Source organism: Quercus robur, chromosome 3, assembly GCF_932294415.1.
Source record: "Quercus robur chromosome 3, dhQueRobu3.1, whole genome shotgun sequence".
Taxonomy (NCBI): domain Eukaryota; kingdom Viridiplantae; phylum Streptophyta; class Magnoliopsida; order Fagales; family Fagaceae; genus Quercus; species Quercus robur.
In genome coordinates, this window is record NC_065536.1 from 1,688,224 (window position 1) to 1,832,402 (window position 144,179).

At 35.0% G+C, this 144,179-nt stretch overlaps 7 protein-coding genes and 4 long non-coding RNA genes across 67 annotated transcripts in view; 3 read left to right on the forward strand and 8 right to left on the reverse strand.

The window, feature by feature from the left end:
- Positions 1-1,583: 1,583 nt before the first annotated feature.
- LOC126716617 (putative disease resistance protein RGA3) lies at positions 1,584-57,216 on the reverse strand. 50 transcript variants are annotated; one of them, XM_050417528.1, is made up of 27 exons: positions 54,311-57,216; positions 52,846-53,433; positions 51,763-51,969; positions 50,925-51,015; positions 50,725-50,833; positions 50,176-50,294; positions 49,873-50,037; positions 49,491-49,734; positions 48,112-49,216; positions 47,563-47,717; positions 46,980-47,084; positions 46,629-46,807; positions 45,405-45,470; positions 44,066-44,302; positions 43,603-43,821; positions 43,284-43,334; positions 42,689-42,756; positions 42,383-42,489; positions 41,984-42,232; positions 41,630-41,705; positions 7,136-7,190; positions 6,294-6,385; positions 4,720-5,044; positions 4,053-4,231; positions 3,903-3,955; positions 3,389-3,524; positions 1,584-1,990 (listed from the first exon to the last, which is right to left on the reverse strand). In XM_050417528.1, exons 1-2 carry the CDS (start codon positions 57,197-57,199, stop codon positions 53,419-53,421), a joined length of 2,904 nt encoding a protein of 967 aa, XP_050273485.1. In that variant the 5' UTR covers positions 57,200-57,216; the 3' UTR covers positions 1,584-1,990; positions 3,389-3,524; positions 3,903-3,955; positions 4,053-4,231; positions 4,720-5,044; positions 6,294-6,385; positions 7,136-7,190; positions 41,630-41,705; positions 41,984-42,232; positions 42,383-42,489; positions 42,689-42,756; positions 43,284-43,334; positions 43,603-43,821; positions 44,066-44,302; positions 45,405-45,470; positions 46,629-46,807; positions 46,980-47,084; positions 47,563-47,717; positions 48,112-49,216; positions 49,491-49,734; positions 49,873-50,037; positions 50,176-50,294; positions 50,725-50,833; positions 50,925-51,015; positions 51,763-51,969; positions 52,846-53,418. The 50 variants fall into 50 exon arrangements, 49 of the variants coding, with proteins under 49 accessions (XP_050273485.1, XP_050273483.1, XP_050273441.1 ...); XM_050417526.1 differs by having other exon boundaries at positions 1,584-2,010; XM_050417484.1 differs by lacking the exons at positions 1,584-1,990; positions 3,389-3,524; positions 3,903-3,955; ... (2 more) ...; positions 6,294-6,385; positions 7,136-7,190 and adding exons at positions 38,461-38,901; positions 39,563-39,722; positions 40,585-40,637 and having other exon boundaries at positions 48,112-48,164; positions 48,975-49,015; positions 49,102-49,216.
- LOC126716622 (7-deoxyloganetic acid glucosyltransferase-like) lies at positions 11,675-14,980 on the reverse strand. Its single transcript, XM_050417536.1, has 2 exons — positions 14,107-14,980; positions 11,675-12,793 (listed from the first exon to the last, which is right to left on the reverse strand). Exons 1-2 carry the CDS (start codon positions 14,615-14,617, stop codon positions 11,847-11,849), a joined length of 1,458 nt encoding a protein of 485 aa, XP_050273493.1. The 5' UTR covers positions 14,618-14,980; the 3' UTR covers positions 11,675-11,846.
- An 8,563-nt stretch (positions 57,217-65,779) lies between the features above and the next one.
- On the reverse strand, positions 65,780-66,223 carry LOC126716627 (uncharacterized). The gene is made up of 2 exons (XR_007652187.1): positions 66,152-66,223; positions 65,780-66,039 (listed from the first exon to the last, which is right to left on the reverse strand). It is a non-coding gene; the product is annotated as an uncharacterized LOC126716627 (long non-coding RNA).
- LOC126716630 (uncharacterized) lies at positions 66,223-66,618 on the reverse strand. Its single transcript, XR_007652193.1, has 3 exons — positions 66,555-66,618; positions 66,362-66,462; positions 66,223-66,261 (listed from the first exon to the last, which is right to left on the reverse strand). It is a non-coding gene; the product is annotated as an uncharacterized LOC126716630 (long non-coding RNA).
- Positions 66,619-66,658: 40 nt separating this feature from the next.
- Positions 66,659-67,309, reverse strand: LOC126716510 (kinesin-like protein KIN-10B). The gene is made up of 3 exons (XM_050417329.1): positions 67,011-67,309; positions 66,744-66,883; positions 66,659-66,673 (listed from the first exon to the last, which is right to left on the reverse strand). Exons 1-3 carry the CDS (start codon positions 67,297-67,299, stop codon positions 66,659-66,661), a joined length of 444 nt encoding a protein of 147 aa, XP_050273286.1. The 5' UTR covers positions 67,300-67,309.
- Positions 67,310-67,876: 567 nt separating this feature from the next.
- LOC126716511 (lysine-specific demethylase JMJ29-like) lies at positions 67,877-73,439 on the reverse strand. Its single transcript, XM_050417330.1, has 14 exons — positions 73,239-73,439; positions 72,991-73,103; positions 72,798-72,897; positions 72,683-72,701; positions 72,355-72,406; positions 71,997-72,206; positions 71,585-71,897; positions 71,406-71,530; positions 70,611-71,310; positions 69,870-70,199; positions 68,802-69,212; positions 68,655-68,727; positions 68,492-68,577; positions 67,877-67,936 (listed from the first exon to the last, which is right to left on the reverse strand). Exons 1-14 carry the CDS (start codon positions 73,395-73,397, stop codon positions 67,892-67,894), a joined length of 2,736 nt encoding a protein of 911 aa, XP_050273287.1. The 5' UTR covers positions 73,398-73,439; the 3' UTR covers positions 67,877-67,891.
- Positions 67,944-68,444, forward strand: LOC126716632 (uncharacterized). Its single transcript, XR_007652195.1, has 3 exons — positions 67,944-68,080; positions 68,166-68,207; positions 68,403-68,444. It is a non-coding gene; the product is annotated as an uncharacterized LOC126716632 (long non-coding RNA).
- Positions 73,440-73,530: 91 nt separating the features above from the next.
- Positions 73,531-75,115, reverse strand: LOC126716623 (vegetative cell wall protein gp1-like). The gene is made up of 3 exons (XM_050417537.1): positions 74,731-75,115; positions 73,728-74,518; positions 73,531-73,610 (listed from the first exon to the last, which is right to left on the reverse strand). Exons 1-3 carry the CDS (start codon positions 75,049-75,051, stop codon positions 73,607-73,609), a joined length of 1,116 nt encoding a protein of 371 aa, XP_050273494.1. The 5' UTR covers positions 75,052-75,115; the 3' UTR covers positions 73,531-73,606.
- Positions 75,116-87,277: 12,162 nt separating this feature from the next.
- LOC126716625 (uncharacterized) lies at positions 87,278-93,866 on the reverse strand. 8 transcript variants are annotated; one of them, XR_007652184.1, is made up of 12 exons: positions 93,719-93,866; positions 92,647-93,416; positions 92,458-92,508; positions 91,882-91,975; positions 91,595-91,750; positions 91,217-91,488; positions 90,351-90,460; positions 90,046-90,098; positions 89,765-89,844; positions 89,497-89,634; positions 88,514-88,696; positions 87,278-87,825 (listed from the first exon to the last, which is right to left on the reverse strand). It is a non-coding gene; the product is annotated as an uncharacterized LOC126716625 (long non-coding RNA). The 8 variants fall into 8 exon arrangements; XR_007652183.1 differs by lacking the exon at positions 89,765-89,844 and having other exon boundaries at positions 93,719-93,863; XR_007652180.1 differs by lacking the exon at positions 89,765-89,844 and having other exon boundaries at positions 89,497-89,705; positions 93,719-93,862.
- Positions 93,867-101,312: 7,446 nt separating this feature from the next.
- On the forward strand, positions 101,313-104,917 carry LOC126716512 (uncharacterized). The gene is made up of 4 exons (XM_050417331.1): positions 101,313-102,905; positions 102,995-103,957; positions 104,040-104,363; positions 104,444-104,917. The coding sequence occupies exons 1-3, from the start codon at positions 101,313-101,315 to the stop codon at positions 104,307-104,309; spliced, it is 2,826 nt and encodes a 941-aa protein (XP_050273288.1). The 3' UTR covers positions 104,310-104,363; positions 104,444-104,917.
- Positions 104,918-139,481: 34,564 nt separating this feature from the next.
- The window catches only part of LOC126716633 (pleiotropic drug resistance protein 3-like), an 11,653-nt gene continuing 6,955 nt past the window's right edge, over positions 139,482-144,179 (forward strand). The window contains exons 1-6 of the mRNA XM_050417540.1: positions 139,482-139,919; positions 140,423-140,546; positions 140,996-141,081; positions 143,177-143,261; positions 143,523-143,682; positions 143,789-143,865. Of these exons, the coding sequence (XP_050273497.1) occupies positions 139,522-139,919; positions 140,423-140,546; positions 140,996-141,081; positions 143,177-143,261; positions 143,523-143,682; positions 143,789-143,865 (930 nt within the window). The 5' untranslated portion in view covers positions 139,482-139,521. The remainder of the gene's footprint in view (positions 139,920-140,422; positions 140,547-140,995; positions 141,082-143,176; positions 143,262-143,522; positions 143,683-143,788; positions 143,866-144,179) is intronic.

The window sequence follows — 144,179 nt, forward strand, 5'->3', positions numbered from 1 at the left end:
TTAGCTTATAGAAAACTAGAATAAGAGTTGCACCAAATTTGGGTCACAAGCGTTTAGTGGTAATTGGTAACAGTATCACTAGTGAGAATTTAATTACAGTTAAGGAACTCATAAATAATTGACAAATTGCATCTATTTCAACAACAAAAAAAAAAAAAAACTTGTTTGAAAAATACGGGTCGACTCGACCCGCGACCCAATTAACCTGCAAACCCGATTGACCCGACCTGAACCCAACCCGACCCACCTGTTTTGCCACGTCTATTGATCATCCAAGCTTCTACTTGAGTGTCTGTCCCGTCGGACACCCCCTCTATCCCCTTTTGTGCGTTGGGGAAGCCAATATAGCCCTGTTCAGGGGTTTTCTCCACATTAATGCAGCCAAAAAGTTAGCTGCAAAGCCTTTAATGCGGTAGTAGCATCTTTTTCCTTAGGTATTTTTGGACTCCCCTCTATACTTTGTTTTTGCAATGCTCATCTGTGCCTGCAAAACTTCCAGGAACGTCCCTCTGGACGGCAGATCACCTATTCGAACCTCGGTTTTGTTTATTCGAGGTAACATTTGTCCTCGACATGCCTTCTCGTGCCATTATGACCAAAACTGACCTTGTCATTCACTAACGCAGGTTCCCTTGATAATGCTTCCCCCTTCTCGAACGGTCTCTAGTCTTCGGCTTGGGCTTTGGGCCCAATACATACATGGATAATGGGCTTTTAGGCCCAATAGCCCTACATATAAATATATATATATATATATATATATAAACAACTCAGGGTTAGAGAAGGTTGATTTAAAGGTTGGAAACTCGTTTTCCCACAACATGTTGCAAGGGTAAAAAATAAGGATCCAATTAATCTTCTAATATTATAATATTAAAAGATTAGTTGGGAAAACGAGTTTCCAACCTTTGGATCTACCTTCTCTAACCCTAAGTTGTTTATTTCCACAAGAATCAATAATACTTTGTTCATACTAAATGGTAAGTATTGCAAAAAGACTTATAGTTAAGTGGCATAGTCTGTTACACTATTTTTTATTAGTTAAATCTCCCTCTTTTATTGTTGGAAATTGTAATTACTGAATTATAAAAAAGAAAATAAGAAAAAAGATAAGTATATATTTATCATCCGCTATGGATCACAATTTTTTTTAAGAAATAATTACAATATACTAATAACCCACAATTCGAATCCATTCCCTTACACCACCAATCACTTTGTACATGAAATAGTGCCAATTCAAATGCCAATGATTAGTATATATTTATTATCTGCTATGGATCTCAATTAAACAAAGTATGAGTATCTAATTTTTATGACCACAACCTCTAACCAATTCCAAGAACTTCTAACAAACTGACTCCACAATAGTAGCAGTGGGATAACAATAATCACTAAAGACACCGTTTCTAAGATTTAACTAAACCTTTGATTAATAATCTATTTCATCATCTTATCAACAATTTACGCTTTGATTATCTAATTAGAGGCCTACACAAAAGTGCAGCACACATGAACAACCTAAATATATAAACAACCTGCTTCTAAAGCCACCTTGTTTCTTTGACTTTTAGCAGACTGGCTGATTTAATGATTAGTATATATTTATTATCTGCTTCTACAAATAAAATTTTCCTCTTAGCACAAGCAATTTAGTACTTTGAAAATAAAGACTTTAAAAATCATGTCCTTATTATGACAAACTTGATAATTAGTCATTCACATTCAAACAACTAAAAGAAATGGGAAGTCACATTCAGGATGTTGATTGAAGCTTCGTCTGTAAGCATTTTTGTGTCTATGAATCGAGTATAGAGCTCTGTAAACAAGGACAAACAAGGACAAAGCTTCAGGGAGGAGAGAAAGGAAGCTTTGTTGCCATTCTGCATATGGAGCTTTCTCAATTAGCTATCTTGCACCAGAATGTAAGACACAACCATCTGAGGGGCATCATTGCTTAATGATTTTCACCAGCATCAACTATGCTTCTCTGATAAGTATAAACTAAGACTGCATAAGTTCAATAAACAAGGTTGTAGCTTCAGGGAAAAGAGCAGGAAAAAAAAAATATATATATATATATATATACATATAAATATATATATATATATATATATATATAAACTTGTGTGCAAAGCTTGAGAAATAAAAAATTCCAACAATAGGTTTATTACAGCAAATCCATCAGAAATTTTTTACTTTGACATCAAAATAATTCTATCAATTAAATAATCAGCAAACTTCGCTTCTGTTGCCCTTCTCTAGAAAAGGGCAGTTATATTCTTAAGCTCAAACACATCCCAAGATCAATCTTTGATTCCCCACCCACAGATTCTAGCAAATTCTCAATAAAAAGTACACCACAGTGAATATTGTAGTAAATTTTTTCTATGTCGTGGATGTATGACCATTATTGCATTGCAGCATTATATTGAATTGAGGCCAAAGGCTAGCCACAAATCTATAGCAAAATTCTAATCGTGCCAGATTGAGATAAATCAGCCATTGATAAAACAATATGGAAAATGAAGACATTGCCTAGATCTATTAATCCCCAGTACCTTGCAATTTGTTGACTATGATTTAAAACTTACATAACCACATGGTGGAATGATGCTCAGCATGAGTGACAACCATACCCAACAAATTAATGTAGAGGGAGATATAAGAAACTAAATAGTTGCATGCCAAATAGAGCAATATTTGAAGGACAAAGTTTGAGAAGTTGGTCATTGGCAAATTAGTATGTAAAAAGGGAAAAAGTTCAAAATCCATGCTTGCATCCCCAAGTGCTCACTGAACATCCTTTCTTTGTCCTCCAAGGTCTCTTGTAAGTGTGGATTCCCCCCACCCCTCCCCCCCTAGTGGCAGGGATTTAGGGCTTATTCAGGGTAAAACATGATTAGAAGAAAGAATTTTGCAAGGAAAGCATACTTTTTAAACTGATTAAATTAAAATACTTTTAATTACTATGGACAAAAATGATAATGATCTAAAATAAATATATAGTAGCCAACCTCTACTCAAGGAGCTATAATGAGCATCATGAGCTACAAACAAGCAATCAAAAGCGTGGTCAGAATGACTCCTTTTTTGTTCTTATTTATAATTTTAGGGTCACTAGTAGGACAGACTATTTCCTACCACAGAATGCCGATTACTGGAGTAAAGTTTTAGTACCATGCATTGCAACAATATTTAATTCCTAAGCAAGATGAGGAGCATTAAAATAACCCAAAAAATATAATTCTAATTTCTACAATAAAACACAGCTACCAAAAACTTTATTTAAATAAGAAGCAGCAATAACTATTGATTTAACAATCAAACAAACAAAACAGAAGTTAAGGGAAAAATATACCATATAAGATATATTTAGAGGCTTTACCTTCCTTACTTTTCTTTCTGATTGGTTGCATAGAGCTCGTGCTCATTTTGTTCCTCAACTAAATCCTTAACCTCCCATATGGTTTTTCTTTTTCTTTTTTTTTGGAGATTGATCTTCCTCTTCTTTTATTAATAATCTGTCCGTAGTATATATGTTAATCAGTTGGTATAATGCAAATTGTAAAAACTAAAAGACTTCGTCCATGATCTGATAAATGAGCGACAAGCAGATGAAGATTGCATTGACATTTAATCATAGATTACAGTAGGAGACAAGCTAGATGACATTGTCAATGATTTTAGGAGGCACAGCTACAAAAGTTTTTAAGGGTTCTCCAAAATTCTTATAGAGAGGAGTACTCTTTAATACAAGTTTCAAATGTATAAATTATAATTTTGTAGCAACTTCTTGATATCACATAATCCAGTCCTTTCAAAATTAGGCAACTAAAAGAACTCAAATTTAACTCCATGATACAAAAAACCAATAAAAATGGTAAATCAAATTGCATTACCTCATAAACCACAAAAGCCACTCTTGAGCTATGTCTACTCCCATTAAGCAAAACTGATGAGATTCAAATGAAAATTATCAATTATCAAACAGTTATATTGGAGCATTTTCGAAGGTAGAGGCAGCTATGTAAAGTTAAATCTTAAGTTACCAATGGCAGGGGAGATCTTTTTAGTAGATTACTGGATCCCGAATGCTGTAGACAGTTTCAAAGGTGCCACTGACATTTCCTGTTCTCCCAATTATGGTGCCATAAATAAATTTTCAGTCATTTGCATAAAAATTCCCTCTTAAGCAAGCTGTGCTTACCCATATGGACTAGAGTTCAACCTGCAACAATAAAGAAGTTAAAGGAATGAGAAAATAAACAGATAGTATAAAACAATTTAATAAAAAATGGCAGGTAATATTGTTTTATAGTGCTGAACATACATTATTGCAACTTCTAAAAAAATAATTTCTAAAAAAATAATAATTAAAAATCTACACAAGAGATTTGAGAAAATCAGGAGTTTCGATCATGTTCAACACTACTACTAATGAATAAAAAAAAAAAAAAAAAATATATATATATATATATATAGGTAATTGGTGTATACAAAATTTCAATACAGTACTTCACAAGCTGTACAATGCAATTGAATCTCCTCTATATGAACTCCTAAGATGTCAAAAGGATTATAATACAATTACAAATCAACTTCAAGGCATAAATCCTTCATGAACCATGCTTATAGGACCAACAACACTTGAATTTCAGCTGCACTAGCAATTTAAGCCTTTTGAAAACATAACCAGGCAGTGAGGGATCTTCATACCCAGGCGGTGAGGAATCTTAAGGGTAGGGGTTGGTAGTGAAGGGAAGTCCAGGGCTTTGGCTGATCAGCTTATTGGGAGGATTCCAGGCAAGGGAGTCTTCTTCCTGTGTCTATGAATTAAGTATAGAGCTCTGTAAATAAGGACAAAGCTTCAGGGAGGAGAGAAAGGGAGCTTTGTTGCTTTGCCCTATAGAGCTTTGCCATTCTGCCTATATAGATTTCTCAATTAGCTATCTTGCACCTGAATATAAGACATGACCACAGTGGGGCATCCTTGCTTAATGATTTTCACCAGCATAAACTACGCTTCTCCAATAAGTTAAGACTGCATAAGTTCAACAAACAAGGTTGTAACTTCCGGAAGAAAGGATTAAAAAAAAATAACCATTAAGAGCAAAGCTTGATAAATAAAAAATTTCAATAATAGGTGACAGTTTTTAGACCCCTTAAAACCACAAATAAATTAACCTAGGTAATTAGCCAAGTTGTTACTTAGTCAAATTAACAAGTCTAGGTTAACACAAATATATCATATCATGCATAGCAGCGGAAAATAAATAAGACAATGATATGATCACCCAGGAAACCAAACCGGTAAAAACCTGGGGAGGATTTGACCTAACTATTCTCAAGGTAAACTTAAATCCACTATCTTGAAAGAATCGAAGTTCATACAAAAGGACTTACAAGCACCCCCGCTTGACTTCCTAATGCTACCAACCAGTAGAACTTACTGACACGACTACGTGCAAGCTCCGAATCCACGGACTCCTTCTTTCTTGGATTCCCACTAGCTACAAGCACCCCCGCTTGTGTATTCTTTAAGCTTTAATGGCAGCAACTGAATTGATCATCAAGGTGTAGAAAATATCTCCTCCTTGAAAACCCTAAGTTTGTGTAAAGGAAAGCTCCTCTAGATCTCACAAGAGATTTACACAAACCGCAATATGAGCAACACTAAAACGTGGCTAGGGTTTGCCTTTTATACTTAGGACAAATAAGAAACCCTAAAAACGTTTTAAAACAAATAGGGCTGAGTTGGAAAATTCTGCAGAAAAGCGATCTGCCCGAGCTTCGATCGGTCGAGCCTAAGCTTCGATTGATCGAGCCAGGCCGAAAGCCACAGTGCTTCCTGCATTAAACTCGATTCCAACTTTACATTGACATACAACTTTGAGCTAGCTTTAAACACTTCTAAACACATTGTTTTGATCATGGTTTGCTAACAATACAAATTAGAGTTCTAAATACATAAAGTCCTAAACTTTAGAACCTAACAATAGGTTTACTACAGTAAATCCAACGGGAATTTTTTACTTTTGACACCAAAATGACTGTATCAATTGAAAAAATCAGCAAACTTCTCTTCTATTGCGCTTTTCTAGAAAAGGGCAATTGTAGTTGTATGCTCAAACACATCCCAATAAGGAGCACACCATACTGAATATCATAGTTAGTTTTTCTGTATGCTGGATGTAAAAACATTATTGCATTGTAGCATTATAATGAATTGAGGCTAAAGGCAATCCAACAATATTACTGCGTCCATATGCCCAGGATATGCATACGCCTACCTAGAAACCTTATGAAATCAATATCATCTTCTTAACAGGCACCATCTCTAGGGAATGCGGCAACACCAATCTGGTTCTCATTCCTCAAATCTCTGATGGCATAAATGAAAAAAGAGTTTAGTACTGCTAATGAAAAAAGAAAAAAGAAAAAAGGTAACTGGTGTATACACAATTCTCAATACAATACTTCACAAACTCTACAATGCAATTGAATCACTGTATGAACTCCTCAGATGTCAAAAGGATTATATCACAATTACAAATCAATTTCAAGGCACAAATCCTTCATGAACCAAGCTAACAGTACCAACAGCCACTTGAATATGTATCAACTGCACTAGCCATTTAGGCTTTTTGATCGATTGATACTGGTCCGCACAAAAGTGCACACGCGAACAATTTAAATTATATAAACAACCTGCTTCTAAAACCAAAATTTTGACTTGACCTTTAGCAAACTGGCTGAATCAAGATTATTAAGACTCTGGTGAGTCTTTCAGCCGCAAACATGAATGACAAATAGAAGAAGATTTTTTTTGAGATTTAAACATAGATTGCACTAGGAGATGAGCTAGATATGACATTGTCAATGATTTTTGGAGGTCTAGCCACAAAATCTTTTGAGGGTACTCCAAATTTCCTACAGAGAAGAGTACTGTTTAACACAATTTTTAAATGTATAAATTATAATTTTTTAGCAAATTCTTCTTGATAGCACATAGTCCAGTCCTTTCAAAATTAGGGAACTTAAAAAACTCCAATTTTAAATCCATAAAAAATGAGGGAAAAAAAAACAAAACAAAACAAAAAAACCAATAAAATGGTAAATCAAGTTAGATTACCTCTCATAAACCACAAAAGCTGCTCTTGAGCTATGTCTACTCCCATTAAGTAAAACTGATGTAGATACAGATGAAAAATTATCAAACAGATATGCTGGAGCAGTTTGCAATGAAAAACTTTCTTTATTTAGAAAATAAACAATGCTCCAAGTCATGATTAATTGCTTAGAAAAGAATCAATATGAGATTAAGGAACTTTCTTTCAATAGTTAGAAAAGATATCAGGGTAAGCTAAAGTGCTTCTGAAGGCTAATTAAACAATGTTAAACAACTAATAATAATTAGGTCAGATACCTTGCATTAATGTACGTAAGAAAAATTTCTGTTTATGCAATATCTTCATTTTAGTTTTTAGCCATAGGCCCAAATAAAGCAGACTTGTACTCTTGATACGGTTTCCTACATCTTGAAGGAAATAAATCAAACTGTGGAGGATACTCCTTGAGTGAGACAGATGGAAATAAGAAAGCAAAGAAGTCACAACAAACCAATAAAGATTTGATTTACTACCAAGAATGTTGTTCTGTGATTGTTACTTGATCCAAAGTATTTGTAATATCTTCATATATACTGCTGGTTGCTTCCCCCACTTTGCACACTGAGACAAAGAAAATGCACAAAATATTGACATAAGAACTTCATAAATAGCAAGTACATATCCCCATAACCCCATAATATTAAAACTAGATGAATGAAAAAGGGATTGAGTAATGGGTTTGAGCTATGGGTGCTTCCCTCTTTCTTCTTAAACTAGTTGAATGAAAAAAAGGATTCAAGCATTCAATATTATGGATGGAAGGCTCAGTAAAGGTGTTTGTTAGGTTCTAAAGTTTAGGATTTTATGTATTTAGAACTCTAATGTGTATTGTTGGCAAACCATGATCAAAACAATGTGTTTAGAAGTGTTTAAAGCTAGCTCAAAGTTGTGTGTCAATGTAAAGTTGGAATCGAGTTAAAGCAGGAAGTATTGTGCCTTTCGGCCTAGCTCGATTGATCGAACGACAGGCTCAACCGATCAAAGCTCGGGCAGAATGTTTTTTCTGCAGATTCGTCCAACTCAGCCCTAGTTGTTTTAAAACGTTTTTAGGGTTTCTTATTTGTCCTAAGTATAAAAGGCAAACCCTAGCCACGTTTTAATGTTGCTCATATTTGCGGTTTGTGTAAATCTCTTGTGAGATCTAGAGAAGCTTTTCTTTACACAAACTTAGGGTTTTCAAGGAGAAGATTTATCTATGCCTTGATGATCAATTCAGTTGCTGCCATTAAAGCTTAAAGAAAACACAAGCGGCTGTGCTTGTAGCTGGTGGTGAATCCAAGAAAGAAGTCCGTGGATTCGGAGCTTGCACGTGGTCATGTCAGTAAGTTATATTGGTTGGTAGCAATAAGAAGTCGAGCGTGGGGGCTTATAAGTCTTATTGTATGAACTTCGATTCTTTCCAGTGGATTTTCTTTTTACCTTGAGGATAGCTAGGTTAAATCCTCCCCAGGTTTTTTACCGGTTTGGTTTTCTTGGGTGATCATATCATTGTCTTATTTATTTTCCGCTGCTTTGCATGATATGATTGTTTGATTGTGATAACCTAGATTTGGAATTTGGACTAAGTAACAACTTGGCTAATTACCTAGGTTAATTCAATTGTGTTTTAAGAGGTCTAAAAACTAACAGTGTTATTTGAAAAATTAACTTGTTTCATTTCATATGTAACCAAATCAAATGGAATACTAAAGAAAACAAGATCAAAGGTTAAGCTTGTTCGCAGCATCTTTGTAGTGATAACAGGGCTTTTGCACCATTTTTTTTTATAAGTAATGGGGCTTTTGTACATGAAGCCTTTTGCCTGATGTTAATATTGAATCAGACCTTATGAGGAAAGAACATTTTGCATGATGTTCTGATTGAAAGAGACCAAAACATTACTCTACCCTTAAGGGTTGGAAATAAGTCAGACTTGTACTCTTGATATGGTTTCCAAAATCTACTGCTGGTTGCTTCCCCCCCTTTGCACCCTTCCATGCCATGAAACACTTCTGCCTCTGAGACAAAAGAAAACGCACAAAATTTTGATATAAGAACTTGATAAATAGCAAGTACATAACCCCATAACATTAAGACTAGATGAATGAAAAAGTGGAGTGACGGGTTTGAGCTATGAGTGCTTCCCTCTTTCTTCTTAAACTTGTTGAATGAAAGTTGATTCAAGCATTCAAAATTATAGATGGAAGGCTGAGTAAAGGCCTTTTGCCTTATGTTAAGATTGAATTAGACCTAATGAGGAAAGAACATTTTGCATGATGTTCGGATTGAATGAAACCAAAACATTCCTAGACCCTTAAGGATTGGAAATAAAAGTAGTTGACCATGGATTAAAAAGCAAATGCAATAGCATTAGAAGAAGAAAAAGAAGAATATAAAGTGACCTAAAGGTGAATCAGAATTGAACTCTCCAGAGCAAACAATTGTAATATGGCTTCATTCCCGTCTTCTTCTACCTTTTTCCTTGAACATATTGGTGACTAATTCAGGGATTTCCTTTTTTGAATGTCATTCCAAATTGGGCGACTAGCAATGGTAAAAAGAAAAGCAAGCATTTATCATCTCATCCCCTCCACTCCTGGTGGTAACATCACACTCTTTCCCCTCTTCCATGACACAAAACTCTTCAATCACTAAGACAAGAAATCCGCATGCCTTTGTATTCATCAATCTCCAAAATGTATAACACTAAACCATGAAAATTAGCAAACCAAATTTAAAGCCAAAAACATAAGGCCAAAAATTAAATGAGTTAAAAACTGGTCAATTACCTAGCTCACCTTTCATCTGCCACCATATAATATGGATTAAACATGATACGTTCCATGATGCACATCCGTTCTTCGGTTTTTCCTTATCATCTAGCCCTTTCTCAAATGTGCATCAATGTGTGAAAAATTGATTCATAACAAAATGTACATCCCTAGATATTAGAATCAGATGTTTGGTTCAAATGAGGAAAGAATTAAATATTTAGCATGAGATTATCAAGGATGGGCAAAATGATAAGGAAAAACAGATAGATGATTAAGAAGAAAATATCGAGATATACCTCACAGTAGTGGAGTAAATGATCCAACTAACAAAGCCATGGTATATGTAGTTTCTTCTTCTTTCCTATTGGTAACAGGCCTCTTGTACCTCACACTTTTCAAGTAACGAGATACTTCAAACTCTAAAACAAAAAACAAGCATATGATATTTCTTTATAGCTTGATAAATAGCAATTACGTAACCTAACCCTATAACTTTTGTACTTGATAATTAATAAAAACATTTTAAAGCCTTGACAACCCCTCTTTTTCCTTAAGACTAGCTTTACATAACTTTCTTTTCATGTGTCGCCAACTTGGATTGACTAAAAAAGAAAGCCAACATGTCAAGTTAAAATTTGAGTAACATTAATTATGGTTTTTTTTTTTTTTTTTTTTTTTTTTCAAATAGAGAATCTTCTACACCAGATTGAACCATTTGTGTCAGTGTCTTTGTGAGTTTGCCTATAGTCGTTATACTTAGCTTTATCCCATGACAAATAAAAGTGATGCTCTGTCTATTTTTATTAAATGGCAAAAATATGTGGAACGATATTTTAATCAAAAAATTAAAATGGTTCTATCTGATTGGGGTGGTGAATATCGCTCTCTACACAAATTTTTGCAAAATTGTGGCATTACTCATCATGTTTCTTGTCCTCACACTCACCAACAAAATGGTGTTGTGGAACGTAAAGATTGTCATGTTGTGGAAACAGGCCTAACCTTACTATATCATGCAAAAATTCCTCTTCAATTTTGGGATGTTACTTTTCAAACAGCTTGTTATCTGATTAATAGGCTTCCCACCTCCACTATTAAAAATTTATCTCCTTTTGAAAAACTTTTTAACCAAGCTCCTGATTATAATTTCTTGCGTATTTTTGGTTTAGCTTCTTATGCCCATTTGATAAATGATGTCTTGTTATCTGATTAATAGGCTTCCCACCTCCACTATTAAAAATTTATCTCCTTTTGAAAACCTTTTTAACCAAGCTCCTGATTATAATTTCTTGCATATTTTTGATTTAGCTTCTTATGCCCATTTGATAAATGATGTGTCGTTATTTTCCAGTTTATTTTCAAAATTGTCATACTCTCACATAAGGAGAGATGGTAATAAAGTTGCTCACAGCTTAGCTAAGCTAGCTCTGACATCACTAAGTTGTACTGTGTGGATGGAGGATATTCCATTTCGCACTTTACCTTTTATTCAGGCTGATTTGGCCACTCTTTAGTTTATTTCACTAAAAGTCTTCTTTCAAAAAAGAAAAAAAAATACTAAAAACCAATTAGTATATTGACTTAATAATAAAGATAAATCATCATATAGTGAATGCCATAGGTTGATTTTTATTTTTATTTTTGAACAATATAGAACAGATGTCATATGTTGAAATTCTAGTGTAAAAAAAATACTAACTTGCCCTTTTACATGAATTTATTAGTGACATCACTTTTATGTTACATTAATAACAATAAACCAAGTCATTAATTATGAAAATGATGGAAAAAAAATGTCTCACCACATTTATGGCCATACAAATTTTTAAACAGTGCCATCTTTCTTAACTTGCAATTACAAGGGAAAACTAGTTGGTACTAGAATTCTAAACAATAACAACTCAAGAAACAATAACACATACTACTTTGTTGTAATCATGCTCATTAACCTTATATCCTTAATCAAATGGTCCAAATTACAGTAAGAGGACCCACCTTCACTTACACTTTCTTTTGCCAACCTAGCCATTTCAGCAGCTGATTTCATGAAAATCTCCCTCCTTTCCTCCATCAAATGATTCACCATTTTTTCTATCATAACTCTATCGCACACATCCTTCATGTCCATTCCCAACTTCCAAACCTCACTCACAAACCTACTATTTGTTTGTTGATCAGCAAAGTAAGGCCAACAAATCATGGGCACCCCAGCCACTATGCACTCTAAGGTAGAGTTCCATCCACTATGAGTCAAAAACCCACTTATAGCCTGGTGGGCCAAAACCTCCTCTTGTGGGACCCAACCCACCATATACCCTCGATCCTTTGTCCCTTCAACAAGTTCAAATGGAATTTGACCTTCGCCATCTTTTTGGGTCACCAAGTCAGGTCTTATAGCCCATAAAAAGCGTTTCTTGCTATTAACCAAACCATACCAAAACTCCATGAGCTCATCCTTTGTCATGACCGTAATGCTTCCAAAACTTACATAGATTACAGATTTCAAAGGTTGAGCATCAAGCCACACCATACAGCTTTTGTCCACTTCGAAGAGGCTATTTGGAGACAAAGATTGCAACAATGTCGTTTTGGATTCAAGTTTAGATTTAAGAATTGCATGGAGGGGTCCAATAGTATAAGTTTTGGGACATTTTGTGCGTATATGAGATAGTACAGGTCCTTCTAAATCTTCAAACGTGTTAAGTATGAGCGCATGGGCTCGAGGGGATTGCCTAGTCATATTTTTAACCAGTTGGAGATTTGGGTCTGCTATGTTTCTTGTTCGGCAAAAACTAGGTAAGTCTCGGATTCGAAGAAAAGTTTCCATACCTGGCACACTTCTTATAAAGCAATCCATGTCTTCGTTTTCTAGAGTGGTTACCATACTTTTCATTAGTAAAAAATTTGACATAAACGTTTCTTTGTTGAGAAACAAAACAAATTTTCATAACAAATTCCACTAATATTTTTAATTCGTAAAAAATAATAAAACTATCATAGAATTATTTATACTTTCAAACTAAGAAAATTATAGCTATGTTATATATATGCAAACAAGTGATCATCTGGGGCAATGACAACACCAAGAAATGAAGGAATGGCTACTCAAAAGAAAGAAACTATCACATGATATCTCGGTAGGATCAAATATATCTATGATTTTTCTTTTTATTTTCCGGTTATTGATTTTTTGCATTTTAGTGTTGAAGAATGTCAATATGTATTAAATCAATAACTCATACGAAAAATTCTAGTCTTCTCTATCCAATTAGTTTAGCCAGAAAACAAAAAGGTTTGAGTATAGCTCATGAAAGTTTCATCATCTTTGACATGCACCTGCGCGTGGCTAATTTTATTTGAATTTTAAAATGATATTTTACCAGTCTGATTGTCTGTTCCTTAATTACTAAATGGGTAGTTCATGATAAACAAAAGAGGTCTCTATCATTTTGAGTCTAAAATATAAATTGCTTAGCTGCCATGCCATCAAGCATCACACTCCATAGCTACCTAAATGATCCATATCTTAATATCTATGATCCCTAAATGGTCCAATTTGAAGTGTTTGTTGTATTAGACAGAAAAAGATCGAGGTCACTGTCTTGACTCTTGACAGCCTCCCTGATAATTAAGAATAATAAAATTGTGATTGGGGAAAAATATTATATTTAGGGTAAATTATAACTTATCCACCTGCGCTTTGTCGAAATTTAAGTTGTCTACTTGTAGTTTGAATTTGACACTTCACCCATCTAAGATTTGACCGAAATTTAAATTGCTTACCTGTGATTTGAAATCTCATGATAAAAGTTTTCCGCTAGATCCTTTTTGATCTTATATTTTTATGTTTTTTGTGTTTTTGAAGGAGAGAGACACAAAAGTGGAGTAAAATTACATATTTAGTCATGTTTTTAACAAAAATATGTTATAAAACTTTAACTGAACTAACCTCAAGTGGGTAAAGTGTCAAATTTCTAACCACAGGTAGGTAACTTAAATTTCAGTCAAACCACAAGTGGGTAAACTGTAATTTGCCCTTATATTTATATGAAATTATTAATAACATAATGTCTCTTATGCACCAATAATGCCATTCACTACAATAATTATGAAAAGGATTATAAAAATTTTTATGTAAACAAGAAACCAAATACGAATTTGGCCAGAGTGAGAAAGATTACCTCTAATGGGAAGTTCGCCAGCTTCTATCATATCTTGAATACAATAAAAAGCCCAGAAGGAGCAAGCACTGATTGTACGGAAATGAATGACCGGAATACCAAGCTCATCGCCAACATCAATAGGAAAGCTCAAGCTACCGTCTGCTATGATACAAGTCACCGACTGTCCAGTAGCTGAATTTAACTGACCAGAAGACATCATTTCTTTAAATAATGGCTCAGTTACCAATTTAATGGAATCAAACACTTCCATGAATCGGACACCAGCTCGTGGGTGATCAGCTGGAAGGCCATCTGGGATGCTTTTGAATTGGAATCCAGGAAAACACGCAAAACGGTCTAGAATGTCGGTGTGAAGGACAAGGCGATTGTGGTTGTGATCGGTGTTGAGAAAGGTGATGTTTAGGCCAGAAAGTGAAAGAAGCTGAGCAAGATTGAGCATGGAGTTGACATGTCCTTGTGCTGGAAGAGGAAAGATAAGAACATGGGGAGCTTTTGATTCAGGTTCCATCTGAGCTCGATCTAGGGTGCTAATTGCTAAGTTTTCAGTGTGTCTCTGGCAAGAACTAGTGCCATATACATGGATATATATGGGGTGGTATATATGTTTTTGACTGGTAGATGCATGTGACTAAAACTTGTTGCACGTGTATATGTTCTGCAACAAATGCTGCCAATATTGATGCAATATTATTATTTATCATTATGTTGGAATCATGATCAATCAGAGCTATCCACATTTTTTTTTCAAAACCTCCAAATCTAGCTGTCCCAAAATTAAAATAAGTAAATAATGTGGCCGTCTTAAGTAGCACTCAAATTTTTTGAAAGTTAGTCCAACATTCAGATGAAGACCACACCGTCACTATCTAAAAAACTTGAGGCCAACTCTGGCTGATGAAGACCACACCAGACTTGATCAGATCCCAGTTCATACTAATCTCTTCTCTCTAACCCACCGTTAAATTTCCCCACATACTACAAAGTCATAAACTTTATTTATTTTGGACTATAGTTCTTTTTTCTTTGGCGAAAATGTACTTTTGGTCCCTACATTTTAAGTCAATTCTCATTTTGGTCCCAAAATTGATTTCGTTGCTAATGTAGTCCCTAAAAGAAGAAAATCGTTTTTAAAATGGTCTCTGCCATCAACTCACTAACAGAAACCTTCTATGTGGCAGATAGAGTGCCCTGCTTGCTGACATAGCCATTAAAATATTATTAAAAATAATTATTTGCCATTTTTAAATACCACATCAGCATTTTAATTAATACTTTCAACTCAGCAAGTGAGAATCGAGTCTTTAAGCTTCAAGTTTTAGACTGAAATCGAGCCTATAAGACTCAAAATGCTAGTTTGCAAAATTCTTTCAAACACATGTTAACTTATTATATTCTTTTCCCTCGTTATGCTAGCCTGCAAATTTCCCTTTAGCCTTTATTCAAAGCAAGATGAACAAAAATTAGGTGGAAAGGCCAAAACACCATAATTGTAGTCCTGTAAAAGTTTTTAGTGGAATCTTTTATCCCAAGCTAGGCCAACTCTGTCTCTGGTCAATAAAGTTTGCGCGGTACACATCAATTCACAATATGATAATCAGGATCAAGATCTTACACATTATTAGGATTGTGTGTGTAACGACCCAAAATCATAAGCATTAAAAATCTATTTAGTCTGAATAATCCATAAAAAATATTAAATAAAAGAAACTAGCAACCTTGAATCTCATCACAAGAGTCAGAGCTCTAATTCACCAAATACAAAACATCCTCAAAATAATTCTCTAATACAATGTTTAATACCATAAAATAATAATAAAATCCTCAGTTCTACAAAAATAGATCATAACTTCTGTCTCCCAAGAATCTCTACTCCAGTAATGCCTCTAATGTATCTGTAATGGAAAAATAAAGGGGGGGTGAGATAACTCAATAAGTGGAATTCACTAACATTGGGGTGTGGGAACAAACCTTTCAAATAAATAATTCTTTCAACAGATTCACAACTTATAACTCACCAATATTTTGTCATCAACTATTTCATGTAAAAGAAAATAATATCTTTATATTGTGAGCCATCATAATATATATATTGATACCATCACATAAACAATTTCCTAGGCTTTTCTCGTGGTCAACGTTTACGCCCCGTTGACAGGGTTGTGCTGTCCCCTTTTTTGGGACTGGAACCTCTTCTCATCCCATTTCTTAAGAATGGCTCCTTTGGAACCTAAAGGTACACTCCCTTGCTAAGGAGCTTCCTTTTGGATCCTCAATAGTATGCTCCCTTGCTAAGGAGCTATCAAATGTGCACTGTCCCCTTTTGGGACCGTCCCTTGCTAAGGACTAGCTGCAGCATGATTGTCCCTTGCTAAGGACTAAACACCATACTGAGCTTCTAATCACGACTTGCCATAGGTTTTCAAAACATGTACATGATACTCACATAAATAATCCATTCAAGATGCTCACAAAAATAATCCAATCATAATTCTCAAAAATATAAGGATATATCACACATACAAAATTTAAATAGATTTAGGTTGTCCCACAAGTTTTTCATAAAAGGAATAATTAATGTGCACATCAAGAATTTATTAAATATCCATTTATATGTATAGAATAACCATATATCTCTTATATATATAATAGTTTAATAACCAACAATGTTTGGGAAAAACCCCAAAATTAGTAAACACCACTTACCTCTTAGTTGCAAAAATAAAAGAAATCAACCTCCCTTGAATCACAACAATTCAGTAGAATTAGAACCTAGCAACACCAAAAATAGGTTCATCAATACACAAATTTCCCACTTAAAAATCTATTTTCACTCTTAAACAGTTTCATCCTAAACAATATTAATTTATCCAAAATCCTCTATTTATTCACTTAACTATCCAATTCACTTTCAGCTTTGATCAGATTTTTGGACTTACAATTACCGCTGCATGATCATATCTTTTGGCTCTACCTAATCATATTTTGGCTTAAAAATCATTGCTGCATAATCAGATTTCTTTTTGGGCTTAAAAAGTTGCTGCATACTCAGCGGCTTAGAGATGATAAATTAGTATCACTAGAGGTAGAGGTAGGTATCAAATAACATAATGTGGCCCTTTTCCATTAATGTAATCTATGCATGAAACTTTAATGCAGCAGAAAGATGGACATGAGATCAACGTAATATATGCCTTAATCTATCCATCCAATGCCTAGTATTCCCTTGATGCCACCAAAACACAAGGAAGTTGCTGGACACGTATTGAACAAGGACAACGTGAAGATACATGGGGATGGGTGGTGACATTTAGTGATGCCATAAGCGGTCATATAATGTTCACAGAAACCCTTTTCTTATCAACATAACCGTATCCTTAGATCCATAACAGCAGCCCCTATTTTTATTATTATTATTATTTTTTTTTTTTTTCTATTAGGTACGCCACTAACAGATTTTTCCTATAAGATTGGAAAGAAAAGCTAGCCATTGAGTATCACAATTTTCCCAAGTTTAGAGTAGAAGAGAGTCATACCTTTAGTCTCCACTCACAGCCACAGTGCAGCAAAGCAAGGTTCAGAAGTGTGAAGCGGCTGAAGCAAAAGGAGGCACCATCAGTAAATACACGTGTATCTTAAGAGGAAAAAGGTTAGGGTTTTCAAGTCCCATGTATTTACTTATGCCACTTTACTTGGGCTTCCTATTCCATAGTATTTATCTTCTTTTTAATACCTTAGGCCCAAATTAATTTAATCCATTTTAATTATAGGCCTCCATTAAAAATTTACGTATAATAATTTAATTGGTATCAAAATTATGGGGTGTTACAGTATGGATTGGATTGTTGGATCAAAACTGAGTATTGTAATCGCTCATGCTCATCAGTTGCTATTTTACAATAAGTCACTCAAAACCTACTTCATTTGGATTTATAAACTTAAAAAAATTTGAAACCTATAAACAGTAAGATTACATATATACAACCTTATTATTTATAGGTTGTAAAAAAAATAAATTATTTTAATCTTATGGTTGTGTGTGAAAAGAAAAAGTGAGTGGGAGGAAAAAGAGAGAGAATAGTACTTTATATTATTTTATTAGGTAATTTATATTATTTTATTAGGTTGTATGTAAAAAAAAAAACTGAAATGTAGGGTGAGTTATAAAATAAGTTAGTAAAATAGATAAAATAGTGTTTAAGGATACAAAATAGGTTTTTTTTTTTGCATCACCAGATGCTAATGCTCTCAGACTCTAATATTTGAAAGAAAAAAAGGGCACATAATCACCAAAAATTATAATATATAATACTATATGCTAAAGAATGATGGTCAAAAAGAATAAATTTGACACAAATTAATTATGTAAGATAATATCTACTTAAGTACCAAATGAAAAGCTAAAAACTTCAAAGCTAGATGTTCAAACGCCGCAAACTTACATGTGATTTAATTTAATTTAATTTATTTTGAAAAAAATGTGATTTTAAATTAACAACTCAGCACAAAGAATCATGTTGCCAACTATGGTAATAATAGCATATATATATATAAATGAATATTCAATCAGGGACGTAGATATATATTAGCCAGCGTTCTAGCCTCAATAATATTTAATAAATGATAAAATTAGACTACAAATTCGGTTATAGCCTAAGACTGTAACTTTGATTAAAAAAATTAAATTAACTATATATGTTCTTTATGCTCTTAATATACATGTCATTTTTTTTTTCTTTCAATTAGATATTATTTTACCATATGATATATAAATTTATTTTTTATGCATAATTTTAGATTACAAAAAATTACTATTTAAACAATTAATTGATGATACAGCTATTGATATTTGTTCTTTTGAAAATTTAGCAAACATAGAAGATATAAGGAGAAAATGTAATTCAATTATGAATTTATTAAAATTCACATCCAATAAAAATATATAAAGTGAAGTTGTAGCCTTAGGCTACAATCAAGTTTGTAGTCAAATTTTGTCATTTAATAAATTGAATGTGGTTTTTTTTTTTTTTTTTATCAAAATAAAATGCTTCAAGAGTTTGGCCCCTAACAAAAATAAAAAGTAGAATATTTATTTAGTATGAGTCATAAAATATTGTCCAACGAGTTGTTGGCTTTGTCAACTTAATTCATCAATGGATTTTTTCGGATTATATGTTCAATATTCTTCATTTTTATAATTTTTTTTTTACTACACACATATATATATTTCTCCAATTCATTGTTTTAGTATTTAGTTTTTTGATATTTGAGACAAGAAAGAGTGCAAAGTCGTACGAACTGTCATTAAAAAGATTAAAAGAAAATAGAGTTTTTTTAAGAGATTAATTGGAATGATAGTTTCCTAAAAGATTAATGTTAAGACTACAACATTTTGACAATAAATTTATAACAAAATCCTAAGTGACAAGCAACTATTGGTTTTAAATTAGGTTATATTACTTTTTTATTCATCAATAATTTGCCACCTAAGATTTGTTGTGAAATTGTTGTGGATGTAATATTACTTTTTCTAAAATAATTATTGATTGGTGTATTGGCTATTGCTTTGATATTTGTAGATTAAATAATCAAGACTAGTTTTTGTTGAATATTTCTGGCACTTTCCCTATAATCCAGACCAAGTTTTTATTTTTATTTTTTATATTAATTTGTTGAATATTTTACTCAAATGGTTATCTCATATTCATTCTAATTCAAAATTAGATCAAATTTGTGTTTATTTTGAAGTTATAGATGTTTACTTTATTTCATTATAAGTAGTACTCAAAAATATTTAAAAAGGTAGTCCTATATGCAGCAGCTGTTTCAGTAAGCAAAGCATCCATTGCAATTCACTATCTCAAAAACAAGTAAAATGAAATCCACGCGTGGCATGGTCAATTCCAGTTCACATTCATCTCTTCGATCTCTTCAACCCACTGACAAGTAAAATGAATTCCCCCACTTTACTAGAACTACAAAGTACAAAGTCATTAACTTTTTAATTTTGGACTATAGTTCTTTTTCCTTTTCTTTGTCCTCCATCATGAGACCCTGAAAAAAAAGACATATGAATCCAATCTCACACTCACTAATAATGAAAACTCATTAAACTTTTGTCTGAAATTAATCATTTCCAAGATAGGCTTTAGACTGTTGGGATCATTTTAGGCATTTTGTGGGCCCAATTAATATTGTTGGAGATTGTAAAGTATTGCTATTGAATGTGGAAAAATGGAAGGTAAGCCTGTTTCACTTATAGAGTATTAACATTCGGGAATGCACAAAAAAAAAAAAAAATTGCATTCTTAAATACTACTTTATCTATTTTACCAATTCATTTTATAACTCATCCTACATCTTAATTTTTATTTTTACATACAACTTAATAAAATAATATAAATTACCTAATAAAATAAGTATATAGTACTATTCTCTCACAACTCATAGGATCAAGACCGAGTATTATAAGATTCTAATTTTTGAATGAAAAAAAAAAAAGGCACATAATCTCCGAAAATTATAATATATGTTAAAGAATGATTGTCAAAACGAATAAATTTGACACAAACTAATTATCTATGATAATATCTACTAAGCACCAAATGAAAAACTCAAAACTTCAAAGTTAGATGTTCAAACACCGCAAACTTACATGTGATTTAATTTAATTTAATTTATTTTGAAAAAATAAAGGTGATTTTAAATTAACAACTCAGCACAAAGAATCATGTTGCCAACTATGTAGACCATGGTAATAATAGCATGCATATAAAATAGAAAATTCAATCAAGGCCGTAGATATATATTAGCCAGTGGGCTAGCCTCAATAATATTTAACAAATGACAAAATTTGACTACAAATTTGGTTATAGGTTAAGGCTATAACTTTGATTAAAAAAAATATTTAACTATACATTTTTTAAAATCAATCGTTAAATTGCATGTTTTTTATGCTCTTAACTTATATGTCAAATTTTGTGTTAATTAGATGTTATTTTACCATACGATCTTTAAACTAATTTTTTATGCATAATTTTAGATTACAAAAAATTACAATTTAAACAATTGATTAATGACATAGGTATTGATCTTTATTATTTTGGAAATTTAGCAAACATAGAAGATATAAGAAGAAAATGGATTTCAATTGTCAATTTATTAAAATTCATATTCAATAAAAATATATTAAATGAACTTGTAGTTTTAAGTTACAACCAAGTTTGTAACCAAATTTTATACTTTAAAAAATTGTATGTTTTTTTTTTTTGGTCAAAATTAAATGCTTCAAAATTTTGGCCCCTAACAAAAATAAAAGTAGAGTATCTATTTAGTATGAGTCATAAAATATTATCCAATGAGTTATTGGCTTTGTCAACTTTAATTTCAACAAGGTATTTTTTGGATTATATGTTCAATATTCTTCATTTTCATAATTTTTTTTGACTACTCATATATATATATATACCTCCAATTCATTGTTTTAGTATTTAGTTTGTTGATATTTGAGACAAGAAAGAGTGTAAAGTTGAATCAGTTGTCATTAAAAAGATTGATAGAAATTGAGCTTTTTTAAGAGATTGATTGGAATGATAGTTTCCTAAAAGAGTAATGTAAGTCTACAACATTTTCACAATAAATTTACAACAAAATCCTAAGTGACAAGCTACTATTGGTTTTAAATTAGGTTACATAATTTTTTTATTCATCAATAATTTGCCACCTAATATTTGTTGTAAAACTATTGTGTGGATGTAACATTACTTTTCCTAAAATAATTATTGATTGGTGTATTGGTTATTGCTTTGATATTTGTAGATTAAATGATCAAGAATAGTTTTTGCGAATATTTCTATCTCTTTCCCTATAATCCAAACCAAGCTTTTTATTAATTTGTTGAATATTTCTCAAATGGTTATCTCATATTCATTCTAACACCAAATTAGATCAAATTTGTGTTTATTTTGAAGTTATAGATGTTTACTTTATTTCATTATAAGTAGTACTCAAAAATATTTAAAAAGGTAGTCCTATATGCAGCAGCTGTTTCAGTAAGCAAAGCATCCATTGCAATTCACTATCTCAAAAACAAGTAAAATGAAATCCACGCGTGGCATGGTCAATTCCAGTTCACATTCATCTCTTCGATCTCTTCAACCCACTGACAAGTAAAATGAATTCCCCCACTTTACTAGAACTACAAAGTACAAAGTCATTAACTTTTTAATTTTGGACTATAGTTCTTTTTCCTTTTCTTTGTCCTCCATCATGAGACCCTGAAAAAAAAGACATATGAATCCAAGCTCACACTCACTAATAATGAAAACTCATTAAACTTTTGTCTGAAATTGATCATTTCCAAGATAGGCTTTAGACTGTTGGGATCATTTTAGGCATTTTGTGGGCCCAATTAATATTGTTGGAGATTGTAAAGTATTGCTCTTGAATGTGGAAAAATGGAAGGTAAACCTGTTTCACTTATAGAGTATTAACATTCGGGAATGCACAAAAAAAAAAAAAATTTGCATTCTTAAATACTACTTTATCTATTTTACCAATTCATTTTATAACTCATCCTACATCTTAATTTTTATTTTTACATACAACTTAATAAAATAATATAAATTACCTAATAAAATAAGTATATAGTACTATTCTCTCACAACTCATAGGATCAAGACCGAGTATTATAAGATTCTAATTTTTGAATTAAAAAAAAAAAGGCACATAATCACCGAAAATTATAATATATGTTAAAGAATGATTGTCAAAACGAATAAATTTGACACAAACTAATTATCTATGATAATATCTACTAAGTACCAAATGAAAAACTCAAAACTTCAAAGTTAGATGTTCAAACACCGCAAACTTACATGTGATTTAATTTAATTTAATTTATTTTGAAAAAATAAAGGTGATTTTAAATTAACAACTCAGCACAAAGAATCATGTTGCCAACTATGTAGACCATGGTAATAATAGCATGCATATAAAATCGAAAATTCAATCAAGGCCGTAGATATATATTAGCCAGTGGGCTAGCCTCAATAATATTTAACAAATGACAAAATTTGACTACAAATTTGGTTATAGGTTAAGGCTATAATTTTGATTAAAAAAAATATTTAACTATACATTTTTTAAAATCAATCGTTAAATTGCATGTTTTTTATGCTCTTAACTTATATGTCAAATTTTGTGTTAATTAGATGTTATTTTACCATACGATCTTTAAACTAATTTTTTATGCATAATTTTAGATTACAAAAAATTACAATTTAAACAATTAATTAATGACATAGGTATTGATCTTCATTATTTTGGAAATTTAGCAAACATAGAAGATATAAGAAGAAAATGGATTTCAATTGTGAATTTATTAAAATTCATATTCAATAAAAATATATTAAATGAACTTGTAGTTTTAAGTTACAACCAAGTTTGTAACCAAATTTTATACTTTAAAAAATTGTATGTTTTTTTTTTTTGGTCAAAATTAAATGCTTCAAAATTTTGGCCCCTAACAAAAATAAAAGTAGAGTATCTATTTAGTATGAGTCATAAAATATTATCCAATGAGTTATTGGTTTTGTCAACTTTAATTTCAACAAGGTATTTTTTGGATTATATGTTCAATATTCTTCATTTTCATAATTTTTTTTGACTACTCATATATATATATATATACCTCCAATTCATTGTTTTAGTATTTAGTTTGTTGATATTTGAGACAAGAAAGAGTGTAAAGTTGAATCAGTTGTCATTAAAAAGATTGATAGAAATTGAGCTTTTTTAAGAGATTGATTGGAATGATAGTTTCCTAAAAGAGTAATGTAAGTCTACAACATTTTCACAATAAATTTACAACAAAATCCTAAGTGACAAGCTACTATTGGTTTTAAATTAGGTTACATAATTTTTTTATTCATCAATAATTTGCCACCTAATATTTGTTGTAAAACTATTGTGTGGATGTAAAATTACTTTTCCTAAAATAATTATTGATTGGTGTATTGGTTATTGCTTTGATATTTGTAGATTAAATGATCAAGAATAGTTTTTGCGAATATTTCTATCTCTTTCCCTATAATCCAAACCAAGTTTTTTATTAATTTGTTGAATATTTCTCAAATGGTTATCTCATATTCATTCTAACTCCAAATTAGATCAAATTTGTGTTTATTTTGAAGTTATAGATGTTTACTTTATTTCATTATAAGTAGTACTCAAAAATATTTAAAAAGGTAGTCCGATATGCAGCAGCTGTTTCAGTAAGCAAAGCATCCATTGCAATTCACTATCTCAAAAACAAGTAAAATGAAATCCACGCGTGGCATGGTCAATTCCAGTTCACATTCATCTCTTCGATCTCTTCAACCCACTGACAAGTAAAATGAATTCCCCCACTTTACTAGAACTACAAAGTACAAAGTCATTAACTTTTTAATTTTGGACTATAGTTCTTTTTTCTTTTCTTTGTCCTCCATCATGAGACCCTGAAAAAAAAGACATATGAATCCAATCTCACACTCACTAATAATGAAAACTCATTAAACTTTTGTCTGAAATTGATCATTTCCAAGATAGGCTTTAGACTGTTGGGATCATTTTAGGCATTTTGTGGGCCCAATTAATATTGTTGGAGATTGTAAAGTATTGCTATTGAATGTGGAAAAATGGAAGGTAAGCCTGTTTCACTTATAGAGTATTAGCATTCGGGAATGCAAAAAAAAAAAAATTGCATTCTTAAATACTACTTTATCTATTTTACCAATTCATTTTATAACTCTTCCTACATCTTAATTTTTATTTTTACATACAACTTAATAAAATAATATAAATTACCTAATAAAATAAGTATATAGTACTATTCTCTCACAACTCATAGGATCAAGACTGAGTATTATAAGATTCTAATTTTTGAATGAAAAAAAAAAAGGCACATAATCACCGAAAATTATAATATATGTTAAAGAATGATTGTCAAAACGAATAAATTTGACACAAACTAATTATCTATGATAATATCTACTAAGTACCAAATGAAAAACTCAAAACTTCAAAGTTAGATGTTCAAACACCGCAAACTTACATGTGATTTAATTTAATTTAATTTATTTTGAAAAAATAAAGGTGATTTTAAATTAACAACTCAGCACAAAGAATCATGCTGCCAACCATGTAGACCATGGTAATAATAGCATGCATATAAAATCGAAAATTCAATCATGGCCGTAGATATATATTAGCCAGTGGCCTAGCCTCAATAATATTTAACAAATGACAAAATTTGACTACAAATTTGGTTATAGGTTAAGGCTATAACTTTGATTAAAAAAAATATTTAACTATACATTTTTTAAAATCAATCGTTAAATTGCATGTTTTTTATGCTCTTAACTTATATTGCAAATTTTGTGTTAATTAGATGTTATTTTACCATACGATCTTTAAACTAATTTTTTATGCATAATTTTAGATTACAAAAAATTACAATTTAAACAATTGATTAATGACATAGGTATTGATCTTTATTATTTTGGAAATTTAGCAAACATAGAAGATATAAGAAGAAAATGGATTTCAATTGTCAATTTATTAAAATTCATATTCAATAAAAATATATTAAATGAACTTGTAGTTTTAAGTTACAACCAAGTTTGTAACCAAATTTTATACTTTAAAAAATTGTATGTTTTTTTTTTTCGTCAAAATTAAATGCTTCAAAATTTTGGCCCCTAACAAAAATAAAAGTAGAGTATGTATTTAGTATGAGTCATAAAATATTATCCAATGAGTTATTGGCTTTGTCAACTTTAATTTCAACAAGGAATTTTTTGGATTATATGTTCAATATTCTTCATTTTCATAGTTTTTTTTTGACTACTCATATATATATATATATATATATATATACCTCCAATTCATTGTTTTAGTATTTAGTTTGTTGATATTTGAGACAAGAAAGAGTGTAAAGTTGAATCAGTTGTCATTAAAAAGATTGATAGAAATTGAGCTTTTTTAAGAGATTGATTGGAATGATAGTTTCCTAAAAGAGTAATGTAAGTCTACAACATTTTCACAATAAATTTACAACAAAATCCTAAGTGACAAGCTACTATTGGTTTTAAATTAGGTTACATAATTTTTTTATTCATCAATAATTTGCCACCTAATATTTGTTGTAAACCTATTGTGTGGATGTAACATTACTTTTCCTAAAATAATTATTGATTGGTGTATTGGTTATTGCTTTGATATTTGTAGATTAAATGATCAAGAATAGTTTTTGCGAATATTTCTATCTCTTTCCCTATAATCCAAACCAAGTTTTTTATTAATTTGTTGAATATTTCTCAAATGGTTATCTCATATTCATTCTAACTCCAAATTAGATCAAATTTGTGTTTATTTTGAAGTTATAGATGTTTACTTTATTTCATTATAAGTAGTACTCAAAAATATTTAAAAAGGTAGTCCGATATGCAGCAGCTGTTTCAGTAAGCAAAGCATCCATTGCAATTCACTATCTCAAAAACAAGTAAAATGAAATCCACGCGTGGCATGGTCAATTCCAGTTCACATTCATCTCTTCGATCTCTTCAACCCACTGACAAGTAAAATGAATTCCCCCACTTTACTAGAACTACAAAGTACAAAGTCATTAACTTTTTAATTTTGGACTATAGTTCTTTTTCCTTTTCTTTGTCCTCCATCATGAGACCCTGAAAAAAAAGACATATGAATCCAATCTCACACTCACTAATAATGAAAACTCATTAAACTTTTGTCTGAAATTGATCATTTCCAAGATAGGCTTTAGACTGTTGAGATCATTTTAGGCATTTTGTGGGCCCAATTAATATTGTTGGAGATTGTAAAGTATTGCTATTGAATGTGGAAAAATGGAAGGTAAGCCTGTTTCACTTATAGAGTATTAGCATTCGGGAATGCAAAAAAAAAAAAAAAAAAAAAAAAAAAAAAAAATTGCATTCTTAAATACTACTTTATCTATTTTACCAATTCATTTTATAACTCATCCTACATCTTAATTTTTATTTTTACATACAACTTAATAAAATAATATAAATTACCTAATAAAATAAGTATATAGTACTATTCTCTCACAACTCATAGGATCAAGACCGAGTATTATAAGATTCTAATTTTTGAAAGAAAAAAAAAAAAAAGGCACATAATCACCGAAAATTATAATATATGTTAAAGAATGATTGTCAAAACGAATAAATTTGACACAAACTAATTATCTATGATAATATCTACTAAGTACCAAATGAAAAACTCAAAACTTCAAAGTTAGATGTTCAAACACCGCAAACTTACATGTGATTTAATTTAATTTAGTTTATTTTGAAAAAATAAAGGTGATTTTAAATTAACAACTCAGCACAAAGAATCATGTTGCCAACTATGTAGACCATGGTAATAATAGCATGCATATAAAATCGAAAATTCAATCAAGGCCGTAGATATATATTAGCCAGTGGGCTAGCCTCAATAATATTTAACAAATGACAAAATTTGACTACAAATTTGGTTATAGGTTAAGGCTATAACTTTGATTAAAAAAAATATTTAACTATACATTTTTTAAAATCAATCGTTAAATTGCATGTTTTTTATGCTCTTAACTTATATGTCAAATTTTGTATTAATTAGATGTTATTTTACCATACGATCTTTAAACTAATTTTTTATGCATAATTTTAGATTACAAAAAATTACAATTTAAACAATTGATTAATGACATAGGTATTGATCTTTATTATTTTGGAAATTTAGCAAACATAGAAGATATAAGAAGAAAATGGATTTCAATTGTGAATTTATTAAAATTCATATTCAATAAAAATATATTAAATGAACTTGTAGTTTTAAGTTACAACCAAGTTTGTAACCAAATTTTATACTTTAAAAAATTGTATGTTTTTTTTTTTTTTGGTCAAAATTAAATGCTTCAAAATTTTGGCCCCTAACAAAAATAAAAGTAGAGTATCTATTTAGTATGAGTCATAAAATATTATCCAATGAGTTATTGGCTTTGTCAACTTTAATTTCAACAAGGTATTTTTTGGATTATATGTTCAATATTCTTCATTTTCATAATTTTTTTTGACTACTCATATATATATATATATATATATATATATACCTCCAATTCATTGTTTTAGTATTTAGTTTGTTGATATTTGAGACAAGAAAGAGTGTAAAGTTGAATCAGTTGTCATTAAAAAGATTGATAGAAATTGAGCTTTTTTAAGAGATTGATTGGAATGATAGTTTCCTAAAAGAGTAATGTAAGTCTACAACATTTTCACAATAAATTTACAACAAAATCCTAAGTGACAAGCTACTATTGGTTTTAAATTAGGTTACATAATTTTTTTATTCATCAATAATTTGCCACCTAATATTTGTTGTAAAACTATTGTGTGGATGTAACATTACTTTTCCTAAAATAATTATTGATTGGTGTTTTGGTTATTGCTTTGATATTTGTAGATTAAATGATCAAGAATAGTTTTTGCGAATATTTCTATCTCTTTCCCTATAATCCAAACCAAGTTTTTTATTAATTTGTTGAATATTTCTCAAATGGTTATCTCATATTCATTCTAACTCCAAATTAGATCAAATTTGTGTTTATTTTGAAGTTATAGATGTTTACTTTATTTCATTATAAGTAGTACTCAAAAATATTTAAAAAGGTAGTCCTATATGCAGCAGCTGTTTCAGTAAGCAAAGCATCCAATGCAATTCACTATCTCAAAAACGTGAGAGATAAGTCTGGTCAATGAAGTCCACGCGTGGCATGCTCAGTTCCCAGTTCACATTCATCTCTTCTTCTCTTCAACCCACTGGCGAAGTCATAACCTTTTAACTTTGGACTAGAGTTCTTTTTCTTTTTCTTTGTCCTTCATCATGGGACCGTGAAAAACAGAGGTATGAACCTTTTAATTTTGGATTATAGTTCTTTTTCTTTTTCTGTCCTCCATCATGTGACTAGGAAAAAAGACATATATGAACCCAATCTGACACTCACTAATAATGAAAAATCATTAAACTTTTGGGTCTTCGTGGACTGAATTTAAATTTATTTGGTCCTATTGTAGGATGGATTGGGCCCAGCACATTAAGGAACATTAGGACAGGGATCTTGGAAATGTGGCTTTGAATTGGGATTGGATATCCTACTAGTACTACCATAGGATATCAAAATCATTTTCTTGATAGTCTTTTTGGGACAACAAAATTCAAAAAATATTTTAAATTAGTGTATCACATTACACATGAGCTAGTAAAAATGTAACGCCCCAAAATCATAAGCAATAAAAGTCTATTTAATCTGAATAATCCATAAAAATATTAAATAAAAAAAACCAGCAACCTTGAATCTCATCACAAAAGTCAGAGCTCTAATTCACCAAATACAAAACATCCTCAAAATAATTCTCCAATACAATGTTTAATGCCATAAAATAATAATAAAATCCCCAGTTCCACAAAATAGTTCGTAACTGCTGTTTTCCAAGAATCTCTACTCCAATAATCCCTCTAATGTATCTGTAATGGGAAATAAAGGGGTGTGAGATAACTCAATAAGTGGAATTCACTAACATTGGAGTGTAGGAACAAACATTTCAAATAAATAATTCTTACAACAATTTCATAACTTGTAACTCATCAATATTTATCATCAAATACTTCATATATATATATATATATATATATAAATATCCTTATATTGTGAGCCCTTATAATATATATATTAATACCATCACATAAAAAATTTCTTAGGCTTTTCTCGTGGTCAACGTTTACATCCCGTTGACAGGGTTATTCTGTCCCCTTTTTGGGACTGGAACCTCCTTTTCATCTCCTTTCTTAAGGATGGCTCCTTTGGAACCTAAAAGTGCACTCCCTTGCTAAGAAGCTTTCTTTTTGGATCCTCAATAGTATACTCCTTTACTAAGGAGCTATCAAATGTGCATTGTCCCCTTTTTTGGGACCGTCCCTTGCTAAGGACTAGCTACAGTATGATTGTCCCTTGCTAAGGACTAATACAACACTGAGCTTTTAATCATGACTTGCCATAGGTTTTTAAAACATATACAAGGTGCTCACATAAATAATCCATTTATAATTCTCGAAAATATAAGGATATATTCACAAATACAAATTTAAATAAATTTAGGTTGTCCCACAAGTTTTTCATAAAACGAATAATTAATGTGCACATCAAGAAGTTATAAAATATCCATTTATATGTATAGAATAACAATATATTTCTTTGATATATAATAGTTTAATAACCAACACTGTTTGGGAAAACCCCCAAAATTAGTAAACACCACTTACCTCTTAGTTGCAAAAAAAATAAAAGAAATCAACCTCCCTTGAATCACAACAATTTAGTAGAATTAGAACCTAGCAACACCAAAAATAGGTTCATCAATACACAATTTTCCACTTAAAAATCTATTTTCACACTTAAACGGTTTTATCCTAGACAATATTGATATATCCAAAATTCTCCATTTATTCACCTAACTATCCAATTTACTTTCAGCTTTGATCAAATTTCTGGACTTAAAAATATTGCTACCTAATTAGATTTTTCCATTAACGTAATCATAGATATTCTTGAAACTTCAATATAGCTAAAAGATAGATAGTGCAATAATATAGTTCTGCCCAAACAATCTTAGAGCCAATAGAGGTCCATATGACTATACATACTATTCATACATAATCAATTTCAAAGCCTGGACCATACGGCTATATAAACAATTCCTATTATAATATTGTAATAATCAACCCAAAGACCCAAAATCCAATACACGGCTGAACTAGTTTGAATGCATATTAACTGGTCAACAATTGAGGCTTTGTGTGAATGCATATTAACCACCAGCATTATTTATTTATTTATTTTCCCTTTAGCATGGTGACAAAGTCCAAGTCTATTACTCTATTTGGTTCAATTTCAAAGTCTTCCTGACATACAACCATATTTACCATTCTTAATCAAATATAATAACAATTCTAGGAGCCCTTTTTCTATTAGTATAATCATAGAAATCGTACCTGTAATCTCTACTCACAACCACAGTGAAGAGAAGCGAAGTTCAGTAGTGTGATGCGGCTGAAGCAAAAGGAAGCCTCATAAGTATATGCACGTGTAGCTTAAGAGGTAAAAGACTAGGGTTTTTGAGGCCCATATATTTACTTATGTCACCTCACTTGGGCTTCATATCCCATAGTATTTTTTTTTTCTTAGGCCCAAATCAATTTAATCCATTTAATTGTAGGTCTCATTTATAATTTACGTATAATAATTTAATTGGTATCAAAATTATGGGGTGTTACATCCTTCGCCCCTTAAAAAATTTTGTCCTTAAAATTGTAAATACCTTCGTTAACGGACAACTCTGAATACTTTGATTTCATCTTATCTTATCGCTCCCAAGATGCCTCCTCCACTGTGTGATTCTTCCAAAGAACCTTAACCAATGGTATTGTCTTGGTGCGTAGCACATGATCCTTGCAGTCAAGTATTTGGATTGGAACTTCCTCATAAGTCAAGTTGTCTTTGATCTTGAGTGGCTCATAATTCAAGATATATGAAGGATCCAGGATGTACTTCCTCAGCATGGAAACATAAAACACATTATGCACTCCTGCAAGTGTAGGCGGTAAGGCCAACTCGTAGGAAAATTTCCAATACGTTTTAGGATCTCAAATGGACCAACAAATTTGGGACTCAACTTCCCCTTCTTCCCAAATCTCAGCACACCCTTCATTAGGGCGACTTTCAAAAATACCATATCTCCAACTTCAAATTCTACTTTCCTTCTTGAGTTGTCATAATAACTCTTCTGTCGACTTTGTGCTATTTGCAATCTTTTACGAATCATATCAATCTTCTCAGATGTCATCTGAATGATTTCTAGTCCCAACAATTTTCTCTCACCAAACTCTTCCCAACACAATGGGGACCTACATTTTCTACCATACAAAGCCTTATAGGGAGCCATCTCAATACTAGAGTGGTAGCTATTATTATAGGCAAATTCCACTAAAGACAAGTATTTTTCCCAACTCCCTTTGAAATCCAATATACAAGCCCTTAACATATCCTCCAAAGTACGAATAGTCCTTTCTGATAATCCATCTGTTTGTGGGTGGAAGGCTGTACTAAAGCTAAGATTAATACCTAAAGCTTTATGTAGGCTTTCCCAAAACTTTGAGGTGAATCTTCAGTCTCAATCAGACACAATTGATGCTGGGACTCCATGAAGACTCACAATCTCATCAATATATATCTATGCTAGTTGATCAAGTGAGTAAGTCATCTTAACCGAAATAAAATGTGCTATTTTTGTCATCCGATCCACAATTACCCAAATGGCCTCATGTCCCTTAGGAGATCTTGGCAAACTAGTCACAAAATCCATACATATACGCTCCCACTTCCACTCAGGAACAGGGAGTGGTTGCAGCAGTCCTGAAGGTTTCTGGTGTAATGCATTAATTTGTTGACAAGTCAATCATTGCTCCATAAATTGAGCTATCTCTCTCTTCATGTTATTCCACCAATAAGTTTCTTGAATGTCACGATACATTTTGGTGCTACCAGGGTGCACTGAGTATGGGGTACGATGGGCTTCTTCCATAATCTCCTTCTTTAATGCAAAATCATTTGGCACACAAAGTCTATTTTCAAACCTCAAAACACCATCATTAGACATATTAAATTCTGGTCTCTTCCCTTCTTGTACTTCTCCTATGATCTTTACAATTTGTGCATCATCAGCCTACAACCTCTTAATCTTCTCAATCAAAGTGGGTTGTATTGTCAAACTGGCCATAAAAGCTTGGGAATCACCTATGACAATTTCAATTCCCATCCTCTACAAGTCCTTAATAATCGCCTTTTGAGTAGTTAACAAGGCAGTTGAGAAACCAAAAGACTTCCGACTAAGTGCATCGGCTACCACATTATCCTTACCTAGATGATAATTGATTGAGTAATCATAATCTTTAATCAACTCAAGCCACCTTCATTGTCTCATATTCAATTCTTTTTGAGTAAAGAAGTACATCAAGCTCTTATGATCTGCATAAATCTCACACCTTTCATCGTAAAAATAATGTCTCCAAATCTTCAATGCAAACACCACTGCAGCCAACTCCAAATCATGAGTGGGATAACAAATAGTTCCTATTCATTATAGAGTACATAATAGTTTCCCTAACTTTCAAATACATAATCTTAAAGGCCATTGTCATTCAATTTTATAGAGAAAAATATAGAAGGGTTCCAACTTGGGAGCCCTATAAGAATTAGAGTCTAAAAGTTCATTTTAAGATTAAGTTTCATATTCTTCCAAGAAGAGAAAAAATGATTATGAGGAGATAGAAATAGTGATTTACCACCAAACTTTCTATGGATTACATGGCCAAACTGTCATGGATTTCAATAATAAATTTTTCTATTTTATCTATAAAGCAACTATATGGGAAATTAGGGAAAAAGGTAGCCAAACCTTTTGGATTTTCTTTTTTCCTCTGTCTGTTGGTTTGGAACGGAACATGCAAACAGTTAAAAAGTGGGCCAAATCATCAGAGAGAGTATCCGAAAGAGGGAAATTAACCACGCTATTCTGACCATGTGTGTATGGAGTTACAGAGAAGAAACGAAACAGGGTGGAAGAGCAGGTCTCAGTTACAGTGACTTTGAAGTTTCATTGGGAAGTGATGCAGCTTATTTCACTAACACAATCATTCCGATTCCGAAATCTAGAATGTGAACAGTTCAGGGAGAAATACATTGAAATCGGAATATTCAAAGTAGAGTACTAACACCACCAATAAACAAAAGCAATATATTCATCCAAAGAGCAGATTACAAACCCTAGATCTAACAAAAACGAAAAAAAATCAAAGTAGATCTAAACGATCTGGAATCTGATCGATTCGAAATTGGTACCTAGTTGAACTTGAGGGCGTGCAGATGAGAATGTCAAACTGAAAAGCGAATAGAAAAACTTAATTAAAATACCAAAATCGAAAACAATCCAAACAAAATATCAAAACCTAATCATAATTAATAAACAAACTTAAATCGAAGATAAAAACTCACCGGTGAAAGAAATTAATGGACAGTTAGATGAAGAAATCTGACAGGAAAGTGAGAGACTTCTTTTCATTCTTGATTGCAAACCGTGGAAATATGTCAATGGGCTTCTGTTTTTTCTTTTTCATCGGCAGGGAAAATCTTTTCTTTTGGCCGTTTGTGTTAACAAATGGAAAGAATGGATGATTGTGTGTTTTGAGTTTCAATTTTTAGAGCGTGCAGTTTTTGATCTCTCGATCTCTCTCTCCTTCTGCGTTCTCTGCCTCTCTATTTCTCTGTCTCTCGGTCTCTCTTTCTCCTTTTTTTTTCCGTGTAGCTATCTTCCTTTTTTATGTCTTAAGCAGTTAATTTCCTTTTATACCAATAAGGGTTCCAAACAGTGTTTTAATGTAGCGAAAAATTATAATTTATTACTTTTAAACGGTGTTATAGCGTTGTCAAACAATATAATGTATCGCTTTTTAAAGTTACACATGTCTAAATTTTAGGTAGGGTACTTTTCCTATTTGTCATTACCTCCTTAATTCTAGGAACTCATTTTCTCTCAGCTTCTACAATTATATATATATATATATATATATATAGATTATTTTATAATACACCCAACATCCCAATTTTTTATTTTACAATACAATATATTAAAATAATATATCTACACAATAAAATAATATATTTCAAAACATAAATAAAAGTTGAGACATGGAGAGAGAGATAGATTGAGACGTGAGATAGAGAGTGGGAGGAGAGAGGAATGAATAAAAAAAATATTATTTCCTTTTACAATTGTGCTATAGTACCATCACAAATTTGTGATTGTACTGTAGCACAATTCTAAATTTTTTTAGGATACCAGACCAATACAAGGCCAAATGCTGGGGCTTTTAGTACTTTAATGCTAAAATTTGCTTATATATGCCATTTGCAAGGCAAATTGTGAATGCTCTAATAGTCTTTCTAGGACACAAAAAAATTCAAAAAAAAATTCAAATTAGTCTATCACATTGCACATGAGCTAGTAAAAAATTTTAAAATTACAAACTGTGGTGGCCAATATGTGAGGTGGTAGGTTAATTTATGTGAAATTGTAAGAATTTTAGTTGTGTCCATAATTCTACTGTTTTCTTGAAGGGCACCATCTCTAGGGACTAGTTCACACCAATTTGGTCTTAATACCCAAAATCCTTCCAACCTATTAGCCTATGCAACACATTTTGCAATGTGGTTTGAATCATTTGAAAAATCTTAACTAAGCATTTGTGTCTTTTCCTAGATGACATTTTCTGTCCCAACCAAGTAGACTTTGGCTGAGGTAGAAGAGTGAGTGAAAATATTATAATTGGATTTAAATAAAGACAATGCTTAGAAAGAAAGGTTGCAATGGATTTTGAAGCCGTTAAGTTGGATTTAAATAAAGTGTATGATAGATTTTATTTGAAACAGTTTAGAGATCTATCACTTTCCAACCAACATTGGGAACCTTACCATGAATAAGCTATCTTATATGACTCTCCTAGTCTCTATTTGGTGGAACAGTACATCTCTAAAAAAGAACCAAGTTTACCATTAGTTGATTAAAATCCACAATGGAAGGGAAAAGGCCCATGTGAAGCATTGTATCAAACCGAAAAAGAACGAACCTCTCAAAACCATCTTTAGTAATTATACCAAATGGATTTAGGGTCAAAATCTAGGTTGTTCCAATCATAATCATTTAGGAATCACTAAAACTAACTGAAACATTATTAGAAAAATTTCAAATAAAAACAGGAAATGAGATACTTAAAACAGAGAACAAACCCAAATAATCCCTCTAATGAATCGTTTTTCCGTCCTACATAAAATAATTTGATCTAGATGAAACATCATTACAAATGTCAATAGAGTTGTATATAGAATACATACTACACTTTAATGGTAAACAATCTTCCATCTGGTTGATGGGCAATAGGGTTGCAAATGCTACCAAAGTTAGCAGGCATATTGGCATAAAGTAATAAAGCTGCATAAGTGTCCTCATTCCATGATCCTCCGGTAGAAAAAAATTATTTGGTCCATTATAGTCCCTTCAATCCACTTAGGTCCATTTCAGTTTACTATGATCCATTTTGGTTCACTTGAGTCTACTTTGGTTATGCTTTGGGAGAAGAAGTTTATGTAGATAGAGAAGCTACTTTATTGGCAATTATGTTATATTTTTAGCATAATGTTAGTAGGTTTTTGATAAAATTATAACTTTCTCATGTTATTAAATTATTGTATTTTATTTTTCTAATATAAGTAATGAATTTACTTTCTCTTTAGGTCATTCAAGACATATAGAAGATGAACCATTTATAAAGAGCACTAGAAACAAATTCAAACCACAAATTTCACTATTTACAAAATATCTTGTATTATTTAATAATTGAATGTAAAATGTATTATGCTTCATAAAAAAAAATACTTACAACACTTAATCATTTTCAAATAACAAATATAGATAGCTTAATTCTTTTGTTTTTATTATTATTATTATTATTATTTTAAATCTATTACATTATATCAACTATATTTTGTTAGAAAATAATCATATCATTTAAGAAGAATTTGGGATTAATACTTATAAGTCTCGTTTACTATTTTCAATTTTCACTTAACAAAAAACAACTCGTCAAATTTTTTTTCGTATATCAATCAAGTTTGCTACTAGTTATAAGTAAAAAAAAAGAAAAAGAAAAATTATGAAGAATAAAATATCGAGATATGCCTTACAGTAGAAGAGTACATAATCCAACTAACTATGCCAACATAGCATCTTGTCTTTTCTTCTCGCTTGATGGTCACCTTATGTACTTTGCACACTTCCATATAACGAAATACTTCAAGCATACACAATATCACTTTATAAATTGATTACTAGCAAGTACCTAACCCAAATAACTTAAAATTTTGATAAGTAACAAAAGCATTTTTAAGCTTTGAAGGCCCCTTACATGATAAAAAACGCAACCAGTACTTCATACATAAACGCAGCCTTAACAGCTTCTTCAAGTCAGCAATCCTAACCTCCAAAGCCTCAAGCTTAGCCTTAGTCCTTACACTGAACAGCAAGCTTAGCCTGGTTGTACCATCTCTATCTCTCATTACATTGCCCCACTCTAGCAACCTAGTCTCATTGATGGTGTCCAAACTTGAATGGTGCATGACCATCAAGACCTCACACAGCAGGTTGATCATAAAATGGTCAGTGATTGCTCCAATCTTGAAGCCTGCAGTAAAGTCACCATAACGTCCCACTAATTGATCCAGCAGAATGACAGTCTTGTTGAACATTAAATTGACGAAAGTCAGCTTGGGGGCCCTCCAATGACCAAAACCGAGGGGCAAGTCTAGCACTGTATTTCTTGTGTTCAAACCTCTCCATGAAAGCTTCCAGTTCTGTCATGGTAGATGCAGCCATATTACCAACTTGCGTCAACATGTCAGAGTCAAAGCTCAAAACTCTCTCTGATGAAGCAAGGCCCTGGATTCCAGCAGCAACATCCAGACAGTCTTGGTGAGCTGTACTGCCTTACCCTTATCTGCAAAAGAGAAGCAAGGGTGTTAGCATTTGAAGCTTAAAAAACAAAAATAAGGATACCATTCCAAAGCCTGTATGGAAAATGAATCACCTTGGTCCGTTGATCTTGTAGCCAGGTGCTCTACATTTGCAGATTCTGGTGTCTCTGCAGCTCTGGCATCAGGAAACTTGGGATCTTCTGAGTCTGTTTCCATGGCTGTAACTGGCAGCAGGTGCAATTCCTCTACAGATTCTAAAAGGGGATGAGAAAGAGAGGAGAGGGGTAATGGTGGAGCAAACAGGAGCACTTATTAACGGTGTTAAATAAGGGAAGAAAATCCTGGCAAGAACCGAAAGAGAGGGGAAGTCATAATTGTAAGAACTTACCTCCTAAAAGCAAATATCCACAAACATTTTTTCCCTTGGTTTTCTCATCTGCAGATGTAAAAATGAATGCCACTCAAGTTTCCTTAAGAGTAACAATATATGCAAACAAGAAGATTTTGCTCCAAGGGCCTAAATCCAGAAACGGATCTGTAGGTGAGACATCTTGGAATCACTGTCAACCACAGCAAGAACAGAGTCCCGCTGCTTGGGCTTCTCCCCAGAAATACACATAATACATATATATATAATTATATATTCTTAGTAGTGTTCAAAAAATTGAAATTTAAAAGAAGTATCTGAGTATACAAATAAATTCTACTTCTTAACACAAGCAATTTAAGTACTTTTGAAATCACGTCCTATAATGACAAACTTGATAGCCAGTCATTCATATTCAAACAACAATAAGATAAGGAAAAGAAAAATTTACAGTTATACATAAAGCCAGTTGCCAGGTTTCCTATTCATATGTCACTACTCAACATTTTTTCATCTTGACATCCATGACATGTTACATTTACATTGTTGATTAGAGCCTGATCTTGAAGCATTTGTGTGTATGAATTGAGTATAGAGCTTTGTAAACAAGGACAGAGCTTCTTAATTAGCTACCTTTGACCTCCAGAATGTAAGACATGGATATTGAGGCGCATGGTTGCTTAACAGCTTTGACCAGTATAAACCACAGTTCTCCAATAGGTTTAGACTGCACAAGTTTTACAAACAAGTTGTTGCTTCAGGATCAAAGCGTGGGAAATAAAAAATTTCAACGAAATTTATTACCGCAAATACAAAGGAAATTTTTTTATTTTGACATCAAAATGATTCTATCAATTGAAAATAATCATTAATTAGCAAACAAATAACTTTTTTAAGCTCAAACCAAATTTTTAAGCTCATACCCATCCCAAGATCAATCTGGTTTTTTTATTCCTCAATCCTCATCCACAAATTCTCAGAAAGGAGTACACTATACAGAATATCATAATAAATTTTCTGTGTGCTGGATGTAAGATCATTAATGCAATGTAGGTTATGTAGCATTATATTGAATTGAGGCCAGAGGAAAGGCAACAATATTTACCAAAATTCCAACTTGAGCAAGATCGACATAAATTAGCAATTCATTGACTATATTTAAAACTTATATAACCACATGGTAGAACGATGTTGAGCAATTTTATTGGAATAATGTAAAAATTCATAGTGATGATTACACATACAAAGAAGATCGGAGAATATATATATATATATATATCTCTATATATATTGTACCTTTTAGATAACTTTAAAAAAGCTAACAGAAAAGTACCTTAATTATGAGCAAAAAAAGAAAGAAAGAAAGAAAATAAAACAAAAACACAGACCTGCAATTTAAACATGATGATGAGGAGAATATAAAGGACATTAAAGGCACAATAGATGAAATTTGAGGTCAATCTCAAATCTTCATCACTATAAACCATTCTCCATGCTTGTAACTTCAAACACTCTCTGGCTACTAACAAAATGAGCTTCATCTGTGATCTGAATCATGAGTGACAACCATACCCAACAGATGATTAGCATAAAAATAACCCGGAAAATATAATCCTAATTCCTACGACAAAACAAAGCTACCAAAGACTTTATTCAAATGAGAAGCAGCAATAAGTATGGATTTGATAATCAAACAAACAAATGGAAGTTAAAAGGAAAAATATACCATATAATATATTTTGCGAGACATTGGGCCTGTTTGGTAGAGTGGTTCAAACTCACATTTTCAGTTTTTAAACAACATTACACATATTTCCACACACTTTTTCACTCACACGTATTTTAAAAACCAACAAACAACATTACTCAAACTCCTCTACCAAACAGGCCCAATATTATCTTCCTCACTTTCCTTTGTGAGTGGTGGTGTCAAGCTCGTCCTCATTTCCTTCCTCACTGAATCCTTAATGTTCCTGATGGGGTTTCCTCTTTGAGATTGATCTTATCTTCCTCATCCGTTGTAAATAATCTACCCATATGGTATATGTTAATCTGTTGGTCTAATGCTATTTGTAACAACTAGAGGACTTTGTCTATGATCCGAATTCATGAATGACAAACAAAAGAAGATTGTTTAGAGATATAATCATAGATTACACTAGGAGATGAGCTAGATATGAAATTGTCAATAATTTTAGGAGATTTAGCTGCAAAATCTTTTGACAGTACTCCAAATTTCCTACTGAGAAGAGTACTCTTTAACACAAGTTTCATGTGTATAGATTATAATTTTGTAGCAACTTCTTAATATCACATGGTCCAGTCCTTTCAAAGTCAGGGAACTTAAAAAACTCCAATTTTAGCTCCATAAAATAAAAACCAAATAAAATGGTAAATCAATTTACATTACCTCATAAACCAAAAAAGCTGCTCTTGAGCTATGTCTACTCCCATTAAGTAAAACTGATGAGATTCAAATGAAAAATTATCAAACATATACACTGGAGCAGTTTTCAAGGTTGAGGCAGCATTGAAAAGTTAAATCTTAATGTTTAACTAATGGCAACAAAGATCGTTTTAGTAGATTCCTCAATCCTGAATGCTGTAGACAGTTTCAAAGGTGCTACTAAAACCTCCTGTTCTCCCAATTATGGTGACAAAATAAATTTTCAGTCATTTGCATAACCATTCCCTCTTAAGCAAGCTCTGCTTACCTATATGGACCGTGGTTTTGAGTTCATACTGCAGTATAACCAGTTAAAGGAATGAGTACAAACAGATACCATAAAAACATTTTGAAAAGATTTGCAGGTAAGATTGTTTTGTAGCACTAAACATACACTAGTGCAACTTCTAGGATCACTACCTCCATAAAAATAAAAAAATAAAAAATAAAAAAAATAAAAAGAAAAAATAAAAAGATAACAGTGTTCATTGGCTATGGATTGTTTCGCATTACCCAATTTTCCTCTATAGATTCTGTAATAGCAAAAAATGAAAGCCAATTTCTATTTTCACTAAATTTTATTCTTTATTTAGAAAATATACAATGATTTAAGCCATAATTAATTACTTAGAAAATAATCAATATGAGATTACAGCCCTCCTCAGGAACTTTCTTTTCAATTGTTAGGAAGATATCAAGGTAAGCTAAAGTGCTTCTGAAAGCTAATTAGACAAATGCTAAGCAACTAATAATATTCAAGTCAGATATATTGCATTGATGTAACTAAGCAGATTCTCGGTTTATATAACATTTTCATTTTCGTTTTTAGCCGTAGGCCTAAAAAAATCAGACATACTCTTGATACGGTTTCCTACATCTTGAAGGAAATAAACCACACTGTGGAGGAAACTCCTTGAGTGAGACAGATGGAAATAAGAAAGAAAAGAAGTCACAACAAACCAATTAAAAATTCGATTCACTACGCTTTCAAAAAAATTTGATTCACTACCATGTATTTGTAATATCTTCATATCTCGTGGTGATTGCTTCCCCCACTTTGCACTCTTCCATGCCATGAAACTCTTCTGCCTCGTCAGAAAACGCACAAAATATAGACATGAGAACTTGATACAGAGCAAGTACATAACTCCATAACAATAAGATTAGATGAATTAAAAAAGGATTACGTGGTTTGAGCCATGGGTCTTCCCTATTTCTTCTTAACCTTGTTGAATGAAAAAAGGATTCAAGCATTCAAAACATTCCTAGACCCTTAAGTGTTGAAAATAAAAGTTATTGAACATGGATTAAAAGGTAAATGCAATGGCAGCTGAGGAAGAGAAAAAGAGGAATAAAAATCTACCTATAGGTGAATCAGAATTGAACTGCCAAGAGCAAACAAAAGTAAAATGGCTTCATTTCCTTCTTCTTCTTCTTCTTTCCTTGCACGTATTAGTGACTATTTCAGGTAGTTCCAGTTTTGAATGTCATTCCAAATTGGATGACTAACAATGATAGAAAGAAAAGCATGCATTTCTCATCTCATTCCCCTCCACTCCTGGTGCTAACATTACACTCTTCCCTCTCTTCCATGACACAATTTCTTCAATCACTAAGACAAGAAATCCACACACCTTTTTTTTTTTCATCAATCTCCTTATTGTATAACACTAAACCATAAGAATTAGCACACTAAATTCAAAACCTAAAACACAACATGGGAAATTACATAAGCTGAAAACTAGTAAATTACGTAGCTCACCATTCATCTGTCATCATATAATATGGATTACACACGATATGTTCCATGATGCACTTTGTTGCTTCCATTATGAAATGATACAGAACCTGCCTCTGTGGTCCTTTCTCCTATGTGCATCCATGTGGGAAAATTTGATTCATCACATTTAGCATGAGATTATGAAAGCATGAGATTTAGCATGAGATTATGAATTGGCCTCATCACATTTGAGGCCAAAAAGAATTAAACATTTAGCATGAGATTATGAAGAATGGACAAAATGATAAGGAAAGCACACAGATGATTAAGAAGAAAATATCGATATACCTCACAGTAGAGGAGTAAATGATCCAATTAACAGAGCCGAGGTATGTGTAGTTTCTTCTTCTTTCCTGCTGGTAATGAAATACTTTTTCATGTAATGATACGTTAGACTCTAAACCAAGAAATAGGCATATGATATTTCTTTATAACTTGATAAATAGCAATTACCTAACCCTATAACTTTCGAACATGATAATTAACAAATTTATTTTAAAGCCTTGAGGGCCCCTCTCTCTCTTCTTAAGACTAGTGTTACATAGATTTCATTTCATGCGTCTAACTTAGATTGACTACAAAAGAAAGCCAACATGTCAAGTTAAAATTTTAGTAACATTCATTCAGGTATTATTTTTTTCTTTTCTTTTCTTTTCAAATAGAGAATCTTCCACACATTCACACATTCTAGTAAAGCTGCATATAGTGGGCATACCAGATTGAACCATTCGTGTCAGTGTCTTTGTGAGTTTGGCCAAAATCTTAAATTTAATCTACCAAAGTTTTTATTATTATCTTTTTGAGGGAATTTTTGAGAGATGAGCAGGATAATTAATTGAAATTTTGGTTAAATAAAAGAAGATGATGAAGAAGAAGGTGTTACCCATGACTGGATCAGAATTGCAATGCCGAATCAAGCCGTAGCTAAACTTTGCTGACACATCCAAAAATCTGAACTTGTTAGCTAAATTTATGAACACCGAAAAGGGGGAATTTCTTGTCTTTTTTACATAGGATTGAACTGTTGGTGTCAGTGTGTTTGAGATTTTGGCCAGAATCTTATAAATGAAAAGAATTCAGTTACAAATTGTATTTCTTTTTTTTTAGGGGATTTTTGACAGATAAGTAGGATAATTAATTGATATTTAGTTCTAACAAAAAAAATAAGATGAAGTAGGAGAAGATGATTTTGAAGAAGTTACCCATGAATGGATTAGACTTGCATCACTGAAACAAGCCGAGAGTGAACTTTGGCCACACAGACAAATCATCTTTCACCATCGCCATCCAAAAATCTCTACTTGAAGCTAGAAACACAGAAATCATAGGTCCTCTTCTTCGGCGTGCTCTTATTCGTCATCCTCTTCTTCGTCATTTTCTTCTATGTCGTTGACATCTGACCATGGCCAGGTCCAAGGACTCTACATGCCCAAAAGAAAATAAGCAGACTTGCATTTTGAGTTCTTTCTTCAGCAATGGGTTGAGCTGGACTGGCCTGCCCCATTTTTACTTGGCCCTGGCCTCAATGAGTCGGGCCAAGTGGAACTTGATCAAGCTTAAAATGTTGATAAGGGATGCCAAAATAACCTCCCAAAAAAAAAAAAAAAAAAAACAAGCTAAGAGAATGTTTATTACATTAACACCTTGCCAATATACATCTCTCACCTGGTTAACAAAAAAATAAAAGAAAAGGTAGTGTCCTTCAAAAGGAATTGTGGTAACCAAGGGTATATGTATATGGCTTTCCAACTTAGTTTCCTTTCTTCATCTTTGCTACACTAATAATATTAGCGTGCCCAACCTTCTTCCTCATAGTAGCAGCCAAACTTACAGCATCAACTCCATCACCAGTCACCACCACTTTATCTTTCTCTGCTCCTTCTAATGCCACAGTGTACACACCTGCAAAGGAAAAATATATAATTTAAGTTTAGACTTAAACATATTTTATATATAATTTTTTAGTACGTGATCTGACACAATTGAGAATATACTTTAAGATGTTTCCACATCTTAGAAAACTTGATTGACAAAGAAGTTTCAACATCAACAAAATATGGTGACGAAAAATGGCAAAACTTTGTACAAATTGCAAATCAAAGTCATATAGATATAAGAATATGGTAAAAATTGCATAACTATGTGTCAATTTCATAGTTATGAAACACATGATGAGCTTTATGACATTGTGGCTTCAACCTTAATCAACAATCTTGATGGATACCATTTTCATATCTACTTTGGTTTCCCTTTTCCATATTCAATCCTCTTAACAAATTCCTAAGATTTATACTAAACCTTTTTAGTAAAGATCCATTTCATTGCCTTATCAACAAGTTCAGCATTACTTATATAAACAGTCCACCTTGAGGAGTATTAGAGACAATTAGGAGGTATTAGAAATTCAAGTATGAAAATCTTCTCCCACACTTGTAGCCTAAAGTCTAGTATGTTGGCTGTAAATTTGGGATTTAACTGTCAATATTCTAAAGTCCATTATAAGAAAATCTATATATTCAGATCAATCTAAATATTTTTGTACAAAGGAAACAATTAGAGAAACTCTTTGTTATTAATCTTTTCTTGTACAGTACACAACAGTGTCAAGAGATTTGGGAAAACCCAGAGCAACAAATTTTCAATTGATTTGAGAAATTCAGGAGCTTTGATCATGTTCTACACCACTGATGATGAATAAAAAAAAAAAAAAAAAAAAAAAGGTAACACGTGTATGCAGATTTACAATACAATACTTCACACGCTACAATGCAATGGAATCTTCTCTATGGCTCTATATGAAGTCCTCAAATATCAAATGGATAATCACAATTACAAATCAAATTTCAGGGAATCAATCCTTCATGAACAAAGCTAACAAGACCAATATCACTTGAATTTTTCCTGCACTAGCCATTTAGGCTTTGATTATTTGATTACAGGTCCACACAAAAGCAAAACGCACATGAACAACTTAAACATACAAACAACTTGCTTCTAAAGCCACCTTATTTCTTTGACTTTCAGCAAACTGGCCACTTCAAGATTGTTACGACTACAGCACGTCTTCCAGCTGCAATATATATACTCTTAGTGATCAAAAAATTGAAATTTAAAAGAGGTATCTGAAGATACAAATAAATTCTGCCTCTTAACACGATCAATTTACGTACTTTTCAAATCACGTCCCTGTAATGACAAACTTGATCACCAGTCATTCACATTCAAACAGAAAAAAGATAGGGAAAGAAGAATTTACAAATATACATAAAGCCAGTTGCCTCATATGTCATATATCACTACTTGACATTGTTTCTTCTTGACATCCATGACATGTTACATTTACATTCTTGGTTGGAGCCTGATTTCAAAGCATTGGTGTATTCAAATTGAGTATAAAGCTTAGTAAACAAGGACAGAGCTTCAGGGAGGGGAGAAAGGGAGCTTTGTTTCTCTGCCATATAGAGATTTGCCATTCTGCCTATGGAGCTTTCTCAATTAGCTATCTTGCACCCCAGAACGTAAGACATGGATATTTAGGTGCATCGTTGCTTAACAAATTTGACCAGTATAAACTACACTACTCCAATAGGTTTAGACTGCACAAGTTTTACAAACAAGGTTGTTGCTTCAGGACGAAGGGGACAAAATACCAATATGTATATTATGATCAAATCTTGGGAAATAAAAAAATTCAACAAAATTTATTACCACAAATCTAAAGGAATTTTTTTATTTTGACATCAAAATGATTCTATCAATTGAAAATAATCAGCAAACAATTAAAGTATTAAGCTCAAACCCATCCCAAGATCAATTTGGTGTTTTGATTCCTCCCCCACAAGTTCTAGCAAATTCTCAAAAATGAGTACACTATACTGAATATCATCGTAAATTTTCCTGTGTGCCCGATGTAAGACCATTATTGCAATGTAGCATTATATTGAATTGAGGCCACAGGCAAAGCAACAACATTTACCAAAATTCCAAACTGAGCAAGATTGAGATAAATTAGCAACTTGTTCACTATATTTAAAACATAAATAACCACATGGTGGAATGATGTCAAGTAATTTTATTGGAATAATATAAAAATTCATAATGATGATTACACACACAAAGAATTTATATATATATATATATATATATATATAACTTTAAAAAAAGCTAACAGCAAAGCACCTCAGTTATGAGAAGGAAAAAAAAAAAAAAAAAGAATAAAAATGCAGACCTGCAATTTAAACCTGATGATGAGGAGAACACAGAGGACGAGGGCACAAAAGATGAAATTTGAGGTCAATGTCAAATCTTCATCACTATAAAACTCAACACTGTAGTGCACAACACCAATCTCCATGCTTGTAACTTCAACACTCTCTGGCCACTAGCAAAATGAGCTTCATCTGTGATCTGATTCATGAGTGACAACCATACCCAACAGATTAATGTAGAGAAAGATATAAGAAACTAGATAGTAGCATGCCAGATAGAGAACCTAAAAAGACAGCAGAGGAATAATGAAGGACAAATTCGAGAAAATTTGTTTGTTGGCAATATTAGTATGTAAAAAGGAAAAACTTACTTCCCTTGGCAGTTCAAAATCCATGCTCGCATCCCCAAGTGCTCACCAAACATCCTTTCTCTGTCCTCAGAGGTCTATTGTAAAGCAAGGAATGTTTTCTAGTGGCTGGGATTTAGAGATTATTCAGGGTAGCAAGCATCATTATTAGTGATTAGTATAATAATACTTTTAATCACAATGGACATCAATGATAATGATCTAAAGTGAATATATGGTAGTCTAACCTCAACTTCAAAGGGCTATAACATTTTAAGAGGAATTTCAAAGATTATGCATTATACAAGGGATGAGCACCACGAGCTATACACAAGCAATCAAAAGACTAGTAAAAGAAAAAGGTGACCAATAGGGGACAGACTATATCCAGCAGCAGAATGCTAATTCCTACAGTAAACTTTACTACTATGCCTTGCAACTTATTTAACTCATAAGCAAGATGAGAAGCACAAAATTAAACCAGAAAATATAATCCTAATTCCTACAACAAAACAGAGCTACCAAAGACTTTATTGAAATGAGGAGCAGCAATGAGTAAGGATTTGACAATCAAACAAACAAATGGGAGTTAAAAGGAAAAATATACCATATAATATATTTTGTGAGGCATTATCTTCATCACTTTCCTTTGCGAGTGGTTTCAAGCTTGTGCTCATTTCCTTCCTCAATTGAATCCTTCATATTGCTGATGGTGTTTCCACTTTGAGATTGATCTTATCTTCTTCATCCATTGTAAATAATCTGTTCATATGGCATATGTCAATCTGCTGGTCTAATACTATTTGTAACAACCAGATGACTTTGTCTCTGATCTGAATTCTTGAATGACAAACAGAAGAAGATTGTTTTCAGATTTAATAATAGATTACACTAGGAGAAAAGCTAGATATGACATTGTCAATGATTTTAGGAGGTCTAGCCGCAAAAGCTTTTGAGGGTACTCCAAAGTTCCTACCGAGAAGAGTGCTCTTTTTAACGCAAGTTTCAAATGTATAGATTATACTTTGGTAGCAACTTCTTAATATCACACGGTCCAGTCCTTTCAAAATAAGGGAACTTAAAAAAATCCAATTTTAACTCCATAAAAAAAAAAAAAAAAAAAAACACCAATAAAATGGTAATAAATTTACATTACCTCATAAATAACAAAAGCCGCTCCTGAGCTATGTCTACTCCCATTAAGTAAAACTGATGAGATTCAAATGAAAAATTATGAAACAGATATAATGGAGCAGTTTGCAAGGTTGAGGCAGCAATGAAAAGTTAAATCTTAAATTTACTAATGGCAAGGAAGATCTTTTTAGTACATTCCTCGATCCTGAATGCTGTAGACAGTTTCAAAGATGCCACTAAAACCTCACGTTCTCCCAATTATGGTGCCATAAAATAAAATTTCATTCATTTGCATAACCATTCCCTCTTAAGCAAGCTGTGCTTACCTATATGGACCATGGTTTTGAGTTCAACCCGCAATATAACCGGTTAGCGGAATGAGAGTACAAACAGATACCATAAAACCATTTTGAAAAGATTTGCAGGTAAGATTGTTTTGTAGCACTAAACATACACTAGTGCAACTTCTAGGATCACTACCTCCAAAAAAAAAAAAAAAAAAAGCTAACAATGTTCATTGGCTATGGATTGTTTTGCATTACCCAATTTTCCTCTATAGATTCTGTAATAGCAAAAAATGAAAGCCAATTTCTATTTTCATTAAATTTTATTCTTTATTTAGAAAATATACAATGCCTTAAGCCATAATTAATTACTTAGAATATAATCAATATGAGATTACAGCCCTCCTTTAAGGAACTTTATTTTCAATTGTTAGGAAGATATCAAGGTAAGTTTAAAGTGCTTCTGAAGGCTAATTAGATAAATGCTAAACTAATAATATTCAAGTCAGATACATTGCATTGATGTAACTAAGCAGATTCTCGGTTTATGCAATATCTTCATTTTAGCTTCTAGTCGTAGGCCTAAAAAAATTAGACATACCCTTGATACGGTTTCCTACATCTTGAAGGAAATAAACCACACTGTGGAGGAAACTCTTGGAGTCAGACAGATGGAAATAAGAAAGCAAAGAAGTCAAAACAAACCAATTAAAAATTTGATTCACTACCAAGAATGGTGTTCTGTGATCGTTACTTGATCCAATGTGTTTGTAATATCTTCATATCTCATGGTAATTGCTTCCCCCACTTTGCACTCTTCCATGCCATGAAACTCTTCTGCCTCTAAGTCAGAAAACGTGCAAAATACAGACATGAGAACTTGATACAAAGCAAGTACATAACTATATAACAATAAGATTAAATGAATTAAAAAAGGATCATGTGGTTTGAGCCATGGGTCTTCCCTATTTCTTCTTAAACTTGTTGAATGAAAAAAGGATTCAAGCATTCAAAACATTCCTAGACCATTAAGGGTTGAAAATAAAGGTTATTGAACATGGATTAAAAGGTAAACGCAATGGCATCTGAGGAAGAAAAAAGAGGAATATAAATCTACCTATAGGTGAATCAGAATTGAACTGCCAAGAGCAAACAAAAGTAAAATGGCTTCATTTTGTTCTTCTTCTTTCCTTGCACATATTGGTGACTAATTCAGGTAGTTACAGTTTTGAATGTCATTCCAAATTGGATGACTAACAATTATAGAAAGAAAAGCAGGCATTTCTCATCTCATTCCGCTCCACTCCTGGTGCTAACATTCCACTCTTCCCTCTCTTCCATGACACAAATCTCTTCAATCACTACGACAAGAAATCCACACACCTTTGTTTTCATCAATCTCCTCAATGTATAACACTAAACCATGAAAATTAGCAAACTAAATTCAAAACCTAAAACATAACGTAGGAAATTACATAAGCTGAAAACTGGTCAATTACCTATCTCACCATTCATCTGTCACCATATAATATGGATTACACATGATATGTTCCATGATGCACTTCGCTGCTTCCATTATGAAATGATAGAGAACCTGCTTCTGTGGTCCTTTCTCAAATGTACATCCATGTGGGAAAATTTGATTCATCACAAAATGTACAAGCCTAGACATTAGAATCAAATGTTTGGTTTATTTGAGGCCAAAAAGAATTAAATATTTAGCATGAGATTATCAAGGATGGACAAAATGATAAGGAAAAATAGATAGATTATTAAGAAGAAAGTATCAAGATATATCTCACAGTGGAGGAGTAAATGATCCAACTAACAAAGCCAAGGTATATGTAGTTTCTTCTTCTTTCTTGCTGGTAACAGGCCTCCGGTACTTCACACTTTTTCATGTAACGAAATGCTTCAAACTCTAAAACAAGAAACAAGCATATGATATTTCTTTATAACTTGATAAATAGCAATTACCTAACCCTATAACTTTTGTACTTGATAAATAACAAAAATATTTTAAAGCCTTGACTACCCCTCTCTTCCTTCTTAAGACTAGCATTAGATAAATTTCTTTTGATTTGTCGCCAACTTAGATTGACTACAAAAGAAAGCCAACATGTCAAGTTAAAATTTGAGTAACATTCATTAGGTATTATTTTTTTCTTTTCTTTTCAAATAGAGAATCTTCCACACCAGATTGAACCATTCTTGTTAGTGTCTTTGTGAGTTTGGCCAGAATCTTAAATTAATCTACCAAAGTCGTAATTATTATGTTTTTGAGGGATGAGTAGGATAATTAATTGAAATTTGGGTGAAACAAAGGAAGATGACGAAGAAGAAGGTGTTACCCATGACTAAATCAGAGATGATACTGAACTTTTCGGACACACGCTCAAACGCAAATAATTTTCACCATCACCATCCAAAAATCCAAACTTGTAGTAAACTTTATGAACCCTGAAAAGGGAGAATTTCTTGTCTTATATATATATTTTTTTAAAATCTATAAATCTATATCATAATATTTTGTTTGCAATTGATTACTTACTTGGAAATTGAATAAACTCACAACAACGATGATTTTGAAGAGACCAGCACCTTTCAACCAGTGACACATTGGGGAACTAGAAAACTGCAACCTAAATATGCATTGTATAGGATCAGTAAATAATGTTAAACAAATGGTACCACATCAGCACTTCCAAATGAACATTTAACAAGCAGAGGAAATTAACAAACATGATGTAAATGATCATTCCAATATCTTGATCATCAATTCTATTCAAACTATAGTGAATATTTTGAACTATTCTATACTCAAATCCATGGACAGTAGGCCAAAAACTAGAGCTTGAAGCTTACTAGTGGAAAACATAAATTGGTATTTAGGACACAAGACAGTAATGCTTCAAAATTTAAATGAGCTAAGAATTAACAATTACATAAGTACATGTTTCAAAACATTAGGTTCATCTTTGTTGAAGTTTGATCAATGCGGACAGAACCTCAATCAGTTTATAGAGTCACTCAACACATTTATGGAGATTAAGATATCCGATTAAAGCATTAACAAATTTGTAGTTATTTCCACATAAAAAGTCATTGATCTTATAATCGATAGGCAAATGTTAAAATCTTATACTATGAAGTGTGATCAGATCTTTTATTTAATACATATATCAAAAGCATGCACAAAAAAGAACATAGGACTGAACCATTGGTGTAAGTGTCTGAGATTTTGGCCAAAATCTCATAAAAATTAATTATCAATTGTATTTCTTTGTTTTTTGGGGAATTTTTGACAGACAAGTAGGAAAATTAATTGATATTTAGTTCTAATAAAAAAAAGAAGATGAAGCAGAAGAAGAAGAGTTAGAAGAAGTTACCATGATGACATCAGACTTGCATTACTGAATCATTCCAAGAATGAACTTTGCCCACACACAAACAAATCATCTTTCACCATCGTCATCCAAAAACCTCTACTTGCAGCTAAAATCATGAACCTAAAAACATAGAAATCATAGGTCCTCTTCTTCAGTGTCCTCTTCTTTGTCTTCGTCATCTGGCCAGTCCCTAAAGGGCCAAAACCCCTAGATGCCCAAAAGAAAACCATGCGTTATTTAAACTATTAGCAACACCCATGTAAATATTAAACTATTAAAGAATAAGAAAGAGGTAGGCATTTGAGTTATTTTCTCTATATGTCAATGAGTAAGATTTGTTGCCGTGATCATTTTTTATTATTCTAAACAATTTTAGATACATCACAAGATAACTGAATCTAAGCAATCACATGCTTTGCTAGTTATGTGAATACGGAAAAATACAAATCACGTAATTCAAAGTACTCAGAATCTAATTAAAGTTGTTATTAAATTTATAATCTGTGGGACTGTTTGGCAGTCGATTAGAATATTAATTGATAAATTTAGCAAATTAAAGAAAATTCCCAAGGACTAGATTTGACATGCAACACTAAATCAAGCCAAGAATGGACTTTGCCAACACAGAGTATAGACAAAAATCAACTTTCACCATCATCATCATCCAAAAATCTCTACTTGAACCTAAAATTCCTGAACCCAGAAACACAAAGATCACAGGAACCATTTTGCTTCATCATCTTTCTACATGAACCAAAAGAGGCCATATGGGTTATTTGAGATTAGTGTTATATCTGTAGCCTTAAATGAAAAAGAGGAAAACCGTAAATGAAATAGAAAGATATAGGTAGACATTGGATCTCTTTTATGTCTATGCATATGCAAATGAATGAGATTTTTAAGGATATTCATTTGGATATTTATTAAGCAATTTTAGATAAATCACAGCATAACCGAATCTAAAAAATATATAATATAAATCGCATTCAAATGACGTGGGAAATTTTGGCAGACAAGTATAATTTTTATTAATTTATTTATTAATTTAATATTGATATATTGCAAAATAAAAGAAGAAGTTACCTCTATGTTAGGGATGTGGGAGATCTTGGGCCACTCTTCTCCTATCCCTCTTTTGCAATGTACAATGAGAATTGGACATTGGTCCATCTTCAAATTCTGTAATGGAGCTGTACGAAAGAAGTTCAGCAGTGACTTTAACTTTGGGCAATCCCAAAATATCAACTCTCGAAGACGTGGCATTATAGTGAATCTTCTGATACAGTCTTCTTTTCCTCCAATCCCATTCCATTCTTCCCAATTATCGAAACCCCAAAATGTGAGAAATATCAAATTTGGGAATAGTGTTATTATTATATTGCCTTTCTCCTTCTTTTCGGATTCTTCTATTCCCATAAATTCAACCCCTAACCTTTTTTTTTTTTGGATAAACTTCAATGAAACTTCATTAAAATAGTTCAGAACAGGGGGGAAGTTTGCCTTACAAACTTCGTATAACACCAATGGCAGACTATCCTTAAGGAAAAACGAAAATCATAGGTCCACTTCTTTGGCGTGCTCCTCTTCATCATCTTCTTCATTGTCTTCTTCTTCTTTGTCATCCTCTTCTTCGTCATCTTCTTCCTGGTCATTCGGCTAGTCCCAATACATCTACATGCCCAAAGGAAAACCATGAGTTAGTTCAAATTAGTCTACATACCAAAAATGAAGAAAATTTGCAAGACCCATATAAATATTAAAATATTAAAGAATTAGAAAGAAGTTGGCATTGGAGCTGTTTTCCCTGTATGCAAATGAGTAAGATCATTTTTGTTTAGTCTAAACAATTTTAGATAAATCACAAGATAACTGAATCTAAGCAACCACATGCTTTGCTAGTTATGTGAACATGGAAAAATACAAATTGCCTAATTCAAATTACTTAGAATCTAATTAAAGTTGTTATTAAAATTTTAATCTGTGGGACAGTTTGGCAGCCAATTAGAATATGTTAATTTTAGCAAAATAAAAGAGGATGCCCAAGGACTAGATTAGACTTGCAACTCTGAATTAAGCCAATAATTAACTTTGCCAACACACACACGCAAACGAAAATCATCTTTCACCATCATTATCCAAAAATCTTTCCTTAAAGCTAAAATTCATGAACCCAGAAACACAGAGATCATTGGTAATATTTTTGTTTATCGTATTTCTACATGCCTAAAAGAAAACCATATGATTTATTTGATATTAGTCTATGAAGTAACCGAGATTTTTATTGACTCTATGAAGCAGTTAAACGAATCTAAGGAACCACATGCCATGCATGCTAGTTATGTGTATATGTACAACAATATATAATATAAATTGCCTAATTCAAATTACTGAAAACCTGATAATTTCATCTACCAGTGTTTTTTTTTTTCCTATGGGAAATTTTGGCGGACAATTAAAATATTTAGTTTGATTTTGTTTTTTTAATTTTATATTGATATATTGCAAAAATAAAAGAAGGCCAAGGAGAAGAAGCGTAAGAAGAAGTTACCTCTGGGTTCAATTCTCGACCGTCTCTTTGCAAATGCTTGAAATCAATATTGATGTTAGGAATGTGGGAAATCTTGGGCCACTCCTCTCCTGTCCCTCTTTTGCAACGTTCTCTGAGAAATGGACTGTAAAAGATCTTCAAATTCTGTAATGGAGCTGTATGAAAGAAGTTTGGCAGCAACTTTAACTTTGGGCAAACCCAGATTGCCAAATGTTGAAGACGTGGCATTATAGTGAATCTTCTGATACAGTCATCTTCTTCTTCCTCATCTTCTTCTCCAATCCCATTCCATTCTTCCCACTTGTCCAAATATACAAATTTGAGAGATTTCAAATTTGGGAATATGATTCTTATTATATCGTCTTTCTTCTTCTTTTCTAATTCATCTATTCCCAAAAATTCAACCCCCACCTTTTTCACACTATAAGCTTCATGTATCTCTATTGATTCAAGGAACGGAAGTTTTCCCAGAGGAGGCAAATGCTCTAAATAATAGCAGTCTCTGATATAAAGTACTTTTAATTTGGTTAAGGACATCGTCCAATTAGAAAATATTGTCGATCCGCGGTAGCATTCTATGTGTAAATGTTCCAAGTTTGGAGGCGGCTCTAAGGCATTCAAAACTAATACATCTATCTCCCTTATTATTTTCTCACTATCCCATTTGCCAAACCGTAGTATCAAAGTACGAAGACCTGTTTTCTTCTTTAGTTGTGCATTCTCGGCCTCATATACATTGCTTCCCAACCCATTTATTGTAAGAGTCCCTTCAAGGTGGTTCAAATTTCTTAATTCTCCTAGTTTACATCTTTCACTGTCATCCATACCACTTATGTTGAAATAACTTAATGTTCTAAGAGAACTCAATCTCCCAAATCCTCTTGGAAACTCTAATTTTACCCAATTGTATCTGAGATCCAAAATAAAATGTCTTAGGTTAATTAGTTTACCCATCCCTTTTGGCAATTTTTGGAACTTCACACCTACGATTATAATATTCAAAATTTGTAAATTGCGTAGATTACAAATGGTTTCAGGCAATCCGTCTCCATCATAATTGACTAAATTAAGATACCTCAAATGTATGAAATTTTCAATTGCATCTGGAAGTTCCTCTAACGTATCACAATATTCAAAATTCAAAGTTAATGTTCGTAAACATTTAAAATGTTGGAATAAAGTAGATAAGTTATAATCACTTCGATATACAAAAATTAGGGTGCGCAGATTTTTTGCACTATAAATAGACTCAGGAAATTGAGTATTTTTGGGAATTTCTAATTGCAAATGGCGGGCAGTTTTATAATCTGATCCCAACTCTATGTCACTATTGATTGAGAAGCATTCATTTTTTGAAATTAATTGTGCAAAGTCATGCACTATGTCATGCATTTTGCATCTTTTTATCTTGCTATCATCCTCATCTTTCTCAAAATCTTGGAAGAAAGAGCGTATGGCTAAATTTTCAAAGTAGTCTCTAGCAATGATTTCCATCTCCATATTTCCCTTCGACTTGATATATCCTTGTGCCATCCACATAAATATCAAATTATCGCTAGAAAAGACATAATCTTTTGGAAAGACACCACAATATGAGAAACACCTTTTTAATGGTGAGGGCAAATCATAATAACTTAGTAACAACGGCGCAAAAAGACCTCTTTCAACATCTTCGAATTCCCATAGTCTACTACATAAAACCATCTCCCATTGTTCTATACTCTTCTTGAAGCGCATTAAACTTCCTAGAGTCTTTGCAGCAAGTGGCAAGCCTTTACACTTCTTCGCTATTTTTCTGCCAATGTGTTCCAGTTGCTTACACTCCTCAAAATTCTTATCACAAAGTGCTATTTTACTAAACACCAACCAACAGTCTTTGTCAGAAAGTACTTCCAAATTGATCATGTATGTACTACCCATCATCTTTGCAACTATGTTTTTACGTGTGGTGATCAGAATTTTACTACCTGGGGCACCATTTTGGAGTGCAAGCCTGAATGGCTCCCACAATGTGGAATCTTCAGTCCACACATCGTCAAAGACAAGAAAACACTTCCTTCCCTTAATCAATTCACATATTTGTTCCAATAGACTTTGCAATTCCGTAACGTTGGAGTCACCACCTCCAAAAACAAAAGCTTGAATGATTGCTCTGGCAACCTTACATTGATCAAAAGGTTCAGAAACACAAACCCAAATTCTTGTATCAAAATGGGCCTTCACCTGACAATGATTAAAGCCTAGTTGGGCAAGGGCAGTTTTCCCAATACCACCCATGCCGACCAAAGAGATGACATGGGGGTTTCTTTCCTCTTCACCACTCTCGCCCAATAAGATTCTCACTAGATCATCCCTAACTTTATCACGACCAAGAATATCAGACACATCAACAAAGGAAGTAGTTTTTGGTCTCTCAAATTCTTCATTTTCCCTTGTCAATACAAACTTGTACATCTCTCCCTCTCTGTCAATCTCATCTAATTTTTCGTTAAGTTCTTTTATCTTATGAGCAATATCACGATGATGAAAAAGATTAGGAACTGAGATGAGGGGCCATACCTTCCTCTTCTTAGCAGCACTAGTTTCAGCTTTTTCTTCTTCTTCGAATTCTTTTTGTTGTTTCTCAATCTCTGCTTTGATCATGGCAGTGTTCCACTCATCCAACACGTCGTCGATCTCGTAGGATACGTGTTTGAGTTTATCTAACCAAAGCTTCACAGCTTCATCCTTCAGTTGCCTTTTCTCTGCATCGTTGAGCATTGCCTGGATGGTGTCGAATTTTCTTTCAAGCTTTTTGACTTCTCCGTTAACATTTGCAATCAACGTGAACTCTGAAGTAATGAAAGAACTAAGCTGGTCCTTGATAGCAGAAACAAGAGCCCAAGCCATCGTTGGAAGTTGGAGGCGAAAATGGGTAATTACCCATCAAGATGAAACTATTCAGTTAGTTGGCCCGGTTTTGAAAGAAATTGGGAAACTAGCAACTCGAGCCTCAGAGGCTCGATTTTGGGCCCCTAAATCGAGCCTCTGAGGCTCGGTTTAGGTTGTTTGATGTGGCAAAAATCCACGTGGCGTTTACATGAAACTCGAGTCTCAGAAACTCAAGTTCCACGTAGATGCCACGTGTTAAAATCGAGTCTCTGAGACTTGGTTTCAGTTTAAGTAAACCGAGTCTCAGAGACTCGAGTTTTAAGCAAAAAAACGCGCGCATGTTTAACTTTGAAACCGAGTCTTAAAGACTCGAGTTTTAAGGCAAACTGAACTCGAGTCTTATATAAATGTATTTATATAAATATTTAATTATATAGTTGTAGCTTTTGTTTAGCTGGGAATGTTTTGTGGTTTAAGGTTCTAGTTCTTTGAGATTAATAAGCTTTTTGAGGCTCTCATAGTTGGATAGTACATGGTATTTGCTTTTTGTTATTTGAGCATAGGTATAAAGGTGTTTATGTATTTGTGGCTGCATACCTTTGGCTTAAAAAAAAAAAAATACGTATATATATTTATATTTATATTTATATGTATATTTATACAACTATATAATTAAATATTTATATATACATATTTTTATTTATATATTTATAAAACTATATAATTAAATAATTAAATATTTATATAAATATATTTATATTTATACAACTATATATATAAATACTTATATAAATATATTTATATAAATATATAAATATTTAATTATATAGTTGTATAAATAGGCTAAATATAAATATATTTATATAAATATTTAATTATATAGTTGTATAAATAGGCTAAATATATAAATATATTTATATTTATATATTAAATTAGATGATATGTCTAATTTGATTGATCATGATTATATTCACATTAGTGTTTTTTTTTTCTTTTTTTGTCTGATGAACCCTGCTCTATGTTATTTCATCAATAGTAGTGTAATAGGGTATGGCATTAATTTAAAATTACTTGAATGATGTTGTTACATAATTGCACTCATTCATTTGCACATCCTCATGACTTTTGTTGTTTGGTTTGATATTTTTATTTATATTTTTGTTAGAGCTGAGTTTCAATTTTGTAATGGGGGTGAGTTTTGTCTTCAGTTTTTTTATTTGTTTGAGTATGAAATTATAATGATTGAGTGTGTTTGTATGTGATGTGGGGTGAGTATATGCAATTGTTACACTTTTAGAAGTTGCGATTCTTGTACTTTGAGTAGATAGAAAAGGTTTTGTAATTGATGTTAAATCAAAGAGATCAAATATGTCACTAACATAAATTTACTTGGCTCTCTAATAGGTTCACAATCTTTGAAGAATATTGACATAAATGTATACTTTGGTGGACCCCTTTACAATCCTGAAGGGATTGACGGATTTCCATTTAGAGGGGAGGGTATTGAATGCTACTACATGATGTTACGTCGTAAGTTGAAGACGTTGACTGATTTGAAGAGGAAAATAATGGACGAATTGAAATTGAACCCTGCTTGGTATGACATCAAGATTATCTATCGTTACCCACAAGAAGTTCTTCATGAACGGATAAATTACGGGTATATGGCGATTAAAGAAGATAAACATGTAAAGATGATGTTTAATAGGATCCAGAAAATGTCCCAAGTAAATGCTGCTGAGTTGTATGTAAGTTTGGAGGCGAGTGTAGACAACAGTACTGAGGTGGTGCAAGAAACATCTACGGCTTTACAATTTACAACCCTAGATAATGGATGCACTACAATGGGAGGGTATGCAATGGGAGGTTATACGCTCCCATCTCAAGATTATGTTGCAAATACTGGTGAAACCCTCTACTCTCAAGAGACACATTTAGAGGAGGAAGACGAAGATCATGCTGCGAATGATAACATAAATAATGATGATATGGATCAGTACGAAGAGAGGATTGAGCAAGGTGACTTTGAGAACGATGTGGATGAGCATGAAGTCGTTCCTAATTTTGAAGAGGAAAATATGGAGTACCATGATGAAGGTGATGCAGATGATGATGATATTGGTGTCCAGCATGATACAGATACGACCATTGGCTACAGAGCTCCTGCGGACTCATTCTACGCAAATACTTGGGAAGATATGGTTGATCCTTCACTTCTTCAGATACCATTTCTTTGTACTTGGCAAGATGGGATGCATTTTTGTAAAGGGTTGACTTTTGCAAATAAAGCTGCGGTAAAGCGTGCATTGATAATATACGCAGCAAAGGATAATAGAAATTTCTCCATCCAAAGGTCGAGCACAACTCAATTGTGCGCCGCATGCGTTGACGACAACTGCAAGTGGTACGTTGGGGCATACATGAAGTCTAAATTGAATGGTCTGTGGATGGTCACGTCTTATGTGGGTCCACACAGTTGTATACTCTTTGGGCTGCGAAGAGACGGTAGAATGATGGATTCTAATTTTGTTGCATCAGAAATTGTGGGAAGATTGCGAAAAAAGCACACTGCTACTATTGATGAGCTTTGGGAGATCATACGTACTAAGTATGATCATGAGCTTTCTTACTATAAAGTATGGGATGCATTTTTGTAAAGGGTTGACTTTTGCAAATAAAGCTGCGGTAAAGCGTGCATTGATAATATACGCAGCAAAGGATAATAGAAATTTCTCCATCCAAAGGTCGAGCACAACTCAATTGTGCGCCGCATGCGTTGACGACAACTGCAAGTGGTACGTTGGGGCATACATGAAGTCTAAATTGAATGGTCTGTGGATGGTCACGTCTTATGTGGGTCCACACAGTTGTATACCCTTTGGGCTGCGAAGAGACGGTAGAATGATGGATTCTAATTTTGTTGCATCAGAAATTGTGGGAAGATTGCGAAAAAAGCACACTGCTACTATTGATGAGCTTTGGGAGATCATACGTACTAAGTATGATCATGAGCTTTCTTACTATAAAGTATGGGACGCAAAACAAAAGGCAATTGCTAAGATTTTTGGGGATTGGGAGGAGTCTTACCAAAGGTTGCGAAAGTTGTTGTTGGCATACTTGGATCAGGATTCGGGTACCCAGTATAGCTATCACACCATACCTAAGCCATTAGAAGGTACTACGTTACTGCGCTATGTATATTGGGCATTCGCTCCATGCATTGCTGCATTCCAGTATTGCAGGCCAGTGATCAGTATTGATGGAACTCATTTATATGGTAAATACAAAGGGGTATTGATGATTGCAATGGCAATGGATGCTAATCAAAAGGTTTTGCCTATCGCCTTTGCTGTTGTGGATAAGGAGTCAGGGGCTAGTTGGGGGTGGTTTTTAGAGTGTCTCAGGACTTCGATAGAGCGTGTTATTGAAAACAAGGACATTTGCATTATTTCTGACCGACATAAAGGTATCAAATGCGCCATTCGAGAGTGGCCTAGAGGGCAAGACGGAAGAGAACGGGTATATCATCGATATTGCCTTCGACATGTTGCTAGCAACTTCAACACACACTTTGATAACCCGACTCTAAAGGCATTGGCCTTGAAAGCTGGATATGCGACTCATGATGCTAAATTTGTGTCCATAATGCAAACCATTAAGGAGGCCGAGATTAATTTACTGAGGGGTGTAGACCCTACTGATCGCCGGATTATACGTTATATGCCATACACATATCTAATGAGTGAGGATGAAGACAAATGGACCCAGTCATATGATGGTGGAAGACGTTACGGGGCAATGACAACCAATATCTCTGAGTGCTTTAATGGGGTTCTTAAAGGTGCCCGCGGTTTGCCCATTGCTGCAATGGTTGAGTTCACTTTTTTTAAACTTGTTGCATATTTCCATGATCGACATAAACAAATTACTTCTGATCTCTCTCGAGGTAAGGTGTGGAGTGATTATGCAATGGAGATCTATAACAAAAATGAGCAGAAAATTGCAGGACACACTCTGAGGAATTATAATCATGCAGAGGGTATATATCAAGTGGTTACCCCATATAACGACCATAGAGCTGGAGGGGGAAATCACAGTCATGATGTGCGCATATTTGATAGAACATGTGGTTGTGGAAAGTGGCAAAACTTGAAGATCCCTTGATCACATGCAATTAAAGTTCTTAAAGGTCTGCATCTCGATGCGCCCAGCTATATTGACCCATGTTACAGTCTGAACAACGCCATTCTCACATATTCACATAATTTTGTGGTGCCAAAGTCAGAGTCATTATGGACAGACGTTCGCGGACCACGGTGGGTGCCTGACCCACAATTGTTGCGGGCCAAAGGTCGTCCTACGATGTCAAGAATAAGGAATGAAATGGATGGGGTACGGCGAGAACGGGGAAGCCGGAGGGAAGATCCGGAGTTGAGGGAGATTCAACCGAGGCAACGATGTAGAGTGTGTCATCAAGAGGGGCATAACCGTAGATGCTGTCCCAATTCCCATGGGGCTTCGACAAGTGGTAGTGCTATGAACTAGGCAAGTGCCGTCACTGTTTTTATATAATATACTCAGAATGTCATTTGGTTTTTGTTCTTTGCATTTGGAAACTAATAACCGTATTTAATGTTTGTCAGGCAAGCGGAGACTTGATTTTCGTAAGTGACATTGTACGTGGGACTTGTCGTGATCTTCTGTATGGACAAGCTAGGTGATTATGTAGAGTATGTTGTATCAGTATGGACAAGTGTTAGGTGAATATGTATAATATGTTATATCAGTATGGAGCTTCCGCTAGGCGAATATGTAGACTATGTTGTATTAACTTAGTTGTTATTTTGTTTATTGTTGTAAATTACGGATAATTGAACTATTTGCTATCCATTTTACTCGTTACATTAGTTGCGTGATGCAGCTTTTTCCTATAATACGAACAATGATATTACTTTGGCAAGTTGCCCTTCTAGTATTGAACTGCCATTGTGTGCTAAGACTTTTTGTCGAACAATAATTTTATTGAATAGTTACTGTTTTAATCTGGTTGTAGAACTTTAATGTATGCTCCGTTCGCGTATCACAGCGTATGTAGTTGTTTGATGTGTTCTGGACCCTGGAAAATTTGCTGCAGGGGAGAAAATTAATTCTGGTCCATGCACCTGCGGCAAAAAAAAAAAAAAATTTCCCAGTGGAACTCGAGTATCTTATACTCGATTTCCATAAATAGAAATCGAGTCTCTAAGACTCGATTTCCATTTATGGAAACCGAGTATAAAATACTCGAGTTCTACTGGGAATTTTTTTTCCTTTTTAATTTTGCCCCAATTTGGTGACCTGCGGCCAAAAAAGAAAAAAAAATTCCCAGTGGAACTCGAGTATCTTATACTCGGTTTCCATAAATGGAAATCGAGTCTTAGAGACTCGATTTCCATTTATGGAAACCGAGTATAAGATACTCGATTTCTATAAGTAGAAACCGAGTCTTAGACTCGATTTCCATTTATGGTAACCCCATTTCTACTGGGATTTTTTTTTTTCAATTTTTTGTTATTACCCCATTTGAGAACTAATTTCAGGTAATTTTTTACTAAACCGCCAACATCGAAGAGTAAAGTAAATCCAAAAATATAACTGAAATGAACAAAATAAAATTATACAATCTGGTTTATTTGTTTTCAACTGCCAACATCTAAGTAACCCAACCCTGTAAATCCAAAAAAAAAGAAAAAGAAAAGAAAATCAACATCTCATGTCTTCACAATCCAACAATACACAAAAAGCACACATTCAGTATAATTTCATATCACATTGTAATGCACAAACTATAAGCAAGAAAATTGAGTGGAATATTAAAAGTTCAAACTTGTTCTTTTAATTTTATTTTGAATATAATTGAAGTTCTAACTCTAATTAGCTCATTTACAACCACTACATGGTAGGATTGATCCCTGAGTGCTATGTCTCATGCTACAGCTACACATGCCCAGAAAACTAAGCCACATGTGCTTGTCCACTAAGCACAGATTTTTAATTATCATTCTGGTCGTCTAACCAATAGATTGATAACAGATTGACAGTCATTGTCTACGGACATTCTTGTCAGATACTTGAAGTAAAACACATATTACATAAAAATGTATCACAATAAGAATATTTAACAAAATAAACAGAGATGCCAGTGGTATTTAAAAAACTTCAACAAAGTGTGGGCACCCCCATGTGGCTTTTATATCCATACAAAGAACAGAGCTGTTAGCTGTGTGTGAAGAACAAAGCCACGGATCAATTATATTCAGGGTGGTGGAGTGAAACAAAACATTAACATGGAGACACACTACTTCCATAGCTTCCGCAATGACATGTTTTTCTCGGTCTCCTTCTTCATTACCTTTGCCACTACCATCTCAAAATCTTCTTGTGTTACATCAACCCTCCTCTCCCTCAGAGCAAACATCCCAGATTCTGTGCACACAGCCTGCAGCAAACAAAATAAACGAAAAAAGGAAGAAGGGATAATATGATTATGCACAGAGAAAACACACAATCTTTCACTTCTGAAGACTTTAATAGCCCAGTGCAATAGGTCGTTATGGAATTAACAAGACAATACTTATCATTCTGTCCAAATCCATCGAAAAGAGTTGAGATTGTTTAAATTGAATAAAATACTGGCAATCTTTACAAGAATGAAGCCTATTTTGACATGCTTGCCAAATACTTACAATAAGAGATGAATCTGTTTAAATAGTTGAGGTCACAATAAAGAAAAGTACCAAAAACTAAACAACCCAATCTGCATAATGAAAACACACACGATACCTTTATTTTATTTGATGCTTCAAATCCATCCAGCTGGTTGAGAAGCTCCAGCATAGTCCGCTGCACTTCACTGTCACCATTGCCACTACCAGTTTAAATGCAGAAAGTAAAAGGGTACACGAGGCAAACCTCCTTTATCTCTTTAATTTGCTGGTCAAGACCGCCAATCATGTCATATGTGGAATCTGGAACCTTTTCAACTTTCATGAGGTTGACCAATGGATCAACTTTGCTTGGCAAGATTAAATGAAGCACATAACTGTCATTATGGAGAGCAACTCTTGTTGATGGAGTTATCTTGGTGATATCGATATTTTTATCAATGTCAACAACATATTTCCGTTCAATTGTAAGATTGTAAACAATATGAAACATTAGATAAAAATGTATTCAAAAGGGTACACGAGGCAAACCTCCTTTATCTCTTTAATTTGCTGGTCAAGACCGGCAATCATGTCATATGTGGAATCTGGAACCTTTTCAACTTTCATGAGGTTGACCAATGGATGAACTTTGCTTGGCAAGATTAAATGAAGCACATAACTGTCATTATGGAGAGAGCAACTCTTGTTGATGGAGTTATCTTGGTGATATCGATATTTTTATCAATGTCAACAACATATTTCCGTTCCATTGTAAGATTGTAAACAATATGAAACATTAGATAAAAATGTATTCAAAAGGGTACACGAGGCAAACCTCCTTTATCTCTTTAATTTGCTAGTCAAGACCGCCAATCATGTCATATGTGGAATCTGGAACCGTTTCAACTTTCATGAGGTTGACCCATCAACTTTGCTTGGCAAGATTAAATGAAGCACATAACTGTCATTATGGAGAGCAACTCTTGTTGATGGAGTTATCTTGGTGATATCGATATTTTTATCAATGTCAACCACTAATTACACTTCTTCAATTGTAAGATTGTAAACAATATGAAACATTAGATAAAAATGTATTCAAACTGTTTTCAAACCATCTCTTATTAACAAAAAGGCACTCCTAAGGCACTCCTTGTGCATGTAATAGTCTATTCCCTTGCTAAAATATCATTACTTTTCAAAAAAAAATATAGTTAAAAAACAGCTGCAAATTTACAATTGAGTGCATTCATATAGGAATATTACTTACCTTAACTAAAACGTTATTCTTCCCCATTATTTTGACAAATAGTGTGTATATATATAACTTTAAAACTATATCAATGTTAATATAAATGTGCTAATTTCGACTTTCAACATTTAAATGAAGTTAATTTTATTCTTAGAAATTGGTTTTAAAAGTGTATGAACAACACTATTGATACAACTAATAGTTGGGGAAATTGATTTGAAAGTCGAGGGACAAAATTGATACTATTAAATGGCTTGAAAAATTTACGATGCTCTAAAAGTATAGGTTTAGGAACTATTTTTAAAAGCATTTGATAAAAAAAAAATTAACTAACTTTTTGTCCTTAAAAATGATTTGGTAACAAATAATCTAAGGGCATCTGTTAACAAGACCCAACTAAAACTAAAACTGTGACAAATTTATAAAAACCAAAATCTCTTTAATTTGGCCATTTTATTATTATTATTTTTTTTTTTGGAGGGTGGCCATTTTATTAAAGTTACTAAAAAAATTCACACCTAATGATGACATTGGCTTGATTTTGCCACGGCTGAGTGATTAAATTGATACAAATAGTATTTCTAAAAAAAAATTTATTGATACAATTATACAAATAGTAGTTGAGTGTTAAATTAAATTTAGCCCAAATAGTTTGAAACCAAGTTAGTAATTTAACATTCCATTTATTTTATTTGTTTACAAATCTTTTTTTCTTTTTTTGGGTAAAGAATCTACAAATGTAGTTCAAAGTTTGCATCTGTCGTTGCCAATGGTTGCAAGTTTCAGAACAGCAACAACAACCATCTTTGATGCAACCACTATCACATACAAAATTTTAAGATTCATTCCAAGAAGGTTCGTGGTAGGCACCCCAACTTTCCTTCATCCAATTGATTTTCCTTCCTTTCACTGGCTTCTCATAGCTGCACAATAGAAATACTTATAATACTTAGCAAGAGGAATTGTTCATCAAATTCCTATCAATTTGAAAGTCATTGTTCAAATGGAAATATGAATAGCTCCAAAAGATCTTACCCATCAAAAAAGTCAAAAGAACTCTTGAATTGATCAGGCAAATTGAGAAGTGAAAAGTCTTCGAAGGTCCACGGTCCCTGTTAAGCTATGTTATGAATGCAAAAAGCAACCTGCCATCATTTGTGAAGCTGTGTTAGATCCTAACAAATAGAAATTCCCAAGTTGACCACAATTCTGTAGGTAACCCAGATCAGCGCAAGGACACCTTACCTTGGCATTTTTATAGAGTACCCTTGATTTGTACTTTGTTTTTAGGTAGCATGGAAGAAGAGCAGTGTGCCAATCATTGGCAATGAAGACAACATCCTCCCCTGCAAGAAGCAGAAAAGAACATCCTTAATGAAGCTATTTATTTTAAGACACTTTAAGTTTAAGAAACAGAAAATGGTTCCAATGTCCACACCATATGGTCCAGAGAAATGTTCACTACTTTTTAAGTTCAGAACCCTTGGTGCCTCCAGAGCAGCCTGAAATTTATAAGAGGGGAAAAAAGACATCGTTTTTCAGCTATCTACTCAATGTCTGAAATGTTAATAACTATATGTAAATGAGGTGTTAGTACAAGGCGCATCTTACAATTTCAGATTCTTACCTCCAAGCAAGCATCGGCCAGACCTTTGTTATTATTCAGTGCATAAATCACATTGGACAATGCAAACAAAGACTGGTTGATCTTGGCACTCTCTAGGAGACGAATTCCTTCATTGCAGGTCCTTCTATTATCTTCATTACCTGTTTAAATTACAGGCAGAATTACACAAATCAAAATTTGGGAAAGACCAGAAATAAACCCCTCTTTTAGTCTTACGTACAGTTGAGCTATGACCCTGTAATTGCACAACTTAAAAGAGGAAATAACCTGCCAAGTCTATAAGGTTCAGCTTCCCAGTAACAACAGCCTCAGAGCCATCACCATAAGGAGTAGAAACGGCAATCACTAGCACCCCATGGCTCCTACTAGAGACATCGTTAAGCCCGGTGTGCGCGATTTTCCTCCTCTGAATCCCACAAGAAAATATCTCATAGAATTCAGACATCGACTTCACAGGGACCTGAGATAGTCCGCGGAGATGAATTTGCCCGTTTTTATCATCCAAAACTGCAATTTCCTTCCCCTTGAGCTCTAAAAGATCGTAGCACCTGTCCATATAGACCTCATGACAACTGTAATACAATGAATAAAGTCGAAAATCATACAAAGTGAAACCCAATAGAGGTAACTTTAATGCTAAAAAACTCTGCACAGTGACACAACAACTTACTGCAAGAGCCTTAGCTGAATCTCCTTCAGTTAAAATGAAGGTACATTTATCAGCCACCCACATTAAAAGCCTACAAAAATTTTGAAGCTACGGCTGTATAAATATAAATTGAGTTTGTTTTTCTGATAAAAATCTCGTTATGCTAATTCAAGGTTGCAATATTTGGGAAACAAGCATACCTTTTTATTCAATTAAGGTTTCAAAACCTTCATTCAGATTAGCTCCAACATTAGTGCAGCTACTTGAACGTGAGAGGTAGGGTCCAAGGAAACTGATGAAAAGGCTGATGAGGTTCTAAAGTGGAATATTCTGGATTGTTGGACTCCACAAAATCATTACCGATGGTCTAAACCCAACATGTTTAACACTCAGATTCAGTCCATCCGTAGTGATTTTCTGGCGTCCAACAATCCAAAATATCCCACTTTAGAACCTCATCAGCCTTTTCATCAGTTTCCTTGGACCCTACCTCTCACGTTCAAGTAGCTGCACTAATATCCACTGCATGTGATTGAATCCCCACCTACAAAGAGTCATACAGTAGTCTGTGAGATATATACACCTCAGGAGACTCGTAGGACAAGGTCTAGGAACATGCTCCCTTGAAGAACTCCAACAGATAGAAGAACAGTTAGAGAGGAGCGTAAGCAGCATTAGAGCTAGAAAGGTTAATTATAAAATCCCTAACTTGGCTTTCATGATATTTTACTAAATGGTAGTTTAACATGCTTTATCTTGGTCTATACTTTCAGCCTCAGGTTTTCAAGGAACAAATTGAGCAACTAAAGGAAAAGGTAAAGTTTTAAATTGATTGATATGTAGGCCCAACAAGGTGATTTCAAGTTGCGTAGAAAGAAGTTTCCCTGTTTTTTTTTTTTTTTTTGTTGAGTTCCTGGCACTGAAATATTGCAGCACCATAAGTTTTTTCTTAACAGAATTCTTCAGTTGTTGCTGACTAGTATATGTTCTTTTTTCTAATTTTTCTTCAGGAAAAAGTCCTAGCAGCTGAAAATGCAAGGCTATGTGAGAAGGTGAACTTTTCCAATTATTATTACTAGTACTAGTATTCTTTTATTACCTTGAGATTCCTAACTTGGTGCGGGCATCCAGCAGGTATAAATACTGCTTCCCCAAGCCTTTGCACAAAGGTCCACGGTTCAACACCTACAAAAGTGAAGTAATTGTGTAAATAATCATGCAAGGGTATCACTAAAATATTATTGCATTTTTATCATACTCACCAAATTCTTCCTTTAGCTTCCTTTTGTGCTCCAAAGTTAAATAAAAGGATTGGTCATGAATTGGGTGGACAACCTAAAAAAGCATTATCTATCAGAGACTGCACATGAGACATGGCTAATCAGAAGCTTAACTTGCTAATAAGTTACCTGTTGAGTGACAGGTGAACAATAGGTGTGCCTAAATTCGTTTGCATGCTTTCTAAGATATGCCTCTAATTGAGGAACATCTTCCCTCCGAAAAATGTCCCATAAAGCACTGCCTGTTTCTTCTGTTTCTTGTTCTATGGAGAAACCAGGACAAGTAGCCCCTTCTATGTCACTTTTTGACATCTCAATTTTACCATCAAAATCAGATGGATGCTTGCTCATATCTGCAATTTCTAGGACCTCCATGTCCTCACCGTTGCTATGAACAAGTTTTTCAGTTGGACAACTTAACTCCTCTCGATCTAGACGCTCCTTCCAATCTTGGGCCCTATGCCTTTCTTTTAAGGTTGCAATTGCTGAGCGCTGCTTGTCACTCAACACTACTTCTGCTGTATGTGTCAAAATATTCACCTGCATTAATCAACATTGGAAAAAACATGTAACAACGTTGCTTTCATAGTACCAAAAAAAAAAAAAAAAAAAGGAAAAATTTTTCCACATCCCATTTCTATAAGGAAATTGTATTTTATCACATGTAGCAATTGTAGAGTATAAACAATTATCAAATAACACAATTTGGACCATTAACTTAAAAGAATACAAAATTATTGACTACATGGCCAAAAAGGACACTTGCAAAATGATTATTCACATCTATAATGTTTATAAGAGCCCAATATTCACATGTTCAGACATTGTTAGGAAGTTTTAAATCAAAATTGACCAATGCTTACAGTCTTCACCAAATACACTGCATTTAACATTCCATTTTAAGTTACTCTGTTTACACACAGTTACAGCTAAGCAAGCCTTATAACAGAGTTTCTATATATTTTAAAAAAGAATTCTAAATATTAATTTCAATAACCACATTTGAAATTGTTAAAAGGAAAAAAATTAGCAGGAAAAAATATTGATAGTTTTGAAAATATTTGTGCATGCGCAAAAAGCCAACAAAAACTGTTCCTTGACTCCAAAATATAACTAAATTGCACTTTTTATATCCCAAAGTCTATGACAGTTTGAAATGCAATGTCACGTGCTACAAGTCATATTGTTATAACATACCGCATCTGACATATCACAATGAAGCTTAGTGACAGAGTCCCCTCTTCCAAGCTCCTTTGCGAGCCCATATCCGATATATGTTTTTGGACCCAGGTCTGGTTTCAACACACCAGGAGGCAACTTGACAGCTAAGTTAAGGAGGCCTGACCTAGGATCTGTGTACTCTTGAAATGGCAATGCACGGATAAATTCATCACAATGATGGGGCAAAAAATCCTCGAACTTGTTAGAGGGGGGCCAGTCCTTTAGTTTAAGCATCTCAGGCCAAAAGTTATAGTATGTTCTACCTTCCATATAGCCTTGAAAAAATTCACGGGTCTTAATCTCCACCTGCATATTTTAACAAAATCAACATTGGAAGTACAAAATTGAGCAGGCATAACCTAGTAGGATAATAATATATTTGAGCAAAAAAAATAATGTTTCAATTAAAAGTCCAGAAAATAATGGATTTTGAAAACATAAGAAAGTGGTATAATGGGTGCTTGTGTGATTGGGGTGTGTGTGTGTGTGTGTGCGAGAGAGAGAGAGAGAGAGAGAGAGATGTATGTTAGAACAAAACAAAAGACAAAGAATAAATTCCACACTCAAGAACTATAAAACCAAAAAAATCCTACAATTACTACATGGAAAAAGAAAAGAAGATTATATGATTTAACACATGAAATCAAACAAGTAATACTGACAGACAGTCTTTGGCTGAGAAATATAGAAGTGCAGAAAGGGGAAAGGTAACTAAACCTCACAACCAGCCAGGCAATCAATGGCCTTCATTTCTGACATTTTTGAGCTGATATCCAAATCCACACTTTCACATAACGCACGCCAGATGACCATTGGCTCCCAGCTTAAACCAGCTGTCTGTTCAAGAACATCACGAACAATAACTGGTTCACCTTTAGTCCAACACTGTTGGAAGTGCAAACGCTCTTCTTCTAGAAGACTGTCCCTTGAAGATGGACAGTACAAGTCATTGTCATCACAATCTACTCTAGAAGCTGCTCTTCGGAAAATCTTCATGCTCTTTCGAGTACATTTATGCTTAAAATTTGTAGGTTGAGCTCTAAACATCTCCAATAAATTTCCTGCTTTGATTTCTAAACTTGAAATCCACCCCAGTGGAAGGATACGCCTGAGCTCCAATACACATTCACCACACCCACCAATTTCCTTTGGAGCACAAGTAACACTTCCATCACCATTGGCACTCCATTTGATAAAGGACTTAACATGTTCCTTACAAGTTTTTAAAAGACATGATTCGGGTAGAGGATCTCCACCATGCATGTAGTCATAGCCCTTGTTGATGTATTGAAACTTCATTTTGCCACGGCTTGTAAGACTTTCCTTTCGAATTTCTTCACAGCAACTGAGACAGAGTTCATAAGAACATGTTGGGCAGCTTCGATGAAGGTCTACAATTGAAGTTGCACAATGATTGCTGCTCCAAGGCCAATAAAAAAAGCATTTAAAACAAACATTGCAATTAGCACCTCATAGAATTATAGAATTTCATAAAGAATAATAGTTTCTTACCAAAAGATACGCTCATCATTATAACAAATGGTTTGTTGTACTTCAATTTCAGAATATGATTTCCCTACCACAAATATTTTCCGTAAGCAATGTCTACAATTCAGAATATATGAAACATGAATGTGCTTTAATAAAAAGTGTATCAGCAGAACACATCATGAGCAGAAAATGGCACCAACCATTAAATCAGTTGTTTTATTGTCAGCTTCAGAAGTTCCAACACTTGCATGCTCAGTCATTGTTGCATCCTGTGTTCCAGATGGCTGTCCCTCTTCTTTTTCTTGTTTAGAAGTCTCCTCTGCAGCCTTTTTAGCAGCTGCTTCTTGCCTCGCCCTCTCTTCTTCCATTGAAACTCTCAGAGCAAGAGCCAGTTCAGGATCCAGGTTGGGATCCACACCAAACTCAAAACCAGTGACTCCACCAGCTGCAGCTGCAGCTGCTGCTGCTGCAAAACCACTTCCACCTTCCCCATCCCCAGTGAAGATGGGTGTACTACCATTGGATAAAGGAAATTTAGAGTTTAAATCATAAAAAATAAATTATAAAATCAAAACTTTAATCTATAAAATAGGGAACAAATTAAATCCCAACCTTATAAGTACATCAGAAAGAGCATTAGGGCCAGGTGGAACATGTACAATGTGGCTAGTGTCATTGTTGTTAACGGCAGCAAGAAGTGCATCCAGCTTCTCTGTCTTCGCATCATCTTCTTCACCGAAATTTACAATATCAAGTGCTACACTGTTCTTTTTTAACTTTCTTCCAATAGACTCCAATGTCTTTTTCTCTTGTTTGATAGGACTGAAACCACAAGATATGAAACGATGAAAATGTAAGAGCCAGAAAAAAAAAATGAAAAAACATAATGAAGCATGACTGTAAACACCTTCCAGCAAATACAATAATCCTTTGTTGCTATTTTTTATTTTGGCGATGCTTAAGGGCCAACTGCGCCACCTGAATGCCAGCAGCCAGGTCCATCTCGCCACCTATTTCTAGACCTACATTGAAAGAGAAAACAAGTCACTCTAACACAGTTTATCTATACTGATTTTAGAAAGAGAGTAGAATTGGGTTGTCTCAACTTTTGATTTTCAAAGAGTCCTTATTAAATAAATAGTTAAAAACAAAAGGATAAAAGTTAAGACAAATAATAACAAAAACAGTAGTGGAGAGATGGTTATCGTTTAAAATTAAATTGTCCAAAGCCAATGAGCTCTACCTCAACTAGCACCTCCTCCTCTTAATACAATTCATGTTTCATATATGATTTAATGGTTGGTCCCTCTTTGAAGTCTGAAGGTTAGAAAGGTTAAAAATCTAATCAGAGCAAGCATTTGAAGAAATTTACAGCAGTGAGATAAAAAAATTAAATAAAATCAAAGACAAAACCTTAATCATCCCACTTGAGTGCAAGCACACATTACAGTTGCAGTTTCTACGGCAAAATGGGCAAAGCATCGAAACTTCTTCTTCTTCTAAGTGGGGGTACCTATACACACACAAAGAGCAAGAATGATGAATTAAAACAGGGGGAAAAAAGAACATCTCAGCAGAAAAGTTGAATGTACAAGGAATACCATACCATTGCTTGATACACTGGATGCAATACATTTTCTTCTTACACTTAGTGCAAGGAACAACAACAAACTTTTTCTTCATACACTGATGGCATTTTAAGCGATCTTCTCCATTACCCTGTTTACGACAATAATTATGAATACTATGCAGTGAATGAAGAAAAAAACTAAAAGAACTAATTCCTTCAATGGAATTGGAATATGAAGATACATATAGGTCTACTATGAAAAAGGCATAGAGAAAAGAAGCTACATTCACATTTATTGGACTGCATCTCTCCTTGCTTCCAGTACACACATTACCATTCCTTGACTCATAATTTTTCTCTCTTGCATCATCTGAATTTATTTCAGTCATCACACTATCCAAATTCCTAATTCTTTTCCGTGATCTCGCCTTAACAAGAAACATTGTTTCTTCATCTTCTTCAAACTCGTCGCTAAAACAATCATCTTCAGAATAAAATTATATGTAGATTAAAATAACAAATGATGCAAGGAATAAAATTGCAACAAAAGCATTTAACAACCAACACATGTTGGGTTACCTCCATTGTCACATTTAAGAACCATATCCTTGTTGGAATATCTACCTCCAGCTAATGTCCTTATTTGAGGCATTCACCTAGTTCCAATAATGTACGTTCAAACCATATTGAAAACAAAAATAATCTTATTGAAATGTGAAAAGAGAAATAATAATGGAATAAAGTGTGTTGTTTCACATTAAGCTTTCAGATACCTTTTTTGAATCTTACGCCGTCTCGTATAATGAGGAGGAGGTCTTGCATGTCCTTCGTCAGATGCCTCGGGCCCAACATTGTGTCCATGTTTGTGCCCCCCTGTCCCACACGGAGGTGCCTTTGATATGCGTTTAGGCCGACCTTCAGCCTCTGTAGGTAACCCAACCGCCTGCTCAGCCTGAACATGGGGTGGGTCAATGGCTGAAGAAGGGGTACTAAACGAACTATGGGAGGGTGGCTCCTGCTGCATGTCAGGTGGGGTACCCAGGTCAAAGGATGGAATGGGTGACAGCTGAAGAAATGACTGTGGGGTGGGTGGACGGACGTCAGAGCCAGAACAAGGAAGTGGGGTGGGTGGAGGGATGGTGGGGCAAGGAGATGGATGGGGGGTGGGTGAAGGGATGGTGGGCGTAGGGGCTGGATGTGGGCTAGGTGAAGGGATGGTGGGCGTAGGAGCTGAATGTGGGTTGGGTGAAGGGATGGTGACGGTAGGGGATGGATGTGGGGTGGATGAAGGGATGGTGGGGCTGGCGGATGCATGTGGGGTGGATGCAGAGGGATCGGGGGTAGGGAGAAGCTGAGGGGTAGCAACAGGCGGACGGGATTGACATCCGGCCGGAGCTGTGCTCGTGCTTGGGCCGGTAGGCATAGCTGCCTCCTCAATCGGGGCCTCAGGGATAGGAGTTTGGACACGTGTCATCGCCTGCACTGCCGTCAGCACCTCAGTAATGTCATTGTGGTCCTCCGTGCCCACTGGATGACGCCTCAACAAACGGACGTATCCTTCAATCTGCACATGAAAAGACCACACATATTAGACCTGCAATACGAAATCAACAATGCGAATTGATAATAAAATAAATGTTGGTTATGCTACTAAAAATTGCAAATTAAAGGGAGATGAAGTGCTAAGCAAAAAATGTAGTAACAAACATCATGCTCTCTAAACAGTGGTTTCATGGTAAGAAACACGGTAACTTGGGTTAGAAATAGAGAAGTTACCAGCAGAGTCACTACAGCACCAGGCCTATCGATGAACCTCCGAGTCACCCTTTTGAACCAGTCGTGGTACTCGTGCTCTGGAGGCATATCACCAAGCACTGCTTCACAACGCCGATAAAAGTGATTACCCCACTCAAGGATATGCACAGCATGTTTCTGCATCCAATTAACACCGATCTTCCCCCTCAAATCAATGCCATGAAGCACTCTGTCAGTGTTAACAGCTTCGGGAATTTCTTGGATCATCCCGAATTGACGAACAACACGATCCGGTGTATGTTTCTCTACTAGGTGGAAACATACAAGCGGCACCGTTGCCATCCATACGGCCCTCCCTGCAACACACCACGGCGGGAGGTCGTCAAAATGAGCTTCATATGGCTGCCACACCACCTACAATAGCCAAAAAAAAGTACACAACACATTAGGGAACAATGTTTATATTTCAAAGTTCACAAAACCTATATGGATGTTCGTAAAAGCGTAAAATAAGGCATTTTCATACCTGGTCTGGCAACATGGAAGCTAGTTGCTCGTGATACCTGTCCCTGAAAATGTGGGCGGGCCTATTTTTCTTGTTTGGGACCCACAACCACCTACAATCAAGAAGAATGGATCAATAAGTACTGAGATAATCTTAAAACTATAATGTAATCACATATATTAAATATGAATATAATACTAAAAGCTGAAACGTAGCAATTAATGTTAATTGGATGTTAAAACTAAGATATTAAACTAATTAATAATATCAATATCAATATAAAACTTATGAGTCTGTTAAAACTAAGATAATGTAATCACATATAACTACTGAGATAATCTTAAAGATATTAAACTAATTAATAATATCACTGGAATAAGAAACGGCCCTTTTAAAAGACAAAGCACAAACCAGCTATATTGAGAGTCACAAAATTATAGTAGATTAACATAATCAACTACATTGGACCTCGGTTTCAAATGTTGTTATGTTGACATAAAAAATTGCTAGAAGCCTTTAAAATCAATAAATAAAATCAAGTTACATGATTGTGGAGTTGGTAATGATCAATCCAGAATGATAAGTGTTATTGGACCCCAATGTTTCTGTGTAGTTCATGATTGGGATGAAACAAAGGAGAAAAATCAAGATTTGGGTGGCTGTGAACAGAAAAATAAAGAAAAGATAAATTCCTTGGCATCACACGAACCGTAACCGTCTGTAACTGTAGACAAAGCTTCTTAGCTCTTAAGTCTGAAAATATATTTTTCCTCCCCCAGTAGAAAGCATTAGAACCCTTTAAATAGAAGTCTAATACCTTTTCCTAGTTGAAATAGGATTTCTTAAGACCCAGTCACTTGAACTCCTTGGGCTTTTGCTACTAAGCCCAACTAAATAACTAGACTTAAATAAAACCCAAAATAAGACCTAATGGACTATTAGTACAGCCCATGTCTAGAATTTAGGAAATTACAAAATTTCCCCTGGCACAATCAAATAAAATATAAAACTGAGATTGGCTTTCCTTTGCCTGCATCATGCCATTTGTTCAAGGATTGGAAGTTTGGAAATTAGTCTCAATTGCCATTCTCAATATAGTCAAAGTTGCAACTGAAGAAGATCTTTTAATGAAACAAAGACTCTAAAGAGGTGGAAGCTGCTAATGAAGTTGAAATTGAAGAAACAAGAGTATAAAAAACGCAAGGGAAAGGCAAAGAATATGGAGGCCGAAGCGTCTTATTCCCAGTTCATGTTGCATATGAAAGAAAGGTTCTGTTGCCTGCACTAACTTTTTCAAGATATTGATTTTGTCATATTGAAAAGTTGAATGGTTTAAGTGGATTAGTGAGTGTATCATTATCATCATTGCTACTTAAGATGAAGAAATAAAAGGAAATTTAAATTTGATCATTTTATTTTAAGTCAAGGATGTACTTCAAGAAACCAAGATTTCTCTTACTTCAACACTTTAAAACTCGAGGGCAAGTTTTCTCTACCAGGAGAGAATGACGCAAGTAGCAAGCTAATATCATTTTAATTTTAGGTGTTATGACCAATGTATAATTTTTTGGTTTTTAGAGATGGGTTGTCCTAATAGTCTTATTTTGAGTTTAGTTATTTAGTTTGGGCTTACTAGTAAAATCCCAAGGAGTCCAATTCTCATGTCCCACTAGAAGTGGAGTAGGCATTGGTGATCTATCATATGGATGTCATGCTTTCTATTCAGAAAGAGGATTAAGTCAGAGTACAAATATCTAAAAACCCCTAATTTCTTTAATAAAATAAATATTCATCTCCACAGTATGTTATAGCAGTATGAGGTAGAGACTTACTTCAGGGATAGTGGACCACGTACTGGAGGACCGTAAGCACCCACTGGCGGGCCTCGCTCAACTGTCGGGCACAAATAGGGGAACCTGGCCCATGCCCAGTACTGGAGCAACAGCAAGCACCCACCAATCTGACTGGTGTCCTCGCTTGCCCTGCATAGCTCTCGATACAACCATGCAAGGCAAGCACTTCCCCAACTGTACCTCTGTGGGTTGTGAAGGTCTTCCAACTGCTGCACCCACATTAGATGCACCCTATCGCCGGATTTGTCCATGAATATTGTGTCCCCCAATAGCGCTAGGATGTAGCATCGTGCGTACTTATGCAGCTGATCCTCTTCAGCATCAGGCGGCAATGGGTTAGCAACTTCCTCCAAAAGGCGGTTGATGAGAATCCTCTGCCCATCAAGTTGCTTATGGTTGTTTTGAGTTACAGGTCGAAAGCCAAGGAAGTCCCGGCACACATCCACCCAAGTTTTTTGTGTGCTCCCTGTTATAGCCTCACCATCAACAGGAAGCCCGAGAAGAACCTCCACATCCTGCAATGTGATGGTCACCTCACCATGTGGCATGTGAAAGGTGTGAGTCTCGGGCCGCCATCGCTCCATTAAGGCCGTTATGAGGCCATTGTCAATCTCACTACCCGGGACCCACAGGAGTCCCTCCAAACCAACTGTGGTGATGATGTTCCTCACTCGGTCGTCCACCATTGGAGGTTGCTTGGAGAACTCTGAACTACGACTACGGCAGGTAATGGACCCTGGATCCTGCACATAACATCTCGTTATGGATTAATATAGTATATGCAAATACGTGTACATTGTATGGATTAAATGCATGTGCACAAGTAAATATTTAGTTGAGTGTTTTACCCGCCCATTCCAAATAGCTTCGGACCGATGCGTCGCCTGCTGTGACAACACCGAGTCGTCAATGGATCCAGGCTATGTATAGTCAATGCGTCCAGCATTTGCAGCAGCCATACTGAAGAAGAATGATAAGCAGTTAGTTTCAAAATTGAACACACAATATGCTTAAATATATAGGTATGAGTTAGAGCAACTAAAGCCAATTTGTACAATGAGAATTCAGTAAAAGATGAAAGACTAAACCAAAAGAGACCAATATGAACACAAAGCTTTTTAGACTTAGGATTTTATTTTTAAGGTTACAGTTTTGAACACACGCAGTTTTTTTTATTTATTTTTATTTTTTAGAAGAAGATCACACACAGAATAATGCTTAGTTACAAATACCACAATACAATGAAGGGCTTTGATAAACTTACTATCAAACATGAGATTAAAGGGTAATTTAGGAACATAAAAAAAGAAAAAGAAAAAAGAAACTAATGTATTAAATAGTATTGATTGATTTCATATCAACAACTAAATAAATTAATTTTTGAATGAAAGAAACAATTTTTTTTATATCAATATCATGTCATATGCTTACAAATTGACATGATAATTCTTCTCCAAAAAAAAAAATGACATCATAATAATTGTGTTTGATGTCATGACAACCACATAATAAGTAAATTTCTTAATTACTTTTTTTTTATGTGTTTTAAATATCAAAATTATTAGACTTTAATTATTATCTCATTTAAAAGTATACATAAAACATAAGTTCATGGATTAGACAATAAAAAAAATCCTATTAATACAAAAATAGGTGTCCATAGTAAGAACAAATAAAATATATAATACAATTGTGGAATTTTCAATATATTAATCCAATTAAAGGTTATTAAATAGTGTGATAATTAGCAGCTTTTTCCTATTATGAAAACTGTTTATACAAATTCATTATGACACAGAAAGGTTACTACTTATAATTGAGACACGGCCTTGTAATTACGAGTTTCATCTTTTTGGTTCAAAAGATGCAGAATTTGTCATCACTCAATTTCTGCATCCTCTGTTCATTTATGCAGTAATGTATAGGCATTGTGACTTTGTTACCCAGAGGAGCATGTTCTGCATAATTTATCTCAGAGACCTCTGACCTAGGAAGCTGAATACGTACTTGAGTAAATTTTTGGTATATGATAAGACCTTATTAGAAATCTTGAAGAGGGCATAGCTCTAGTACATGGGAGGTATATTATTGTTCATATACTATTGCTCAATAGATTTTACTGATTAGGCTATTTGAAAATTCTTCTTATCAATAAAAAATGCATTTTCTGGCTAAAAGATACTAATACCCTAGCCATATCTGTTCTGCCTGCACAAGCAAAGACTTTTGCAAACCATAAAACATTTTGTCTCCCTTTGTTTATCAGTTTTCCTTGAAGGTGAAGCATCAAGAATAATTAACATAACTTATCTCTCCACTTCCCGCCCACCCCACCCAACAAAAAAAAAGAAAAGAAAAGAAAAAGAATAGAAATACAATAATCCTTATTGAATATGATTATCACATAAAATATATTACCGAATGATGTTATGCCGTCTCAAGGGCACGAAAAATGCTTTGTCCATTTGAAGTGGAAGTTTGTAAGCTTATTTGCTTCCTATGGTTTATTTGGAAGGGGAACTTCACTAGAGTGCCAGGTTTGTCGAAGCTAACTAGGAATGAATTATATGATGCCTTTCCTAATTTGCAATATGTTATGAATGATTTTGGTAATATAAGAGGATGTGATGTGATGAAGATTACATAAAACAGTGCTTGAGACAGTAGTAAGCCACAATTTTGTGGTTTGGTCGTCTCATGAGGTTCTTCAGCAAAGTTAGAGCAATGCTTTCCCTTGGCAAAATATTTGTGATTTGGGGTTCCCTTGAACATATCCTTCTTAGGCTCATTAAAGCTTTGTTGTATATACTTATGGTGGAAGTATGATCAAGAGATGTCATTTTATCACTTGTTGGTGTTCCATGCATTGAAGTGATGTTTTGTGCCATCTTTGGGTCCACTCTACAGTTCTAGGAATTGTTTTCTCTCTTTTCTGTTTTGCTCTGTGCCTGTGTCTGTGGCAGTATACCTAGATCACTGTTGGATTTGGTGGCTAACTACAGAGGAAGGTCCTTTGTAGTTGGTATGGTGTATATAGAGGAAGAGGGAAAAGCTGTGCTCATTGAGGGCAGGGAGCTTCCTGTTTACTGACTTGAGATGGTGCTATAAAGGTCCTTTTTTAATGGCTTTTGTTTATCTTCTTCTTCCTTTTTATTTTTATTTTTGATTTTTGATTTATTTTTAAATGGGTAAGTCATACACGACCCAATGGGTTTTGAAACCACAACCTCACTATCCTCCTGCTTTTAATGGCTTTATGCCACACCTGACTTCTCTTTTCTTATTGTTTGAGGAAACCTTAATTTGATTGGAGAAAAATCACTAGCAATAGACTGGTAATACTTCAAAAAATGCAAGGTGGAAAACCCATGCTCATCAGATACATATAATGACAACCCCAAGGCAACCTGCGGAACACAACCTGATAGCTATACTATAGTCTTTTTGTGGTGTATGATTATGTTTTGTGTAGGCTACATATATTCTGATGGGGAAAAAAATTTCAGCTTGTTATATGTTTTTCGTTGTGCATGTAGATTTATATTTTTTGATTGCCATTGATTAAGTTATTTCTTCAAAATTTTAAGGGTATTTATTAACGTTTTAACAAAAAATTTAGGGTTGGAAACACCTTTTATATGAATTATTAATGTCTGTTTAAAGTTAATGCTCCATAATATTTCCAAATTCTTGCATCCTTTCTTTGTGTTTTCACAAAAAGTTGAACTTTTTCTTTTTTATTCCACCGTATTGATTTTGTGGCAAAGGACTACTTAACTAAGGTCATTGTCACTTTGTGTTGAGCATTTGAACTATTAGTACTTATTTTTTTATTACATTTTCAAAGTTCTTATTTGTTATTATAATGGAAACCAGCTGTTTGGAGATGCATCATACAAATTTTTCTACTCTCGTAGATACTAGTTTGCCCATATTGAGTGCAATTTACTTAAAGTGTGTGGATTGAGAACACTTAGGTGTTCATAACCTTCCCATTTTTTTCCCTATATTGAATAATGGTCCAAAGCCACACGTAAGTGGATTGGATCCATATGATATTGCAGTAAGACATAATCTTAAATGGAGGATATTTTGACTTTTCTCTATTTTATTTTATTTTATCCCTTCGGAATGAGAAATCTTATGCAAAAGTTTGGTAAAAGAGGAATGCCGATGTAGACAAATTGTGAAGTAGCTAATGACTGATCAAAAACAAAAAAAATAAGAAGGGGAGAAAAAAATAAAAAAAGAAACAAAAAAGAAGTGGCTAATAAGCCAAATTCTAATGACAAGTTGACAACGCTAGTAAAGATAGCATTTAAAGTGGTGTTGATACAACTTTGGTGATAATTGACAAATCATGCTTATACTTGAAAAATAATATGATGTGACACATTATTTGTGTTTTATACTAATATTAATGACCAAGAAAAAAATTTGTTGACTTTTCCATAGCCAACTTAGAACCCAGTTCTAAATCAGACTAAATTGGATGAGATATGCTTGTTTGAACATCTAAACTTTCTAGAGATATTGTTGTCCAATTCTGCTTTAGAATCAGTTTAAATGGGCCAAGAATCTTGTAATTTAGTGACATTTCCTTATCTCTTTTATAAGGAAAACAGCGTTTAAATCCCCCTCAATAATTGAATAGGGTTTAGGTTTTGTTTTCAAAGAGGCATTTGGTTCCTAGAGTTCAAAAGCACCCGTAGCTTAAAGCCGTAAGTTCTATGTGCTTTGTTCACCGAATCAAAGCCACCCAAATATGCAAAATCGATTCTAGATACCTAAAACCAATTTATGCCAAGCCAGCTAACGTAAACAAAACTTCTAACCAAAATCCCTTAATCAAAACTAAATCTAATCCATCTATTTAAACTAATTAAACAAAACCATTCCTAACCGAAAAACTTAAATCATAACCAATCAACCAAAATACATAACTGAAAAAAGACTATGTAATTTGTTTCTTCAATAGCAAACTACTAAGTGCTTTTTTATATGCATATAATTTAGTAATTTGTAATGGTACGCAAGCATAAATATATGAGATAACTATTTCATATAAACTTGTAAGTTCTAAGCTCCTAATAGACAAGCAAATGGGCCTAATGAGATATACAATTCTCTCGTAAAAGCTATAATCCTAATCAGCAATAACAATCTAACCTGAAGGCAGAAATTTGGAAACTCTTAAGGATGGCAGCAACAATATGCACTATCTAAGCAACAATGTCATCTGCACTCACCAAATCCAGACCCAAATTTCATAAAAATCATAAAATAAAAATTAAATAAAGTATCTACCGCAAAATCCAAACCCAAATTTCACAAAAATCAAAACTGAAAATTAAATAAATAACCTAGATGTTAAGTATCCAAATCCAAACCCAAAATTTCACATTAATCAAAACAAAAAATCATATAAATAACTTACCAACCAAAATCGGAATGGGTATGGGTATGGGTATGGTGAGGAAAAATGAATGGGTATGGGGGTGGTAATGAGAGAGAGGGACAAAAGGAGAAAGGATCTCCTAGTGAGGGAGAGAGAGATCGATGAGGAGAGGAGCCGATGGCTGGGCTCAGCCTCGTCGGCGTCGTCGCTGGGCTGGGCTGGGCTCTGCTCGTCGACGCCGGCGAGGTTCTGTGTGTGTGTGTGAGCGTGTGTGAATGTGAGAGGCCGTGTGAGAGATAGAGAGAAAATGAGAGAGTTTTGTGAGTGTGGGAAATGAAACTGTAAGACTGAGGGTGAGAGAGTGAGAGCGCTCTGGTTTGTGTGAGAGTGAGAGGGTGTGAGCGTGAGTGTGAGTGAAAGTGAGACAAATGCAATAGACGAAGACGTTAATTTTGAAAAACCCCAATTGGAAACCGAGTCTCTAAGACTCGATTTCCGGTTGGAATACACGTGGAAATCGAGTCTAAGAGACTCGATTTCCATGTCAATGCCAGATGGCAACTCTGCCACATCAGACATGGTCAAAGCACGTAAACCGAGCCTCAAAGGCTCGATTTAGAGGGCCAAAATCGAGCCTCTGAGGCTCGAGTTGCTAGTTTCCCAATTACTTTTAAAACCGGGCCAACTAACTGAATAGTTTCATCCTTATGGGTAATTACCCATTTTCGCCGAAGTTGGAAGTTGGAAATGGAAATTTGTTTGGTTAATAACACAAGACTGCTTAAGGAGCAAATGGTAACTGTCTGATGAAAGAAGAAAGAGACCAAACAGGAGATTGAAGTTGAGATCTAAAGATCTTTAATAAATAAACAAAGGTCAAAGTCAGAAAATGATGTAGCGAATTGATCTTTTTAGGTGGCTCTGCTCTTGCTTATCTAGCCCACTTGACTTGACTCCACTATTCTATACTTCCCAAGTCATGATTATCCTTATCTTTTATCTCACAACAAAAAAAAACTTGATTACTATGGCCCATTTTGATAGGACATCTTAAATATATATTTTCAATTTTTAAATAATATTATACGTATTTTATTATACTTTTTCATCTACATGTATTTCAAAAAAATATAAATAATGAACTATTCTATACTTCTCTTTTCTTTTTTATTTTCTATGATTTGATTACAATTTATTTCATTATTATTGATTATCGTTTGTGTTATTATTAATATTATTTTATTATCTATATTGTCAACTTTTCCTTTCAACATTTAAATTATTCTGTGAAACTGTGGCAGAGCCACGCAAAAGGGTAGGGCGCCATCACCCTACCCACTCCAAAATTTTAAGAATGTATATTATCTACATTTAAAATATATATATATATATATATATAGCTTATAAAAATTGAAGTTGACCCCTTAAATTTTGAGTCATTTCAGTGATGCTCTTAAAAGAAAAAGACATTATATTTAAACTCATATAATTTAAGAGGTTTAACAAATTAAACTATGTAGTATCTAAGTAATAAATTTAACCTTAATTTTTTAGAAAGTAACAAATTTAATCTTGATGTTTCAGAAAGTAACAAATTAATCTTTAACCTAATATATTTGAGATTTAATATAAGTTAAGGGCTTAATTTGTTACACGCTTAAAATAAAATTTTTTTTTTTTAAAAAAAAGGTCAATTAGTCTAGTAATTATAGAGACAAGATATATTTTTTTCTCACTTTCAAATTTTTTTTTTTTTTGTAAACCATGCTCTAGTATGCGTACGTTAAAGTTTTGCATTATTCTTGAACTAAAAGATTTCATCAAGGTTTTCAGACCCGGACCGTTCATTGAATCGTAAAAGAGAGAGGTTCAAGGTTTTTGAGGTCCGAGGTCGAACCGGGGTCGAACCATGATGACGTCATAATTAATTTAATAATTAATTAAAGCCTAAATATAGATATTAAATTTATAAAACTAGCAAAATTGACAATATATCTATATATGTGAGGGAAATTTAATGATTTTCAAGCATATATTTAATAATTAAATAAGAAAGTTAATAAAATAAAATAATAACCATGAAAACATTAAAATTTATGATTAATTTTTGAAGTAAAGTTGAATATCTTTGAAGAATTTTAATTATAATTTTTTTTATTCCTTGTAAGAGATGGATAATTTAATTAAGTAGAATAAAATTGTGTTAAGTTGTTTTTAAAAAAAAAAAAAAAAATTGCTAAGGGGTTGGACCGCACGGTTCTCACCGGTTCGTGCAGTCCAACCCCAATTTTAGCGGTTCACGAAATTAACAAAAAATCCGGTTCTTTAGGCTTAAAAAATCGGTTTTCATTCCGGTTCCCGGTTTTCACGGTCCGACCTCCCGGTCTGGTCCGGTTTTGAAAACTATGGATTTCATTGGTTCCATAAAAATGAAAACCTTCAAAATTTCATTACGGAGATGATTAAAAATTAATTTTTTTATGTGAAAAATCATCAAGCATAATTTTGATAGGAGATACTACATTATTTTTTTTAAGAAGTACACGACTTTTATATTCTCATTAAAATTTATAAGATAATAAATTCTCTTAGAAAATTAATTTATATATATATATGTGTGTGTGTGTGTGCGCGCGCGCGCGTAGGCTTGTCGTAACTAATATATTAGTATCATAACTTGGCTTTCAAACTAAAATTTCTCGTTCGCCCTTACATGCAAAGCTTTTATGGTTCGTTTGGATTGAAGAAGGAAGGAGGGAGAGTGGAGGAAAGTAGAGTAGAGTTTATTGAAAATAGGTTAATTTTAGGCCAAATCTACATTATTCTAGTCTACTCTCCCTCCTCTCTCAATCCAAACGAACCATTAATTAAGATTTTGAAATGTAAAAAATGTTTGACCGCAATGACTAGTTCTTAGAAAGTTCAAAGTCTTTTTCTTTTGGGTTTCACATAGTAACTTCCCTGATAGTGCAATGTAAGAAGTGGGTCTTTAAGAAAAAAGAATATATACAAATATATTAATAAGCTGATAAAATAAATAAATAAAACTTAATCCTTCAGTTTAATTAAGCAGCAAAAGAAAACAATAGACAGTAAAAGTGCGATAAATTATAAGCCTTATAAAATTGATGTTGCTTCTTTCATGATCTAAACATGTTATGAAAGGTGGTATCTCTAAAAAGATGCTAAAATAGCCCAGCATATGATTAGAACCCTTAAACACAAGTTTTACAAATAAAAAAAAAAATTTATACTAAACTAAAGATTAGTCTAGTGTACATGCTTAACCAGTTTTCATATCAACTAATAACCTAAGCAATATAGAGCTGAACAAATAAAGAGCAATATGAAAATAAGAGAAAAGCAAGCAAACTACAGCTAAACTCCAAGAAGTGTTTAGAAAAAGAAAAACCCGAAGATCTAGGCGGAAAAACCTCTCCCCTTACCACATCGTTAGAAATCTCTAGTAGAAAGGATAGTTGCAGTACATAGGACACTATTAACTCTCTAACATATTTATAGAATATCAACATATTTATTTTATATAAGGATAGTTTGATAATCAAAATTATTTTGGGAAAATCCCAAAATTAGTAAACACCACTTATCTTTTATTTGCAAAAATGAAATCAACCATCATTGAGTCACAATAAATCAGTAGAATTAGAACCTAACCTTACTAAAATCACATTTAATAATATGAAATAAAAAGTGGTATCCCTAACCTTACTAAAATGCAAAATCAGCACCAATTAGTGGAAAAGGCAAAAGAACCATGATTGTAGCCCAATTTTTTGTTTTGTTTTTGTTTTTTTTTCAAAGGTAGCCTCAGGTTATTCACTATAATCTACTACGTCAAGTTTTAGGGCCTACTCTTGTCAATAAAGTTCACGAGGTACATTATCAATTCACACCATAGTTGTTAGGATCAAGATCCTATATAGTAATAGGATTGGTGAGATGGCCACTTAGATCGGATTGTAGGATTGAATCAATTCACAGTTCACACTGATCTACCCACTGACAAAAAAAATGAATTTCTTCAATTACTGCAAGGTCGTGCTACTTTGTAATTTCATTTTTCTTTGTCCTCCATGATATGGGACTCTGGAAAAAGACATTTGAACTTTGAAGCCAATCTGACGCTTACTAATGGAAAATCATTAAACTCTTGTCTGAAATTAAAGGCTACATATACAACAACTCATTTTACAAATTAGAGCCTATGCTTTCAAAGATTGTTTGAATGATTGTGAACTTTTAGATTTGGGTGTTTTTTAGGGGACCAAAATTTAGTTGATCTGATAGTATGTCGGAATTGGCCCAATACATTATGGAACTTTAGGATAGGGACCTGGGAAATGTAGCGTGGAAATTACATTTACCATATGCCCTGTATATGCATCCACCAACCTAGAAACCTTATGAAATCAATATCGTATTCTTAACAGGCACCATCTCTAGGGAATGCTGCAACAGCAATCTGGTTCTCATTCCCCAAATCTCTAATGGCATATATAAAAAATAGTTTACCACTGCTAATGAAATTTATTAAAAAAAAAATTTAAAATTAAAAAAAAGAAAAAAAAAGAAAAGAAAAGAAAAGGTAACTGGTGTATACAAAATTCGCAATTCAATACTTCACAAGCTCTACAATGCAGTTGAATCTCTATACGAATTCCTCAGATTCAAAAGGATTATATCACAATTACAAATCAACTTCAAGGCATAAATCCTTCATGAACCAAGCTAAAAGGACCAACGGCACTTGAATATATACTAGGCTAACAATTTAAATATATATAAACAAACTGCTTCCAAACCCAAATTGTTGACTTGACTTTTAGGAAATTGGTTGACATATTGCTTAACAAAAGCAATATGAAATTTAACAGAAATATTGCTTATACAAATAAAATTTTCCTCTTAACAAAAGCAATCTACGTAGTTTTGAAATCATGTCCCTATAATAACAAACTTGATAACCAGTCATTCACATTCAAACAACAAAAGGACATGGAAAGAAGAATTTACAGATATAGATAAAGCCAGTTGTCTCCTATTCACATGTCACAGCTTGACATTGTTTCTTCTTGACATCCATGATATGTTAGATTCGGGATGTTGATTGGAGCCTCATCTATAAGCCTTTTTGTGTCCATGACTTTGTAAACAAGGACAATGTTTCGGGGAGGAGAGAACAGAGCTTTGTTGTTTTGATATATAGAACTTTTCTGTTCTGCATATGGAGCCTTTTCAATTAGCTATCTTGCACCAGAATGTAAGACATGGCTATATGAGGTGCATCATTGCTTAATGATTTTCACCAGCATTAGCTATGCTCCTCCAATATGTTTAGACTGCATAAGTTCAACAAAGAAGGTCACAGCTTCAGGACAAAGGGTAGAAAATACAAAAACAAAGCTTGAGAAATAAAAATTTTCAACAACAGGTTTATTAAGGAAAATCCAACAATTTTTTTTACTGACATGAAAATGATTCTATCAATTGAAAATATTCAGCAAACTTCTCTTCTATTTCCTTATTTTAGAAAAGGGTAATTACAGTCTTAAGCTCAAACCCATCCCAATATCAATATGGTGTTTTGATTTCCCATCCACAAATGCTAGCAAATTCTCAATTAGTACACCATACAGAATATTGTAGTAAATTTGTGTGTGTGCTGGACATAACCATTATTGGACTGTAGCATTATATTTAATTGATGCCAGAGGCAAACCAAAAATATTTAGCAAAATTCCAAACAGTGCGCAACTGAGATAAAATCAGCAATTGAAAACAACAATATGGAAAATGTAAGCTTTGACTAGACCTCTTAATCCCCCAGTAACTTCCATTTTGTTACTATGATTTAAAACTTAGATAACCACATGGTGGAATGATGTTGATTAATTTTATTGGAATCATATAGAACTACATAATGATGATTAAACACACAAATATACCTCCTAGATAACTTTAAAAAGCTAACAGAAAAGCACCTTAATTATGAAAAGTTAAAAAAACAAAGGAAAGAAAAATGCAAACCTTCAACATAATAACCCTGATGTTGGGGAGAAAATAGATGACATTAAGGCCTCAATATATGAAATCTGAGGTCAAAAGATCTTCATCCCTGTAAAACTCAACACTGTAGCGCACTACACCATTCTCCATGCTTATAACTTCAAATACTCGCTGGCTACAAGATTAATGAGCTTCTGCTGTGATCTGAATCATGAGTGACAACCATACCCAACAGATTAATGTAGAGAAAGCTATAAGAAACTAAATAGTTGCATGCCAGCAGAAGAATAATGAAGGACAAATTCGAGAAAATTTGGTCATTGGCAATATAATATAAGTAAGTAAAAAGGAAAAACTTAATTCCCTTGGCAGTTCAAAATCCATGCTCGCATCCCCAAGCACTCACCAAACATCCTTTCTCTGTCCTCAGAGGTCAATTGCAAAGCAAGGAATGTTTTCTAGTAGCTGGGATTTAGGGCTTATTCAGGGTAACAAGCATCATTAGAAGTGAAAGTTTGCAAAGAAGGCATAATTTTCTTAATGATTAGAATTATACTAATTTTAATCACAATGGACATCAATGTAATGATCTAAAGTGAATATATATAGTAGCCTATCCTTAATTTAAAGGAGCTATAACATGTTAAGGTGAATTTCAAATTCTATGCAACAAACAGGGGATGAGCATCACGAGCAATCAAAATAGTAGTCAGAATGATTTTTTTTTTTTTTTTTTTTTTTTTTTTTTAATTTTCAAAATAAAAAAGGTGACTATTAGGACAGACTCCAGAAGCAGAGTGCTAATTCCTACAGTATACTTTACTATTATGCCTTGCAACTTATTTAACTCATTAGCAATATGAGGAGCATAAACATAATCCAGAAAACATAAACCTAATTCCTACAACAAAACAGAGCAATCAAAGACTATTCAAATGAGAAGCAGCAATAAGTATGGATTTGACAATCAAACAAGAAAAATGGAAGTTAAATGAAAAATATACCATAAATCTTCCTCAATTTCCTTTGCGAGTGGTGGTGCCAAGATCATGTTCATTTCCTTCCTCAACTGAATTCTTGACGTCCTTGATGGGGTTTCTTCTTTGAGATTGATCTTATCTTCCTTGTCCATCAGAAATAATCTGCCCATAAGGTATATGTTAATCTGTTGGTCGAATGCTATTTGCAACAACTAGAGGACTTTGTCTAAGATCTGAAAACATGAATGACAAACAGAAGAAGATTGTTTTGAGATTTAAACAAGGATTATACTAGGAGATGAGCTAGATATGACATTGTCAATGATTTTAGGAGTTGTAGCCACAAAAGCTTTTGAGGGTACTCCAAATTTCCTTTAGAGATGAATACCGTTGAATGCAAGTTTCAAAAGTATAAATTATAATTTTCTAGCAAATTCTTCTTGATATCAAATAGTCCAGTCCTTTCAAAATTAGGGAACTTAAAAAATCCAATTTTAAATCCATAAGAAAAAAAAAAACAAAAAAAAAAAAAAAAACAAAAAAACCAATAAAATGATAAACAAGTTACATTACCTCATAAACCACAAAAGCCGCTCTTGAGCTATGTCTACTGCCATTAAATAAAACTGATGTAGATGCAAATGAAAATTTATTAAACAGATACACTGGAGCAGTTTGCCATGAAAATTTGTCTTTACTTAGAAAATATACAATGCTCCAATTTATAATTAATTTCTTCGAAACGAATCAATATGAGATTACATCCCAGCTTTAAGGAACATTCTTTCATTAGATAGAAAAGATATCAGGCAAAGTTAAAGTGCTTTTGCAGGCTAATTAAACAGTGCTAAAAAACCAATAATAATTAAATCAGATACCTTGCATTGATGTAAGGAAGCAAATTTTCTGTTTAAGCAATATCTTCATTTTAGATTTTAGCCGCAGACCAAATAAATCAGACTTGTACTCTTGATATGGTTTCCTACATCTTGAAGGAAATAAACCAACCAAACAGTGGAGGAAACTCCTTGAGTGAGACAGATGGAGATAAGAAAGCAAAGAAGTTGCAACAAACCAAGAAAGAATTTGATTTACTATCAAGAATGTTGTTCGGTGATTGTTACTTGATCCAAAGTATATGCAATATCTTCATATCTACAGCTGGTTGCTTCCCCAACTTTGCACTCTTCCATGCTATGAAACACATCCGCCTCTGAGACAAAGAAAACGCACAAAATATTGACATAAGAACTTGATAAATAGCAAGTACATAAACATTAAGACTAGATGAATGAAAAAGGGATTGAGTGATGGGTTTGAGCTTTTGTTGCTTCCCTCTTTTATCTTAAACTCGTTGAATGAAAAAAGGATTCAAGCATTCAAAATTGTAGATGGCAGGCTGAGTAAAGGTGTTATCTGAAGATTAAACTTATGTAACCAAATCAAATGGATTATTAAAGAAAACAAGATCAAAGGTTAAACTTGTTTGCAGCATCTTTGAAGTGATAACGGGGCTTTTGAACCATTTTTTTTATAAGTAATGGGGCTTTTGTACATGAAGCCTTTCGCCTGATGTTAAGATTAAACCAAACCAAATGAGGAAAGAATATTTTGCATGATGTTCTGATTGAATGGGACCAAAACATTCCTAGGCCCTAAAGGGGTGGAAATAAAAGTAGTTGGGCATGGATTAAAAAGCAAATGCAATAGCATCAGAAGAAGAAAAAGAAGAATATAAAGTTACCTATAGGTGAATCAGAATTGAACTGCATAGAGCAAACAATAGTAATATGGCTTCATTGCCTTCTTCTTCTTCTTTTTTCCTTGCTCATATTGGTGACTAACTCAGGTATTTTTATTTTTGAATGTCATTCCAAATTGGGCGACTAGCAATGGTAAAAAGAAAAGCAAGCATTTATCATCTCATCCCCTCCATTCCTGGTGGTAACATCGCACTCTTCCCCCTCTTCCATGACACGGAACTCTTCAATCACTAAGACATGAAACATCAATCTCCTAAATGTATAACACTAAACCATGAGAATTAGCAAACTAAATTCAAAACCTAAAACACAACATGGGAAATTACATAAGCTGAAAACTAGTAAATTACGTAGCTCACCATTCATCTGTCGCCATATAATATGGATTACACACGATATGTTCCATGATGCACTTTGTTGCTTCCATTATGAAATGATAGAGAACCTGCCTCTGTGGTCCTTTCTCATATGTGCACCCATGTGGGAAAATTTGATTCATCACAAAACGTACAGGCCTAGATATTAGAATCAGATGTTTGGTTCAAATGAGGCCAAAAAGAATTAAATATTTAGCATGAGATTATGAAGAATGGACAAAATGATTAGGAAAAACAGACAGATGATTAAGAAGAAAATATCGATATACCTCACAGTGAGGAGTAAATGATCCAATTAACAAAGCCAAGGTATATGTTGTTTCTTCTTCTTTCCTGCTGGTAACAGGCCTCCTGTACGTCACACTTTTTCATGTAATGAAATACTTCAGACTCTAAACCAAGAAATAAGCATATGATATTTCTTTACCTAACCCTATAACTTTCAAACTTGATAATTAACAAATTTATTTCAAAGCCTTGAAGGCCCCTCTCTCTCTTCTTAAGACTAGTGTTACATAGATTTCATTTCATGTGTCTAACTTAGATTGGCTACAAAAGAAAGCCAACATGTCAAGTTAAAATTTTAGTAACATTCATTCAGGTATTATTTTTTTTCTTTTCTTTTCAAATAGAGAATCTTCCACACATTCTAGTTAAGCTGCATATAGTGGGCATACCAGATTGAACCATTCGTGTCAGTGTCTTTGTGAGTTTGGCCAAAATCTTAAACTTAATCTACCAAAGTTTTGATTATTATCATTTTGAGGGAATTTTTGAGAGATGAGCAGGATAATTAATTGAAATTTTGGTTAAATAAAAGAAGATGATGAAGAAGAAGGTGTTACCCATGACTGGATCAGAATTGCAATGCCGAATCAAGCCGTAGCTGAACTTTGCTGACACATGCACAATCGCAAATAATTTTCCACCATCATCATCCAAAAATCTGAACTTGTAGCTAAATTTATGAACACCGAAAAGGGGGAATTTCTAATAAAAAAATAAGAAGAAGAAGAAGAGTTTGAAGAAGTTACCCATGAATGGATTAGACTTGCATCACTGAATTTCAAGCCAAGAGTGAACATTGGCCACACAGACAAATCATCTTTCACCATCGCCATCCAAAAATCTCTACTTGAAGCTAGAAACACAGAAATCATAGGTCCTCTTCTTCGGCGTGCTCTTATTCGTCATCCTCTTCTTCGTCATTTTCCTCTTATGTCGTCGACATCTGGCCATGCCCACTTCCAAGGACTCCACATGTCCAAAAGAAAACCATGGACAAGCAGACTTGCATTTTGAGTTCTTTCTTCAGCAATGGGTCGAGCTGGGCCAGCCCGCCCCATTTTTACTAGGCCCTTGGCCTCAATGGGTCGGGCCAAGTGGAACTTGATCAAGCTTTGCATGTGAGGTAGGAATCAAACTTGAACCAAATATAACCAATACTTAAAATAAATTTAAAAAAAAAAAAAAATCCCTATTTTGCCAAAGGCATTAAATTCTCTAAATGCTTAAAATGTTGATAAGGGATGCCAAAATAACTAAGAGAATGTTTATTACATTAACACCTTGCCAATATACATCTCTCACCTGGTTAACAAAAAAATAAGAGAAAAGGTAGTGTCCTTCAAAAGGAATTCTAGTAGCCAAGGGTATATGTGTCAGTGTGCTACACTAATACATATCAGTGTGCCCAACCTTCTTCCTCATAGTAGCAGCCAAACTTACAGCATCAACTCTGTCACCAATCACCACCACCACCACTTTAAATTTCTCTACTCCTTCTAATCCCACAGAGCACACACTTGCAAAGGAAAAATATATAATTTAAGTCTAGACTTCACAACATATTTTATATATAATTTTTTATTATGTGATCTGACACAATTGAGAATATACTCTAAGATGTTTCCACATCTTAGAAAACTTGATTGACAAAGAAGTTTCAACATCAACAAAATATGGTGACGGAAAATGGCAAAACTTTGTACAAATTGCAAATCAAAGTCATATAGATATAAGAATACGGTAAAAATTGCATAACTATGTGTCGATTATCATAGTTTTGAAACACATGATGAGCTTTATGATTCATATAACACTAACCGTCTGCTATAGCTGCAACTCTGAGTGCCTTAGTCTGGCATTTTTCGCTATTCATTTGAACCTTCATCACAATCTTTTGCTGAAAATCAAACCATGAAAGAGGTCATGAGAAATACTTTTTGTAAATATAAGACCCAAAAATGAAGAAGAGAAAAAGGAAGCAATAGATGAATTATGATTGCAAATAATACTGTCATGCAGAAAATTTGATGTAGTTGTAACCAAAAGCTAAGAAAGTATATGATCGCAAATTTCGTCTAATGTGAGGTGAAAGCTCAAATATGTGTGAAAACACAAGAGCTGTTTAGACCTTCAAATAAAAATTACGGCTTAGTTGATTTTACTCTAACTTAAACTAATTGCAGAATAGAGTAATTACGAGCGCACAAACAATAAAACTACTCTAAGCCATATTCATCAAATATCAACAATAAAATGAAAGCTAAAAGAGTAGGGAAGAAAGATGCAAACACAAGATAACACCGAGACGTGTTATTGAAGAAGAAATCGAAAAACTTGGCAAAAAACCTCTCCACTACCCTCCAAGCAGTAAATCGATCTACTAGAGAATAAGTTGGAGTACACGAATAACAAAAGACCCTCCAAGCTTAGTCTACCCCATGTACTTGAGCCCTCCAAGCTTCTGCAACCAACTGACTTGGCAAAGCCTTGTCTTCTCTAGCTCTCTGAATCACGCAATTCAGCCCGATTACATCCATCAAACAAATGGCTTCTTCCAATACTTTCCAGTAACACCAAAACCTCACTTTACACTCAGAATAGGTGTGGTAAGTGTTTGGACTATCAACCTCTCAAAGATCTGGATATGGAGAGGTAGAAGTTGAGGAAAACTACAAAGGATTTTGTAAAGGATTGTGGGTATAATAATCTCTAACTCTCAAGGGTTTTTGTCTAGGGTTTTCTCTCTGAAAGGCATTCCTTTCAATATGTGGGTAATGATGGTATATATAGTGTGGGTGAAAACATAGTAGATCAGATATGTCAAAATAGTAAAATAGAATGTTTCGCGAGTATCTTGCAGGAAGGTCTTACCCGCGAAATACTCGTGAAAACCAGCTGTCATGACTCTTTGCATTCCAGTCATGTGCTGTGCACATGGCTCATTTTGCAGGAAGTCTTCTCGCGAGCTACCCGCGAAAACTCCTTTGATCTTCAATGTTGTCTTGAGTCTTCACACTCTTTCTCACACACAACCCATACAATGAAATCCCACATAAAATACAGGGTACATAAGATTGAACAAAATTTCAATCAAATTTGATACGAAATTAAAACTAACACAAAATAGTTGTAAATCACAACTTTACAGTCTCCCCCTTTGGCTATTCCGTGACAAAACCCCTAAAATAGACTCTAGACTTAAATGTGAGTTTGTGAACAGTGGTAAAACTCACTCATACCTAATCTAGAAGTTGTGAAGCACTTGCACGTATACATTTGTATCCTGAAATACTCGCACATAAACAAAACTTTCATTAAGCTTATGACAAGTTGAATACAAGGTACGTATATGAGCAAGTAAAATGAAATCAAGGTAATAAACAATATATAAACTATAAAGCATAACTTGATCAAACATGAACGGTTATTAAAGAATGACTACAATGAAATCTATGGTTTGACAGCCGCTTTTCTTTTTGACATTTCAAGTGGACTTTTCTATTCATCTCACATTTTGTTCCCTGCTGCTTTAAATAATTTTACTTTCCTCTACTCATATGATCAATGCTGATTTTCCTTGATGGTTTATCATGGCCCCTTTTCAATGCATATCAAATGCTAACATCTGATTCTAACAGATGGTCCCTGACCAAGTTTTAAATTAGAAGTTTTGTCCCTCCACTTTTTAGGATCGAAGGCACCGAAGAAATCAGGTGGGTAGCATGGAGATCGAGTCCTTGAAGGAATTTTTTGACACTGATCAGAGTGATAACCCAGATTCAAGATCGAACAGCAGAGGGTACCAGCGCACATAATCAAACAAGTGATCATTTTAAATTTTTAAGGATCTAAAGGGATTATATGAAGTGAGGGTAATTCTTAAAATTTTTCCAACTCATTGAATTCTTGGGTTTGCCTACCTGGGCATTGGAGAGAGAGAGAGAGAGGGTTGGTGGGGGTAGTAAAAAGGTGGTTCTTCAATTTTTATTTTTTCATTTTTACTCTGGTTTCTTGTAGATGGAGAGATTATTGTTTGTGTATGAAAGTGGTGTGAAGAACCCACAACAATGGGGTTGTGTACAGAATTGGGTAGATCTTAAAGTTGTTTGAGGAATATGCTATTCCTTTTGTTTAAAAAGAAAATACACACTGCTTTACCACCAAAAACAAAAAGCACTGCTTTTATGATTATTTCAAGGATTTATTTATTTAATTTTTGGATAAAAGTTCAAGGGTGTTGTTGCTGCCAGAAGAAGCTCCCAAAAATATAAAATTACCTCATCCTTGTGGCCCAAACTCTGGCATGAATTTTGTTAGAGATATATTAGATATATTGGTCCAATGTAATAGGCCCAAACCCAGTCCTGTTTGTACTAGTAGTTTAGGGTTTAGTCGCCTATATATACTCATGTTAGGGTTCATTGTAATACAGATGTACTCCACGACCTCTCGCGACCAAACCCTAGACTACTAGTACAAGCAGGACTGGACTTGGGCCTATTACATTGGGCTAATATGTCTAATATATCTTTAACAAATTTGATGACTGGACCTTTCCCCATTCATGAGTACTATGACATTCCCCATTCATGAGTACCATGACACTGATGCTACATAAATTTAACTTATTAATGATTTTGTCCAACTCATAACATGGTTGAGGACTGGTATGTATAGTGGGTAATAGGGTAAGGTAGGCCCTGTTTAGTTCTGTTGTAAACCTGTAGATGGCACACAAGAACAAGAAAAATTAAAAAAAAAAAAAAAAATGAAAGGAACCCTTGCATGCCTGCCAACCCATTGTTTCTACTAAGATATACGATCTCTAAAAAGTCTCCATGTGCAGAGCACATACTATTATTATAGTCTATTTTATAATATATATATATACACACACTAAGTACAGAATTGGGTAGATCTTAAAGTTGTTTGAGGAATATGCTATTCCTTTTGTTTAAAAAGAAAATACACACTGCTTTACCACCAAAAACAAAAAGCACTGCTTTTATGATTATTTCAAGGATTTATTTATTTAATTTTTGGATAAAAGTTCAAGGGTGTTGTTGCTGCCAGAAGAAGCTCCCAAAAATATAAAATTACCTCATCCTTGTGGCCCAAACTCTGGCATGAATTTTGTTAGAGATATATTAGATATATTTGCCCAATGTAATAGGTCCAAGCCCAGTCCTGTTTGTACTAGTAGTCTAGGGTTTAGTCGCCTATATATACTCATGTTAGGGTTCATTGTAATACAGACGTACTCCACGACCTCCCGCGACCAAACCCTAGACTACTAGTACAAGCAGGACTGGACTTGGGCCTATTACATTGGGCTAATATGTCTAATATTTCTAACAAATTTGATGACTGGACCTTTCCCCATTCATGAGTACTATGACATTCCCCATTCATGAGTACCATGACACTGATGCTACATAAATTTAACTTATTAATGATTTTGTCCAACTCATAACATGGTTGAGGACTGGTATGTATAGTGGGTAATAGGGTAAGGTAGGCCCTGTTTAGTTCTGTTGTAAACCTGTAGATGGCACACAAGAACAAGAAAAATTAAAAAAATAAAATAAAATGAAAGGAACCCTTGCATGCCTGCCAACCCATGGTTTCTACTAAGATATACGATCTCTAAAAAGTCTCCATGTGCAGAGCACATACTATTATTATAGTCTATTTTATAATATATATATATATACACACACTAAGTTATATTACAGATCAATCAGTATCAAATATATATTAATATTACATTTGAAAGTATTAAGTCCCTAAGACAGACCTAAATTGAATTATTTAAAAATTTCCTTAATGATTCCAAAGGAGTCAGACTTTTAGAAAAAAAGAAGAAGAAAAAAGGTAGTGTTGTAACCTGAAAAGTGGGTTGGGTCTAACTTGACCCTCTCTATAATTCACCTATCAAAATAAAAACCCCTTAAATGTTTTCATTGCATGTATACCAAAACAAATTATCAATTGATTGATTTTTTTAGTCATGGAAATGATTTATAAGTAGTGTCATTGAGAAGGCTACACCATATGAAGTCTGTGCCCTTTTTTTTTCTAAAGAAAATAATAAAGATAAAAAATTTTGATAGGTTTTAGAGCTGACAAATTCCATGACTTTGCATGAGTGTCAAAAATCATAATCCAAGTTTAAAAATGCCTATGATGTTTCACCGATCGATCATGTGTTTTCAACAGCTATTTGACAACTACTCGCTCGATCGATAGAAGACTTTTTAACAAGCTCTTTGACTAATGTTTGATTAATCAGTAATTGGGAATTTAAAATTTGGTGTGTGCCATTAAAACTCATGTTGTTTAAGTTTTCGTGCACTACATGCAAACATATAAAAGACATTATAAGTATGACTAAAAAGGCTTTTAGGAGGCTATTCCCATGCACCAAACCAGTGCAAATCCTAAAGTTTATATAATCTTTTAACATTCTTTTAATTCATGTGAAAAATACCTACACCAGTCGAGCCTAGTAGTATAGGGGGATTGAAAAAAAATAAAGAAAACAATAAATCTTGAGAATAATTTAATATTTTAGAAAAGCTTTTGTAGGCTAATATTTTGAATTTGTTGAAAAAAAAAAATCTTGAAATTTCCCTAGTTACAACCTAGGAGGTGAGATTTGAACCCCTAAATTGTTCTTAGAGATACATAAATTACATATTAGGGTAAATTTAAAATATTAACACAATAAATTGACATGCATTTGTTAGTCACATATTAACGCAATATATGACTAGCAAACAACTTTCTTCAAAGAATAGAGAAAAAAGAGAGAAAGAAAGTCCCATCATTGCAAAAAGGAATTTTTAACAAGGTTTTCAGTTATTATGTGTTCTTATTTTATTGAAACAGATTTTTTTTTTTTTTAATAATAATTTCACTAAAATGGTTTTTGGTAATTCTTGGTTTCTTCCACATGCAGATGCATGGCTTGAGACAATTTTGTTTAATAGTTTGATGTGGGGGAAGATTTAGCTGGGTAGGAAATTTATGTCACGAAACACAAAATATTTTTCTTGACTTTACTTACTAAGGTGTGCACCATATTTTTTGAAAGTTATTATAAAATTGTACTCACCCAGAGAGCCCAAATTGAAGGTTAAGTGATGATTATATTAGATGTGCCTTAGTTAAGGGTGGGTGTTCTGGTATGAATTTGGGGAGGTAATTTCCCTTCAAATTGAGTAGTTGCTCTTGGAGGTTGAGTGATGATTATATAACATACGCCTTAATTAAGGGTGTTATGATATGAATTTGGGGAGATAATACCTTAAAGAGCCTCTGATTGAGTTGTTAATATAACATGTAAGCATACCACTTAACTCAAAAATCTTAGACATATGAGTTTGGACCCAAACATCTAATTATGTTATATTAACTGCTCTCTTTTGTTATTTTTATTCAATATGAGATTTTACTTGCAACAAAATCTTTTAACGAACTTTATTATTATGATTCTTATTTTTAACTAAATGAGATCCGTAAAGTCCAAGGAGTGATGATTTGCTAGTGATGCAAATGTCATATTAATGATGATGGATGCAAAAATAAATAATTGGCAGCCATTATTATTATTTTTTATTTTTTATTTTTGAGAAAGAAGCCTTAGAGGCTATATAGCATTAATGTATTAAGGCTAAATCAGCCCGCAAAACAGAAAGAGAGTTGAGGAACAATCTCCATCCACACAACAAAGTTCACAATATGTATTGCATGCCTAGCAAGATTGTGTGCAATTTTATTACCTTCTCTTAACATGAGAGTAGTGTAATTCGTTAAAATTATTAGATAAAAACTTTGCATCAGTTATCAAATAACCAAGAGGAGCCAGAGAGTTTGTATGAGCTACCAAGGCTTGAGTAACGAGCAAAGAGTCCCTTTCCATCACTGCATCTGTTATGCCAATTTCCAAAGCCAATTCGAGTGCTCTTGTTGCTGCCATGGACTCTATTTCTGCTGCCAGGAATCTGCGTGGGAGCTGCTGGGAAATTGCAGCTATAGGATAGCCCAAGGATTAACGAATTACAACCTCAATGCCCGATACATTATCGGAATCGAAAGTGGCACCATCATAATTGCTTTTGTGCAAACCAGGGGTGGTGGTTGCCAAGAAGTGATAACTATATCATATAGGCAATTTCTATTGCACACAACTTAGTGCACATATCTATCTATAATCAATGTATATAAACACACACACACACACACACACACATATATATATATATATATAACCAGAGATTTCATGTGAGAGAGAATGAAGTTTTGCCAATTAGCACATTCCTTGAGACTCTCTCATTTAGGTTTCCATCTCATCAAAATTTGCATCTAAGTCAAATTTTTAGTTCATCGAATGTGTTAATGAAATAAATACACATTAATTATCTATAAGTATGCACTAATTATATAAATAAATATATATATATGTATATAAATATTTTATATTTTTTTTAATAAAAAAGAATTTATAAAAAAAAAGCAAAAATCTCATGTGGGAGATTATGCAGTTCTATTATGTAGTGATTTGTTAGAGTAATTTTTGGTTTAACTTTCCACTTCACTTCTTTACATGTTTTGGACTATAATAAAATTATGGGATAATTACAGTAAACCCACCTGAGGTATGGCCCGATTACACTTTACCTACCCGTGGTTTAAAACTTATCACTTTGCCCACCTGTACATCAATCCGTTACCCCCCCGTTACCCCCCCCCCCCCCCCGTTACCCACCTCACCCTCAGACGTTAGAAAAACACCCTTTTCCCCAAATTAGAACATTACACGGATCAAACAACACGAACTCACTCTCTTTTCCCCACGAGCCCTACAAACGCGAAAAATCCATTCTGCATCTGAGGTGTTGATTTTTCTGCCAGTGTAAAACCTAGACGAGCAACGGGTTGTTCGAGTAACTAAAATCCTGGTAAGAAATCAGTCACTCTTTGGGTTTTTACTTTGGGTTTGCGTTTGTTTTATTTTTTTGTGAGTAATCAATGAATGGTCAATTTTACATGTAATGGAATGAGAATATTGGTTGTGTTTTTTGATATTTATGAAAATTGTGACCACCTGTTCTTTGGATTTGTGTTTGTTTATGGGCATTTTTGTCTGTGGGCACTTTGTCTGTCGTGGTCATTGTGTCTCACAGTGGACCCAAGTTTCCATTGGGTTGAAATTTTTAGTGTTTGCATGTGCTATTTAGTAAAACAGAATCAAAATCAAAAGAAAAGCAGAAAATGTGGTCCCTCTGTGTGCGTTGCATCCTAAAAGCAAAACTGAAACATGCAACTGTTTTCTCTTTTGCCTCTTTTGTTGTTTACAATTCTTTAATTTTTGATTGTATACGTGTCAACTTGTAATTTGTTATTACAGATGGATGTTGAAGTGAAATTGGAGGTACATTATGGGGGTGCTTTTGTGTGGAACCCTAGTTTAGAGTACTTTGGTGGGAAAGTAGAAATAGTGTATAGGGATGCTGATTTACTTGGTTATTTTGAAATAAAAAGTATATGTGAGGAATTGGGGATTGATGAACCGTGGAGGGTTCATTATTTAGGTCCTGGGGGCAACTTGGAGCAAGACTTAAGGCTCATAGAAGATGATCAAGATGTGGAACCCTTGTGGAACCCTAGTGAGGGAGGGCCAAGAGACACCATCATACTGTATGTGGAGAGTGGTAATGCTCCACTTGCAGTTGAAGTTCCTGATGGTGCAGGGGTTGGTGTAGGAGCTGGTGCAGGGGCTGCTATAGGGGGTGCAGGGGCTGATGCAGGGGCTGATGCAGGGGTTGATGCAGGGGTTGATGCAGGGGCTGGTGTAGGGGGTGGTGTAGGAGCTGCTACAGGGGGTGATGGTGTGGAGGAGGAGTTTGATTGGTTGAATGAGGGCCTGGAAGGAGAAGACTTTGCTGATGACATTTTTGGTGAGTCTTCTCCACCTCACACAGTGCTAGATGAGCCTAACACTGTTCCAACCACTGATACACCTCAGCCAAACACAGATGCACCTGGCCCAAGCAATGTTCCTCCTCCAAACATAGATTTAGATGAAGAGTGGGCTGAACCAGCTTTAGAGGATGATATGGCAAGTGTGGATAGTTCTGATGATGAGCAGGGGCCTGGCAATTTGGAGTTCAATGAGAGGACTGATATGGAAAATGTTAGGTTGGCAAAAGGGATGAAGTTCCCAAACTCCCAGGTGTTTAGGAAGGCTTTGAGGGAGTATGTGATTCAGAATCACATTGATGTCAAGTGGAAGTTGAATGAGAAGAAGAAGATTTCTGTACATTGCAAGAACAATTGTGGATGGAGGTGTTATGCCTCAATGGTGACTGGAGAGTGCACATTTGAGATCAAGACACTTTATCCTGAGTGTACCTGCCCCCTATCATTTAAAAATGGGCAAGTTACATCAGCCTATGTGGCAAAGAGGTATTTGGAGGATTTTGGTAAGAATCCTAATTGGGAGGCCTCAGGTATTAAGCACCATGTGATGCAGAAGATTTCAGTTGATTTAAGTCTTAGTCAGGTGTATAGATCAAGGAAGGCAGCTAGGGGGCTGATTACTGGGGATGAAGAGGCTCAGTATGGCCTACTTAGAGATTATGCAGAAATGATATTAAGGACAGATGTAGGAAGTAGGGTGATTCTGCAAACAGAGATGGAAAATGAGAATGCAGAGCCCAAGTTTAAAAGGATGTACATTAGGTACAATGCTCAGAAGGTTGGCTTTCTAGGTGGTTGTAGACCCTTTGTTGGGCTGGATGGCTGCCACTTGAAGGGTAGGTTTGGTGGGCAATTATTGTCTGCCACTGCCAAGGATGGAAATGACAATATATTCCCAGTGGCAATGGCTGTGGTTGAGCAAGAGAACAAGGATAGCTGGACCTGGTTCTTGGAGCAGTTTGCTGATGACATTGGCAGGCCAGATGAGCTCAATCTGGTATTTATCAGTGACAGGCAGAAGGTATTATCTAGCTTATGTTCATGACTTCATTACATGCTTACCTTTTTACTAGTTTATATTGCTAACACTGAATGCTTACTTGATTGCAGGGCCTTTTACCTGCAATGGAGACTCTATTCCCAACTGTGGAGCACAGGTATTGTGTGAAGCACATATACAACAACTTCAAGGTTAACCACAAGGGCATGGAGTTGAAGAGTGTACTGTGGAGGTGTGCTGGCACAACATCAGCCAGGGAATTTGAGAGAGGGATGGACCATCTTAAGAGTTTGAATGAAGAAGCTTGGCAGTACCTGGCTGATATAGAGCCTGCACAGTGGACCAGATCCCACTATTCTTCAAGAGCTTTGACAGATTGTATGGTAAACAATCTGAGTGAGAGTTTTAACTCTATGATTCTGAAGGCTAGAGACAAGCCCATCTTATCAATGCTGGAGTGGATCAGAGTTAGGCTTATGAGCAGGCTGTATATAAAGAAGGCTGGCATAGAAAAGTATGATGGCAATTTGTGTCCAAGCATACAAAAGAAGTTGGAGCAGTTAAAATTAGAGTGTAAGAGTTTCAGTGCAGTTCCTTCTGGGAGGTTTGTGTATGAGGTTGACAATGGGAGGGAAAGGCATGTGGTGGACTTGGTAAATAGGACATGTAGTTGTAGAGTATGGGACTTGACAGGAATCCCTTGCAAGCATGGAGTTGCAGCCATTTTTGTGAATCGTGAGAGACCAGAAGACTACACCCATCCATGCTACTACAAGGATGCTTATGTGGAGACATACAAGACACCCATACCTCCCATGCCTGGCCAGTCTGAGTGGATGTCAAGTGGCCAACCCAAGCCTGTTGCACCTACTATCTATAAGCCACCAGGCAGGCCACCCATGAAGAGGAAAAGAGATGCTGATGAGCCAAACCCTTATAAGGTGTCTAGAGGAAACAAGCCAGTGAGGTGTGGAAGGTGTCAACAGGAAGGGCACAATGCAAGGGGATGCAAGGCCAATGTCACTGGTGAGACAGCATGGGAGAGGAGGCAGAGATTGCAGAAAGGGAAATCTGTATGTTTTTACAAAAAAATTTTATTCAAATGCAAAATTCCAATAACTGACACTGTAAAAACATGCTCATATTTGGTTGCAGGGAAGTGGAAGGCCTTCTACACAGAGGCAAGGATCCCAGGCCCCATCTTCATCACAGACCCAATCCTCAGCTCAGCCCCCACCAACACATCAGCCTTACACTATGGCCTCATCCAACCAGGCAGCAGGGTCACAGCCACAAGCTCCAACTCCACAGCCACAAGCTCCAGCTCCACAGCCACAAGCTCCATGGTCACAGAACCCAAGTCAATGGTACTCTTCAGACTTTAGGTACACAGTTAGAGGAGCTCCTTGGTTCTCTTCAAGCTAGCCAACACCACACACTCCTGCAGAAACATGGGACAGTAGACCACAATCATCACAGGTACTGTAGTGTTAGGTTTGATGTTTTATTCATAAAACTGTGAAGCTGGTAGCTAACATGTGAATCCTTGTACTTTGTAGCCTACAAGACCACCTGCTACCAGAGGAGCTGCTTTGAGAGGAAGGGGTGATGCAGCTAGACCTCAGAAATGTAGAACAAGAGGTGGAAAGGCCAGCTGTGGTGTGAGAGGCAGGGGCAGGGGCAGGGGCAGTAAATGAAGACTAAGTCAAGACACTTTTGTTGATATGTATTAGGGTTATATAGTGTTAGGGTTAGGCAGGGCAGACAATGGCAAGTCACTTTTGTTGCTATGTAATAGGGTTATGTAGTGTTAGGGTTAGGCAGGGCAGACAATGACAGGTGCAAACACTTTTTGATATAGCTGTTCAAACACTTTTTGTATTTTTGTAAGTTTTGTAAACATTGGGCAGCTGCAACTGTTTTGGTTGTTGTACCAAATGCCTTATATTTACTGGTGGTTGATGAAAGACTATTCAATGCCACCTTCAAATATGTATACAATTTCCCAACTTAATGACAGGTGTTCAGAATTATTGTTCTGATTATTGCAGTTTTTCATATGCGTTATTATTATATGAGTTTGTTTATGTGTGCAGGGTGTATGTGTTGAATAGCAGGTGTATGTGTTGAATTTGTTGTCTTTTCTTGCAAGTTGACAGATTGTCATGCACTTTAAATTCACTTTCAACACAATTGTCTTCACACAATGCACTTTAAATTCACTTTCAACACAATTGTCTTCACACAATGCACTTTATGCACAAACCAACACAGCTCACAACATCCAACAAAACACCAACACCAACAGCTCACAACTCACAAGTAGCCAATTCACTTTAAACAAAAATACCAACAGCATCTAACATAAATAACACTTTATCTTAAAAAGGCTTATATTATTACGTGGCTTCAAGCTTATATTACATAGTTCTCATTCTCAAAATATTCTTTCATAGTTCTATTACAATACAATTGAGGACCAGCTTATATTACAACCCATCAGGCAGACTCAATCTCATCATTCCAACATTTTCACTTGAGCCAAAACATGAAAACAACATAACCAAAACAAAAAAAAACCATGACAGAATTAGTGCAATTCTGCACTTTCTCTCTTGCTTTAAAGCTCTCACTGCTATCTCCTTGGCTTGAACAGAGGAAGCTCGAAACTTTCTCTCCCTCTCAATGGCTTTTGCTGCCCTGCCTTGAGCAATTTCTGCCATTTGGGTAGCTTCTGCTGCTGCCTGGGTAGCTTCTGCTGCTGCCTGGGTAGCTTCTCTTTCCCTTTCACATGCAAGTTGCAGCTCACTCCGCAGTAAATCCAGCTTTTGTTGCACCAAATGGGCAGCTTCATTCCCACGTACACAAGTGGGATTATCAATCCATCTAAAGAAAGGGCACTTGGGACCAATCTGTTCATAAATTGAATTGAACACATCACATTCCAATCTCATGTGAATCAGCTAGAATAAGTAAAAAGTATACTTACCTTATATCGGCTACAACCCAGAAACCTTCTCCCAAAATTATCCACTGTCAAACTTGTTCTCAGCACACAAGTCTCATATGTACACAAATGCCCACATGAACCTGAGTAATTTCCACTCGAAGAAGACATCGATTATCAACTCCCTGTGAATCAACGCTATCATCAAAACTTGAAACCCCAGCTCAGAACCATAAAGCAGAAATGTCATACCTGGTGATGATCTATTTTCGAATATTCAACGACTCCAGACAACCCAAAGTCAGAACCTCACCCTCACACGAAAGCACGTTCAGAAAAATCAACACCTCAGATGCAGAATGGATTTTTCGCGTTTGTAGGGCTCGTGGGGAAAAGAGAGTGAGTTCGTGTTGTTTGATCCGTGTAATGTTCTAATTTGGGGAAAAGGGTGTTTTTCTAACGTCTGAGGGTGAGGTGGGTAACGGGGGGGTAACGGATTGATGTACAGGTGGGCAAAGTGATAAGTTTTAAACCACGGGTAGGTAAAGTGTAATCGGGCCATACCTCAGGTGGGTTTACTGTAATTATCCCTAAAATTATATTATTAGGATATTACTATTAGGATAATCTACCACTATCATACCTCTCTTTTTCTTTTTCTTTTTGAGAATCCACACCCGGAGGCCATGTTTTATTGATAAGAAACTAGAAAAGATTACACATAATCTTGCGTAACAAGGGGAGCTATATCTTTAGGGATGGATTCAATCCAAAATTGTAGCTTGTTGCTAGACACCACTATCATACTTCAATAACATAAATGTGACATATCATAAATTTTCTATGATATTTCCATAAGCCAACTAAACATTAACATGATATTACAAAAAATTTATACTAACTCCAACGCATCGCAAAAGCAAAAAATATGATTAAACAAATAGTCAACCTTTTAGTTACACCACATAACAACTAATATCTAATTTATATGACATTTACTTCTAAATTCTTCATCTCCTTAATTTTGTATTACATCATTAGTTAAACAAAAACCTCATCATCGCAACACTACACCATGTTATTACTTAAAAATATTTTGAATATTCTATATAATCTTCTCACATAGCAGCTTACAGTATTATTCGCGCATTACACCGGCCCATGGCTAGTATAATATAAAAGTAAGATCTCATAACTGGTGGATACACACAATGATGATAAGTGGCATAATCTTCTATCTATTTAGAATGATGTGGAACATGGTGCCACATAGCAAGTAGTAATTTGTTCATAACACATCACATCTAATACGTGGTAATATATTTAATCCTAAATTAAAGGTATGTTACAATATTTTTTTATTTAATACTTTTAAAAGTGATGGTGCATGTATATGTTATTGAATAATATATATATTGCTATTTACTTTTCACATTTTACCATTTGATGTTGGGAAATTTAGACCTCGGTTGATAGAATTAACAAGTCTTAAACCCAAGTTGTTAATTAGATTTATTATGAATATAACTTGTTAAAACAAACAAATATCAATATCATGTCAGCATCATGCACAGCGGAAAATTAAATAAGACAAAATATGATGACTCAAAAAAACCAATAAAATAAACTAGTTTCACAGTAAAAAACCTAGGGGGAAACTTTCCTAAAAAGCAATCAACTATAGTAAAAAGAAGTTTCAAATCTAGTACAAAACCTTTATCCCTAGACTCTACAATCCCCGTAGATGAACTTACAGCAGAAACCTTCTACCGCTTCAGGACCTCTGAACTCTTCAATATATGAACGCCGCCCTTTTGCACAGATCGCAATACGTGACTAATCAAAGATGTACGACTCCTAGTACGTGACTAACACACCAACTTGAAGAAAATGTTGGCTGCAAAGTTCTTCACTTCATCAACAATAAAGATCAAGAAGCACTTGGTTACAAAACCTTAAGGCATAAGGACGCAGTGGCTTCTTTCCGAGAGAATAAGGTACTCGGTCACTTTTTGCATATGTTCTCCTTGTATTCTCATATGTAACCGCATTTAAGATAAGCCTTATATATGTCTAGAGTTGTGAGAAAAAAAAAACATAAGCATGGGCCAAAAATCAGATCTGGAAATCTGAATTTCATAATTTTCAATAAATACCTCGATAGATAGTATCTGCTAAGCCTCAATAGATAGCTATCTACTGAGCAACTGTTGAGCTTTAATGAATCCAACACTTCTTCACTTGTTTCTTGGACAGATTTGCATGATTTCAATACTGGACTTGAATTCTTGTTCTTTGAAGTATTAAACACATCCTAGATCTACCCAATTACAAGTAAATTGCATTTTGTTAAAGGATTAGCCAATTACATAAATATTGACATATGTTCCTAACATTGAATCACATATGTCCTAACATTTGATAATAAAAATTTAATTATAAAATTGAAATAATAATAATTATTTTTAAAATCACTTACATTTGAAACACATAAATATTGCAGAAATGTTTTTTATTTTTTATTTTTAAAAAACCATTTTATAATTATGTATTTTTTTTTTGTGTGGAAAAATCTCTCTCTCTCTCTCTCTCTCTCTCTCTCTCTCTCTCTCTCTCTCTCTCTCTCTCTCTCTCTCTCTATATATATATATATATATATAATTATAATTATAAAAGTTAGATACATAAACTAATGGATGCACAAAATGGTGACACGTGTCATTTAGAAAAAAAAGGAAAATATTAAACAAGAACAAGGTGATATAAATAATTTTGGTGAAACTATTATTGTTGTTGTTGTTAATATGTGGACTTAATCATTTTTACTAAAATTTCAAAATATTTATTTTTACCAATTAAAATATGTGGAGATGATAATGAAGTTACTGAAGAAAGATACAAAAATATCTTCTCTTAATTTTGTTTTGTCATGTGACTCCTTAAGACGGTTAATTTACTTTAAGTAAAATTTTATTTATATATATTTAGTATAGTTTCAATTCATTTCTATATAATTTTACTTAAGCAATGCATTGCACAGGAATAATACTAGTATATACCTGAAAGATGAAGCATAATATTTACTATTATTGTACTCCTACTGAGCCACCTCATTGGCTATGTTATTGGCCACATCATTCATCCTTTTCATTTTTTTTTTTACAATATTAAATATATTAGCTTTACAAATTTATTTTTTAGACTTTTTTACTTTATATATTCATCTACTTTAATTTTGATGTTATAACTAAAATATCTAAAAGTTGAAGAGTAGTATTTATTGTTATTACGCTCCTGTTGAACTATCTCAACCGTCATGTAATTGGTCACATCATTTATCTTTTTCATATATATATATTTTTCTACAATATTAAATATATAAATATATTGGCTTTACAAATTCATTTTAGGTGGTTTTAACTTTACATATTCATCTACTTTAATTTTGACATTATAACTAAATAATAAATCAACTGAAAATCAATACAAAAGTGTTGTCTATATATTCCTCTTGGGTGGTTTTAACTTTAGATATTATTTTGCTCATTTATCTTTCTTTATTTTGGTTTATCTTATTCTCATCATTTTACTATAAATTTCTCACTCTCTCCCATTCTATGCATATTTTTCCCATAGAAAAAAAGGTTATTTGTCTCTCTCTCTCTCTCTCAAATTTTTTTTTTTTCATTTTTTGTAGGTTTTTATTTTATTTTTCTTGCATCTCTACCTTAGATTAATGAATATTTGTGTTTTTTTTAAAAAACTCTACTTTTGGTTGTTTATAATTGAAAAATGAAACCAATGAGTGATAAAAAATATTGTTTTAACAATTTTCTATAGAAAGGCATTCACATGTCTTGCTTAATCAGTGATGGTAGAAAAGTTACAACTTGATAACTAACCATAGGAGGATCTTCTACTAGAGGTTTGTACTTTGTAACTCTTATTGTCATATTATTGACTAATTCATATGTGTTCCTTGATGCAAGTTTTTTATTTTTATTTTTTTTATCATTTTATTTGCAACACTAAATACTGTTAACTAATGATGTTCGTTGTTGATCTGATTTGGGGAAAAATTATATTATAATATGTCATATTTTGTGTTGTTTTCTGGTTTTACTTTATTTGAATAATAACAAGATAGTCTAGACAAGCTGATGTAGAACAGTTAGTGCAGTTGAAGATAATGGTCTTTGTGCAATTTCCTTTTACAGTTTGTAAATATTTTGTTTAAAAAATTAGTAGCAAATTGTCATGTCTTTATTATATGATATTATTAGATGCTTGAGTAATTTTTTAAGCATTTACAAATATTTTATATTGTTTTTCATATTCCTTATCATACTAGTGCATTCTTTGAGATTTTAAAGAAAACAAATTCAATTTTGTGTTTAAAATTATTTATTTATTTATTGAGTTTTCACATGTTGGATTGGATATTACATTAGATTATAACATCATTAACACAATACTTCCTTTTTCTTTTCTTTTTTAAGGAAAAAGAGTTACAATCTATTATTTTTCCCTTTCTTTCTTTCTTTCTTTATTATTATTTTGAATTGTAGTTTTATTAATTTTTAGATACATTTCTCGGTGTTTTTAATAGTATGGTAGAAAAAATAGGGTTTGAGCAAGTTTGTTAATTTAAAACTAAAAGAATAATTTCTAAACTTTATATACCTTTTTATTAATACACAAAATATTATAAATAACTTTTATTAAAAAATTAATATTTTCACTAATTTACCTTCTGAATTCTTGAGAAAAATTGTAAGAGTGGTAAAATTGGACACAACCCGCGAACTCGACACTGCATGACACGAAATTAGTAAGTTATGGGTTGAGGCTTAATAGGTTCATATCATATTTTGATTGACACGATTAACCCATTTAATATACAGGTTGGGTTAGTATTCAACATATGAATGGAACCCGTTTGGCCTGTTTAATTAAATGACATTTTACCAATATATCTTTCAAACTCTAGGTATATAAATTTATTAGTTGTTGTGGTTTATTATTATTATTATTTCCATATTGAGATTGATTATTTGTGATATTGAGATATGCTTTAATTTTGAATGATTATTTGTGATGCAGTTATTCGTTAGTTTTGAATTTTATATTAAAATATTTATTTGTTTTTTTTTCATAAATATTTTTTTCATTTTGATAAAATTTGATAAATAGGTCAACACGACTGACCTGTTTAATAAATGGGTCATGTTAGGGTTGAGGAATCTTGATTCATTTAATAAACATGTTGGGTTAGTGTTGACCCATATAGTTAGATACTCATGAGTTGACACAATATGAACCCAACACGTGAACACGAATTGCTACCTCTAAAAAGTTATATTGTTTTTATTTTGGTATGATAGAAATCATATATATTACATTTGTGATTATCTCTATAATAAATGAAAATATGATTATGAATTATATTAATATTTATTAAATTAGTCCAAATAGAAAAAAAAAAAAAAATTTAATGAGTCCAACCTAATAATATTATCACGCGCAACGCACGGGATCCGTGACTAGTTACATGTAACAACTAAAATTTTACGTGCATGTATTACATGCAACAACTAAAATCATGATTTGAAGTCACAATTTCGAACTAGAAAAAGTGACTTTAGCATTTTTATATACTTACCTTCATATATAAAAATAAATCAATTTTTGACCTTATTGCTTCCGCTCAATACTTCATAGGTTTCTTATTTGGCTAAAATGGCAACTATTTATTATGGGTAATTCTTGTTGCACATGGTGTGTACGTGTGTACACACTACGTGCAAAAACTAAAATTGTAACTTGAACTCTAGATTTCACATTTGAAAACATGACTTAAAATCACAATTTTAATTGTGTGGCAATCACTAGTCATATTATATATTTTCACCGATTAATTAACATTGCAAAATTGTTATTGGCACTAAAATCTAGATGACTAGAGAGAAGTTATTTTATTTTATTTTTTATGATGGAGACTAGAGAGAAGTTAGACCAGGATTATGCTATTTTCCTTACCTACCAAGTAAAAACGACTACTTTTGGAGCGACGGTGCATTATTCATTTTTTTTTTCCTCGATAGGAGCATTATTCATTCTTGGCGTTGCAAAATGATAAAAAGGATCTTGTCAAGCAAGTAATATTTGTTTACTCATGACATGCAAATTTTTTTTTTTTAGTTTTTTATAGTCAAAATTGAGACTAACAATATTATTATTTAATTAAACTAGTCGCTAACCCATACTATGCACGGGAACTTACCTATTTGTGAGGTAGATTAAAATAATTTTATAAAAACTTAAATTGATTAAGAAATTACACCATTGCATGATTTGTTCTTGAATGACTTCAATTTGTGTTACAATTATTGAAACAAAACAAAATATATATGATTAAACGATAGAGAAATATAAGAGAAAGATGGGTTACATTCAAAAGAATAATCTATGACTATAACTATTGAAAGGAATCAAAGATTCAGAGCCTACAAATTATAGATAATATATATATATATATATATATATATGTGTGTGTGTGTGTGTGTGTGTGTGTGTGTGTGTGACCACACACTCCTTGTTTTCTTTTTGGGAGCTAGGCTTAGGTGCCGTCAGATAACTCGTTAGTCAGTAAAGCCCAATTCAGATGTTAAAACTTTCAAAATGTCAAAAAAGATATATAATTAAAGAATAAGTTATTGAAACAATTCAAAAAATATAATGAATATTCAAAAGAAAAATATAAGAAAAAGAAAAAAAAAATACATGAACCCATAAAACAATAAGTTTAAATTTAAAGGGTCTAAACTTTAGACGAACCTTATTAGCATGTGGCCCATGCTAAAAAATGTTGAGCAGGAGCCTATGTTGAAATAATGGAAGCCATACTTTTTCTTAATATATCGTATATAAGCTTTCTACCCAAGAAATTAACATATTTTCATATTGTGAGATGAAGCAAAGTCGTATGCAGTGACAGAAACCTTAAATTTCAATTATTGCAAGTTTTTTTATCTTGTAAAAAATGGTTAAAGAGAGTTTGGTGGTTCATGTACGAAAATTATTTTTTAAAAAATACATGAAAAACCATAAAATAAATTTTTTTTTTAAAACAAAGTAGAGGAGAAGAAAATAACTAAAGAAGAGCAAATAACTAAAGAAGAGCTCATACTTCTACTCAGCTTTAAAAAGAAAAAAAAGGGTTTGTACTGTTTTTATAGTGTTAATGATTAACCTTTCAAATTTGGAGATAAATTATCAACGTTTAAGTTTAAGTTTGAGTTTAAGTTAAACTTGTTAGAGAGATAGAGTTTCACTTATTATTAAGTTTGGACTAAACAAAAACAATTTTGTTTTAAAAAAATAATAATGATGAGTTTAAGATTAAGTTAGACTTGTTAGAAAGAGCAAGTTTTACTCATTGTTAAGTTTGAATTAAACAAAAATAATTTTATTTAAAAATAATAATAATGATGATGTGGTAAGCTCTAAAGAGGTCAATAAAAAGTCAAAGATTTCGGTTATATATATATATATATATATATATGACACGCTAAAATTGTGACTTGAAGTCTAGATTTCAAACTTGAAAACATGACTTGAAATCACAATTTTAGTTGTATGGCAATCACTAGTCATATTATATATTTTCCCCGAGGAATTGCAAAATTGTTAATAAGTCATTTTATTTATGGAGACAAGAGAAGTTGGACTAGGATTATACTATTTTCCTTACCTACCAAGTAAAAACGGCTACTTTTGGAGCGACGGTGCATTATCTATATATATATATATATATATATAAAATCAAAGCCTCTGCTGGCACCACAATTTTCCACGTCAGCACAATATTTAAAAAATAAAAATAAAAACATTATAACACCTCAAAACCCTAGCAACCTTACCCCTCTCTCAAGTTAAGAAATATAAAGCCACAGTTTCTGCAAACTCTCTCTCTCCAAACGTAAATATCAAATTCAACCCCTTTAATTTCTCTTTATATTTTTGAGGTTTCTATAGAGTTATAATGAGTTATGCTGATTTTGTTTTTTGTGTGTGTGTGTGTATAGATGGTCATAATATTCCGGTATTCCAAGAGAAGTTTGTGTTTTCGTTAATTGAAGGCCTTAGAGAGATAAGTGTATTTTTGTTTTTTGAATTGATTTTGTGTGCTTTTTAGACCCTTTTGGATCAATTTTGTTAATTGGGTGTTTTTTTTTTTTTTTTTTTTTTTTTTTGATAGGGTCCAATTGGGGAAGGTTCTTTCAAAGGGTTACGACGACCACACTTGGTGTCTGTATACTAATAGTGGGGGGTAAGTGCTACAAATTACTAACCCTTTTAAGTGTATAATCTCTTTAATTTTAGTATATTGTGTTTCTTAAGCTATAGACAGATTTTCTTTGTTCCTTATTTTCAATAATAAATCATTTTATTGCAATACCGGTAATTGTTTGAGAAATTCCATATGTTCATATCTCTATAGAATAGAGAATAGTAGAAGCCAATTTTATTACAATTACTTAAATTGAGTTGACTTAATTCCGTACAATTACAAAGTATAGCATGAAAAATAATGGAATTAATTGTTGTAATTTTTATTTTCTTTCCATGTTTTGAATTTCCATGTTTTTATTGTTGATGAGAAATTAAGGCTCAGTTGTACAATATGTGTAAATTCTTCAGAAAGCTACTTTAAATAGTAAGTCAATGTGTCTCTTACATTTGTGTATTAGTTAGAATTATTTTTAAATGATTGTATCAATAAAAGTGAATGTGTATAAATTTTGTTTAACTATCCCGTGCATCGCACGGGTTAGCGACTAGTTATTATTATTGTTATTATTATTATTATTTATTTTTCCGATGGGAGCATTATCCATTCCTAGTGTTGCAAAATGAATAAAAAGGATCTTGTCAAGCAAGTGATATTTGTTTACTCATGACATGCATAATTTGTTTTTAGTTTTTTATAGTCAAAATTGAGACTAACAATATTATTATTTAATTATTTAATTAAATGACACGCTATGTAGTACGTACGATAATATTATTATTTAATTATTATTTTTATGTTAACAAATAGATATTTTAGCCTAGGAGAGAAAATTGACTTGACGTATTCTATATATATATATATATATATATATATTTATTACTTAATTCTCATAGACAGAGTCAAATGATCAACATTGGAAATGTTGCATCCTAAGGCATATGTGCTTTTATCCATAGTTATTGAATCAAACCGAGCATTGAACCATCAAAACAATAGTATGATGATTTTTAGGTCATTGGTTCAATCATGAGATTAATAATTAATATATTTTTAAAATTTATTCATAAATAAGTTCAAAAATACATTAAAAAAGACAATAAAATACAAAATATGAGATGATGTCCAATTTAAAAAATATAAATTTGCAAGGATACTATATTAGGTGCACGGCACCTAATGGTAGTCCAGCCCACTTAGGCTTCTATTGCAACTTGCAAGTGGAAATAGGTGAAGTAGGCTTGCATGAGAAAAACTCCTACTCCTAATTATTCTATGAGTGCCAGGCGGTGGTAGGTGCATTATATAAAGCAATATATTGTGTATATGTGGTAGATGGAGGTGCCGCACGATGAGAAAAAAAGGTGGGTGCCACATAGTGAAAAAAGAAAAGAAGAAAGATAATTTGTGTATGTGAGAGTAAAGAAAAATAAGAGAGATTTTTTTTCTTTAGTTGTGAGGCATATACAAGAATTATTGTAATTGATTTGATAATAGTGAAATTACTCAGAGTTTGTCCCGTGGTTTTTCCCTTCAAGAAAAAGAGTTTTCCACGTAAATATTTGTATTCTTGTGTGATTGTTATTTTGGATTATTAATATTATTGATAATATTATTTGAGACCCAATAAGTGGTATCAGAACTAAGGTTAGAGTGGAAGCAATGGCCGGAGAAGAAGGCAAGGGTTCAGAAATTGAGAAATTTGATGGAATAGACTTCGCGTATTAGAGGATGCAGATTGAAGATTATCTCTATAGGAAGAAATTGCATCTGCCTCTTTTGGGGATGAAACCTAAAACTATGAAGGATGAAGACTGGAACCTTCTTGATAGACAAGTATTGGGAGTTATTCGATTAACTTTGTTAAGATCAGTTGCGCACAATGTTGTGAAAGAAAAGACCGCAGTGGATTTGATGAAGGCTTTGACTAGCATGTATGAAAAGCCGTCGGCTAACAACAAGGTGTATCTGATGAAAAATTTATTTAATCTGAAGAACGCAGAAGGCACTCCTGTAGTGCAGCATCTGAATGAGTTCAATACAATCACAAATCAACTATCCACGATGGGAATTGAATTTGATGATGAGGTTCATGCACTGATACTTTTGGCTTCTTTACCAAACAGTTGGGAAGCCATGAGAATGGCGGTGAGTAATTCTATAGGGAAAAGTAAACTCAAATATGGTGATATTCGAGATTTGATTTTAAGTGAAGAGGTTCCTAGGAGAGATGCGAATATAGACAATGCACAAGATCAAGTTTCTGTCATAGAGAACAAGATCAGAGGTAGAAGTAGAGGACCTAATGATCGAAAATTCAATGGTAGGTCACAATCAAGAGATAGATCTCAATTCAAGGAAACTAGAGAATGCTCCCATTGTGGGAAAAAGGGTCACTTCAGAAGAGATTGTTGGCATTGGAATAAAGAACAAAATAAAGGAAAATATGAAAAGAATGATAGTAAGAAAAATATTGCAGCTGCTGTAATTGATGAGGATGTTGTGGTGCTCTCTATTGAAGAACAAAAGTGTAAACATGTTGCTAATAATGATGTTGAGTGGGTTGTTGATTTTGTAGCTCCCCACCATATTATCCCTACGAAAGGGTTGTTTACCACGTACAAAGCAGGAGACTTTGGTACAGTGAAAATGGGTAATTCTAGTTACTCAAAAATTGTGGAAATTGGTGATTTGTGCATTGAAACCAATGTTGGTAGCACTATGATGTTGAAGGATGTGCGACATGTTCCAGAATTAAGGATGAATGTGTTTTCTACACTGGCTATGGATTGAGCGGGTTATTGTAACTACCTTGGTAATGGAAGATGGAAACTTACTAAGGGGCCATTGGTTGTTGCAAGAGGACATGCATGTTGCGGTCTGTACAGGACTCATGTGAAGACCTGTAAGAAGAAGTTCAATGAGATTAAAAATTTTGAGAAGACTCCAAAAATGAGTGTTGGGATTAGTGGTTTTAAAACCAGGAGGGTGAAATTCTCATTGCCTAATAGTGTTTCAGAAGAGGAAGTGACAGATGATGAAGAATATGAAGATGCTAAGGCTACATGGGATGATGATGAAGTGAAAGATCCTGGAGGTCTTGAGCAAGGGGAGCAATATCCTCCACTAGAGATTGTTGAACCTTATGAGAAGAGGACTACTGGAAAACATCATACTGTTAGTTTCAAGAATAATTGGGCTTCTAATGAGGGGGAGCCAAGGGATTGGATTAAAGAAATCCAAGATGAGATTAATTATTTGAGAATGAAAGGGATTGACGTTGATGAAGTGTTCTCAGTGTTGATGAAGATAATGAAGAAGGTCAAGCTTGGAGTTGGCTTGACCGACACAGAATTGAATTGAAGAAATAGATTGAAAATCTCCTCCCATCAGTTTGTTGGAGGGGGAGATTGTTAGGTGCACGACACCTAATGGTAGTCCAGCCCACTTAGACTTCTATTGCAAGTGGACATAAGTGAAGTAGGTTTGCGTAAGAATAACTCCTACTCCTAATTATACTAGGAGTGTCAGGCAGTGGTAGGTGCATTATATAAAGCAATATATTGTGTATATGTGGTAGATGGAGGTGTCGCACAGTGAGAAAAAAAAGGTGGGTGCCGCATAGTGAAAAAAGAAAAGAAGAAAGATAATTTTTGTGTGTGAGAGCAACGAAAAATAAGAGAGATTTTTTTTTCTTTAGCTGTGAGGCATACACAAGAATTATTGTAATTGATTTGATAATAGTGTAATTATTCAGAGTTTGTTTCGTGGTTTTTCCCTTCAAGAGAGAGTTTTCCACGTAAATATTTGTGTTCTTGTGTGTGATTGCTATTTTGAATTGCTAATATTGTTGATAATATTATTTGAGACCCAACATACTAAATATTGAAACTAATAGAATATTATTATTCAAAAACTTCTTTAAAGATAGATTTTAATATTTTATATATTGAAATGATATTTTTCTATAAAATTGTCGATTTTTCATGGTTTAATTGGTTTCCTTGCAAATCCGATATTCTTTTCATACCAACCTTGAATTTTGTATGGTTTATCAATTTGAGAGTTTAATTGTTGGTTTGGTACAATTTGGATAATTATGATTTTATCAACCTATGTGCCCCTAAGCATCTCTAGCAAACTCTTCAAATTTTTGTATTATTTGAAGAATGAACAATTACATTTATCTTTTACTTACTAATTCTTTCAAATATACTTTCTAACAGACTCTCTATTCTTTCTCTATCTCATTTAAATATTATTTTTTTCCATTCATTCTTTATTCTTTCTTTATATGAAATCAAAGAAGAAAGAGAAAGTATTGATAAAATATTTAGCTATTGGAATTCTTTAGTGAAAAAAAAAAAAAAAAAAAACTCCATTGCTAATCTACAGTAACCCTTCATGCTTAGAGAGATTGTTGGAGCAATGTTTTATGGTTTCACTTTATATTGTAGAGAAGATTTTGGGTTTAGCTAGATTATTGGTGATGCTTCGTTAATTTCTAGTCCAACTAAGTTATATCAAAATTTCAATTTCTTTACTTTTCCTTTAGTGTGACTTCTCTCTCTCTCTGGTTTCACTTTATATTGTAGAGTAGATTTTGGGTTTAGCTAGATTATTGGAGATGCTTCATTAATTTCTAGTCCAACTAAGTTATATCAAAATTTTAATTTCTTTACTTTTCCTTTAGTGTGACTTCTCTCTCTCTCTCTCTCTCTCTCTCTCTCTCTCTCTCTCTCTCTCTCTCTCTCTCTCTCTCTCTCTCTCTCTCTCTCGTGAGTGCACACACACACACACACACACACACACACACACAACAATCTTCCTTTTGAATGTGAGTTATTGTGGGTTTCACCACCATTCTCTTTTTGCGGCAAGAACAAGTCTTTACTAACTACCATTTAATTTTGTATGGACTTTTTTACTCTGCACATCAATCATATGCCATCTATGAGAGCTTATGTTAAAGAGCATAAACTACGTACTAACACTCTATTTGAGAATGCCACTCATAGCGATATACCCAACACAATTTGGTAAAGCATAAATATATGAAATTTTAGTAATAGATCGTGTTGGGATCAAACTTGGACAAACATACGTACAATGGTTCTTTTTCCAGTGGTGGCTCCAGGAATTTTGTTTAAGGGGGTTATTAAAAAATTTTAATAAAAAAGAACTTGAATATATCAAGTTATTGACAAAAAAAATTAATACATGAAGTTTTACAATTCTCTTCTACAAATTTTCAAATTTTGAATTGTTATATGATAGTTCATTATGAGTATCAATTGCCAATGTGGGTAGCTATGAGCCTCTAACTATTTTATTTTGTTAAGTTTATCTAACATTTTTTATTTTTATGTAGTTGTTATTATCTATTTGTTATTGTTTTTATAAAAATATTTTAAGCTAAATGACTAAATTAAACACCTTAGCTTTGTATTAATTATTGATGCACACAACCACACTCATTCATACATAAAATTATACACTATGTGTTTACTTAATCAATCAAATACTTGGACAAGCACTAACTTTACAAATTTTTTTCTTAAGTTTTACTAACTTTATAATAAAAAGTAATTATAACATGATAACAATACATACATGTAAGGGCGGTTTTTGGGGCCCAGGCCCAGCAAGCGGGCGATTCTGGCCCAAAAGACCCTCAACAATGAATTTGTAGAGAGTGGGTCACAGAACTAGGTCTTGACAAAGTAAACGTAATTATTAGTAAGCCATGCAACAATTTGAATGTGGGGATATTTCATTAAGTTTCATGGGATAACAGTCCGTGGGGCTGTATGAGTGCTTCTTATGCTCTGTTTACAGAATTCCTTTCTCTCTTTCTCTCTTCCTTCCTTTTTCTATCAATTTTCCAATCCCCTAGTCATGGGGATTTTCTTCTCTTATATAGCATCCTTCAATTGATAATGGCCTTACACTTGTTAACCATTTGGGCCTCTACTTGAGTGCCTGTCCCATAGGACATCCCCCTTCTTTTTCTGTGAGTTGCACTGGCCAAGATAATACTATTCTCCTGTCCTCTCTACATTAATACGGTTGGAAAAGTAGCTTCCTTGCATTTAGTGCGGCAGTTGTGGTTGCCCCCTTGAACGTCTAGCATTTTCCTTCTATTTGGGACGATTTCTCACTGTGTACAGGGTGTGCGTTGGACTCCCATTTGGTGCATCCGAGGAGACACTCCTCCTCGGACGCCCCTTAAACAAGCCCGGCCCAACAGGATTGGGCTGAAAGTCTTCCGGCTATGTCTTCACTTCCTGTTATGGCTGGGCTCCACACGGGTCCCAAGGCCCACTGTTGACTGATGAATTTTACCCCCACAATAGCCCCTCAAAATTCCGGCTCTTTCTTCTTGGTCCGAGGAGGAAAGGCGGGATTTTGATACCTACTGGACAGTTCATTATGGATTCCTACTTCACCCATGCGGGGTGTGCCCTCATGTGCCTCATTAATGCTGAAGGCATTTAATGACCCAGGGGGAATTAACTGCAGCTTTTTGGAGTTTTACGCTCTTTCAATCCAACGGTTGGAGACCAGATCAACGGTGGACAATATTTTATTTGCTCTAGGCGGGAGTATGTCTGTCCAACTCCCTCTGAGTATATAAGGTTTTGAAGGTGTTCATTCCTCACTTTTGACGAACACTCCAGTACTTAAAACATCTCAGTGCCTTCTCCTTCAGCACGCTCTTACCTTCGCCGTCATTCTCTTGAAGATTCCGTCGAGTTTCTTACCCATAAGTGCGCGCTTCTTCTTCGTTACTCTTCTTTAGGCAAACTGCCTTCGCGTTGTCTAGGATTAGGGGGGATGGGTAGGCTTGAAAAAATGGTAGACTCTCCGGCCGGTATGGCGGGCTTCAGGGCGAAGTATCGTATTCCACCGGAGGTAGGTTTAGAGTATTGCCACCAAGAGGAAATTTTGTTCAAGAAGAGGACAGGGGAGTTCGCAATTCCAATGATAGCCTTCGTGGAAGGAGGAATGACGATTCCAATGGGGAGAATAACTAGGGACTACTTGCGTGGTCATAGATTGGCCCCCCACCAGTGCACCGCGAACCTGTTCCGGATCTTGGGGTGCACAGACGCCTTAAACGACCAGATGAACCTCGGCCTTTCATGGCACGACGTGGTTCATCTCTATGAATGCCATAAGCTCGGCGACTCATACTACTTAAAGTCTAGGACCGACGAAGTGAGGTTGATATCCTGCCTTCCCAAGTCCAGCAAAGGCTTGAAGGACGACCATTTGATCGTCTCCGGACCATGGCACGACGGCATTCACTGTTCGACTAGGGCAGGAACGTCAGGTGGGGTGTCATAGAACTAGATTCCGTGGAGAGGACCTTAGTTTTGAGCTCTCTCCCCCACCCCCCCCCCTCCCTTTTTTTTTTTTTTTTTTTTTTTTTTTTTTTTTAAATTATTGGTTTGGTTGCATGCCTCCTCGGACTAATGTAACCCTTTTAACGGTCTTTGCAGACAAGGAGCGAACATCCCCTCGGCTGAGCTTGGTCAACGTCCCGGCTCTAAATTACCTCCTGAGATCTGAGATTTTCGTAAGCGAGGACGGACAATTACGGTCGGCTCCTTTGATTTTGGACTTTGTTCCCCTTACTCGATCCTTGGTGGACGCCGGTCAAGCTATAAGGGCTGGCAGTCCAAGATTGGCACGTATCGACGTATCCATACCAGGGTTTCTTGCTTCGACAGACTTACCTCCCGTTCAGCTGCCTGCCCAGCATGCCCTTCCCGCAGCGGTTGTCCCGGAGGAGGAGGCTGGTTCTTCGCATTCATCCTTAGAGGAACAAATAGACCAGTTCCAATTTGCCGAGGAGGGAGAGGTGTCGGCCAGGGTAGTAAAGCTCTCGAACTCCGACACAGATTTAGACCGTGCCTCTGCAGCTCCTGACCCTGGTTTAGTCATCGCACAAGTTGATACCAGCCAAGAGACTGAGGAAGAAGGAATGGACTTGAAACCAAGGTCTGGCCTCAGGGGCCTTCTATCCAATAGGAACAAGGGGCAATCCTCTAAGGACGTCCCAAAGGAACAAACTGCCCCTAAGGCTCCTACTCCTTCTCTCCCTCCCACATCGGATGCGGCGCTACAGCCTATGCCCAATTTAAGGCAAAAAAGGCCTGTAGAAGAACCGGAGGAGGGAGAGGTTGGCCGCGAAAAGGCCCGGCCTCAGAAGAAGGGCAAGGAGACGAAAGAGCCCTGAGAGAAGAGGACTAGGTCCGTCGATAGCCGAGATGAGGCGACCATTCGAAGGGAACAACGAACATGGTCGCCGCGGCTCGAATTAGACGGCGCTCCGATCTCCTAGGATGCGACCCTGTGGGAATCCCAACGAGGGCAGGCATCATTCTTGGCTGAGGCCTTGCAGCAGCCTCTTCTCTTGCCTCGTGATATGGAGGGTCTCAGAAATACTCGGCAACCAGACCTCTTCATGTCATTGAAGAGGGACATGGCCATGGTAAATGGAATCTTCTATCTCGTTCTCATATTATGTACCCTCTTATCGTCATGTTTTAACAAGGTCTTTATTTCCTTTTGGGCGTAGGTCACTTAACAAATTTATATTGCTGAGGAATGGGCCAAGAAGGCTCGTGAGGACTTGCATAGGGAGGCTCAGTCCCACTCTGCTGCCGAGAAGACCACTGGCGATCTCAAACAGGATTTTGATCGCCTGAATAATGAAATAAAGGAGGTGAAGAAGGCTCATGCGAGTGCGGACGCTGGCCTTAAGAATGTCACAAAGCAGGCTGATGATCTGCGCATACAACTCCGCCAGTCTGAGGAAAAACTTACAACGGAGCAGCAGGCGGTTTCAATGCTCAAGGTTGAGCTCGCCAGAACCAAGGAGGAGGCCCGTTTGGCCAGGGAGGCTGCCGAGAAGGCTGTGGCGGCCTCATATGATCGTGGAGTCCGTGATACTGAGGTCAGGCTGACCGAGGAAGTGGCCACCGTTTGCAGGGATTACATCACCATGTCCTGGGGTGTAGCCCTGGATCAGGCAGCTGTCCTGGCAGACTTCGATCTCAGGAAGGCTGAGAACATCTTTTTCCCAGAGGACATACGTGAGATTCTTGACGAAGTTGCCTCCGAAGAGCCTCTTCCAACGGACTCCTCCATTCCCGAAGTTGGGGGTACGGAGCAGGCCGCGCAGGGCAAGTTACCCGAGGACAGCCTTTATATTAGTGAGATCATTGCACAGGTCAAGGAGACTGCCCCGGGGACCCAAGCAGCAGATGATCAGCTCGCTCCTACTCAGGGCTCTTAGGAAAGTAGTGTAGGATTTTATTTGTTTTACCTTTTGTATTTTGTTTTGTTTTGCCTTGCTAATGTTTGTAAACAGAACCGCTTTTGGGTTTTAATGATAAAGGTTATTTCCCTTCAAATATCATTGTTTTCTTCTCTTTTGTTTTCATCATGAATGGATGTCTATTCCGTTACTAACTATTGAAAACCAAGCATAAGTGAATGAATACGTGAAAAGAACGATAGTTAATAATTAGGCGAAATGGCTACGAATCTAATTTTCCCCCAAGTCCTTGGTCCGAGGAGCCAGGCAGGACTTGGGTTCTGTTTAGCACTTAGTGAGAATCCCTTCGCGGTTAATTTCTCCCAAGTCTGTGATCCAAGGAGCCAGGCAGGACTTGGGTTCTGTTTAACACTTAGTGAGAATCCCTTCGCGGTTAATTTCTCCCAAGTCTGTGGTCCAAGGAGCCAGGCAGGACTTGGGTTCTGTTTAACACTTAGCGAGAATGGCTTAACAGTTAATTTCCCCCAAGTCTGTGGTCCGAAGAGCCAGGCAGGACTTGGGTTCTGTTTAACACCTAGTGAGAATGACTAAGCGGTTAATTTCCCCCAAGTCTGTGGTACGAGGAGCCAGGCAGGACTTGGGTTCTGTTTAACACCTAGTGAGAATGACTAAGCGGCTAATTTCCCCCAAGTCTGTGGTACGAGGAGCCAGGCAGGACTTGGGTTCTGTTTAACACCTAGTGAGAATGACTAAGCGGTTAATTTCCCCCAAGTCTGTGGTACGAGGAGCCAGTCTGGACTTGGGTTCTGTTTAACACCTAGTGAGAATGACTAAGCGGTTAATTTCCCCTAAGTATGTGGTCTGAAGAGCCAGGCAGGACTTGGGTTCTGTTTAACACTTAGTGAGAATGGCTTAACGGTTAATTTTCCCCAAGTCTGTGGTCCGAAGAGCCATGCAGGACTTGAGTTCTGTTTAACACTTAGATTAAGTGGCTGCGCAGTAATACGGCATTAAGAATTATATCTTTCATTAATAATAGTACCTTTTCAGGTTGTTTACATTCCAAGGGCGTGGCACTACATGTTCATCTAAGTCTTCCAAAAGGTAGGCTCCTATGCCGGCTACGGAAGTGATACGGTACGTGTAACATCCCGTGAGTTTAAAAAAATAATAATTAAAATAAATAAAAGAAGGTAAGTCAGATTTTTGTGGACCAAGTGTGCCCCCCACCTAACCCCACTACCCATCACACAATCCACTCCCTCTTTTCTCTCTTTGGCCGGTCACTCCCACTCTTGTTCTCCTTTTCTTTTTCTTTTTCAGTCAACACAACACACATACACACACTCCTCTCCCTCACCCTCCCACCGGTACATTCCTCATCCTCACCTCTACCATTTTTTCCGGCAAAATCACTAGAAAATCCTCAAGAACATCACACCTTCACATAAGTTAATTGAGGTTCTAGCTAATCTCCCCTTGGAGCTTGGAGAATTAGGATTTTGCGGTTGCTAGGTAAGTAGCTTTTAATGGGCATTTTTGAAAAATAACCATATCTTATAAATATTGTTTTTGGGTCAACACATTTTGGAAAATTAATGGTGGAGCTATGTTTTTCTAAAAGGTGTTGTGTTATGACCCTACTATATATGATTATATATGAAAATACATATTCTTATTACATATGGGGGATTTGCATGATTTGTTAGCAAAGAAAAGACTAGCATCTTTGATTAAATTCTAGAAAATGCGTATTATGGATTTATTGCATTATTTGCAAAAATATAAAGATGCTTTATCTTGGCCTATGTTAATTGGGAAGTTAATACAAAATCTCTTTGGCAAGAAATAAGTTGAAGGCATTGAGAACCTTGTGAATATCTTGGGCATTCAAATATTTTATGAAACTACTTAGAAGTGAATTATGTATTTTGAATTAAAGTTATGTGAGCTCTTTATGTTCTACCCATGCGCTGTGACATGTGATTACTCGGTGATTACCTAGCTAAATACTATAGTCTGTGTGACATTAGTATCTTAGCACCCGTCCTTGTGATGGTTATTAGTTCCGGCTTTGTGTCGGCGATGAGTTCCGGCTTTGTGTCGGCAGTTTAGTTCCGGCTTTGTGTCGGCAATGAGTTCCGGCTTTGTGTCGGCGATTATCATGTGGCCTTGGGTTAGATTTTCTGGTTTGGAACGGTGTTGTTATTGCTCATAGTATAGTAAGTAGTTTCATGTTGAGATATTTTGAGGAATATATAGTATGTAATCTCATGAGAACATTTTGAGAAGTTTTGTGTTGTGTCAATTTATTCATTATTGTCATATTATTTAATGGAAATGGTTTTGTAGAAACTATTTGGAAACTCCCGAATTAAAAGCATGATTTGTAAATTGTTACCATCATGAAACTTGCATTTCCCCACCCCCTTTAATTATGCTACTTACTGGGGTTTGTCTCATTCCATTATTTTTATAACTTTTCAGAGTAGGCAACAATCTTTTGAGACAGCTTTTTGGTGGCTAATAGTAGTTAGACTAACTACTGATGGAGGCTGAATTTTTGTGTAATGGATATATTAGATGGCGTACATCTTAGTCTAGGCTTGACTCATTCTTTTGTATTATAGTGGTTATGACTGTATTTCCACTGTTGGGACAAGCTGTTGTTACATAATTGTTGTTTTCAGACCTCTATTCTTTTGTGGCCTATGGTCCTTGTAATTAATGCTTAGAGCTCTGACTTACTCTGAAAGTATATTCTATGGGATGATTATGATAATTCTTGTTGTTGGCACTTGATAATGATTATGTGGATTGAATTGTCAAAAAAAGGAAAAATTTACAGGTAATTGAGACGTCTCTCTCATGTTTTGGACCCTTTGGGGTTTGGGGCGTGACAGTTATGGTATCAGAGCTTAGGTTATGATTCTGTAGACTTTGAAAATAGGAATTAATTTTGATTTAAGTCAGAGCATTAGGGGTTTGATGAATTCTTAATTTTGTTCCTTTGTTTCAGCTTCCACCTGCTATTCTTTTTCCTTACCTATCTTTTCTATGTTCACCTTCTATGTTCCCTTGTGATTTACTTGCTTGTTTCTTGGGTATAGGTATAAGTACCTTGGTACATTATGCCTCCTAAAAAGAAAGCACGTAAAGTAAGGCATGTGGATGAGGTTACAGCTCCAGAGCATGGCCATAGGCAACGCCAAGAGCGTGAGAGATCTGTCACTCCTAATGGTGGCGAGATTGATGAGGTGGCAGATAGGATTTATGCTAGGATTGCTAGAGCAGTCCAAGGTGGTGAACGTAGGAGGGGAGATTGCCTTTTTGGGGAGTTTCGTAAGCAAAACCCTCCAACTTTTGATGGGGGACCTGATCCTATGGCAGCAGAGAATTGGTTGCTAAAGATGGAAAAATTACTGAGAGCCCTTGAATGTACTGATGCTCAAAAGGTGTTGTATGCCACTTATGCTCTTCAGGGTTCTGCTGATAGATGGTGGTCAAGCACTGAGCCATTGTTGAGTACGGAGTTGGGAAGGGGCACTCCCATTACTTGGGAGAAGTTTAAGGAAGTTTTCAATAGGACGTACTTCCCCGATGTAGTGAGGGACCGTAAGGCAAGAGAATTTTCTGATTTGGTTCAGGGGGCTATGACAGTGGAGGAGTATGTTGCTAAGTTTATTGAGCTCTCTCGCTTTGCTCCTTACTTGATTCCGGATGAGTCCAAGAAAGTGAAAAAGTTTCGGGAGGGCCTTGATGGTAGGATTCGCCCTCTCATTATAGCCTCTGGAGTGGATACTTTTACGGAGGCTGTGAAGCGGGCAATGAGTCTTGAAGAAGACTTTAAGTACAACCCCATTTCCAAGGAGAGTGAAAAGAAGCAAGGGCCCTTTAATTCTCAACATGGTAAGGGTCAAGGGCATAAGAAAGGATTCTTTAAAAACTCGGGTAATAGAGGACAATCTTCTAGGCATAGCAAGAGTGCCTATCCTCAGTCTGGTGATAAGAAGTGGCCTTGCAGTCGTTGTGGTAAAACCCATGAGGGTCAAACTTGCATGGAGGGAGTAAAGTTATGCTACACTTGTAAGCAACCCGGACACTTTGCTAGGCAATGCCCAACTACCAAGGGCTCGGGTTCCTCTTCCTCATCTCAAGTTGCAAAGGGTAATGACAATGGGAAGAAGGTGCAAGGTAGAGTGTATGCCTTGACTACTCAGGATGCTCAGGCCACAGATACAGTGGTGGCAGGTATACTTCCTTTGTTCTCTGCACATGCTAAAGTTCTTTTTGATCCTGGTTCTACACATTCTTTTGTTTCTTGTGCATTTGCTAAAAATCATGACAAGAGCCCCGAACTACTTGACTTTGAGTTATCGGTTTCTACCCCTGTTGGTGATACTTTGTTGACTAATCTTGTGCTTAAGTCTTGTATTATTTGTATTGAGGGTAGAGAGTTATTGGCTGATTTGGTGTTGTTAGATATGCATGATTTTGATGTCATTTTAGGCATGGATTGGTTGGCTTCGTACCATGCTAGTGTGCATTGTTTTGAGAAAGAGGTGGTGTTTACGCCTCCAGGTGAATCAGAATTTCTATTTAAGGCTTCATATTTGCCTTTTATGCCTCGTGTGATATCATGCATACAAGCAAACCGCTTGCTTAGAAAGGGATGCCAAGGATTCCTTGCTAGTGTAGTGGAGTTACAAAGTGGAGAATCGGAGATAGGAGACGTTCCCATTGTGAGGGAATTTTCAGATGTTTTTCCTAATGATCTACCAGGGTTGCCCCCGGATCGTGAGATTGAGTTCTCTATTGATCTCCTTCCTGGCACTGCACCTATTTCTAAGGCACCATATAGAATGGCACCCTCAGAGTTGAAAGAACTTAAGGAGCAATTGGTAGAATTGTTGGACAAAGGGTTTATTCGCCCTAGTGCCTCGCCTTGGGGAGCTCCAGTTTTATTTGTCAAGAAAAAGGATGGGTCTATGAGATTATGTATTGACTATCGTGAGCTTAATAGAGTCACCATAAGGAATAAATATCCTTTGCCTCGTATTGATGACCTATTTGATCAGTTGCAAGGAGCACAAGTCTTTTCTAAGATTGATCTTCGTTCTGGTTACCACCAGTTGAAGATTAAGGGTGAGGATATACCAAAGACGGCCTTTCGGACTAGATATGGTCATTATGAATTTTTGGTGATGCCGTTTGGATTAACAAATGCCCCTGCTGCTTTTATGGATTTGATGAATAGGGTGTTTCATGAGTACTTAGACCGATTTGTCATTGTGTTCATTGATGATATTTTGATTTATTCTAAGAGTCAAGAAGAGCATGAAGAACACCTGAGGATTGTTTTACAGATTCTAAGAGAAAGAAAGTTGTATGCTAAGCTGAAGAAGTGTGAATTCTGGTTGAATCAAGTAATGTTCTTGGGTCATGTGATATCTAAGGATGGAATTACAGTGGATCCTAATAAGATAGAAGCGGTGGTTAGTTGGGATAGGCCTACAAATGTGAGTGAGGTTAGAAGTTTCTTGGGCCTTGCTGGTTACTACAGAAGATTTGTAGAGGGATTTTCCTGCATTGCAGCTCCTTTGACACAATTAACTCGAAAGAATGTTAAATTTGAGTGGACGGAAGAATGTGAGAAAAGCTTCCAAGAGCTAAAGCGGAGATTGGTCACTGCTCCAGTGTTAACTATCCCTTCAGGTACAGGAGGTTTTGTCATTTATAGTGATGCTTCTCATAAGGGACTTGGTTGTGTGTTGATGCAAAATGGGAAGGTTGTGGCTTATGCCTCTCGTCAGTTGAAAAATTATGAGAAAAATTACCCCACTCATGACTTGGAGTTGGCTGCAGTTGTTTTTGCTTTGAAAATTTGGAGACATTATTTGTATGGGGAAAGATGCGAGATTTTCACTGATCATAAAAGTCTAAAGTATTTCTTTACCCAAAAGGAGTTAAATATGAGGCAACGGAGATGGTTGGAATTGGTTAAGGATTATGATTGCTCTATTAACTATCATCCTGGTAAGGCTAATGTTGTAGCTGATGCTCTTAGTAGAAAGCCTTCAAGTTTTTCAGCTGCCTTGCTAACCACTCAAGAGGAAATTATTTGGGATCTTGGAAGGATGGAGATTGAGGTTGTTATGGGCCATTCTGAGGCCTACCTGGCTAGTTTGAGTGTTCAACCAACCTTGGTGGAAAGAATTAAATTGTCACAGGCCAATGACCCACATTTAAAGAAAATCATGGATGAGGTGCATAGTGGAAAGAAATTTGAATTTTCTATCTCTGAGGATGGTGCTTTGAGATTTGGGAGTAGACTTTGTGTGCCAAATGATCCGTTGATTAAAAAGGAGATTCTAGAGGAGGCTCACTATTCCCCATATACAATACATCCGGGTAGTACAAAGATGTATCGTGATCTTCGTGAAAACTTTTGGTGGAATAATATGAAAAGGGAGATTGCTCACTTTGTAGAGCAATGTTTGACTTGTCAGCAAGTTAAGGTGTCGCACCAACGACCCTCGGGTTTGTTGCAACCACTTCCTATTCCCCAATGGAAGTGGGAGGAAATCACTATGGATTTTGTTTCAGGATTGCCGAGATCTCCTAAGGGTCATGATGCTATTTGGGTGGTTGTTGATAGAATGACAAAATCAGCTCATTTTCTCCCTATTCGGATGAACTACTCTCTTGATCAGTTAGCTCAGCTCTATGTTGATGAGATTGTGAGACTTCATGGAGTACCTGCTACTATTGTTTCAGATAGAGATCCAAGGTTTACTTCTCATTTTTGGGGTGGTGTGCAAAAGGCCTTGGGTACTAGATTGAACTTTAGCACAGCTTTCCACCCTCAGACAGATGGACAGTCTGAAAGGACTATTCAAACTCTAGAAGATATGTTGAGAGCATGTGCATTAGATCTTAAAGGGAATTGGGCTAGTCACTTACCTTTGGTGGAGTTTGCTTACAATAATAGTTACCATTCAAGTATTGAAGCAGCACCTTATGAGGCTTTGTATGGGAGGAAGTGTAGATCCCCAATTTGTTGGGATGAGGTTGGAGAACGAAAACTCTTGGGGCCAGAGATTATCCAGAGAACTTGTGAAAAGGTAAATATGATCCGTGATCGCCTACGAGCAGCCCAAAGTAGACAAAAGAGCTATTTTGACATTAAAAGGAAGGCTTTGGAACTTGAGATTGGAGATAAAGTTTTCCTACGGGTTGCACCTATGAAAGGGGTAATGAGATTTGGCAAAAAGGGTAAGTTAAGCCCTAGGTTTGTGGGGCCTTTTGAGGTCTTGGAGAGAGTGGGTGAAGTTGCTTATAGAATTGCCTTACCACCGGTCCTGTAAGGAATTCATAATGTTTTCCATGAGTCTATGTTGAGGAAATACATTCCTGACCCTTCACATGTTTTGAGCTATGAGCCTCTTCAGATTAGAGATGATTTATCATATGAAGAAGTTCCAGTAGAGATTTTGGACCGTAAGGAGCAAGTGTTACGCAATAGAACAATACCTTGGGTAAAAGTGCTTTGGAAGAACCATTCAGTGAAAGAGGCATCTTGGGAGCGTGAGGAGGATATGTTGTCAAGATATCCAAGCCTTTTCCAAGATCAAGGTACGTAAAATTTCGAGGACGAAATTTTTTAAGAGGGGAAGATTGTAACATCCCGTGAGTTTAAAAAAATAATAATTAAAATAAATAAAAGAAGGTAAGTCAGATTTTTGTGGACCAAGTGTGCCCCCCACCTAACCCCACTACCCATCACACAATCCACTCCCTCTTTTCTCTCTTTGGCCGGTCACTCCCACTCTTGTTCTCCTTTTCTTTTTCTTTTTCAGTCAACACAACACACATACACACACTCCTCTCCCTCACCCTCCCACCGGTACATTCCTCATCCTCACCTCTACCATTTTTTCCGGCAAAATCACTAGAAAATCCTCAAGAACATCACACCTTCACATAAGTTAATTGAGGTTCTAGCTAATCTCCCCTTGGAGCTTGGAGAATTAGGATTTTGCGGTTGCTAGGTAAGTAGCTTTTAATGGGCATTTTTGAAAAATAACCATATCTTATAAATATTGTTTTTGGGTCAACACATTTTGGAAAATTAATGGTGGAGCTATGTTTTTCTAAAAGGTGTTGTGTTATGACCCTACTATATATGATTATATATGAAAATACATATTCTTATTACATATGGGGGATTTGCATGATTTGTTAGCAAAGAAAAGACTAGCATCTTTGATTAAATTCTAGAAAATGCGTATTATGGATTTATTGCATTATTTGCAAAAATATAAAGATGCTTTATCTTGGCCTATGTTAATTGGGAAGTTAATACAAAATCTCTTTGGCAAGAAATAAGTTGAAGGCATTGAGAACCTTGTGAATATCTTGGGCATTCAAATATTTTATGAAACTACTTAGAAGTGAATTATGTATTTTGAATTAAAGTTATGTGAGCTCTTTATGTTCTACCCATGCGCTGTGACATGTGATTACTCGGTGATTACCTAGCTAAATACTATAGTCTGTGTGACATTAGTATCTTAGCACCCGTCCTTGTGATGGTTATTAGTTCCGGCTTTGTGTCGGCGATGAGTTCCGGCTTTGTGTCGGCAGTTTAGTTCCGGCTTTGTGTCGGCAATGAGTTCCGGCTTTGTGTCGGCGATTATCATGTGGCCTTGGGTTAGATTTTCTGGTTTGGAACGGTGTTGTTATTGCTCATAGTATAGTAAGTAGTTTCATGTTGAGATATTTTGAGGAATATATAGTATGTAATCTCATGAGAACATTTTGAGAAGTTTTGTGTTGTGTCAATTTATTCATTATTGTCATATTATTTAATGGAAATGGTTTTGTAGAAACTATTTGGAAACTCCCGAATTAAAAGCATGATTTGTAAATTGTTACCATCATGAAACTTGCATTTCCCCACCCCCTTTAATTATGCTACTTACTGGGGTTTGTCTCATTCCATTATTTTTATAACTTTTCAGAGTAGGCAACAATCTTTTGAGACAGCTTTTTGGTGGCTAATAGTAGTTAGACTAACTACTGATGGAGGCTGAATTTTTGTGTAATGGATATATTAGATGGCGTACATCTTAGTCTAGGCTTGACTCATTCTTTTGTATTATAGTGGTTATGACTGTATTTCCACTGTTGGGACAAGCTGTTGTTACATAATTGTTGTTTTCAGACCTCTATTCTTTTGTGGCCTATGGTCCTTGTAATTAATGCTTAGAGCTCTGACTTACTCTGAAAGTATATTCTATGGGATGATTATGATAATTCTTGTTGTTGGCACTTGATAATGATTATGTGGATTGAATTGTCAAAAAAAGGAAAAATTTACAGGTAATTGAGACGTCTCTCTCATGTTTTGGACCCTTTGGGGTTTGGGGCGTGACAGTACGGTCCCTCCCAGTTTGGTCCGAGCTTTCCCCATGCAGGGTTCCTCGCGGTGCCCAGGACCTTCCTCAGTACCAGATCCCCTAGCGCCAATGGTCTGGATTTTACCTTGGCGTCGTAACTTTGCTTGAGCTTCTGCTGATAGTAAGCCAAATAGACCATCGCGCCTTCCCTTCTTTCGTCGATGAGGTTCAAGCTCTTTTCCAGAAGTTTGTCATTGGCAGTGGGGCAGAAGGCGGTAGTCCTCTGTGTTGGGAAGTTCACTTCCAGTGGAATGACAGCCTCGGCTCCATAGGTCATTGAAAAAGGGGTTTCCCCTGTGGACCTTTGAGGTGTGGTGCGGTATGTCCACAAGACATGGGCTAGCTCCTCAACCCATCTTCCTTTCGCGTTATCTAGTCTCTTTTTCAATCCATTCACTATGGTTTTATTGACGGCTTCTGCTTGTCCATTACCCTGTGGGTAAGCTGGTGTGGAGTACCGGTTAACAATTCCCAGCTCACTGCAGCACCTTCTGAAGGCTTTGCTGTCAAACTGTAGCCCGTTGTCCGACACCAGGGTGTGTGGGGTGCCGAACCTGGTGACAATATTTTTCCAAAGAAACTTCTTGACATCAACGTCCCTAATGTTTGCCAGCGCCTCAGCTTTCACCCATTTGGTGAAGTAGTCGGTGCCGACGAGAAGAAATTTCCTGTTCCCTGTTGCCTTGGGGTACGGACCAAGTATATCTAGGCCCCATTGCGCAAATGGCCAGGGACTGGACAATGGGTTCAGCTCTTCACCAGGCTGGTGTATGTTCGGGGCGAATCTCTGGCATTGGTCGCACTTCTTCACATACTCCAGGGCTTCTTTATGCATGCTCGACTACCAATAACCCAGCGTTAAGGCCCTATGAGACAAAGACCTACCCCCCGTGTGACTTCCGCAAATTTCTTCGTGTAACTCTTCCAGGATGAGTTCAGTAGCCTCTGGGTGCACACACAGTAAATACGGCCCCGAGAACAAGCGTCTGTAAAGCTTGGAGTCCTCTGACAACCAGAATCGAGTAGCTTTTCTCCTGATTTTGTCAGCCTCAACCTTATCATCTGGCAAGGTGTCGTGCTTTAAGTACAGCACTAGAGGATCCATCCAGCTCGGTCCTGTCCTGATGTTATGTACTCCAATCCCGTTGGCCTTCTCCGTTAATGGACGGATGAGCTCTTCTACCAAAATGACTCGAGGAAGGGGCTGAGCCGAGGAGGTAGCCAATGTTGCGAGAGAATCAGCATGAGTGTTCCCACTTCTGGGTACGTGCGTCAAGCGGAAGTGATGAAAATGGGTCTGTAGGTGCTTAACCCGAACCAGATACTCTTGCATTCTTTCGTCCTTTGCCTCCATGTCTCTATTTACCTGTCCCACAATGAGTCTCGAATCCGAGAACATGTCCACGAATTTCCCCCCCATTTTCCGGATCATCCACATTCCCTCCAATAGCGCCTCATATTCGGCTTCGTTATTCGTGGCTGAAAATCCGAGTCTCAATGACTTCTCTATGGTTATCCCTTCAGGTGAGAGCAGGACAAGTCCTACCCCTGAGCCCTTTTGATTCGCTGCGCCATCAATGTATGCTTTCCACCAAGTGTATTCATGCGGAGAAACTGTGCTGATCATCTTCTCATTAGCCCCTAGTAATACCGATACTTCTTTTCCTTCTAGTGTGGGCTTCGCAAATTCTGCCACTAGGTTAGTGAGGACCTGGCCTTTTACAGCGGTGCGAGGCATGTATCTAATGTTGAAGACGCCCAGAATCGTTCCCCATTTTGCAATTCTGCTTGTGTAATCGACACTGCGCAGGATGGACTTTAAGGGGAGTTGAGTTAACACTACTACAGTGTGTGCTTGAAAGTAGTGGGGAAGCTTTTGTGTGGCCTGTACAATGGCCAAGATAGCCTTTTCGAGGGGAAGATAACGGGTTTCTGCCTCCTGCAGTGATTTGCTAACGTAATAGACTGGTCGCTGTGTGCCGTTGTCTTCTCGGATTAGCACCAAGCTTACTGCATGTGGGGCTACTGCGATGTAGGCAAACAAAACATCGTCGGCATCGGGACTGGACATAATCGGTGGTTGGGCAAGGTATTCCTTTAGCTGTTGGAAAGCTATAGTGCACTCCTCATTCTACTCAAATCCTTTCCACTTGTGTAATAGGAGAAAAAATGGCCAGCATCTGTCTGCTGAGCGCGAGATGAAACGGTTTAAGGTAGCTATCATACCGGTAAGCTTCTGGACCTCTTTAGGGTTCCGAGGAGGCTGCAAGCTATGGATGGCTCTTATTTGGTTAGGGTTAACCTCTATGCCTCTGTGAGTCACCATATAACCCAAGAATTTTCCTGATCCCACTCCAAATGAACATTTGGTTGCGTTCAGTCGTAGCTTGTACTTTCTCAGTATTTGAAAAACATTGCTGAGGTCTTCAATATGGTCGGAAACCAACTTGCTTTTAACTACCATGTCGTCTATGTACACTTCAACGCTTTTACCCATCTGCTGTTCAAACATCCTGGTCATCATCCTTTGATAGGTTGACCCGGCATTCTTCAGGCCAAAGGGCGTCACCTTATAATGATAATTCCCAACTGGGGTGACAAAAGCAATCTTCTCCTAGTCTTCGGCAGCCAAGGGTATCTGGTGGTAGCCCTGAAAGGCATCTAGAAAACTCATTCTAGGGTGTCCGACAGTTGAATCTACCAACCGGTCTATCGGGGCATAGGGAAGGGATCCTTTGGGCACGCCTTGTTTAGGTCTGTGAAATCTACGCAGACTCGCCATTTCCCGCTTTTCTTCCTTACCACTACCGTGTTGGCTAACCACTCGGGATAGAAGACCTCTTTGATAGCCCCTGTTTTCTTCAATCTTGCGACCTCTTCTCTCACGGCGTCAGTATATTCTTTCGACGGTCGTCGAGGAGCCTACCTCTTAGGTGTTATAGTCGGATTCACAGTAAGGTGGTGGCAGATGAAATCTGGGTCGACCCCGGGGGCCTCATAGGGGTCCCAAGCAAACACATCTACATTCTGTCGGAGAAAAGCAATCAGTGCTGACTTCTCCTAGGGCGGTAATTCTGAACCAATTTGAAAAAACCTCTCAGGGTCTGATCCGACGAGTACTTTCTCTAGCTCCTCACAGTTCACCTCCATGGTCGGTCCTCCACTACCCACAGTTGGGACCGGGGTCATTGATTGCTATAAGCCATTCTCGGCTGAAGTGGAAGGTTCGCTATTCGGCCATTGTGAGATTGCCGACACCATGCATTGTCTAGCCATTCCCTGATTCCCTATTATTTCTTTGATTTGACCTCCTGACGGATACTTCACTTTTTTGGTGCAAGGTTGACGGCACAGCCCCTAGTGCATGAAGCCATGGCCGGGCCACGATAGCTGTGTAGGGGGAGTATGCATCTACGACAATGAAGTTCACTTCTACCACGTCTGAGTCTGTTTGCACAGGCAACCTAATCATGCCTTTCGGGATGACGATTTTTCCTTCAAAGTTGACCAGGGGGGAATCGTATGGCGACAAGTCTTCCTGCTTCAAGTTCAGCCCCTTATACAAATCAGGGTACATTACCTCCACGGCGCTGCCTTGATCAACTAACACCCTTTTCACGTCATAACCTCCTATTCTGAGCGTGACGACTAGGGCATCGTCGTGGGGTTGAATAGTTCCTTGCTTGTCTTCCTCCGTAAACCCGATTAATGGCATGGCACTCACTCTGGCTCTCTTGGATTCCCTGTCGTCTGGCTCAGTTGGGAAACTGCTCACTGACATTACCTTGAAGGGGGTAGAGCCTGTCCTTCCAGGTGCGGCGAGAATGACATTAATTGTGCCAATGGGTGGCCTCAACGTACTTTGTCTGGTTTCATTGTTCGATGGTTCCTGCCATCCTTTAGGGCGATGCAGCAGATGTCTCAGCTTCCCTTCTTGGACGAGCCGATCTAAATGGTTCTTCAGGTTCCTGCAATCATCAGTGATGTGACCTGGCTCTTGATGGTACGCGCAATACAGGTTCTGATTGCGCTTCAAAGGATCACCAGCCATCTTGTTCGGCCACTGAAAGAAAGGTTCATACTTCACCTTCTCTAGGATTTTGTGAAGCGGTTCTCGGAACACAGCATGGACTGCCTAAGCCCCAGTAGATCCAGGCTGCTCTATATAGTCTCTTCTCGGTCTGTTACTGTTGTTAAATCGTTCCGACCTGAAGTCCCTCCTTTCCTGAGGGACGACCTTCGCTTTACCCTTCCCCATCTGCTGGTCCTCCTCGACCCTTTTGTACTTATCAATTCTGTTCATGAGTTAGCGCACGCTGGTGACTGGCTTTCTAGTGAGGGACTTTCTTAAGCCATGTTCTGTCGGCAAGCCCCTTTTGAACGTATTGATGGCGACGTCATCATAATTCCCTTCTATCTCGTTATACATTTCTCAGTACCTATCCGAGTAGGCCTTCAGCGTCTCTCCTTCCCGCATGGACAAGGATAGGAGGGAGTCAAGGGGCTGAGGGACTCTAGTGCTGGTGATGAAACGGGAACCAAAAGCCTGCGTCAGCTGTTTAAAGGAATCTATGGAATTCGGCTGGAGGGCATCAAACCATCTCATCGCCATGGGTCCCAAGCTGGATGGAAATACCTTACACATTAACGCCTAATCCTTGGAGTGGACGGCCATCCTCTGATTGAATTGGCTTACATGCTCTACTGGGTCGGTCCGACCATTGTATATGGCAAACGTTGGTTGATGGAACCGCCGAGGAAGCACTGCCCTCTCTATTCTATGCGTGAACGACGACTGGGAGATGCGATCCAGAGCCTTGCTCATGGCATCGTTGGCCAGGCCTTGGTAAGATGGGCTTTTGTGGTTGCGTTTGCAAGGCCTCTCTTCCTCGTAGGAAAATGTCTCGCTTGGAGGGGTTCTTGATTTTCGCCGGTATTCGTTATCCTCGTCATTGCTAGTGCCCGAGTCGGGTGAAGGACGTTTCTGCTGTGCTCGGCGCAGCTTTTTCTTCAAATCATCAATCGCTTGTTGTAGAGCCTTTCGATCGTTTTGCTTATGGGATGCATGATCCTTCCCTTTTGAGCGGCTTTTACTCGTGTGAGAGGTGTTCACGCTGCCCTCTCGCTGATTATCTTGGTCCTTCCTTCGTTCGATATTTAAAAAATTGTCCTGCCGTTGAGAATCTGCACGTCCGGTTTGGCACGGGCCTGATCCTTCCATTTCTTACTGTTTCACTTGTCGAGACACAAATTCTTCCCACAGACGGCGCCAATTGTAAGGGCGGTTTTTGGGACCCAGGCCCAGCAAGCAGGCGATTCTGGCCCAAAAGACCCTCAACAATGAATTTGTAGAGAGTGGGTCACAGAACTAGGTCTTGACAGAGTAAACGTAATTATTAGTAAGCCATGCAACAATTTGAACGTGGGGATATTTCATTAAGTTTCATGGGATAACAGTCCGTGGGGCTGTATGAGTGCTTTTTATGCTCTGTTTACAGAATTCCTTTCTCTCTTTCTCTCTTCCTTCCTTTTTCTATCAATTTTCCGATCCCTTAGTCATGGGGATTTTCTTCTCTTATATAGCATCCTTCAATTGATAATGGCCTTACACTTGTTAATCATCTGGGCCTATACTTGAGTGTCTGTCCCATAGGACATCCCCCTTCTTTTTCTGTGAGTTGCACTGGCCAAGATAATACTATTCTCCTGTCCTCTCTACATTAATGCGGCTGGAAAAGTAACTTCCTTACATTTAGTGCGGCAGTTGTGGTTGTCCCCCTGAACGTCTAGCATTTTCCTTCTATTTGGGACGATTTCTCACTGTGTACAGGGCGTGCATTGGACTCCCATTTGGTGCGTCCGAGGAGACACTCCTCCTCGGACGCCCCTTAAACAAGCCCGGCCCAACAGGATTGGGCTGAAAGTCTTCCGGCTATGTCTTCACTTCCTGTTATGGCTGGGCTCCGCACGGGTCCCAAGGCCCACTGTTGACTGATGAATTTTACCCCCACAATACAGATGTAACAAACCATCTTTATTTCCTAATTATTAAATTATATAAATTTATATTATATTTACATTTTACACATAAGTATCCACACACATCATAATTCACACGAATAGTATTATAACATAAAGTAATGCACACAATCAATATTAGACACATTCACACATAATATAAATTTATAAAAAAGAGTGACATTTACAATTCACAAACACTTACTCTTTACTTTTAGAGTTAGAAATACTTGTAATAAGAATATTCAAAATTTAGGTCAAAGTGTGCAAAAATACATTTAAAAATAAATTAAAGTATTAAACTAATAAAAAAATATTTTATATATATAATTTTTTTTTTTTTAAAGTCAGGGGGTTTTGAACCCCTTGAATATAGAGTAGCGCCCCCGTTTCCACACCTTATTGGATAATTAATTGACTTTTGTAATAAACCATGGTAACATAGATGGAAAAGAGAAAGAAATAGCCTAAGTCAACTCCATAGTTTGCGGCATTAAGTTTTAATTTACTTGCTATTATGAATAAGTGTGACTTCATCAATTGAACATAAGCAAAGTTTATACATATATATACACAGCTCTTTCTACCCTGTTTTCCTTGCAAGTTGAGGCTCTCCAAGTTCAACGAAAATGGCTCAGATGATTGGTACAGATGATATAGAGTCACTGAGAATTGAGTTGGCAGAGATAGGAAGAAGCATTAGATCATCTTTTCAGCGTCGTAGCTCAAGTTTCCGAAGCAGTGCTTCAGGATTGAGCTCTACAAAGGGTGGTGATGTTGATGCTGATGCTGTATATGCATTGCAGTGGGCTGCAATTGAGAGATTGCCAACATTTGAGCGTCTCAGATCGTCCTTATTTGATGAGGATGGTGATGATGTTGGTGCTACTGATACTAAAGAAAAAAAGGTTATTGATGTTACCAAGCTTGGAGCTCAAGAACGGCATGTCTTCATAGAGAAGCTCATCAAGCACATCGAGCACGACAACCTTCGGTTATTGAGAAAAATTAGAAACCGGATAGACAAGTAATTGAGCCTTCTACTTTCATGTTTACTTTTTTCTAGTAAACAATCATACAAGCAAGATATGAATGTAGAATCATTATGAATGGAATTGATGCCATAGTAAGTCATACATATATAGAGAAACAAAAACTTGCATTGCAATATGAACATTCATACTATGCAGTATTTGAACATAATTAGTATATCATGCTGCTATTTTTCCTAGTAAAAATCATGTGCAAGTATATACAAGAAACATGGATGTAGAATCAAATTTGAATGGAATTGATGCCATAGTAAGTCATACAAAGAGATTAGAGAAATAAAAACTTGCATTCCAATATATGAACATTCATACTAGTATACTACTATTCATTATTGCTGCTATTAATTGCTCTTAGGATTATTTTTCATTGCTCAACGAGCTAATTAATGTGTATATTGCACTTCTTTTAATGTCTTCATTTATACTTCTGTTCTTGTATGTATGGATTCATTTTGTTGAAACTGAACTGTACTTGCAGAGTTGGTGTAGAATTGCCCACTGTGGAGTTGAGATACAAAAATCTGCGCGTGGAGGCAGAGTGTGAGGTGGTTCATGGCAAGCCATTACCAACTCTATGGAATTCTTTTAAAAACATGCTTTCTGTAAGTACTTTCTTTTAAAGAGTATTTACTATTTAGAGCTTGATCATATACTATTTTGTCAATGGATTCTGGACTACCTGGAGCATGAATATGGCCAATTAGCAAAGAAAAATGGATTAGGAGTTAGGACCAATTAGCAAAAAAAAAAAAAAAAAAGATAGTGCAGATGCAAGTGAAAATGCATACAATTATGCAAATTGTCTATACTCTGATGTGGCTATCTGACATTTGACAATTTTTTTTTTTTTGGGGTAAGACAGTTGACAATTAATCTAATGGAGAAACCTGGATTTTCAGAATCTTTTTGAATTGAATAAACTATAATTTATTACAGATATAAAATGTTTATATTATCTACTATATATAATTTTTTTTTTTAATTTTTAACTTTATTTTTTCCAGTTATATATTTTATAACAAGTATTTTTTCTTTCTTTCTTTCTTAACAGGTATTCACTAAGCTACCAGGTTCGAAGTCACGACTAGCTAAGATAAGCATAATTAATGAAGTTAGTGGTATCATAAAGCCTGGAAGGTAGCTATATGCCTTTTTCTTAGTCAATTTTATGATTTAGGTTTTATAGTCTTTTATTCAATATACTGGTAGTATATACATGCGATGTACGGATTCATTAAAAATTCTATGTGAAAGATAAATTTATTTTAAAATAGTTCCAAAATTTTAGTGAGTGACTTGACATTTTAAAATAGAGTTTCATCTAGATTAAATTATCAAAATACAAACATATATTAAGCTACTTGATATAAGGATGATATTTAATGTAAATTGTATTATATTAAAATAAAATATTATGATAAATTATCAAAATAATTGAAACAAATTTTAAATTTTATTTTAAAATTCTCAAAATTTTATTGAAATTTAGCTAATAGAGTTTAGCTGAAATAAACTATAGTTGGATTAGAATTTTAACTTTCTTGAAACTTAACTAGTAAGGTTTTTTTTTTTTTTTTTTTTTTTTTTTTTTTTGTGTTTTGTTTTTTTTCTCAAAAAAAAAAAAAGAAAAAAAAGAAAAGAAAAGAAAAGAAAAGACCATATACCTAATAAATTAATAGCCATATTGAAAAAGGAATTTATAAAGCATATGATATGGCTATCTTCTATTACCTTACATACATTTTTGTCTTCCTTGTAAGCTTTAAACTAGAAAGTAGGGCTATAAATGAGTAGAGCCCAAGCAAAAAAAGGAAAAAGGTTAATGAATAGGTTCGTGACCAATAGGGCTTGATAAAAAACAAGTCGTGCCTAGGCTCGTTTATGGGCTTATTAATAAGTTTTATATGGGCTTGGAAAATAGACTCATATCATAGTAAGTTTTTTCATTCATTGGGAGTCGAGAGAACACTCTTCCAAATCAAATAGGCCTGAGAATATGATTAAAATGGGTGTGATAATGTATTTGTGTAGGATCTTAAGCTCATGAGTTTTATATTGAGCTCAAGATTGGCTTGAATAATGAATTAAGTTGAACAAGTTGAGATTAAGCTTTTAGACATTTTGACAAGCTCGAGTTCAAACATTGTTTGTAGGCTTGGTTTGAGCTTGAACCAAGTTTGAACATTTTACTTTTGTTGATGAGCTGAGTTTGAACACTTAATACTTGACAATGTTTAGTTTATTCAAGCTAAACCCTTTTTTAATCTGCTAAAATATATTTTTGAGGGACTTGCAAGTTGAAATTTTTTTGGGGAAAAAAAATCAAAATTAAGCCAAAATTTTTAGAACAAAATTATATTTCAGCCTTTTCAGTTGTCATTGTAGTCCCTAGAACTTGGATATATCATTTCTCGTTAGTATTCGTTCCCTTTTTTTCCCCTCTGAACCAATTGTCTTTGAGCTTTCATCTTGCTGCTAATTGCTATCTCAAACTTATCATGGCTGCAGTCATGTTTTGTACTATCATTTCTTGTACATGTCACCCTGTTCTTCTTAGCTGCACTTCAAGTTGATTTTTTCTAGAATGCTCTCTAACATACATAATAAACATAATCATCAATTGAAAAGGAAAAAATACTGAAAGATTTTTGGTAAAGGAAATTGCAATAGTTAAAGTTCAAAGGATCTCTTTTACTGGATAAAAAAAAGTTAAATATGTATTTACTGTTTCTGTGGTGCATATCAGCACATGGATGAATAGAATTATAGATATACTTAAATTTAGGTTCATCACTTTGTTGGCTTGTCCATACATCTTCGAAATGGTATTTGTTTTAATGATAAAATTGGATATTTTCATTGCAAAACTTTCACTTGGCAAGGTTATAATTCTTTGATATTTGTAATCTTCTTTGATATACTACCCTCATAATTTATGATGCTTTGGACTGGGAATATTATCCCTTCAATTTGCACTTTGTTGTATAAAACAACAAGAACAATAACAACTACATTAGAGTCCCAAAACTTTGTGGTCGGCTATGAATCTTCCAGACACTAATCTGGGCGGGAAATTTGTAATCTTTTCTGTCATTCTATCTTATCTAAAATCATACTCTATTGCCTCCTCAATTGACATGTTCTCGTTCATAAAAAGCTGTATGGGAATTTTTTTTCATAGAAATAAAGAAGTTGAAAGAAGTGTATTTACATGGTTTTACCTTTCTTGTAGGATAACTCTACTGCTTGGTCCCCCGGGTTGTGGGAAGACCTCCCTTTTGAAGGCTCTGTCAGGAACTCTAAACCAATCTCTCAAGGTTTCACACTTTCACAATACTGAAAATGACTATATAAACCATCAGAATGAAGATATAAAATCAAGAGAATCTCAAAGCTAAACCTATCTACATTCTGGAAACTTAAATTTTTAAAATTGAAATATGCTTATCCCCTTGCCTTAAAATTAAATATGCGCATAAAAATGAATAGAGTTTTTGAGTTGTTAACTTTTTTGATGGGATGTACATTAGTCTGTTCGCAGGTGCTGTATTATTTATCTATTTGCTTTTTTCCAATAGATTACTGGGGAGATTACTTATAATGGATACAAGCTAGAAGAGTTTGTCCCTCAAAAGACTTCAGCTTATATTAGTCAAAATGACAAGCACATTTCAGATATGACTGTCAGGGAAATACTGGATTTTTCAGCTCGTTGCCAGGGTGTTGGAAGCCGAGCAGGCAAGCATTCCTTAGTGTTCACATTATAGATGATTTAGTTATGATGTCCCTTCACTGCACAACAGTGACAATAATAACAGCACCATTTGTTGTTGGCCTAATGAAGATATTATGGTGGAGGTCAGTAAAAGGGAGAAGGAAGCTGGAATTATTCCTGATCCAGACGTAGACACTTACATGAAGGTACCTATTGCATCTCCAGTCTTCTTTCCTTCATGTTTGTGTAGTCATATGTACTTCTGTAGCATGGCTGAGTTTTTGTTCTCTATATGTATTATAAGGGGAAGCCAACTGATTTTGCTACATGAAAAATCAACATCAAAGGTTAACTTGCTTATCCTAGTTTTTAACAACAAACTTGGAAACAAATCCCATAAAACTACATGAGAAAACGTTTTTGCTAAAATGATGGAAAACTTTAGATAATGCGAAAAATTATTAGCAAAAGACATTGAAATGTGTAGGATTCTGATGGTGCTAATGTTATATTGCTTGTG

What these genes read in the sequence shown, in the direction of transcription:
- LOC126716622 (XM_050417536.1), bottom strand. Translation starts at nt 14,617, where the DNA reads ATGGAACCTGAATCAAAAGCTCCCCATGTTCTTATCTTTCCTCTTCCA. An exon ending in TGGCGAACTTCCCATTAGAG is followed by an intron (nt 12,794 to 14,106) that starts GTAATCTTTCTC and finishes TAACCACTCTAG; the next exon opens with AAAACGAAGACATGGATTGC.
- LOC126716617 (XM_050417528.1), bottom strand. Translation starts at nt 57,199, where the DNA reads ATGGCTTGGGCTCTTGTTTCTGCTATCAAGGACCAGCTTAGTTCTTTC.
- LOC126716510 (XM_050417329.1), bottom strand. Translation starts at nt 67,299, where the DNA reads ATGGACAGGTGCTACGATCTTTTAGAGCTCAAGGGGAAGGAAATTGCA. An exon ending in GAACCTTATAGACTTGGCAG is followed by an intron (nt 66,884 to 67,010) that starts GTTATTTCCTCT and finishes TAATTTAAACAG; the next exon opens with GTAATGAAGATAATAGAAGG.
- LOC126716511 (XM_050417330.1), bottom strand. Translation starts at nt 73,397, where the DNA reads ATGTTTCTTGTTAAGGCGAGATCACGGAAAAGAATTAGGAATTTGGAT. An exon ending in ATTGTGATATGTCAGATGCG is followed by an intron (nt 69,213 to 69,869) that starts GTATGTTATAAC and finishes TGATTAATGCAG; the next exon opens with GTGAATATTTTGACACATAC. An exon ending in ACCAAGTTAGGAATCTCAAG is followed by an intron (nt 67,937 to 68,491) that starts GTAATAAAAGAA and finishes GACTCTTTGTAG; the next exon opens with GTGGGGATTCAATCACATGC.
- LOC126716623 (XM_050417537.1), bottom strand. Translation starts at nt 75,051, where the DNA reads ATGGCAACGGTGCCGCTTGTATGTTTCCACCTAGTAGAGAAACATACA. An exon ending in GTGCTGTAGTGACTCTGCTG is followed by an intron (nt 74,519 to 74,730) that starts GTAACTTCTCTA and finishes TTTCATGTGCAG; the next exon opens with ATTGAAGGATACGTCCGTTT.
- LOC126716512 (XM_050417331.1), top strand. Translation starts at nt 101,313, where the DNA reads ATGGATGTTGAAGTGAAATTGGAGGTACATTATGGGGGTGCTTTTGTG. An exon ending in TTATCAGTGACAGGCAGAAG is followed by an intron (nt 102,906 to 102,994) that starts GTATTATCTAGC and finishes ACTTGATTGCAG; the next exon opens with GGCCTTTTACCTGCAATGGA. An exon ending in GATTGCAGAAAGGGAAATCT is followed by an intron (nt 103,958 to 104,039) that starts GTATGTTTTTAC and finishes ATTTGGTTGCAG; the next exon opens with GGAAGTGGAAGGCCTTCTAC.